General features: G+C 41.3%; 3 protein-coding genes and 1 long non-coding RNA gene across 9 annotated transcripts; all 4 read left to right on the top strand.

Annotated features, from left to right (window-relative positions):
- The first annotated feature begins 8,087 nt into the window (after positions 1-8,087).
- LOC143325366 (uncharacterized) lies at positions 8,088-8,617 on the top strand. The gene is made up of 3 exons (XR_013077528.1): positions 8,088-8,143; positions 8,215-8,280; positions 8,405-8,617. It is a non-coding gene; the product is annotated as an uncharacterized LOC143325366 (long non-coding RNA).
- Positions 8,618-21,252: 12,635 nt separating this feature from the next.
- Positions 21,253-51,822, top strand: LOC143325605 (dolichyl-diphosphooligosaccharide--protein glycosyltransferase subunit MAGT1-like). Of its 4 annotated transcripts, XR_013077563.1 has the most exons (12): positions 21,253-21,384; positions 22,968-23,137; positions 23,212-23,329; positions 24,611-24,751; positions 27,932-28,072; positions 34,339-34,428; positions 34,524-34,587; positions 35,822-35,896; positions 40,619-40,709; positions 41,056-41,154; positions 50,687-50,994; positions 51,093-51,822. XR_013077563.1 is itself a non-coding variant. In XM_076738798.1 (10 exons), exons 1-10 carry the CDS (start codon positions 21,304-21,306, stop codon positions 41,069-41,071), a joined length of 987 nt encoding a protein of 328 aa, XP_076594913.1. In that variant the 5' UTR covers positions 21,253-21,303; the 3' UTR covers positions 41,072-45,083. The 4 variants fall into 4 exon arrangements, 1 of the variants encoding a protein (XP_076594913.1); XR_013077562.1 differs by lacking the exons at positions 40,619-40,709; positions 41,056-41,154; XR_013077561.1 differs by lacking the exons at positions 40,619-40,709; positions 41,056-41,154 and having other exon boundaries at positions 50,687-50,999.
- Positions 51,823-54,429: 2,607 nt separating this feature from the next.
- On the top strand, positions 54,430-67,514 carry igbp1 (immunoglobulin (CD79A) binding protein 1). Its single transcript, XM_076738799.1, has 3 exons — positions 54,430-54,922; positions 61,529-61,861; positions 65,414-67,514. The coding sequence occupies exons 1-3, from the start codon at positions 54,446-54,448 to the stop codon at positions 65,678-65,680; spliced, it is 1,077 nt and encodes a 358-aa protein (XP_076594914.1). The 5' UTR covers positions 54,430-54,445; the 3' UTR covers positions 65,681-67,514.
- A 372-nt stretch (positions 67,515-67,886) lies between these two features.
- On the top strand, positions 67,887-138,442 carry abhd18 (abhydrolase domain containing 18). 3 transcript variants are annotated; one of them, XM_076738794.1, is made up of 14 exons: positions 67,887-68,016; positions 73,007-73,115; positions 100,424-100,508; positions 100,597-100,697; positions 101,428-101,503; positions 102,056-102,142; positions 105,893-105,918; positions 108,074-108,212; positions 108,478-108,567; positions 110,885-110,986; positions 111,766-111,998; positions 117,264-117,400; positions 133,446-133,608; positions 137,131-138,442. In XM_076738794.1, exons 2-14 carry the CDS (start codon positions 73,024-73,026, stop codon positions 137,186-137,188), a joined length of 1,389 nt encoding a protein of 462 aa, XP_076594909.1. In that variant the 5' UTR covers positions 67,887-68,016; positions 73,007-73,023; the 3' UTR covers positions 137,189-138,442. The 3 variants fall into 3 exon arrangements, with proteins under 3 accessions (XP_076594909.1, XP_076594910.1, XP_076594908.1); XM_076738795.1 differs by having other exon boundaries at positions 111,751-111,998; positions 137,135-138,442; XM_076738793.1 differs by having other exon boundaries at positions 111,751-111,998.
- The last annotated feature ends 508 nt before the right edge of the window (positions 138,443-138,950 follow it).

Raw genomic sequence — 138,950 nt, 5'->3', positions numbered from 1 at the left:
TGTAATGAAAGTGTGCTGGCAAGGTTGCTGTTCCCAATTCCCAGCCTGCACAATATGACTTGCTCTTTCCCCTTATTTGCTCTACTTCTTAATATACCCACTCTGTTTTGGATCGGATGTAAATGTACCCCTTTTATTGTGCTGTCCAAGTGCTGTTGCCACTGTTGAGTCATCTTTCTCCAGACTTTGCCTTTCCCCTCTAATTACCAAAATTTCAACCACTTCTTCTTTGACTGCTTCTTTTGCCAGCTTGTCTGCTCTCTAGTTTCCCAAGATATCTGAATGTGCTGGGACCCACATCTGCAAACCATGTTGCTTTTTGTTTGAGGATCCTTTCATCCATCTGAAAAAATTCTGTCTGAGTACGGTCCCTTTAACTATAGCATTCACTGGTTAAATCTGCATTATGTGCTTAGTTCTGAGTAATTCTAGATCAACACTATTTTCTAATATCCAAACAGGTCTAACTGACCACACTACAGTTGCTTCTTATCATCTACTCCCATATTGTTTGCTACTTGATCTCCTCCTCCTTCTGCCAAAAATTTCTTTATGTGCTCTATAATTCTCTCAACACACCTGGAGCACCTTTTTTGCTGGATGGCTCTGTCCATGCCCCCTTATATTGATCCAACACTTGGCCATCAGTTGCTTCCAATGTAACCATAACGGTATCTCACCTGCTTCAACTTGGATTGCACAAACTGGCAAAGTCCTAAGTGCTGCTAAACATAATCCTAGAGCCCGAGCTTGCATGGTATCCTGGTCTGCTTGCACAGATTTTCCTGCTGATCCATACATACTTCCATAATCTAATCGTGATCCTACTAAGGGTACTGTAGCAGCTAAAATATATTTCTTGCCATTTTGCTTTAGGTTTTATGTCATTTCCATTGACTACGTCATTTGCGTTGGACACAGCGGGGGGTGTGGTTATTTTCTTATTGTGTGTGGTGGCGGGAGTTAAAACAAAGAAAGAAAGAAAGAAAGAAAGAAAGAAAGACAGAAAGACAGAGGGGAAAAGAGCCTCATATTTTTTGTTGACCGTACTTAACTTTGTTTATCCACGTTTGGTCGTTATCTATTTCAGTTTACCATCATTACTATTTTTTCCATTTTTTGCTTGGACTGCTTGCTTGCCTTTTTGACTTTTTGTTACAATAAACTTTCAAAACACATCGGACCTGTGGAGTCTTGGGATGGAACGGGTCACAAAGGGCTCTCGTCTCTCAGCAGCTTAATTCTTTTAAAGACAGCAGAAACAGGTACATAAAGGTGTTTCAATGATGTAAAGTCAGCTCCCATTCCAATCCTGCCAGACATCTCATTACATTTTTATATTTATTAACTGCATGTCTATTGTGTTCTCTCCATGTAAATCTCTAATCAAAATACACTCCAAAAAAAAAAAAACGAAAACTCTCAACTCTCTCCAAGTTATTTCCATACAATTTCAAACTATTCCCTGAGTTTCTTTCTTGTGAAGAACACAGAAAATTTAAATACACAGAATATTTAAATCCCCATTTTGTTCCCCACTATTCAACTTGATCCCATATTGCATTTTCTTAACTATGTGTTCAATGTTTCTCCCTCTTCTCCACAAAGCCCCATCATCTGCAAATAGCGAAGTCTCCATATCCATTGCAACATCGATGACTATGTGGTAAATGGACTGTATTTATTTAGCACTTTTCTTGTCTGACAATCACTCAAAGCACTTTTACAACACATTCACCCATTCACACACACTGTTATTTGCACGAAGGTGGGCTCATTATGAGCATTAACCAGTCACACACATTTGCATGCTGAGGAGCAATTTGGGGTTCAATCTTGCCCAAGGATACTTAGACATGTAGACTGCCAATCTTCTGATAGGTGGACAAACGCTCTACCTCCTGAGCCATTTATTAAAAAGGTTGGCCTAACTACACTCCACTGAGGTGTCTTGTTTTCTACCACATACACACTGAGAAAAATAATTCTGGGAGAATGTAAATGTAACACAAACCTACGATATGAACTAGGGTTGAGCCGGATACTCGTTTCAGACGAGTATCCGGTAAAAGCATTTTTGACAAGTATGAGCATGATACGAGTAAAACTTGTCAATATCCGTGCTCGTGCTGAAGGAAAATCCTCATTGGGTCACTGACTGTCTTCACGCTCTGCTCTGTTCTCACGACTTGTTTCGTAACGTACGCGGTGCATTTGACAAGACAGAGCTGAAAACGGCTCATGTCGTGTCGGTCACTGCCTCCACTCCGGTCGTTTTTTTTTAATTTTTTCCCGTCTGCTTGCTCTTGGTTTGGCTGGTGATATAAAGTCAGTTGGAAAACTTTGCTCGTACTGAATGCGGTGCTTTTGAGACAAATACAGTGAACAAGGCTGACATATTATTTCCCTGTTTGCCATCACTGGGTGTTTGCATGAATTCACACAATCATTAAAAAATAAACAGTCTTACAGACCACTTACACACATACACACACATAGGTGAACACACAAAGTAGCTTATATTAATATTTTTTATTGTATATCAATTTCAGACTTAAAATAATGTACCATTTAAGCCCCACGCATTTCCGATTTCCTATTTTTTACTACCACGCCCACTTCCGATTTGGCCCCGCCCACTCCGAGTACAGATACGGATACAGATAATTTAGATGGTTGAACACATACAGATACAGATACAGATAGTGGTGTACTCGCTCATCCTTAATATGAACAATAAAAGTTTGTTTTTCTCTCTACAAAAAACAATTTTGTCCTGGACTTAATCTGCGTAGTTTAAACGACAAGACATTGTGCATTTGTCCCTTGAGATGTGTTTACGTAATTCCATCCAATCTTCTCATGTCCACTCACACAACAAACATTTTCTTGTAATATTTACTTTGAAAAGTGAGTGGAATCACGTGATTCCCTTTCAACTGCCTGTCAGTAAAATCAATGCTGTTACTGTGAAGTTCGCCATTGTGGCAGCCAGCGGTTCACCGCCACCCTGCCGGATATTTTAAGGTAAGAATGAAGTTACCAAGTAGTATATACGTGTGTAACAGTGTTTCTGTTGCACGGTGGAAGTCTTAAGTTATTTTTTTATGCAACCATTCTGTTTATATATTTATTTATTTATTTATTTAGTTAGTTAGTTAGTTAGTTAGTTTCTTGCATGCTTTTATTGTGTTTGTAGTGGTGTTTTTATTATGTTTTATTGCATGGTTTTAGCGTGACGTGATTTTGAGTTGTCGAGGACTGTGATTGGTCCGTTCACAACGTAATTTCCGGTTCAGTCGCAGCCCTATGGTCGCAGCACAACAACACCGCCATTTTCAAAGTTTCTGTGGTGAGAGCTACAAGAAAAAATGGACCAAGCCGAAGAGAGAATTATCGAGGAGGTACGCAAGTACGACCACCTCTACAACTCCTCTTCGCGGCACTATAAAGACTGCCAAATGGCGAACAATTTGTGGACGGAAATCTCGCAAAACACGGGGATCCGACAAGAGCCCCCCGAAACCATACAAAGACACAGCCACACCCCCCTAGCGGCTTGGCGGTGAATTGCGGAGCAACGCGTTCCCTCGACGCAGAACTATGAATGCTCAGTGACGGCGTCGGGTGTACGCCGTAGGTACGGCGTCGCCGCGACGCAGAAGCATAAACTAGGCTGAGTCGGAGGAGGAAACCAGAGAGTGGCGTGGCGACGGCGAGGAGCAGGACGGCTGTCATCGGGTTTCGTTTTAAATCGGGCCTTGTGCTTTTGTTTTAGCTAGACTTTTAACCGATTTTAACCCGTGGATTGAGGACTGTTTGGCCCGTTTAGAGACTTTTAAGGGATACCTCTTTTTAATTTTGCTTGTTTAAAAAAAAGAGTTATTGCTGTCTGTGCCAGGGACGGGTGAAATAGAAAAGGGACAATCCTGTTCCAACCGCAAAGTTGTTGTCTCCTCCTTGGCTGAACATAGTGCTCAACACTTGATGCAAAAGGACCAATACAAGTTTTACAATAAACCATCTTTTTTTTTTTTCTCATCACCTCCATTACATTTCCACTTTTCTTACTGTTGTAACGTAAAAATTACGTTGATGTAACCGTAGGCTTTTGGTTAAGACCATGTTAACATGTGACTTTATGGCTAACTGTTGAAGGTCTGTAGTGTAATGTTAATAAATTAACGTAACAGGGTTTCCGTTAGTAACTGCTGCTTTTGCATCGTAAAATGTATTTTAAAACGACAACTGTTAACAAATATGGAATAGATATGCCCTCAATTGTACAGTAGGAACTTTGATTTTATAAAACATATCTTGAGTAGGTGATGGCCAATCATATGTGTTGATAGGGACATGTGACACGTGTATAAAACCGTAGGCCTTTCTCAATATGCGTTCTTCTCTGTACTTGTGTTCTTGTGTACTTGAGAAACGTCATCAGTCTGAGCCCAAGTACTGTTCCAATTAAAAAGTCCGCATCTCGCCAAGTACAGTCAAATACCCGGATGTGTTCTTGCCCCTCCCATTTTATCGAGGATGCATCGGGTGGTGACTTGTGTGGACTTGGTGCAGCCACGTATCCCAGAATGCATTTCGTAGCAACGATCGCGGAGGAGAGGACTCACAACTGTAAAGTTACAAGTTTCGAAATACTACTGTTTTAGTAGTACGGAATGTGGTTTTAAGATTATTTTATGTGAGAAAGTGGATGTTAAAACTTAAAATCTGTGGTCGATTCATCACGATAGCGCGTAGTTTAAAATTTGCTCCAAAGTTTTCGGAGATAACCGGCAGACGAGCTGCGATGGTGACGTCATCAAGTACGCTGCCGTCCCTATTGCAGAATGACCATCCTGCGTCCTCCCGTCCTGGAGAGACTGTACTCCCAGGTCGAACTTGCTAAGTCCGAACTGTCAAGTTCGTAAGTCCGAACTTGGCGTACTTGGTATTGAGAAACGACCCGTGTGTGCGCTACAATAAACTCTCTTCCTCCTTGGTTTCAAAAGTGTTTGGGCCAGCTGGGGACGGGATTTCCCCATACACAGCTGGCTCCGCCTCTCCAGCAGCGCACCTGGAACGCATGAGCCTGATTAGGGCTCAGTCTATAAGGAAGACGCTCAGCTTGGTTTGTCGTTGGATTATCCTGGTCTCTCCCGTGAGTTTCCACAGCCTGTGCTTAGTGAGTATCTCCAGTCGATTGCCAGTTGCTGTCTCAGTATTTGTGCACTTTTTGAAGTGTTTTTGCCCTTTTTCCCTTAATGTGTGCTTCTGTCTTTTTTCAGTGCCTACTAGCCACGTCCAGCTTTTGCTCAGCCTCAACCTCCCACGTGGGGTTTTGTTTGTTCCACTCGTTTGAGTACGCCTTCTGTTTGTTTGTTCTACCCGTTTGAGTGCACTTTTGGTTAGTTTTTCCACTCCTTATGAGTGCACTTTTTGTTGTTTTCTTTATTAATAAACTTGTTTCCTTTTTACTCTTGTCTCCAGTCTGTATATTGAGTCCAACTACTTCCAAATTAAGGCCCAGCCTAACACCAAGGGTTTCGAAAGAAACCTGTCCGTTGGCAAGTGAGTTAATTTACGGGGTAAATTATATTTTAAAATGTTTTTCAGCTTTTAAATATTTTAAACAAATATTTGTTCCTAATGCTTGACTCATAGGTATTGCCCAGTTGTCAAGTGGAGCCTAGGGATGTCCATATATCTGTGTTATGGAATATTGGCTCCAAACTTTTCTCCAGCATTTCTTGTGAATTGTCATGAGTTTTTGTGAACACATGATGTACAGACAATAAACCTTTCAATTTTGGTGACTTAATTACTTTTCCATGAAAACATTTTTTTATCTCATACACAAAAAGCTCAAAATCTGTGGGGCAGATATTGAGTCCTGTTAATTTTAATTATTTCATGCCTAAAATGTTAGCTTTATACAAAAAGTATCATAAAATGTAATAATTGATTGCTGTTATATTTCACTGAGAAATATTGTGTTTGATTTAATTAAAATGAAGGCAACTTTTGCATGAGATTACTGTGCAGATCAAGCAAAACTGGTATTTGTATGAACTACTTAATTATTTGTATGTAAAAAGTACATTTTCAATTAAAGTAAGCCTGATTTTGGGCTGTAAAACAACTTGTTTTTTCAAGTAAAATTTATGTGATTTTTCTAGTAAAAATTACTAAATTTAGAAAAAGTGATTTTAAGTTGACTTTACATGGAAACACTAAGTTGATTTTACTTGGAAAAATTAAGCTGACTTAACTTGGAAAATGTATTTCTTACTGAGAAACATTGAGCAGTTCATACAAAGACCAGCCTTGTGTGAACTGCATAATAATCTTGTGCAAAAAGTTGTCTTAATTTTTTTAAGTAGATTCAGCAGGTTATTTTTATTTCTGTTTGAGAAATCCATAATCCAATTGAACACATCCCTGCCATTAAGTGCAGTTGAATTAGAAGCCCTTCTTTCCATAACATGCCTTTCTGAACATCAAAGAACACTGCAACAACTGTTTCCTTATTCACTTGTGCCTTCCTTATTTCATCTTCTAAAGATACTACTGTATCCATTGTACTCTTTCCTTTCCTAAATCCGCTTTGATATGTAGCCACCTCAACATCTCATTTATCAAACACTCCATTAATTAACAAATGTGTAATGTCAAGGCAATAGGCCTATAGTTTCCAGGCCTGGTGCTATCTTTTCCAGGTTTCCTAATTAGAATACTACTGCTTCTTTCCAGCAACCTGTGGCATTCTTCTGCATCCCACACTTTGTTATATAGTATCAATAGTTTCTCCAGACTTCTTACACAGATGTTTTAACATGCTGTAACATATTTCATCTTTACTGGGTGTTGTCTTTTCTGTTTTGTCTAGTGTATTTTCTAAGACTGTTGAAATGGATATTTTCCCAATCACATATAGTACCTTTTCTAGCCAAATCCTCAATGTTTTCATATTTTGCAGTCTCTCTGCCTCTTCTTCCTTCCTCTGATAAATTACTGGAGCAATGCACCATAATAAAATACTTTGTTAACATCTCTGCCTTTTCCTTATTCGTTACTGCAGTTTTGCTTCCATCAGGCAACACTAGGTAACTTTACTCCCCTCTATCCCCTCTCATCTTTTTAATCATCCCCCACACCTTCTATCTAAACTGTGGTTCCAATTGACTCACAGTACTTTCTCCACTGTGCCCTTTTTGCCTGTCTTATTCTCACATATTGCCTGGGCTTCCTGAATCAAATGTTGTAAAAGTCCTTTTGACTAGTTTAAATGACTTATTATTATTTCTTACTGCCTGCTTACACTTATCATCCTACTATGGTGCTATTTTCTTTTCCTTTACTTTTGGGAAGGGATTCTAATGCAGACAATACCATGTCTTGTTTTATTTTCCTGTCAAGTGTTTCCATATTCATTCCATTGCTAACTTGAGTGACATATGTCACTTTTTTCAAGAAATTTCTCCGTCATCCTTCTCCAGGATCAATTTCCCATCTGAGTTTTCCATGATCATCAAGTTTGCTATATTTATATTACACCAAAAAGATCACTTCCTACAGTTCCTTCTTGATACACTGCCCAGCTCTAGACTGATGCAGTGGTGCTTGACACAAATGTAAGATCAAGCACAAATTCTTGCCTTGTTAACATCTGATAGATCTTAGTATATTTTTGTAGACAGACAACAAAAAGGCACAGAAATGAGGAGACGTTTACAAAACACAACGGTTTATTTTCCGACAAAACAATAACAATGTCAACAAGAACAGAACCAGAGACAAAACGCTAAATCAGCCCAAAAAACAAAAGTACTACACTGGGGGGGGGGGGGGGGGGGGGGCTCCTCTGCCTCTAATGGAGGCAGAGGAGCTGGCCCTAAGCCCTAAGCCAGAATTTAGGAAGGCCAGTGGCTGAGGGAATCCCTGGAGGGAGCTCATCTTCAGAGCTCACCCCCCAAGACACAAATGCCTTTATAAAATGTAATATGCCTATATATCTTTTTTTTAAGTCTATTCATAAAAATATTTATTTCCCTTTCATGTCTTGTTTCTTTCTTTTGTCCCAACAGATTCTGATGGTGCTATCTGCCTGGTGGAGCCCCCTCATGCCACAACAGACCTTGTAACTGTAAGTAGGCAATACTCCAAAGATTTTGCCAAATGGTAGTTTAAGTATACTGAAACATATCACTCATCTAGGATGAAGAGCACGAGGAAACTGTGTCTGCTGCCTTTACAGAGGGTGATCCAGAAAGGCCTATAGAGGTAACATCTTGATATGTTACTGATAGTTCTCTTCCCATTTACATTTCTTAACATTCTGGTGGAATATAGAGTGTGACATTTAGCCTACACTGAAGTATTAACACATTCTCATCCTTTTTAACAGGGCATGGCTGGGCAGCAGCAGTAGAGTCCCTCAACTTCCACTGCACAGATTGACACAGTGAGATGGATGTTCAGTAAACACCAGAGGTTCATTCTGTGGAATTCATGTGCAGCTGTATAACTTAATGCCCTCCTTATGTATTCCCAGTTACCAGTAAAAGAGATTTATAAAATTCACCTCCTGAAAAAAATCCAAAAAACCAACAAAGAAATGCAATACTTGGACCGCCAGATTAGGAGGGCAGATCTAGAAATTGAAATACAGGAGCACAAATTAGAGGTGGGTGCATGGTCACAGGTGAATTGTGTTAATTATGATAACTATTGGAACATTAACTAAACTAGCTCTTGTATTTGTAGGAAATAAAGAGGACCAAATGAAGTGTGTATTGTGTCTTTATTTGACTGCTGTGGTGTTGGTGGTGATGATGGTGACTCAGTCTCTGAGGTGACTATGGCATATGGTGTCTCTGACTGCTCCGCCGTCCTGCATAGCTGGCAGGTGAATGGGGTCATCATCAGGGTCTTCAATTTGTAGGGCAGGGCGTTGCTCTCCTCTAATAGAGGCAATATTATGAAGAACAACACATGCCACAATAATATCACAGGCCTTCTCAGGGGTCACCCTGAGGTGACGTAGGCACTGGAAACGGGCTTTCAGCAGGCCGGTCAAGTGAATTATATTGTGCAAATCTTTAGGCTGCTTACCACGTTGCAGTCTGTTGCTCAGGTTAGACTCGCAATGAATCCTTCAGTCATGAACAGACCCAGGTCACTTGGCCTCCACATTGGAAATTAGGTATGCAGCGTCACATATGATCTTGACAGTGCAGAGAATGACAGATGTTGAACTATGATGCAGTCTTTAACATTTTGAAACAGTAGTCAATCTGCATGTACCTGCACATTTATGCTGTGAATGGACTTCCTATTCACATAATCTGCTTCATTATGTGAGTGAGCCGTGATGGGAATGTGTGTGTTATCTATGCAGCCAATCACACTGGGAAATCCTAAAAGAAATTAAAATTACTAATCCCAGTCTGAGGTTGCAGCACAATGTCATTAACGGAATATAATTTAAAATTCATTTGGATCTCTACATCATTCACCTGCAATCCTGTGGAACTCCTCCTTGGTACTCTGACAGGTTTATGTCCAGGGAAAACCACAAAGATGGGTAATAGCCGTTTCAGGGCGAGGCACACTTTTCTGACCGCCCTGCATACAGTTGCCTTACTCAAGTGCTCTGCATCTCCGACATTATACAAAAAACTCCCATTTGCAAAGAAATGCAGTGCAACACACAATATCTGCTGGGATGTGAGAGCATGACAACGGCTGGTAATGTTGCAAATGTAAGGACGGATTAGGTTATGTATGTAGATGATGGACTGTGATGTGAAACGGTACCATTCAAAAAGATAATTGTCTGGAAATGCCAGAACATCTATGTGCGGTCTGATAACCATCTCCCGACGAATATTTAATTCCCTGGGCAGTAATGCTGCACTTTCATCCACGGGATTGTTGTCAAAAGTACGTATGTTTGTGAAAAAAAGTGGACTTCCAACATAGGCCTAGTGACTGATTTTTTTAAGTAACAGACAGCAGAATTGTGTTATGCCAAAACTCGCCTGCTGACTGAATCAATGAGGAAATCAAATACCATGTGTGGCTGACAGAGGGCAGAGACAGAGAGAAACTCGAGGTTCACTGAGAAAAACCTGCTCCTGACCAGGTTAGGTTCATAGAGTCTGTTACTATGGTAACTGACTGAGAGCTGAAGTTACCTCTCTCTGTGAAACAGGCTAGAGTTACCCCTTTTTCTCTGGTTTGAGTTACCTCCCTTTGTGAAATGGAAAACTCCGATTTTCCTTCATTTCAGGCTTAACAAACTCAGGGTTTTCACTAAACCTGCTTTGTGAAACGGGCCTCAGAAAGCGGGTTATATGAAAACCCAGAGTAAGTTAAGCCTGAGATCAGGGAAACTGAGTTTTCCGTTCCAGAAAGAGAGGTAACTGAAACTCTGAGTCAGTCATCATGGTAACAGACTCTGTGAACATAACCTGCTCACTGGCAGGTTTACTATAAGAAACCCAGAATTTCTACCTGTCTCCTCGCACATGAAGAAAGCTGTTAGACATCGATAGCCCATTCATTCCCAATCGGATTGATATTGACATGCTTTACGTCATGAGCGAATCTTCTGACCCAGATTAGATTTCTTGTCATTTCCAGAGGAATAGCTGTTCAAACGCTACCGCTTTTCATCAAATGGTATAATTTATTAGGATTAGTTAGGTTTTGTAATATAGTTTCAAATATTAACATATTTCATCCTAACCCTATTTTATATAGTTTTATAGCTATATAAGAAGTTTTATATGTAAGTTTTATTTTTTAAAAAGACACAAGTGTATACTTGCATCTGATGTAGGCACTTGTGTCCTGGGGGGTGACAGGCTCAGATGAGCTTCCCCCGGGGATGCCTTCAGCCACCATTGGTCACGGTTTTGGCTGAGGGCCAGCTCCTCAGCCTCTGTCAGAGGTGGTGGAGGTGGCCCTCCACCCGTTTTTAAGGCCTCTGCCTTCTTTCTGTAGCCTGAGCAGAACTCAAATGTTAATGTCTTTTAAATTAGTATTTTATTGAGTGTTCGTATACACATCATCACATTTTAAATGACTTCAATACGTATAAAATAAAAATGTGTAAACATTGTATCAGGTGTTAATCTACTCAGTGGGGTATTGAGTGAGATGTGTTAAAACAACATTTTGTTAGGGGTTTAAATTACTACTTGAAGTAGCCACTGCATTAATATTAACTTTGTTTAACAGCCTATGTCAATTAAAAAAATAAAATTAAAATCAACCTGAGGTACAATCATAGCCTAGCAAAACATGCCTTACCTTTCTGAATGATGTTTTCATATTTCATTTTGAGCTGCTTCCAAGTTCGTTTCTCCCCTGTTGGATTGCACCTAAATGAAAATCAGATTTTATTCTGACTGTATGCTACAATCGTAAGTACGGTTAAATGTGGAATAGTACATTCAAACTTACGCGTTGACTCTGATAGCAATTTTCTCCCATGCCGTTTCTCTCTCCTTCGCTGCTGCAGCGGTGATACATTTATGCCAAAATATGTGCTCATACTCCCCATAGGCCTGCAATAAGATCTCCAACTCCATCAGGGGTAAAATAACTTGATCTTTTTTTTTGTCAGTTGTCATGGTGACTCGTGGTATCGGGGCTCCATTGATGATGGCTGTTTTATAGCAGTTGTGCATGCGGGCAACTCAAGGTGAACATACTCGGCTGTTCTGGAACCGGAAACTCAGAGTTTCCCATCTCAGAGTAAGTCAACTCAGAGTTCAGTGATAGACTCAGAGTTTGTTGAACCTCTTACCTGGAATACCCCCCTGATCACACACCTGAGACTCATAGCAACAAGCACAATACTTAAGCTGCTCTCCTACACTCACTCAGTGCCAGATTGTTCTTCGTATAATGCAAGACTCTCAAGCATTCTCTATTGGATGGATTTCTCGTTACTGGACCTGCCTGTCTCCGACATCGCCTGATCTTCTGCCCCTGGCAAATACCTCAGCCTTCTGTACCTGCCTACGTTTGTTGTCCTGCCCTTCTTGGATTTAATACTGACTGTGACTATCGAGTGCTTGGTTCACCAAGCATTTCCTGAGACTCTCAATGGCTCCGGACGGAGCATTGACCTGCCTTGCCTAAGACTCTGAGAGACTTCCGTATTCAGGTAGTGCTGCAATTGGGTCCTAAATTAACCCGTTACAACTTTACCCTGAGTTCATTGTTTACTTCTTCCCATTTTAAATCCTTTCATGTCTAAATGATGCTCAGTAGCTTTCACAACAACCTGAATCCTCTCAGTTTTAGATTTGACCCCACATGTAGCATTTGCCACACTGCTGTAAAAGTCACCAATTTCTACTTCTCTAGCCATCTATTGTCTTGCTGCTCTTTTGCAGCAACTTTCTCTTTTTTTCTGTCCTGGTGACTTGATTGCCTCAGCATATTAAATTTTAATTTCACCCTTATCTGTTGCACCTCCACCTCTTCTTAAAGCTCTTCTAAGCTACACTGTGACAACCTCCACAATGACAGCACTTTGGTCCCACTCCCTCACCACATTTTCCATATTCATGCTCTCCCCCACATCTAGCACATCTTCCTTTTCCTTTGCACACTTTTGGCACATGCCCAAACTCCTGGTAATTGAAATACCAATAGGTTTTGGAGTTTGGCGTCTTACGCTATTTGCTAAGATGGCACAGCGCGAGTGGCAGCTTGTTCAGCTCTGGCCATTTTTCTATGTATTAGTGTATTTTTGTGTTTTTCTAGTGTTTTTTCCATAACTAATCTCGGTCAATCATGTGTACATATGGATGCACAACTGGTGAAACTAGTGATTTGCTTTTTAATTCTTTGTGGATTACTTAAATCAACTTCAGGAGATCCATGGAGAACAGCTGATCACACTGAGCAATATGAGCGCACTCCTAGTGCAAAGACCTGAGATCCCCAAGGAAATAAAGAGAAGGAGAAGTAGATGTGGAGCTGAGGCAAAGTACTGTGAGAAGAAAAGATGGTTTAATCCACACTGTCTTTTATTATGGGGAACGTGAGATGTCTCCCAGATAAGATGGAAGAGCTAACGGCAATGGTGTAACCCAGGGTGTGCCCTCGGTTAGAGAGCAGTGCTGCACCAGAGACATTGAGCTGTTAGTCATTAGCATTCATCCATATTATCTTCCGAGGGAGTTCTCGCATCGCAATAACTGTGTACATCCCCCCTGTCAGCAACCACCAACCATCAGGTATGTGAGAAGACGGTCAGAGTAGTCCAGTATGGCACTGAGGGACTGCTTTAAAACCACTGACTGGGATGTGTTGTGCAGTCCACTCAGGGAGGACATTGACAGTTTTAACAATCTGCATTACGAACTACATTAACTTCTGTGTGGAAAACACAGCCTACCAGCAAGATATGGTATTTCCCAAACAACAAACCCTGGTTGTCCCCACAACTGAAAGTCCGACTGAATGAGAAGAAGAGGGTCTTTAGATCAGAAGACTGAACAAACTGGTCAGGAGAGCTGGCTCTGTCCTGGGCTGCCCTCTGGACATCGTCGAGGAGGTGGGTGAGAGGAGGATGTTAGGCCAGGCAGACATCAATTATGGATAACCCATCCCACCCCCTGCATGAGACGGTAGGGGGCTTAAGCAGCTCCTTCAGTAGCAGACCGCTGCATCCAGTGTATAAGAAAGACTGCTACCACAGGTCCTTCATCCCAACAGCTGTCAGGCTGATTAACGCCAGCATCATGCAATGTAGCACTGCTCACTCATTAGTAAATTGTACATTTCTCTCAACTGTGCAATAACACTATTATCCATATTGGCAACAGTATTTTTTATAAACTGTATGTATTGCGCACATAATATAATAATACATAAAATTTTCTTATAAGAATATTGGCAACAGTATTTTCTATGGCAGTAGGAATTTCATGGCATTTAGTATTTTTATAATCTGTACATCATATACATATACATAGCTGTTTTTCTATTCTGTATCCTGTACACTTTTTTATCTTTACCCTTTTGTGCCACTGAACAACATGCTCCTCCTGACACAGCTGGGGCATTGCTGAATCCAAAAGGCATTACAAGATATTCAAAGTGCCCCAATGGAGTGTTGAAGGCTGTTTTCTTCTCATCCCCCTCTCTAATTCTCACCAGGTGATAAGCATTTCAGAGGTCTAGTTTAGAAAAGACTGTGGTCTCCTGAAATGACTCAAAGGCAGAGGAGAAAAGTCGCAGATGTAACAAGTACACAGGCTAAATTATGGCTTTTGGGACTAGGTCTACAGAAGACAGGTTTGGCTCTTAGAGCTTGTGGTACAATAAAACACAACAGACAGTACTTCAAATGTGGTTGGTACCATATATTAGCTTGTGATAATATATACAGTGAAACCCCAATATTTACAATCTGCAGAGCAAATTAACCTAGGTAGTAAAGTGCACTTAACATTTCAAAGGCATCAACAACATTCACAATCAACCGAAACCCAGTCCAGTTTTAACTAATATGGCAGTAGGTCCACACCCGATGTCGAGTAACGCACAAACACAAGGTTCATAGAGAAGGAGGCGCACGGAGATCTGTCCAGCATGTGCACCGCAAATGCAGAGTCCAGGTTGTTAATTGTCCATGGGCTCGAAGCCTTAAAGTGCGAGTGCGTGCCTGGGTGTGGGTGTAAAAGAAGATGAGGGGGGAAAAAGGCTGCCAGAGCCTCCTACCAGACCAGGAGAGACTCGTAACTGGGATTGCTCGGCTCCAAGTCAATGTATTAGCTCACCATCGATTCGATTCTGTGTCCTTACAGGAACCCTGGCCTGTATAATGTAAGCAGGACTATATCTCAACAAAAAATTTCATCAACTAGTTGTATTCAGTGTACACAATAATTAATAAATAGTTCAATAATTCAATTCTCAATGAAGTGCATCTGGTTTAAACACATTAACATCAATTCAGTTCATAAATCAGAACAAATCTTCCCAAATTAGTGTCAATCATCATTTCATAAATCAAAATAAACATTCTATATTTGTGCTGTAGTGGCACATTAATCTCATGATACCCATTATTATGGATTCAAAAGCCAGCATTAGCATTTAAAAGCTAGGTGTACCGTAGCCAATCCATATAAGTGCATTGACAATTGCTAGTGCTAACACTAACAACAGACAGGCAGACTCACCAATTCCGAAATATATCCGACGCACCACGCGACCAACTTATCCCTCACCAGCGCTGGTTGATGTCTAGAGGGTTGAATGATGTAACAGAGACATTCAGAATGATATAAACAAGAATTTACGATCGAAGATAACATTTGTTTGTAGCGACCGACCTGCAGCAGCTGCTCCGCGCGACTCCCCTCACCTTCTGAATGACAGACATAGCGGCACGCTTGTAACAGACGCTACGAGCAAGGTGATTGGACAGCCGCGGCCCCAGGTACGTGCATGACAATGCACTCTACGTGACAAGAAGTTACACACTCGTATGGGAACCTGATGGACTTTGTTATATTAATAATAAATATAAAATAACATAAAATAACCATTTAGTTGGATTAAATAACAGATTTTCATCCGGTTACACAGCAAATACTTGTTTTTGATGGTGATAGCACTTTGACTGCAGTAATGTATGCATGGGCGAAGTGACTGGTGGTTGAAGAAAAATCCTGCAGGGACAGGAGAAGAAGAAGGACGCATAATGCAGAAAGCGACTCCTGGAAGTTGGTCGTGGAGTTTTAACCAAAGAAACCCAAGCACCAGGGGAGTGTGTGTGAGGATCCGCTAGAATTGTCTGCTCCTAGTGTTCTCTGCCTCCCTTTTCCCGAGTGCTATGTGTCTGTCTGTCTGTCTGTTCCCCTGTCTGTCTCAGCTGGGTGTTTCCCTGTACCCAGCTGACTCCGCCTCTCAGGCAGCGCACCTGGAGTGCATAAGCCTGATCAGAGCTCAGGTACTTAAGGAAGAGGCTGACACTACCACTATGTTTACACGTAGCCAGCGATTTTCATAAACCGACATTTCACCATCTCTGTTTTCAAAAATAACATTGTGCACACGTGTCCGTTTTCAGAAAACTTTTCATTTACACTAACCTGTGTATGTATGCCGTCGATGCTGGCAGTGGCTCTTCGTGTTGGAGGGGGGAGAAGTTGTTGTAAAATTGCTGACCTCCGAGCACTCATTCGTCTCTGCTCCTCGATATAATAGAGCAGCTGTATTTGCAAATGCAAACATACCAAAATGCAAACAAACCAAAAAATTGCACCAAAATAAATGCGACTGCTACTCTGTATGCATCCATGATCACCATAGCCAAATGAAAATGTAAACATAGGTCGCGCTTTTGGCGCAGGTGGAAGTTCTAGTGCATAATATGACATCGGCTACCTAAAACTCTGTTTTTCTCGATTTTCTCAGTTTACACGCAAACGTGCAAGTGACGTTTTCCAAAATATCCACTCTGGCCAGAGTTTTTAGAATGCATTGTTTTCAGAGGCGAATTCTGCGAGCACAAAGAAGGGACATGTCTCAGTTTTTCAAAATTACCGTGTATGTGTAAACGGGGCCTGAGCTAGAGTGGTTGCTGGATTATCCTGATCTCTTCCATGAGTTACCCAGAACTGAGCTCATGTGAGTACTTCCAGTCTATGCTTAGTGCGATCTCTGTCTTTGCCGGTGTTTTTTTCCCGTGCGTCACCTGTGCTTTGTCTGTTCACAGTGCCTACCAGCCACATTCAGCCTTTGCCCAGCCTCAGCTTCCCACGTGGGGAAATTGTTTGTTCCACTCGTCGAGTGTGCCTTTTGTTTCTCTCTCCACTCATTGAGCGCACTTTTTGTTTTTTCGCTCCCATTCCTCACGAGTGCGCCTTTTGTTTGTTCTCTGAGTGTGTTTTGTGTTATCTTTATTGTTAATAAATTTGGTTTGTTCTTCTAAGCTGCGGACTATCTTGGACAACGTCTATATATATATATATATATATATATATATATATATATATATATTTTATTTATTTTTTTTTTTTTCTCTTTTCTAATTTTAATTCTAATTTTTTTTTTTTTTAATTCTAATTTTAATTTTATTCTAGCTATTCTTGCAAGGAGCACCTGCAACAAAAACAATTTTCCCTTGGGGATCAATAAAGGAATTCTGATTCTGATTCTGATTCTCACTCTTGTCTCCTGGTCCGTACATTGAGTCCAGTAACTGATCATTTGGGCCAGGCCTATCAGTGTGAGGTGCAGACATGACACACAGACAGATTTTCTCAGAATGATTGCCAGACTGGGTGATAGTGACCAGCACAGTGCAATGTGTTACCTTAGCAAGGAATTCACCGTTCAGGGCATTAGTCATGACAGGGGAAGGAACGGGCTCCAAGTGTAGACTGCATTGTTCAGCTGTCTCTTTATTAATAGAGTTATCCTCCACCCCGGAGTCCATCAATGTTTGAAGCTGGAGAGAACAAAACTGAAGGCACGGGGTAGCAGGTAACATCCTTTAGCTGCTTGCGTAGCCCTTTAATAAAGCTATCACAGGGTTAGTGCTTCCTCATTCAGTGAGCTTGAACCATGTCTTGTAGCTCAGTAATGAATCCCTCTGAGGCTCTCCAGTTGCTCTCTGGCACAGCATGCCTCTGCCCATACTATTGCTTGCCTCTGTAACAGCCCAAAGATCTAGCAATTCTTAGATGTCTGAGGGAGAAGTTAATGGTTTCTGACTGAACGTCATGTTACACTGGAGGAGAAAAACACACCATTTACCAAACTCCCCTGAAAATGGCTCCAGGTTAATTGAATTTTATTTTATTTGTATAGCGCCAAATCACACTGGTACAGACCAAGCTCTTTTATCCACAGAGACCCAACAATTCCCTCATGAGCAAGCACTTGGCAACAGTGGTGAGGAAAAACTTCCTTTTAACAGGCGGAAACCTCAGGCAGAATCAGGGTCTGGGTGGGCAGCCATCTGCCTCGACCGGTGAGAGAGCGAGAGAGAGAGAGGGAATGAGACAGACAGAGAGAGACAGACAGAAATGCAACCAGAGAGAAATAGCGAGAGAGAGAGAGAGAGAGAGAGAGCAAGAGAGAGAGTGAGACAGACAGAGACAGACTTTAAACTTTATTTATTTATATGGCACTTTTCATACTTAAAAAGCAACACAAAGTGCCTCACAGAGGCTAAAAACAACAAAGACGAAAACCCAGCCCTGCCACCCCCATAACTACATACAGATACACACGCACAGACATGCACACACCCATACGGACAAGATAAGGAGGAAGCCACCTTTGGGGGCCATCCACACTGAGAGGCCCCCAGGCTCATGACCGGGGAGCGCTGCCCAAGACCACCCCGACCCAGGCAGACAGGAGGCCCCACACCAAGGTGAAGAGGCCTCCAGGCATCCAGGCCAGAGCCGTCCCCTCAGCAGCGCCCCCATCAGTAGACCAGGAGCAGCTCCCAGTGTGGGAGGCCCCCATGAGGAAACACTTGACCTAAAAACCAAGGGCCCCCATGAGGAAACACTGGAGCTAAAAACCAAGGGACTAAGACATAGATATAAAATAAAATAAAATGAGTAAATGAAATAAATAGCAATTAAACATGTTGTTAAAACATGCAACTAAAACAGTGCTGGGTCTAAAAACATTCCTGGGTTTTAAATGTCTGTGTGAAGTGATGGTTCTAATGGTGTGAATGTCCTGAGTTTTTGGTGGCAGAGAGGGGGTTACTGATGTAAAGGTGTGTATGGTGCGGGTGAAACGTGGTGGGTGAGGGTGAGGGTGAGTGTCGGGCAGAGGGCTTGTGTGCGTGTGTGATACCATTGAGTCAGTAGGTGGCTGAAGTGCAGGACCGGACAGTGAGGTCAATGTTGACTGATAAAAGCTGTGAACCCAAGAAATCCATTCACAGTAACAGTGACAGTGGATGTGGTAGTAGCAGTTGCAGTGGATGTCAGGCAGGACCATGGCAGGAGACGTAGCTGTAATCCACAATCCAGATTCAGCCACTATCCATGGGAACCTGCAAGATGACAAAGCACAGAGACTCCAGGGAAGAAGCTAAGCTAGTAACACGCCATGGTAGGACATGAAAGCATGCAGATGGAGAGGGAGAGAAGGGCAGAGTGGTGTATCTTTAGAAGTCCCCTGACAGTCTAATAGATAGATAGATGATAGATAGATAGATACTTTATTCATCCCTAAGGGAAATTCACAAGTTCCAGCATATTCCACAAATTTTAAGCAAAAGGCATGCAATAAATAATCTAAAAGCACAGCAAGCAAGGAAGATGCTATAGCAGCATAACTAGGGGCTGATCCAGGGCAAGCCTGAGCCGACCCTAACTATAAGATTTATCAAAGAGGAAAGTTTTAAGCCTACTCTTAAATGTCGAGACAGTGTCTGCCTCCGGGACAAAAACGGGAAGATGGTTCTGCAGGGGAGGAGCTTGATAGCTAAATGCTCTGGCTCCTGTTCTGCTTTTGGAGACTTTAGGAACCATAAGTAAGCCTGCATTCTGGGAACGCAGTGTTCTGGTGGGGTAATAAGGGACTATGAGCTCTTTAAGATAAGATGGTGTCTGACCATTTATGGCTTTGTAAGTAAGGAGGAGGGGAGGATTTTAAATACTGTTCTAAATTTTACAGGGAGCCAGTGCAAAGTGGCTAATATCGGAGAAATATTATCTCTCTTTCTCATTTTTGTCAGAACACGTGCTGCAGCGTTCTGGAGCAACTGGAGAATATTCAGCAACGAATTTGGGCAGCCTGATAGTAAGGAATTGTAATAATCCAACCTGGAAGTTACGAATGCATGGACTAGTTTTTCTACATTATTTTGAGACAGGATGTCGTGTGCCTGATTTTTGCAATGTTACGTAGGTGAAAAAAGGCAGTCCTTGAAATTAGTTTTACATGGGAGTGAAAGGACATGTCCTGATCAAAGATAACTCCCATTTTTTTTGCAATGGTGCTAGAAGCCAGCGCAATGCCATACATAACTGCTATATCATTAGAAAGTGAGTTTCTTTGACTGAAGGTGGAGCTGGGTCCATAATAGTCCAATGAGCAGTTTACAGGACCCAAAATTCCACACTTAAACAGAGAGGACATGAGATCTGACAGGTTTAGTCTTCAGTGAGTTTCCATGCTTGGGGCAAACACTGAGTGGAGAACTGGTGCTTATATACTAGGGCTGCAGGTGATGATTGATTGAGTGAAAACACACTCACAACAGACAGACACAGGAGAAACAGACAAGAACCAGAGGGAGAGGGAGAATACAAGACGTGAAAGGGAAAAAGGAGGAGAAACTGCAGATCCCCAAGACCTTCGTACATTTGGTGTTTTCTCTCCTAATATGATCATTCCAAGTTAGTCTTGTGTAAATTAATATTCCCCAAAAATCTAAAAGCTTAACTCGGTCGAACTTTTGACTATACATTTGCTTAATATGGCTGTTATGTTCCTTTTTTCCACAAGACTCCATCATGAATGACTAACCAATATGATACTGAATTTGAGAGAAAACATTAGATAGATTAGATATAGCTGTCCCAGCTTTAGTTTAAACACATTTAACAAACTTTAGATCTTTTACCCAATTAAGTGTTCTATCTGTTCTTCCTATGAGGTGGCTTTTTCACATCAAAGAAAAGGCAAATACAACCATGACTCACTCTGGGCCTTCTTGCTCCGATTTTTGAGGTAAATAATGTGATCTGTTTTTTAAGTTTAAGAATTCCCTTCAATATTGAAGTCTGTGCTGCGTAATGCAGCATGTTAACAAGGCTGCGTGCTAATAATAAAAAAGATACATTATCCACAGAAATGCGTCTGCCCCAGTGGAAAGCGTAATGCAGCATGTTAATAAGGCTGCGTGCTAATAAAAAAAAGATAGATTATCCACAGAAACGCATCTGCCCCAGTGGATTTCAGTAGGAGCTTAAAGCATTTTGAGCCATTCTATCCTCCTGTACATTTTCTATGTGCAAATCATGTTGTGAACAAGTTTATGGTTCAGTTCTCATGACTCGGTTGGACCTTCAGACTTGTGTGAAGTCTGAAGGTCCAACCTTCACCTGAAGGAGATGACCTAGTCCACGAGATGGCAGTAATGCAATAGCCGTTGTAAAAAAAAACAAGAAATTCAAAGCAGAAGAGGAAAAAAAAAAATTAAACGACAGCTCACTGTGATTGGCTGAGAGGTGACCTATAGGAAGCTGACAGAAGATTGCGTGAGGAGTGTGATCAGTGTGTTGCAGAATGTGTAGAAAACTTTACATTTCGCTGTTTGTTCTTTTCACTTTCTGCAATGATCCTGCTGATGCGCAGAAGAAAAAAGAGGTAACATGCCTTTAGTATCATTAAGCGGAGAAAGTTCATAAAGTTTCAATTATATCTTGCGACGTTTTCGAAAGTTGACTGTCGTCCGTGCCAATCGTAGAAGCTAAGCTAACAGCAACCAGAAACTAGCTAACGTTTGGTTATGTGTGGCACTAAGTAAGGAACTATCTGTCAATACATTATATTAATTTGATCTTCACTCATGAACACTTGTAACGTTTGCTTAGCCATAGCACTGGTTGTAAACGTAGTGTTGGACTAGCTTTTGGCCTTTTTAACGTTAAGTCCAGTGTCCAGTGAGTAGATCCACTTCCCCATGCCTCAGGACACAATCACCGAGCCGTAGACGTGAGCCAGCTGAACAAAGCTAAAAGTCAGCAGCTGTGCCAGAGCTATCAAGAGCTGCTAACGTTACGAGCAGAGTGGTGTTCAGTCAACACCACTTCCTGTTTAACTCACTGGAATTTGAAGCTATGCCAGAGTTTTGCTAATATATGTTGCTCTTCTTTTTCTCAATAAGGTTACTTTATTCCACAATTGTAATTAAAATTAACTCTTTATTTCTTACTTAAGATAAGAAAAAAGTAATAGTTAGATTCATTAAATATAATTATCCACTATATGGAATTTAACAATGGGAATCACCTCTAAATTATGCTTCTCTCCAGCCTTTTTAATAATTCAACAATGCACGTTTACGTTACATTACAAGGCTTTTATTTCAGTGACTCAGTTGAAGGGCCTGGACACGTGTTAGTGAAATGGTAAATGGTTGTGAAATTTTGTTAGAACACAGCCACTAATAGTGAGAAGATCAGGCCAGTCTGAATCTTTAATACCACTTAAACATTGTTGCTCTTACCAACAATTGTGCATTTTTTCGAGTACTGTCATTTTTTAACATTTGAAGCTTCTATTGAAGTTTCTGAAAGAAGCATCAAATGTTTGTCCTCATATTTTAAAACGTGATCACCCTAAAAAAAAAAATCCTCCAACAAATAATCAATATAACTCAACTGTTTCATCAGCATAATGCACATAGTTATTCATTAAATTTTGGCCTTTACAATGCTCAGATTGGAAACTGGATCACATGAGTCGGAAACAATTCTATACAGTTGCCACTAGAATCTAATTTTGCAAATAATATATACACGTAATGTTAGTGTTTCCTAATCTTCTAATCTTTATCTGCAACTGTGTAGAAATACTAGGTTTAAACAGAATGAATAGACATGTAAAAAAAACAAACAAACAAAAAAACAAAAGCTGTGCAGCATTCAAACATTGATTTAGAATTCTAGTCAGATAACTATAGATTGATAAACTGTATACATGATGTATCTTTGTGTCATTGAACAGTGTTCGCCTGCCTCTAACACTTGAGGAATGAATCAAGTATTTTGATTTGGACTGATTTAATAGTTTTTCATAACATTTCTTTTTGTTTCTGTCCTGGATGTATTGTACAGTCTTCTCCAAAATGAAGCCAGTAGTATCAGGATGGCTCCTGGCTTTTTTCCTCTGTTCTCCTGTTTTGCACCGAACACTGGCAGATGTCTTTGTGTCTGTGTCCTGTGTAGACTCTTTTGTCAGAGAAAGTGACTCAGATGATGGAGTGGACCTCCAAGCGTTCAGTCATCAGGATGAGTGGAGATAAGTTCCGTCGCTTTGTCAAGGCTCCTCCTAGAAACTACTCTGTCGTGATCATGTTTACAGCTTTGCAGCCACAGAGACAGTGTGGTGTCTGCAGGTAAGAAGCTGGAGCAACAGGTATAGGCTATTTTAATTCTATTCTATGAATTTAAATGCATCTTTTAATTTCAGACAAGCTGATGAGGAGTTTCAAGTGTTGGCAAACTCGTGGCGGTACTCCTCTGCCTTTACGAACAAGGTCTTCTTTGCATCTGTTGATTTTGATGAAGGATCAGACGTCTTTCAGATGGTGAGACAACTTCTCTCTCTCCAAGACTGGGTTTATGCCTTATGTTTGCTGACAGTCTGCTGTCCATACATGATGGAGGAGCTGGTTAATAAAGTGAGCTGCTTCAGTCTTTGGTTGGACTGACAACCTGCAGATCTTCAGTACTCCAGGACTTGATTAGGTTTTAGACATCAAAGTAACACTTTTGCTTTTGAATAGTGTGTTTGCTTTTCTTCCCCACTTTATAGAACCATACCAGAGAAATGTTGTGACCCATTTGCTGCAAATCATATGTATTGTTCATTGGTGCTGACATTTTCCAAAGCAAAGATACAGTCAAAACATCTGCAACAATAAACAGCTAAGGAAGCACTACTTGATTTTGACAGTAATGAAACACAAAGCAGGTGCTCAGGATGCACAAGTAGACAAAATACTGTCCACCAAAAAAGAAAATCATGGCAAACTGCTTTGTTGAATTATAAGTTGAAAAGTATTTTATTAACATGGCTACATGATTTAAAAACTTGCGTACTACAACACACCACTATGTTCAGTCTTTACCATAATTATAAACGCAGGCTTCGATTACACTTGTGAGAAGTTGTGCAGCTACATCTCGCTCACTTCCTGAATGGACACATTCAAACATAATGCATACCTGTCAACACTGGGATGAGAAAATAAGGGGAAATTCCCCAGTGCACCGCTCTGGGCTGGCCCACCACCCTTACCACTGTCCACATACCCCTCACATGTAGAGAAAGGGACCCAGTGAATCCTAAAATCACCACTATGCAGCCACTTGCTTTAAAATATCAGAGCAGCAAGAACTGGGTTAACTAGTTCTACACTAAGAAAGTGACTACTCTTGGGTTGTCAGAATCAGCTAGTTTGTTGAAAATAGAATGGTGTGCACATATCTCCATTATCTAAGTGAAAACAGAAAAGGGCATGTAAATTCAGTTTATTTATGTATTACTTAAAGGATATGTACATATCAGTTACATGTTGTACTTCAGCTGTGATGTTGAGAGTTACTGACGAGAGATAGTATAAATACCGTCATTGGTGGAGCATGTTTTTGCACTTTTTGGGCACGCTTATGCTTGGCAGATTTGTGCCTTTTTCCTCAATGTAATTATACTAAAATTCTGTGTGACATATTATACAAAAAGCATGATTTTGACCGAGGTTGCTCTTCAGATGTCAGATTTGATAATCAAGTTCTATCGATTACTATTGAACAGCACTGCAATATAGACTGAATGTTTTGCATGTATTTTTGTGTTTGTGTTGCAGCTAAATATGAACTCTGCTCCGACTTTCCTCCACTTCCCATCCAAAGGGAAACCTCGTCGGTCTGATACCTATGAGCTGCAGGTCAGAGGCTTTGCAGCTGAGCAGCTGGCCAGATGGGTAGCAGACAGGACTGATGTACAGGTAATCTCAAGATACAGTTGCAATCACTATTATTCAACCCCCATTGCATATTAGGCTCATTGGCTAAATATACAATGTCTCAGCTGTTTGCAATAAACAAATTACACAAGAACTGTTTACGTAGTTCAGTGAAACTAATATTACAAGGGTTTTGATCCAAATTCAACACAAAATGCTGCTTTTAATGAATACTGCAGTCTCAAAATTATTCAGTCCCTTCATGACAAGCATCTTAGCATAGTTAGTACAGCACCCTTTTGCTGTTAGACCTGCTGCAAACGTGATGCATAGCCAGACACCAGCCTCTGACAGCGTTCCTGAGGAATCTTATCCCATTCCTTATGGGCAATTGCCTCCAGTTCAGTAATTTTTGTGGGTGTGCATTTTGCAACTGCCCTCTTCAAATCCCACCAGAGATTTTCTATGGGGCTCAAGTCAGGCGACTGTGACAGCCACTCTAGAATCTTCCATTTCTTCTTCTGAAACCAAGCCTTGGTGGATTTTGAAAAATGCTTGGGATCATTGTCCTGTTGGAAAGTCCAATGACCCCCGAGCTTCAGCTTCCTCACAGATGGCATGACGTTTTTTCCTGAGATTTCCTGACACTTGACTGAATCCACTGTGCCCCCCTCATGCTTCAGGTTTCCAGTGCCAGAGGCAGCAAAGTAACCCAAGAGCATCACTGAACCACTGCCATGCATCACTGTAGGCAGGGTGTTCTTTTCAGCATATGCTTCATTCTTCTTCCTCCAGACATACTGCTGTTCCATTGGCCTGAAAAGTTCCAGTTTTGTTTCATCGCTCCACAGAATAGAATTCGAAAACTTCTGTGGCTTATTTATATGGTTTTGAGCATACTGAAGCCGACTTTTCTTGTGCTTTTGGGTCAGTAGTGGTGTACGTCTTGGAGTCTGGGCATGGAGCACTTCAGTGCTTAGTATGCACTAGGGCTGGGTGATAAAACGATAACGATATGTCTCGCGATAGACACGTAATCAATATCAATAAAAAAATGCGTTCCATAGAACATTCGATAATTTTTTTTCTTCGTCTGAAGAAACCAGAAGTTGCGAAGCAAGGTCGGTTGCGTGAACAAAGGCACTCGCTCTCAGGTAACCGAGCAACGTAGGGAGTGATCACTGATCCGTGGGAGTGACACGCTAACAGCCAATCATTTAAAAGTAGCAGTTTGGTTGCGCCATCGCGTTGTCGTGTGTTTGATTGTTCGCGAGGAGTGAGATGACAAATAGAAAGTGAGCACTGCAACCAGCGAAGACATTGTCGATAAAACGGGGCAAGTCAGCTCGTCAGCATGGCAGTTTTTTTGGATTTTGTAAGTCGGACCGTAGTCAGACCAATGTGGTCTGTAAAGTATGTAAGACCGTCATCCCCACCAAGACCAGTTAATACCACAGACTTGTTTAACCACCTTAGCCGGGTCACCCTTCGGAGCGCAGCGTATTCGCCAACGTCCAACAACATCCGTACCGCAGCACCGCCGCACAAGCAGCAGACCACCATGCAGAGGTGCTCTGCTTCAGTGCCTTATGACAAATCATCTAAAAGGCACAAAGACATAACGGAGGCAGTGGTATCATATAGATAAAGACATGCTTCCGCTGAGCACTGTGGAGAAGCCAGCTTATAAAAATCTCTTACACTTTTTTTTTTTTTTTTTTTTTTTTTTAAATATAATTGAATAGTTCACGTATGTTTAGAGTAAGAGTTACTAAAGTTATTCATATGTCTAGGCTGATTTTATAGTTCAATCAATGTTACTGTCTATCATGTTTGTTTTTTTGTATGTTACAGATGTCAAGTCTACCTCAGTTTCTGCTTTGTTTACAAAACGCTGCATCTATTTGAAAACATTTTATTCACCAGAAGGTGAATCAGCTTGTGAACTTCCTGTCACTGAACCTGCAGAAAAAAAGTTCTCAGGTTTCTCTCTGTTTACATTTTTACACATTTATTATTTGAGTGTTTTCCATGGTTGTGTTGACATTTCCTTTCCTTTCTGCCTTGATAGCTTAGGGGATTATAATCAGAGGAAGGCTAAATTTAAAATAAAAATGTTTAAATTTAATGTATTTTTCTCCTGGTCCTTATTTTAAATAGGTCATAAAAAATATCAATAATTATCGATATCGACCGATATAAAACACTTATATCATGATACAGTTTTCAGCCATATCGCCCAGCCCTAGTATGCACCTTACTGTGCAAACTGAAACCACAGTGCCTGCTGCTCACCAGGTCTTGCTGCAGGTGTTTTGCAGTCACTCGAGGGTTTTTGACCCCTTGCCTCATCAGGAATCTGGTGGCAGCTGCTGACAGTTTCCTCTTTCTGCCACGTCCAGGTAATGTAACCACTATTCATTTAACTTAGAACTTGTGAACTATTCTTCCAACTGTATCTCTAGGAACATTCAGAGCTTTTGCTATCTTTTTGTATCCTTTTCCTTGTTTGTGCAAGGCAATGATCTCTTCTTTGATCTTTTTGGACAATTCTTTTGGCTAAGCCATAGTTCTAACATGCAATCAAATGTCAATCTCAACAAACTCCGAGCCAGTCCAGGTATTTACGTGTTCTCTCTCAAGCACACCTGAACTAATGAAGCCCTTGAATAGTTGCACCAAGTGTGCTTGAAACAGGGGATTGGGTAATTTTGATGCATCAGGTGTGCTTGAGATAGGGGGTTGAATAATTTTGAGACTACAGTAGTAATTAAAAGTAGCATTTTGTGTTGAATTTGGATAAAAAAAAACATGGTAATATTAGTTTTATTTAACTGTTGCAACTGTTCTTGTCTACTTTGTTTATTGCAAATAGCTGAAAATTGTACTTTTTGCCAGTAAGCCTAATATGCAGTGGGGGTTGAATAATTTTGATTGCAACTGTATAGCATTAAATCCGAGAGACCAGGGCCCCTAAATGTGCTCCATCATTGTATTTGTTGTGATGAAATGAGCAAATGAATCTCAACTCTGACCTTTAGCAATCATGGCAACAGTATTCTATACTCTTTTATATAATGTACATATATAGTTGATTTTTATTTTGTTTTCTATATCCTTTTTTATCGTCATTTTGACCTCTCTGTCTCTCTTTTATTATCTTATCACACTCACAATGATGGGAGTCTCTGATGATTATTCTCATGTTTGACTGGTTTTTAGATCCGCATCATTCGTCCTCCCAACTATGCAGGGCCTCTCCTGCTGGGCTTCCTCCTTGCTGTAATCGGAGGCCTGGCATATCTACGGAGACACAATTTGGAGTTTCTCTTCAACAAGAATGTCTGGGCCTTCTCTGCATTGGTAACAACAGCCAACACACACACATCCCCCGACTACCACACAAACATACATCCATACACAGATGAATACATGGCAGTTATTCTCCCCCAAGAATTTAAGAGAGGGAAGTAGACTGCTTTGAGCTGAAAGTGTCCCAGCCAGTTAGATAATCCTGCAAAAGCAATGACATTTTGATCAAAAATGTCTTGACATATACAGGAAATAGTGCATTCAGAAAGCACGACCTTTACATAGAGGGGGATGTAATAGTAGTGCTGCCGTGCATAAACGCCTCATTACAAGGATGAATGCACATTTGAGAGTTAAGTGGTGCAAAAACCATGGGCACTGGTCAACAGAGATGTGGGAAAAAAAAAAAATCAATCAAATCAAATCGAGACAAAGTTGTTCCGAGTCATCACCTTCGTGAAATGTTTCCATCCTGATGAGAATGGTCTATACCCCATCCATAGGACACGATGACTCATTCAATGGTTTGATGAGTATGAAAATAATATGAACCGTAAGCTAGGGTTGGGAAGTACCCAATTTTTGCTAATATCAAAGCTTCCCCAAATATTCCCATGGGATAAAGTATTACCAGCTGATAAGAAATCACATGTGAGGACTTTGAGGGAGCTGGGAATCCCTGCTATGCTGTTTCCTGCCACAAGGTGGCTACGGTGTGCTTTGATAGCAATTTTCCATCTTAGGTTACAGATTTTAACATGTTTTTGTGTCAATTTTTGTCTACTTTTATGTGAAGCACTCAGTGCATGTAATTTCTTTGCTGTAAAGCATTTAAGATGCATTTCTTGTATGAAATGTGATATACAAGTAAAGTCTATTGCTGTTGGCTGGTAACGGGGTAGTTTTTGTTAAGTTCATTGGTTTAGATTGTTTTCTTCCCAACTTGCTTTGAATGGTTGAATAATGTTAAATAGGTTAGTATATTTGGTTGAGTTGCTAAAATTGTTGTGCTTGCTAGCTTGTTTTGCCTGCAGAGGTTTAAGGTTTGTGATCAGAATCAGAAATCAGAATCAGAAAAAGCTTTATTGCCAAGTACGCTTTTACACATACAAGGAATTTTTTCTGGTGAAATTGGTGCATGACACATCAACTAAAATAAGAGCATAAAATATAACAGTTTAAATATATATACACAAGTCTGTTTTTTGTTGTTTGCTATTTTCCGGAAACATAGTCTGTTTTCCAGAAAGAAGTCCAAGTTGAGCGTTAATGTAACGCATAGAGTTATATTTATATCAATGTGACAGAATGAGTCCGAGGTGGAATGTGAAGAGTGTCGGGGGGGTTCCGGGCCTTGTTGATAAGGCTGACAGCAGACGGGAAAAAACTGTTCTTGTGGCGTGAGGTTTTGGTCCTGATGGACTGCAGCCTCCTGCCAGAGGGGAGTGACTCAAGGAGTTTGTGTCCGGGGTGAGAGGGATCAGCCACAATCTTTTCTGCACGCCTCAGGGTCCTGGAGGCGTACAGGTCCTGAAGAGATGGGAGATTGCAGCCAATCACCTTCTCTGCAGACCGAATGACACGCTGCAGTCTGCCCTTGTCCTTGGCGGTAGCAGCAGCGTACCAGACAGTGATGGAGGAGGTGAGGATGGACTCAATAATGGCTATGTAGAAGTGCACCATCATTGTCTTTGGCAGGCTGAATTTCTTCAGCTGCCGTAGGAAGTACATCCTCTGCTGCGCTTTCCTGATGAGGGAGCTGATGTTCGGCTCCCACTTGAGGTCCTGGAAGATGATAGTTCCCAGGAAGCGGAAAGACTCCACAGTGTCAATAGTGGAGTCACAGCGGGTGATGGGGGCAGGTGAGGCTGAGTTCTTCCTGTTGTCCACAACCATCTCCACTGTCTTTAGAGCATTGAGCTCCAGGTTGTTCTGATTGCACCAGGTCACCAGATGGTCAACCGCCCACCTGTAGGCGGACTCGTCGCCATCAGAGATGAGTCCGATGAGGGTGGTGTCGTCCGCAAACTTCAGGAGCTTGACAGACTGGTGACTGGAGGTGCAGCTGTTTGTGTACAGGGAGAAGAGCAGAGGAGAAAGAACACAGCCCTAGGGGGATCCGGTGCTGATGGTCTTAGCGTCGGAGAAGTGTTTCCCCAGCTTCACGCACTGTTTCCTGTCAGACAGGAAGTCTGTAATCCACCTGCAGGTGGAGTCAGGCACGCTCAGCTGGGAGAGCTTCTCCTGAAGCAGAGTTGGGATGATGGTGTTGAAGGCAGAGCTGAAATCCACAAACAGGATCCTAGCGTAGGTTCCTGTGGAGTTCAGGTGCTGGAGGATGAAGTGGAGGGCCAAGTTGACTGCATCGTCTACAGACCTGTTGGCTCTGTAGGCAAACTGCAGGGGGTCCAGGAGAGGGTCAGTGATGTCTCTGAAGTGTGAGAGCACAGGGCGCTCAAAGGTAAGGCAAGGTGGGCATTGGTGGAGGTGACTGGAGCTGGAGCTGTTCAGAGGTGTCATGGGGGATGGTTGCTGGACTGTCCCTTTGTCTTTCAAAGCGGCAGTAGAACTGGTTCAGGTCGTTGGCTAGGCGTCGATCGTTGATGGAGTGGGGGGCTTTAGGCTTGTAGTTAGTGTTCTGCCTGAGCCCTTTCCAGACAGACAAAGAGTCGTTAGCTGAGAATTGCTGTTGGAGCTTCTCAGAGTACAGCCGTTTAGCTTCTTTCACCGCCTGGCGAAACTTGTACTTCGACTCTTTGTATCTGTCTTTGTCCCCACTCCTGAAGGCCTCTTCCTTTGCCAACCTTAGCTGCCTGAGTTGGGCTGTGAACCAGGGTTTGTCATTGTTGTAACTCACCCTGGTGCATGTTGGAACACAGCAGTCTTCACAGAAGCTGATGTAGGACGTCACAGTCTCCATGTACTCATCCAGACTGTTGGTAGCAGTCCTGAACACATCCCAGTCAGTAGAGTCTAAACACGCCTGGAGATCCTCCACAGCCTCACTGGTCCACTTCCTTGATGTCCTCACCACAGGTTTGCAGAGCTTTAGTTTCTGCCTGTACGCAGGAATCAGGTGTACCATGACGTGGCCAGAGTGGCCCAGTGCAGCACGGGGGACGGCGTGATAAGCATCCCTGACGGTGGTGTAACAGTGATCCAGAATGTTCTCCTCTCTGGTCGGGCATTTGATAAACTGTCTGTATTTAGGGAGTTCGTGGGTGAGGTTACCTTTGTTAAAGTCGCCAAGGACAATAACTAAAGAGTCCGGGTTGGTCCGCTCCACACGCATTATCTGGTCAGCGAGCATAAGCTGTGCGTCCTTCACGTTGGCTTGCGGCGGGATGTAAACGCCGACCAGAATGAATGAAGCGAACTCACGGGGTGAATAAAAAGGCTCACAGTTAATGGTGAAAGATTCCAGGTCAGGAGTGTGCTGCTGGATCACTGTCACGTCGTTGCACCAACCACTGTTGATGTAGAAACAGATTCCTCCACCTTTAGTTTTGCTGGAAAGTTCTGTGTCTCTGTCCGCGCGGTGGAGTTGGAAGCCAGCCAGCTGCAGCACAGAGTCCGCAGCGCAGAGTGATTTATCTCTTGCGACGAGCAATGAGCGTTGTTGAGAGAGTTGGATAATAATGAATGGGAAAATGGACTCAAAACAATGAATGGGAATTTGAGTCAAACAACAGCTCAATACTGGCTAACAGTGCTTTTTTACTTTACTTAAAATGCTCTAATGATAAGGTAAAATAGATTATAATATGTGATGAAATGTTTAACTTTTGCTCAAAGTGGGTGTGATTAGCCTCGACTAGCCTAGACTCCACTTGATGTTACTATTACAGTGGCTACAATATGATGTGCTAAAGTGGTGCGAGTCAGTGCCTGTGGATAATCCTAGCAGACTCAATTCTAACTTTGAATGTACCTGTAGGTATGTTAAGTTTAGTCTAGATTTGTCAGTTAGCAAAACTGGGGGCAACTGTTCATGTTATTGGTGTTCAGTTATTAGTATATTGGCAGCAATGGTTAATGTATTTTTATATGGATTCAAGTAAATTAATAATAGTGATAATAAAAAATGTAATTTACATAGCACTTGCTAAGCATTGAGCACAAAGGGCTGTCCAAATAAAATATGATGCAATACTATAAAAAAAAATCAAATATATAATAACAATATTAAAATAAGGCTAGAATTAAGACACATCTAAAGGTTATGACTGTATACTCTGTTAGATTAGACTTCAACAGAGAGGAACATGTTAAAATATAGCATGATACCTGTCTGTCATACTAACTATTGTCATTGAAAAATTCCTGGAAATGATCTCTAGAAAAGAGTTGAAAAAAATAGAACATACTTCAGGAAGATAAACATTGGAGGGGTTCCCCTTCCAAGACAGACAGACATGCCATAGATGTCATGTACTATATAGACCTAAATTGTAAAATTACACGAAGACAAAATTATATATGGATTGTAAACATATGCTGGATGAAGAATACATATCCAGGAGGACACTGAGCAACTTCTAGGTGCCGCCAAACACAAAGAACATGAGCCACATAACCTCCTCCCGAAATGGAGACCTGGAAAGAGGACAGACTACACAAACACACAAGAGGCAAAGCTCAATGATGTAAGATTGTCTGATATCAGCAGGGAAATTACGCCAGAGGAAGGGAGGTCAATAGGAAAGACTTCTTCTTTTTAACTCTGAGAAGAGACAGGAGCCCTGTATTCTGAGAATGTGCATGGGATGGAATATTGGATTTAAGGAGATCAGACAGGTGTGAATAGGTTTACCCAATATAGAATTTTGTAAGTCATCAGAAGTGTTTTGATGTGGCATAGAAAGGGTGCCAATGAAGGAAAGCTAAAATTCACTGCTCAAAAAATTTAAGAGAACACTTTAATCACACATTGGATCATGATGAACGAATTATTCAAGTTGAAAATCTTTACTGATGTACATTGTATAATTTGTTGAGAACAAAATGATGTAACAACGGCCAATGGAAACTAAAATCATCAACCAATTGAGGGCAGGATTCAAAATCACACCAAAAATCAATGTAAAAAATTGGAATCACAGGCTGATCCAACTTACATGAATTTCATCACAGCAACTCATAATGTGACTCAGTAAAGTACGTGGCCCCCGCATGCCTATATGCACTCCTGACAACATCTGGGCATGGTCCTGATGAGTCAACTGAGGGTGTCCTGGGGGATCTCCTTCCAGACCTGGAACAGGGCATCGGTGAACTCCTGGCGGTACTTGGTGGAATCAGATGCAGAAAAGAGTATATTATATTAGTACAGTAGTCAGTGTACCATGGGATAGGTCTGTCAAGTACATATACATACAGGTGCTACAGACAAACATAACAATGCACAATACAGCAGAGGGGACTTTTCTGTTACAAGAAACCACCTGAGTTTATGTTGTAGTATGTAGTAGTAAGTGTGGTGATAACATTCGGTCTGGCTATGTGAGACAACAGAAAAAGCAACATGAAAAAACAGTTCACAGTTTCTCTTGACTGTCTGTCAATATTAAGTATACCAACATTGCTCCAGCATCTGGTTTTAAAATAGATGTCACTAGCCACATGCTAATGCCAAATTCAACAGGCTGACCAACAAAATAAACAGTAAAGCAACATTAAAATGTCAGAACTTACAGGTTCTAAGTTTGAGGTCAGTATCAATCCATCCTTGAGCTTCAAAGCTTCCTGCTTTGTTTTGGCTCCCAACGCAAACCATAGTCAGATGATTAGCGCATCTATAATGATATAACTGTTAGTTAATCCACTAGGTCTTCAGAAGACTGTTGTGTTGTTTCTTGCAGCCAATAACTGAGAAATCACTGTGCATTGCTCATAATGTTACTTTCCACATCTTCGTGTTGCAGGAGTCAGTGTTATAGCAAGAAAACTAGTAGTTAGTGGGCATAACTCCAGTTCTGGTATGTGCGTAGCTTCCTATCTGCATGTTACGGTAGCCACAGTAAAGCACATTATTTTTGATATTCTGAAACTTTTATTTCAGTAATTACGGTATTGCAAAATCCATGGCATGATGTCACACTGGGAAGGTGACAGAGACAAAATCAGTATACCCACCCTCATCATGTTTTGATACCACTTTCTGTAATCTAAGCCTACTATTAAGGAAAAAAAACAGGCACATATGAAAAATCTCTAAGTGTAGAGGAAATGCTGAAGTCCACCCTAGTCTCTATTGAATCCATCGTAATCTTTAATGTCTTCCTTGTGCTGCTGTATGTTTTTACTGTGTGTTTTAGTGCTTTGTCCTCATCATGACTTCAGGCCAGATGTGGAACCACATCAGAGGACCACCTTATGCACACAAGAACCCCAGCACCGGCCAAGTTGTAAGACAGAAACGCACTTCACAGTATTGCTTCTCTCATAGTGTAATATGTGAACTAACTGTCAGAATAGTATTGAACTGTCTGTGTGTTTTCAGAGTTACGTCCATGGCAGTAGTCAAGCCCAGTTTGTGGCTGAGACACATATTGTCCTACTCTTCAGTATCCTTCATCTGTATGTGTCACATTCAGTTCTTGAATGAAGGTAATCTGACCGAAAAGCTGACTGGAAAAAGGTGTATTTTACCTTCAAAATCTAAAGAAAGGTAGCAAACAGAGGCTGTTTGAGGCCAAAAAAATTAAAGTGTTTTATTGCCCTTCTAGGACGGTCAAATACAAAATGGTGGCAAATGATATAACAAAGCTCAGCAGGAAAAAAAAATACTTACAAAGTATTACCCTCAGGTCTACACACCACCACAGCCCTTCTCTGACTGCCTAGGCAGTGTAGATCCTCTTCATTTAAAGGCTAGGCCCCTCCCACTGGACCAAACCATCTTTAATTGGACTCCATTACATAATCAATTCAACCCCCAGATCATCTTCCAGATCAAAAACCATTCCCAAAGCTATTTACATTCATTTACCATATGTTAAGGAGGCAAAGCACCCACATAATGCCTGTTTTCACACTCCCATCAAGTCGTATGGTGCAGTAAGATGGACTGAGCATGCTCCCTACTTTGTACTCAGGGACTATAAAAGACAGCCTGATACTATGCTCAGGTCCTTTGTCCCTGCCCAGAACCAGGAAGCACTGTGGTAAGAAAAGAACATAGGTTAGATAGTTAGATTTAAACAAACTTATAATCTACAATCTTTAAATAATAAAAGTTAACTTGAACAATAATAATGGTTTTGTGTGTTTTTGTATGCTATGGGAACAAAAGAAATAGCACAGAAAGCTTACTAAGTTATTGAAAGTAGCTCAGTGTGTGCACCCACCAAACTATTCATAGCATGCTACCTGGCTAACATGTGACATCTGAACTGAGTGCTGGTGTGGTGTGCTGGGGTGAAGGGTTACCAGTGGCAGGTAAAACTGCCACAGTATGAATACTCATACTTTTATAGCAAGCACTCAAAGAATACTTGTGACTAAACCAAAAAATCCTGTACGTTGAATGTTATGTACTTTTGTCAAATGCACAGATAAAAACAAGCCCAACCAAAACTAATCCTTTGTAGATCAGATCCAGACTGTCAGCTGTCAGTGTCAGCAGTCATGTTGGCAGATTATTGACAGGGCTGCTAACCACTACTTCAGCCCACACTACCACATGCCTGGCTTTAAAGTGGCACTTGGTGGGTTGCAGCTTTTAAATTGTAGTCGACATTTGAGTAGACTAATGACATCACATGCATTTCTTGTCTAAACCTTGACGTTAACTGTCAGATGCTGCTGTTACCATGGGAATGGTGCTGCTGTGTGAGGCTGCTACATCAGACATGGACATTGGCAAGAGGAAGAGTATGTTACACACACACACACACACACACACACTCACTTATTTCTATTTTCCTCATTTTTACTCTAGATAATTTTTTAAAAGTTGTAAGCACTGTTTTCCATCTGCAAGTTAAGGAGCACCCACAATATTCATATTGTATTTTAATTAATTAATAGTGGTTCTCCTGCTGTGCCATTAAAGGGTACACTTTTTTTCAAGGCTGGCTTAAAATAATTATTACATATTCATGTGTACATTGAATCAGTTGTTGTTTGAAATGTCACTCCCGAGCCTGAAGATATCTGTTCCTATTGTGATTCCAGTGTGAACTGACTGGTGTTGTCCCCACAATCTTTGTCAGAGTAAACACAAAGATGGAATTTCGTACTATAGGTATAACTTTGATGACTAAGTCAGGCTAATTAAGCCTTGTGAAACTTTGGCTTATATTGAAATCAAGTTTGGAAGGGATCTCTCACTGGCCAGTATAGACAAGGGAAACTGTTAATGGGCATGCAAGCAATTTTAAAAGACAGACTTGAAAATGTGAACAAGTGCATTATCAACACATTTATCAGCTGTCATTAAGGGTGCAAAATTGGTAGAAATGATCATAATACCCTGTTGAATTTGATTTGGAATATTACAGCTGGTGAGAGCATCAAATTGCTTGTGTTGAATCCAGCATGTGAACAAATTCACCGTAACTTCAGAGAGAACCAGGACTTTATTTGCAACATATTTATAGTAGACAAAGGCCTTTATTTGGAAAAAAAAAAAAAAAGTATATTATTGTTATTAACTATGGCTACTTATTATTAATGAATTATTATTGTAAGTATGTTATATTTAATCATATTTTTGTAAGAAGTCTTATTTGCTCCTCTTTTAATTTGCTGTTAAAGCAAACTCCACACATATACTGGAAGGCTTGACTTTTATTTATTGCACGTTAATAACTGCTTGGAAAAAATGGAAAGGAGAAGTGATTGGAAATAATCACTGAGTGAAAATGGTATTAGTGTGAAAAAGAGCAACAGAGTGGTGAGTTGCTTTGGAAATGTTTGTTATACTGAATTTACCCTCTGAGACCTTATGGTACAGGTAATTCCACTCTGCTCATTGTTTTTTTTACCTCTTCTTTGTTAAACGTCATCCTTTATTTGTTTGTGCCCACCAGTATTAAACTACCAGTTTTTGTTGAGAATTTATGTCAAATAGTTTGTTTTTTAACTAAAAATCTACAAATGGTGAAATTTAAGGGCACAGAAAGGTTCAAATGGTTAAACAGAATTTTTAGAACTTGTTCTATTTTCAGGACACTAAATCCAGCCGTTAATAATGAGATAATTCTGTTTACTGGGAAATAGATGTAAAGGTGTATTCACATCTGGAACGTTTCACCCTTTGGTTCAGTTTGTTTGTAGCGCATTCATTCGCACTAGAATGCAAGTAAAAACCAGATGGTGGTCTCAGCTTGCCTACACTCCATCTCTGCAGTTTGTCTGCAGTCTGTCTTATATTCAGTTCGGCACTGGTTTTCCATGCCTCTGGGGCACCCCCAGGTGCTTTCCAAAGTCTCTGGTTTCATACACCTTTAGGTAATCTTTTGGCAGCTGATCTATCTTGTTTTTTCCCCCTACTTTCCCAGTCTAATGCTTAGTCAGCACAAGGTCATCCTTGGGAGATGCTTTTTTCCGTTCTCTTTCTCCTTCACAAATTACACCATTAGATCCCTGTTTCAGGTTATGTTATCAGGAGTTATTATCAAATCCAGACACCATTATTTCTTAGCTGTTGCTTATGCCATTTTTTTTTTTTTTTTTTTTTGAAAGAATGATAAAAGAATAATATTGTCATTAAGTCCACTTTAGTATTATATCAAGACCAGATTAGGTTATAAGGACAATCAGTTCATTGATAGTTATAGGAAAACACATAATTATGAGTTATAAAGGAGTGCATGATTATGAGTCTTTAGCTTGTGACCTCAATGCGCTCCAAAGTTTCACACAATGTTTCTATTATGTCATACTCTCACATGACATTGCTTCATTTTCATCACATATCAGCTAGAAATTTATACTACAGTTGAAACTTACTATTTGCAGAAGAATATAGTCTGCAACAAACCTGCCAGTTTACAGCAACATGACGAGATAGTGAATGGCAAAGACCTCATACAGTACATCAGCATCATCTATAAATTCTCACCAACATGGAGTTTACTGTGTCAACTGAGGAAATTGTTGCTCTCCTCCTTGGTATTCCCCATGGAGGAAATTAATAGTTTGTTCTTCTTGAAAGCATTCATTTCTCCTAAAGATACACTGTCTGACTTACCATGAAAGCAATTTGGCATCTAGCTTCCAGACACACACTATAACACGATTCTAAAACCACACAACTGGCACCTGACAAGCCAAGTCACAGCAGTGCCTTCAGGCAGCTTGATTCCAACTGAGACAGGGTGCTCTATTTTCGTTTTCGATGCCGGCGCGGCTGAGGCGCTGCGCAAAGTCAGGTGCGCTTCGCCAATGGGGCGTGGCGGTGCAGACTTTGGTATTTTTGTGCACTGCGCTGCAGACGCAACTACTCCCCTTCTCATCTCAGTCCCACCCAGCGGCGCAACTCGGAAGGAGGGAGGGGAGAAGGCGTGGAGTGGGTTTGACACTGCCGAGTCCAATCTTCACCAATCACACCAGCTCCTCGTCTCACCTTTTAAAAACGCCGCTGGCGAGGCGCATGGCAAGTTTTGAGGATGACTGAGCCATCCCCTCATCCAGAGGGGTTTCCCCCTGAAAGACTGTAGGGATGCTAGAATTTGCCAGGATGAACGAGCCATGATCCTGGCCAATCCGGGGAAATTGGCATACACGTTTGTCACCAGGCAATTTGAGTCACAGATTACCTGGATATTGATGGAATGGACCCCCCTTCGGTTCACATAAATGTGGGCTTGGGTCTCTGAGGCACGCAACTGCACGTGAGTGCAGTCGATTGCTCCCAGGACCCTGGAGAATCGAAATTTCAACGAGAACCCTCGCTTAGTTTCCAGCTGGCTCTCAGGTGTTGCAGGGAAATGATGTGCTCATTTGCATGTCGGACTAGACTGGAGGAAACTGCATGTATAGCCGAGCAGACAGCGGACTGACTGATCCCCACCAAGGCCACAGTATGTTGAAAGGACCCGGTGGCAAACAAGGTCAGAGCCGCTGTCACCCTTTCCGCGACCAGGAGAGCCGGGGTGCGCATCGGAAGCCACAATGCGCGCTACCACGTCGACAACCTCCCTTGGCAGATGTAATTTGGTCCTGTGACATGCAAAAGAGTAGATGATTAAAGAAAATTGCATAGCCTACAGTGTTGAAGGCGTTATTCTCGTGGCCCACCTGCACTCCTGCTCACTCATGTCTAAATATGAGGTCCTTCGATGGTAAATCCTCGGCCTCCTCCTCCTCCGCATCCTCCTCAAAGCAGTGATGTACCCTATCTTTGTGAATAGCGTTAAGCATTACAATGATAACATTTGTATTTGGACTGAAATGACGTGGGTAATAGCAGACAATGATCATCACTTACGTTTTTTTTCCGTGTGTCTGTCTCTCAAGTGCTCTGAGATACATGCAGTATATATGCTCTGTAGGATGCCACGGCTGTTTCTGGTTGGCACAGCGACGTTAATTGATTAGTTTGCATCCCTGTTTCACCTGTGTACATTCGGTCAGGTTGAGTGACCATTCCGCGTGCCGAATGTGCTTGCGATGTGGTCAGATGAGATACTGATCAAAATATATAAATTTAGGTCTGACTGCATGTGCTGACTCAGATAGTTGCATTGAATCGTGGCTGTTGCTAATTATTGATCGCAGTGAAATGCCAGACACTGTGGAAACCTGCCTGTGAAACCGCCTGTGCTGCATGAAAATACCACTGCACGGGGTGCGCACCCTGCGCTCCGCCAGCGGCAGGGCCGAAAATAGAGCCCAGGGAGTTAACACCACTGCAACTTCCTGTGCATTATTCTAAAAGGGCCCAAAGAAAGCCATTTAAAGCCATCAAGATCAGTAAGAAACAGAAAAATACCAAGAAAATCCACAAAATATATAGAAAAGATCCAAATATTGCAAGGGAAAAAAGTGTGAAAATTTTAATTAAGAGCTCCATGACCCAGTTAAACAGTTTGAACCCCTTCAAGAATATGCAGAAAAATGTAAAGATGAAGTACATCCACAGAAATGTTGTAAGGATAAATGGCATGTAAAAGGAAACTACAAGCTATATGACTGTTAGCTAGCTTGAATCCTTACGGAACAGCCCAATAAAAGAACATAGACACAGTGCCAAGAATAAATGACAAGAATTAACACATCTACACAATCTAAATTGGTGTTCTGTTTGTGTTGTTTGTTTGGTAATGTTTCTGACCAATGAGAGAACAGCTTGCTTGTGCATGGTATTTATTTACAACTTTTAGATTGCTCTTGAAGTTTGCCTTGTGAACACAAACAAAATGACACAAATGGGCAAATGCAAAAATTTTATGAAACAGGCCCCTGAATTGCAACAAAGCAAGCAAACTGCAGGTCTGAAAATGTCCTCATTTTTGTTGTGACTTATGGCAGTTTATTACTGATGTTGAAATGGAAAGCAGTTATATCAATTTGCTGATGATGTTGCTGAATGGACAAGGACATGAATAGACTGTAAAGTAAAACTGATTTTGTATGTGTTTGTGTAAGTTATGTGTGTAGCAGGCATTGGTCTGGTGATGCTGTTCTTCAGCTGGCTGCTGTCCATTTTCAGAGCAAAGTACCATGGATACCCATACAGGTAGAGACAGACAGACTCATTTTCAATATACCTGTTTATCTTGTCATTGTAGATTCATTTTCTAAGACATCCAGGTTGTAAAGTGTGAAAAGGGTTTATTGAATAACTAGACCATTAAAAAGAACAATCAACAACACATTTCATTGTTCATCCAAATACCATAATCAGTTGCCCCATGAAGTGGAGCAATCTGATTCATGTTTTCTTGGTTAGGTTTTTTTTTGTTAATGGTCCAGTGGTTTTAATAAATCTTTTTAACATCTGATGATCTTGTTTTACCTACTGTGATTGGCTGAGACAATGCCTCATTTCCGATTGGCTAGAAATCTTCTTGTCTCTGTTGCAGCTTCCTGATAAGTTAGAGCTGACCACCAGCATCCTCCAGCTTCAGAGCAAGTGTGAATTTCAGGACAAGAAGTTTCTCAAAGTGCTGTCAACAAGAAGGGTACTATCTATGGCCAGGACGCCATTTTTCTTTTGCTAAGCCATGGTCTTCTGATTTGTTGAGCCAAAAAGTCTGTGTGTCAACACACGTAGGTATACTCTGTGCCTTTACAAAGACTCAGCAAGCAGTTCATTCATCATTAGTTCATTAGTTTGCAGTGTAAACTGTTGTGCCAAAAGATGTTTTGTAGATGAGAATTTTATTTTATTTTTATTTTTATTTTATTTTATTTTATTTTTTTGGGGGGGGGGTATAACATAACATTTATTTATTTATGGAGTAGCAAAGTGAGAGCAGTTATTTCAGGCCTCCAGGGTGTCTGGAAACAAGTCATTTTGGTAATACCTTATACAGGTCCAGTTATATAATATGTACCCACTTATTCAAGTTTTTAAGAAAGAACAGGTGAAATAGGTAATTATTTAATTAAATAGGAGAGCTGTAGAGTTCTTGTGGTTGTGTTGTGTGGATTTAGGAAGCAATTGTTTACTGCAGAGTTCCATTTATGCCCATTACATATGTATTTATTACTGAAACATTTATTTTCCAAATATGTTAAATTGTAAGCTTGCTCATACAGCCACATGGAACAACAAATTTAACATTGTTTCATGTTCAGCTGACATGCTGTGTTCCAACTAAATGACTCTTGCTTATACAAGAAACCAAGTTGGGCAGGTTTCTATTTTTTGGTTAATTACTACCAAATTACAGATTTATTTTTAGGACCTTTTCCTTTCTTGAAAGGTGCTCACTGGTGTGATCTATAAAATAAATGTTACCTACAACACACTAATTCAGACAGCCATGATTGGGTAGTGAACCCTTAACTCCCATTGCTCAGTGTGAGCCAAAATGTGCTCTGTGGTAATTTCAATACATTAATTCAGGAATATGTTCTGTACCCTTGAAGGCGTCAGATCTAATTGAAATTACATTGCATGTTTTTTTTGTCTGCCATTGCATACATATCTGCTTTGTCTGGCATATGCCCTGTGACTCTGAAAAAAATATAAAACCAAAAAGCGAGAAATTTACATTTAATATTTTTTGGTTTCATGATGATGGCCCCATCTTTCCATTGATTTGTCAGAATACTGTTAGTTCTGTATGAACGTAGATGGAGAACTCATTTTCATACAGCCAATTAGTAGCTTCATTTTGAAACATTTTATAAAGCAGTAACATCAGTGTTGTGTCATAGGAAATATTATACCAATACCACTGCTAACAGCACACTGCCCATGGCTTTTAAGCTGCAATGGAAGTTTGATTGCTTATCTTATTCCTCTGCTGGAGCTTAGCCTGCCAGCTATTGTCAGTCAAACACAGTCAAGCCCTTCCAGATGCTGAAAATCAAAGATAAACACAAATAGGAGCAGTCCTATATTTTCCTGAAACTTTTCATGTTTTTATTACTTAATAAAATTCTTAACAATACATGTAAAAATCACTGTCACATTATTTTTTAGCTGTTTTCTCACGTCAGTTCCAGACATTGTCCAGAGTTGCCCTTTCACACGTTGCACACAACATGAGGCTGTCTATGTCAGACACATTCTGGCTTGCCCCTGGGTAGAGCATGTGGTGGAGGAAGATTCGTCTGAAATGAGAGTGGAAAGCAATATACAGGCAAGCAGAGAAGAGTATGAAGCAGCAACACTCCATGCAACGTCAGCAACACACCTACTCACACAATGTGTATTCTCTGCACAATGAGGTTCTCTATTCACACTTGTTCATGTATTACTTAGACTCTGTACTAGGGAGCTGGCAGGGTAAAGTCTAGTTCAGCTAATTCAGCCATTTACATTCACAAATATAATACAATACAGCTTTTGACTGCGAAAAGGGATGACTAAATGTGATTTCAGTTAGACTTTAAAGAGGGTTCTCCCTCTTAAAAAACATGGCCTAAATAATCGTGGTATTTAAAGAAGACCCATTATAATACCAGTTGTTATTGTGCATTAGTAGTGCATACTCCCAAACACATATTCTATGAAATCTACACAAACAATTGGACACACAGCATGCCTGGGGCTGTTGGCACCTGTGGAGTTCTGGGGGCCCTGGGCAGATGCTGGTTTGCCTGGCTGTATTTTTTGCCTGGTTGGTTGATGGTTCCTGTGTACAGCAACACAGTGTTTAGGTTTCTACAGTTGGTATTTGTGCTCATACTGTTTGGAATCTTCAAAATAGCTATGGTCATGGGAATTGTAGTGTGTAGACAAATTTACCAAACCAAAGGTATTCAAAACTGATTTCATAGGAACAAAGTGGAAATATTGGTGGTTACCATTGAAAGACAAGGTGAAGATTTTCACTCGGTAAAATCTTGCAGGACCTGCAGCTTCACTCACTCTGCTACTCTATATAAGCCATGTGCCTTACACTGCTGAGCCACTGGGGTGTCTGATGACATATGTGCTTATCAACTGAATATAATGGTGATAAAATGTCAAGTGATTTAATTAAATCTGAAGGCAGCTTGAACAGGAGCCAGTTACATTACGCATCACCACTCAGTGGGTCTATCTAGGGTGTAACAGAGTTCAGCTTTCAACTGCGTGGCTCCTCCATGCTTGATATACAAGTGATAAATTTACTTCTTCTCAGAGTGCATCCTCACACTCAGGGTTTTGCTACAAAACCCTAGAATTTAATAGTTTTAGTACTGGTAGATGGAGCAATGGGAGCTTTGTGTAAATGCATTCATTTTCATATTGCCAAAGGAGAAATAGCAATTTGTCATCAAACATGTTAAATGAAGAATAAGCAACATGATTATTCGTTTTAATATTAAGTCACCTCTAAAATTCAACTATAATTAAGTAGTGTGTGGATTTGCCAAATCACTTGACAGAGAATTATTTTTTACATGGGTTTTGTGTAATACAACCCTGTTTCCCTGTTTTTGTTGCTGGCATCAAATTGTAAATGAGGATGAAATTTTCAAAACAATGAAATTTCTCAGTTTCAGCATTTGACATGTTGTGTTCGTGCTATTTTCACTTGAATGTGAGCTTTCAATGTTTTGTCAATCATCATATTCTGTATTACAGATTTTCTTTCAGTTATGTAAAACAAAGTGCTTTAAATGTTTGTGCTTGCAGGTTATCAGTTTGTACCAGGAGACACTATTTGATCTGAAGTGATTATTTCAAATATTAAAGTGCCTTAACTGCCTTTCATTGATTGTGTTCACTCCATTGGAATGGAATTCTAATTCTGTGGTTTCAGATAAATAAGATAAGACTTTATTGATCCCACACTGGGGAAGTTCAGTCGTTACAGCGAGCAAGTATTACAAAAAGCAAAAACATATGCACAAAAGGGTCAAGAAGTTTACAGGATAAAGAATAGAAAAACAACAATGTACATATACATTTGTACAGATTATAAAAATACTAAATGCCATAAACATCCTACTGCCATAGAAAGTACTATTGGCAATATTCTTATGAGAAAAACTACTACTATGTTGTATTGCACTTCAGAACTACTATTGGACTTGAGAAAAAACTAAGTCAATGTGCATGCACTATATATACAGTTTATAAAAATACTGTTGCCAATGTGGATAAGGAATAGTGTTATTGCACAGTTGAGGCAAATATACAACTTGGAAATTGCACCAGATGAAATGGATAATGTGAGCATATATTAGCATTGATAACAGTACTGCAAAACAAAGTGGGTTTATGATGTGGGATTGAGAAAGACAGCATCAATACGCTGCTACATTACATGATGCTGGCATTAAACAGTCTGACAGCTGTTGGGATGAAGGACCTGCAGTAGCGTTCGTTCTTACACAGTAGGTGCAGTAGTCTGCTACTGAACTTAGACAGGGCATACTTTATTGATCCCAATTTGGGAAATTCATTTGTTGCAGCAGCAGGTTAAACATATACAATAAAGAAGAAAGAGGATGAGAATGAAATAAAGAGAAAATAATGTTCTTAAAAACATAACTAAATATATAACTATGTAAACATAGAATAATAGCAATTGTTAAAAAATATAACTAAGTATAACTAAGTATAAAGTTATATAATGTGTATTATATAATACACATTATATGATATATATTCTAGTAATATAATTTAATAAAATACAATGTAACTAAGTATATAAACAAAGAATAACAGCCATTCTAATAGAGACAGGGAGCCAGAGCTATAAGCTATATACCAGAAAAATAAACTTTCTGCTGGTGGTTTGTCTTAGCCAAATTGCCGTACCTGTACTACGTCATGCCATACGTCGTTTCCAAAACGAAACTTATAATTGGGGGTGTGGATGCGTGTGGAAGAAAATGAATGAAGAAATGGAGGAAGAAACTGCTAGAGAAAGTCCCCCGAGCACTCGTGGCCTTATCTCAAGCCCATGTTTGAGATTGTTGACACCGAAACGGTTTCGTTTCGGTTCAAATGTTTGTTGTGCTTACCGCGAACAAACAAACTCGTCATCCAACCTGGAAAAGCCTGTCGCGGTATGTAAGTAGAGCTAGCTTGCTTAATGTTAAATTGCAGATGAACATTTCAAACGTAATTGTGTGTGCTTTTAGTATCATAGTTGCCATTTTTAAACGGTTTAAAAATATGGCTGTCGAAGTGCAGTTTAATGATTAAGCTGACTTTCTGTTCATGTTTTTTATGCAATTCATATCCAAGAGTCCAAGGCAGGGGATAGGGGTGTGTGTGTGCGCATGCGCATTAGTGAGGTGGGGCTGTCTTTGATGTGGATTATCCAGATAATTTTTGGCAGTGATGCCTGATAGAAGTAAAGTAAACTAGCCAATAACTTGTTGTCCGTAAATGTCAAGATAAGTTCTTGTAAGGCCTATTTAACTGAAAATATTCACTTTTTTATATTTTTTCATGTAGAGAAAGCATGGATGTCAGATGCAAAAATATTCTACACTACTGATGATGCGTCCCGTAAATTTCAACTTTCCCCCTTAAATTCAACTTTCCCCCAGTCTTCACCACGTCTACCAGCCATCATTCACCGACAAGTCCACCAATTATCAGTATGTGCTTGCACAAGGATATCAACATCTCATCCTGTGTTTTGGAATCTGACTGGACCCGTCCAGTGACTGCTGAGAAAGATCAGCTGACAACAGGGGAAAGTCCTTGTGATGGCATGGAGAGACAGCTGGTAGGAGGGAATAGACCCCGCTGGGACAGGCTTGGGTTAGCTGCCCATGTCTGTAGTCTCTCATGCTTTGCAGCATGCAGGAAACACCCACCATAGCTACGAAGAAACAAAAAAGGAGAACACCCCCAGAGACTGCGAGAGCGGGGGCGGAAGAAGACTCATTGGCTGACAAAATGGTAACGACTGGACCAGAAATTACTATGAGTAAAGACAGCGCAGTACAAGAGAACACCACAGCAGTCAGCACACCTACTGCCACAACAACAGATCACAAGCTGCAGATATGTACTTGTGGATGGAGGAAAGAAACATCTCTCCGGGGGTTGAGGATTCATCAGGGAAAGAGACGGTGCTTGAGGGAAGAGAGACAGGGGCCTTGCATTGACTACTTTCTGTGGAAAGGGTCAAATAAGACGAGTGAAGCACAGCAACTGGACGAAAACCATAGCTTGGAGTGCATCAGCACCACTGTCATGAAGACAGCAACCTCAAGCACAGAATTAACAGTGGAACAAACACCAGCTGTGGAGTCCACCCAAACTCCCAGACCTGCAGTCGAGCGGAGACTTCCAAGGCACAGACTGTGTGTGAAGTGGCCTGGTGCTGCTGATAAAAAGCTGTGGGAAACGGTGAATACTGACCTGACCCTGACCCTTGAACAACCTCGAGGCACATCGGAGAAGAAATTGGAGAAAATGGGAGACATCATTTATCAGTACAGGGCAGAACGCTTTGGAGTACAAGAGGCGAAAGTTGCTAAACAGGCTCCAACCCCACCAGTCTCCAGGAGGCAACAGGAGATCAAGCGCCTCATTCAAGAAAGGAGACAACTCAGGAAACATTGGAAGAAGGCCTTGGGAGTGGAAAAGTAGGGCATAAGCACCCTCCAAGCTGACATTAAAATCCGTCTGGCATCCCTCTGCAGAGCAGAGAATTTACGGAAATGAACAAAGAAGAAAGAACAAACAAGATCACGGTTCTTCAAAGATCCCTTCAAGTACCTAAAAACTCTCTTCACCAAGAGAAAAGTGGAGTTCTAAAAACAACAAAGAACGATCTGGAGGAGCACCTGAGAACAACGCATTCTGATCCAAAGCGCCATGAACACCTGGCCGTCCCCTCAGACATGCCACCAGTCGACCCCCCAGAGCATCAATTTGAGACTGGCCCTCCACCTTGGAAAGAGGTGGAGAAGATAGTCCAACGGGCAAGAACAGCATCAGCTCCTGGACCAAATGGAGTCTCATACAAACTGTACAAGAATGCACCAGATGTTTGTAGTTTCTCTGGAGCCTCATGGGGACAGTATGGCAGAAGAAGACCATACCCAAAGCATGGTGTAGGGCAGGTGGGGTCCTGATCCCAAAGGAGAAGGACGCAAAGAACATCAGCCAGTTCCGCCCAATATCCTTGCTTAATGTGGAGGGTAAGGTCTTCTTCAGGGTCACTGCACAGAGGATGGCGGAGTACCTGCGCAGAAATGAGTTCGTGGACACATCTGTACAGAAGGCAGGCATATAGGGCTTCTCTGGGTGTCTATAACATGCCAGCATGATCTGGCACCAGATCCAAATGGCAAAGGTGGAGAGAAGGGACCTCCACATGATTTTCTTGGATCTTGCTAACGCCTTTGGCTCTGTGCCCCATGAGCTCCTCTGGACTGCCTTCAGCTTCTTTAACATCCTGGACACATCACAACCATGGTTAAAGCCTATTTTCAGGACTTGCAGTTCTGCTTCTCCACTCCTGAATTTACCACCTCATGGCAGTGTCTGGAAGTAGGCATCATGGCCGAATGCACCGTCTCTCCCTTGGCATTCACCATGGCAATGGAGATAATCATTCGAGCCTCAAAATGGGTTGTAGGTGGACAAAGACTTGGCTCTTGTCGGCGCCTACCTCCCCTCAGAGCTTACATGGACGACATCACCACCCTGACTACCACTGTCCCATGCACCAGGGACTGCTCAGAAAACTGGAGGAGAACATCAGTTGGGCCCGCATGAAGATCAAACCATCTAAGTCCCGCAGCATCTCAGTGGTGAAGGGAGTGCTTACTGACTTTCGGTTCTTCATCGGTGATTATCCAATCCCTACAATATCTGAACAGCCAGTCAAAAGCCTCGGAAGGTGCTATGACGCAAGCCTGAAAGACAGAGACCAGGTGAAACAACTGCACAAGGACATCAATGCTGGCCTACAGGCTATTGGCAACACCCAATTACCTGGGAAGTTAAAGACCTGGTGCTTCCAGTTTGGTCTGCTACCCCGGGTGTTGTGGCCCCTTGCAGGTCCCCATCTCAACATTAGAGAAGCTGGAGAGAGGAGTCACAGCCCACATCAAGAAGTGGCTCGGAGTTCCATGCTGCCTCACCACCATAGGCCTCTACGGAGACAGTGTCCTCAAGCTGCCCCTCACCAGCCTCACAGAGGAGTTCAAATGCACTAAAACATGACTGCAGATGACACTGAACGAATCCAAAGATCTGGTGATGAGGGAAAATGCTCCAACCTTGATTACTGGGTGCAAATGGACCAAGACCAGCAACAGCAGTGGAGGAGGCAACAGCAGCTCTTAGACATGCTGACATTGTGGGGAATGTTCAGCAAGGAAGAGGAGGCCATGGGCTAACAACTAGCTGCCCAGCCTGGAGAAATGCCACTGCTCCAGTAGGGAGGAAGATGGTGGTGGAGGAAGTGCGCCGTCAGGAGGAGGAGGCAAGATGGGCCAAGGCAGTCTCCCTTGGCAAACAGGGACAGTGGACACGGTGAGAAAGTGTCGAAAGGAGAAGCTTGAGCTGGAGGGATATGTGGGCCATGGATGCAAGGAGTTTGAGCTTCGTCATCAGAGCCACATACGACATCCTTCCAACACCAACTAATCTCCACCAGTGGGTTGGCGAAGATGCTGGGTGCGTCCCTTGCTCTAGGCCAGCCTCCCTCCGGCACATACAGGGAACAGGACGCCCCTGCCATGCATAGTCCCATGAGATGTCTGCCACTTGACAAGGTGACTCTCATGGCTAATTGGGCATGGGCCGCCTCTGGTGAGGGTGTATAGTGTCAAAGGCCGAAACACCCCATGAACCAGAGGAGCACTACTGATGATGCATCCCGTAAATTTCAACTTTCCCCCGTAAATTCAACTTTCCCCCAATTTCTCCAAGTCTACCAGCCACCATTTACCGACAAGTCCACCAATTATCTGTATGTGCTTGCACAAGGATATCAACATCTCATCCTGTGTTTTGGAATCTGAACTAACTGCACCTGCCTGCAAGAGAAAGAGTGAGGCTGGGACAACGTCCTCAAACCTCAAAACAGCAAAAGCTTGAGGAAACAAAGCAAATATCCCAGAAACGCGTTGTCAATGCAATCGTGAACGATTGCATTGACATGAATAGTTCAAGGGCTCCAGCCTTCTGCACTGGTGGAACAGCCATCATTTCAAAGCTTTGTTCAAAATTTACAGCCAAACTGTTCCGTCATGTATCGAACTACTGTGCGGTGCAAAATTGATAATACTACAGCAGGTGAAAGAGACAATGCAGAATACTGCATATATAACAACAACGACGAATTGTTGGACTGCGAGGAGGAGAAGCTTTATTGGAGTCACAGCACATTGGCTGGATCCTGGCACTTTTCACAGGCAGTCTGTCGGTCTTGCATGTAAGCAGTTAAAGGGTTCTCATACATTCTATATCCTAGCAGGTGCATTCAGAGTATGAAATCTGTGACATTATCGTCCGAACAACACCTGATAATGGTTCGAATTTTGTCAAGGCCTTCTGAGTCTATGGAGAAGATGAAAACAACAATGTTGCACTTGAAAAAGTAACCGAGGAACAATCAACTCAAGATGATGGCCCTGAAAACTGAGGAGATGGAAGTTGAAGTGGATTTCATCAGTGTTTCAGACATCATGGCAGAAGACGTCAACGATGGCCTTCAGTACCAGCTCCCTAAGCATCATTGGTGTGCTTGCCATTTGCTTAATTTGGTCTATAGTGGATGCAAACAATACACATAAGACAGAGGCAGCTTTCTCAAAGTTGAGTTGTAAATGTTTGGATGTTTTGCTTTCCATTTTATTCCAACAAAACTTAATAATGCTAAACCTGTGAACATTTTTCAATAATTCATAATACTTTCCTCTCTGACATCCTGTGACTGGAGAAGTAATGGTCACATTTATTATTCTAATCACTTATCATTCTAATTGTTTGAAGATGATTTTGGCCAAAGGAAAATGATTCTTTTATTATATCACATTCTGTGTAATCTGATATGTTGCAATGTATATATTAATTTGTAAGATTAATATATGCTCCTTCTTTTTTTTCTTTTAAATCTGTTTTAGGTACAGTCCAGCTGATATTTTCTTTTTGGGTGAATACACCAACACCATGGCTCCAGTTGCCAAAGCTATTGACATACTACAGGGAGAATCTATTCATATGGGATGGCTGCTGCCTACCATCACAACCCTCATTGCCAAGCTTGAGAGAGCAAGAGTGTCACTTAGATTCTGCAAACCGCTTGTTGATGCCCAGCTTGACGGTCTGAAGAAAAGGTTTAGGAAAATTATGTCTGACCCAGAGATGGTTGCCGCAGCCATTCTTCACCCCAAATTCAAACATCCTGGACCAGTTATGAGGATGTCCTCAAGTAAGGCAAGAAAAAAAACAGTATGACTGATCAATCTTATTGCTATGTTTTTGCTTGATGAATTTTGACAATAATAAACTATTATTCTTCTTATTTAGGCCTCTGTTACATCAAAAGACAACTTCCTGACCATGATGAGTCTTTGCGGCAGCCTCCTCCTGACTCATCAGGTGCTTCTGATGAAGAGGATTTCTTCTCCAGCATGAGGCATGGACACACAGAAGAAACAACAAAACATCTGGATGCCTACCTGACATGTACAGCTGAAGGTATGGACATGTTGACCTCTTTCCCTGCCATATCCAGTCTGTCACTCAAGCTGAACACAGCCTTGCCAGCTTCTGCTGCCTGCGAAGGGCTGTTTAGTGCTGCTGGACTTATCTTCAACCCAAGAGGAGGACAAATTGATTCTCACAACTTCGAAAACCAACTTCTGTCGAAGTTGAATCAGGACTTCTTTAAGTTTGAGTAGTTTAACTTGAGAGAATGTTATCATCTCTCAGTTATTTCATCAGAGGCAAAGCTGATATTTGAACTGGCAAGATAAATGCAACTAAACTAGCCAAATGACACACTGAATGTTTAGGTATAGGTAAATATACTTCTGTTGAAGTCGAATAAGGACTCCTTAAGTTTGAGTTTAATTTGAGAGAATGTTCACATCTGGTTCACATCAGGCAAAGCTGACACTGTTCATTTAAAAGCAGTAATCTAAAAACTAATTAGCTAATGAGAGGATACACTGAATGTTACAATAAATGTCTGTGTTCTGAGGTTTCTTGCCTTTATTTGTTTATTTTTGAGCAATAAACATGTCTGCAGTAGAATTGCATCAGTGTGTTGTATAATGACAATAAAGCTAATTTCCTTTCCTGTATTTCCTGATATATATATATTTTTTATATTTTTAAGTAATTTTTTAAGCAAATACTTTCGTACTTTTACTTAATATTTTGACTAAGCTACTTTTGCTTGTATTGGAGTAATATTTGACAAGGAGTATCTGTACTTTTACTGAAGTAGTGAAGTTGTGTACTCTGTCCACCTCTGCAATGAATGGATCAAAGGCACTGTGATATCATTAGCAGCCTTAAAACTTTTCAAACTCTAGTTTCAATTTAGGGAAACTGGTTAACACCACCAAACACCATATTTAATGCAGTAAATGCCTGCAATACCGGTGCCTAAGAAGACGTCCGCCACCTGCCTGAACGATTACCGGCCTGTTGCTCTAACCCCGGTAATCATGAAGTGCTTTGAACGGATTCTTCTCAGGTACATCAGAGACTTCATCCCATCGGACCTAGACAGCCTTCAGTTTGCCTACAGAGGGAATCAGTCTACAGAGGATGCTGTCTCCATCACCCTGCACACAGCCCTGACCCATCTGCAGCAGCCCAACACCTATGTCAGGATGCTATTTGTTGACTTAAGCTCAGCTTTTAACACCGTCATCCCAGACAAGCTGGCGCTGAAGCTACATGCGGTGGGTCTGCCTGCGTCACTGTGCCACTGGATTAGAGACTTTCTCACCAACAGGCCTCAGGTGGTGAGAATAGGGAACGCAACATCATCCCCTCTGGTCCTCAGCACGGGCACGCCACAGGGTTGTGTGCTCAGCCCAGCCCTCTTCACCCTGTTCACACATGACTGTGCTGCCATCCACCCCACGAACACAGTCATGAAGTTCGCGGACGACACTACAGTAGTGGGTCTCATCTCAGACAACAACGAGACCCACTACAGAGAGGAGATTCACCAGCTCACCCACTGGTGTTCAGCCAACAGCCTGGTTCTGAACACAGGGAAGACCAAGGAGGTCATTGTGGACTTTAGGAGGTCCAGGAAGATGGATCACGCCCCCCTCCTCATGGACGGAGAAGTGGTGGAGCGTGTGGACAACATCAAGTTCCTGGGCCTCCACATCACATCTGACCTCTCCTGGTCTATGAACACCTCCCGCCTGGTGAAGAAGGCACAACAAAGGCTTTTCTTCCTCAGGAAACTGAAACGGGCTGGACTGTCCTCTCGGCTGCTCCTGAACTTTTACAGGGCCACGATCGAGAGTATCCTCTGCCTCAGTGTGACAGTGTGGTATGGCAGCTGCACGGCACAGGAGAGGAAACAACTGGCACGGGTGGTAAAAACTGCACAAGGCATCGTGGGCTGCCCCCTTCCTGACCTGGACTCTGTATATGCAGGCCGGGTCAAGAAGAGGGCAAGGTCCATCGCCACGGACTCCAGCCACCCGGGCCACAGACTGTTTGTACCGCTTCCATCAGGAAAGCGGTACAGGAACATAAGAACAACCACCAACAGACTGAGGGACAGCTTCTTCCCCAGAGCTGTCAGAGCAATCATCCCCTGCAGCACCTCACACACACCTCACCACCCCGCAGCAACACCCACACACTCACCCCTCCCCTGCAGTCACACACCCCTTCCCCCGCTGCCTCACACCCACACCTCCTCCCCCCCGCTGCCAAACATACATTCCCCCCCACATAGCCACACACAGTCACTCCCACCTATTGGAGGGAGAGACTGTGAGGAATTCATTTTTTTTTGCACACTGCGACCACCTTCACTTGCACCTTCTGTGTACTTAACATTTAAGTATACACACAGTTCTATTGCATTTTATGTATATTGTATATACGTTTTAAATGCTGACTTTTTATGTCCTGTGAGTTTATTTTATCTTATTTGTGAGTTTATTTTATCTAGTTGTGAGTTCATCTTATTTTATCTTATTTTATTATCTTTTCTTCTACACGGTGGTTGCAATGCAAATTTCATTGACATGGCCATGCTCAATGACAATAAAAGCAATCTTGAATCTTGAATCAATTGTTATTAAAAAGTATTGCGTGAAACTATAACAATTTAACTAAATTTAAGCAAATAAATAAATAAAAATAAGTACATGTTAATAAAAGTTACACAGTAAATGAGATTTACTAATCATCTTGGTGAAATTGATTTATTTTTAAGAATTATTTAGTGCAAATTGATTTCTATTTCCTAATGATCTAGGTGAAGTTGATTTATATTTACTAATAATGTGGGTGAAATGTATTTATGTTTGCTAAATAATATTAAATGCCACTTGCCATCATTTTTCTATGTCAGCTAATCATCTCTCAGCTATCATCACCTTTCATTCCTTCTTGGTGGTAGAGTTTACTTAAACTGTGTCAACAGATTACCATGCATTAAATGTACAGCAGGTTAGCATTTATTTGTCTTAACATGCCTGTGCAAAATACCAAAACGCAGTATAATACTAGGAGAGGCTATAGTGGTGTAGAGGCCCATATTGAACATTTTATAGGGTAAAGAAAAGTGTCTAAATGATCGACCTGTAGTGGGCAGTAATACTCCTTGAATCCTTTGGTCTGCCTAAAAGAAATACAAAACGAAGAAGACAGAACCCGGAAACTTTGACAAGATGGCGGAATGTGAGGCAAACAACGATGTTACGCGGTCATTGAGTTCAGACGCAGAACATCCTAAATTATCTGACCTGCTAGATCGTGGTTGGAAGATATTTGAGGAGGTCAACAGTACAAACGAACCACTTGGCTCTAACAGCATTCAGATCACAGTTAAACGTGGCATGAGTATGCTGGAAGAAGCGTCAAGAATGGTGGCTCAGCTCGATCTATTCAGTCGCAATGAAGAGCTTGAGGAGATAGCCACGGTAGACCTGAAATACCTGCTGCTGCCTGCTCTGTTAGGAGCTCTGACCATGAAGCAGACCAACAGAGACAAACGGCTTGAGATAGTTCAAACAGCCCGGGCTTACTTTATGGATTTCTTGAGGAGATGTAAAGAGTATAATATATTGCAGTTTGAAGTGCCGAAGTCGACGGATGAAAACAAGAGTTCCGACGCAGCATCAGAAAATGGATTCTCTACAGCCACGGTAACATTAAGCGGTTTTGCTAAAGTTTACACCAGCAGAAGTGACAGATAATGAGTTCGTAGGTCCAGTGGTGTGCCTCAATTTGAAGAGGTTCAAATACCTTTCGAACATTTACATGTAGCTATCGTAACGTTTTTGTGCAATACCCGTAACAGTAACGAGTAACTTCACTAATATCGCCAGTACTAGTAGCAACATGTCGATACTGATTGGTAACGTTATGTCAACTTTTGTCATACCGATTCTGGCACTTACTGCTACTATCCACCGACAGGTAGAAAGTTTTGTTACTTGGACCACAAAATTGTGACACGTGTGTTAAACGTCTGTTAACCATCTGTAAAAACAACCACAAGTGGTGCAGTCCATCACTTCACCAGGCAATCGACTGGCAAAGGTCATTAATGTTGCATACAGGTCACCATCCAAACGTCAACAAGAAATGTTTTCAGACAAACATTTTCTTTATTTTCCCGTCATGGTTAATAGCAGGGACATAACACCTCTTGCTAAATAATATATCCATATATTACGGTTCAAACGAGTAGTAGGCTACAAATCTCGGTAAATTTATATCATGTGTGCAGTGTCATTTATATTAGATCCGTACTGCTCATACAGTGTTTTGTTTTCATCAGACATGGACAGCGGTATGCTCGGGGTAAGATCGTGCCAGAGGCTTCAGCAAGACCTCGGGTTTAAAGGAGTGTCGTTTTCTCATTAGTATTAAGTTACGTAGCTCACACTCTCTTTGCTTATCCCCTCGAACCCCTCCTCTCCACATCAAAACCTTCTACGTCAAAACCTGACAGTGTTAAAAAACTGCCAGTGTAAACAAAAAAAAAAAGTCATTGAAAAGAGACGATGAAAAAAAAAACAGAAGATTGTCATTGAAAAACATCAAAGTTACAAAATATACAAATGAAATGAAATAATTTTTAATGTTTGTGTTTTTCAGTGGAACCTTTTCCAGTGCCAGTACTTGTCTAATTGCCAATATATTTTTTTCCAATAGTGTTTCAATGACAATCTTTCCATTTTCAATGCCAAATGTTATTTTTGATGCCAAAATTTACAGTCTCTGTTCTGGCCCCATAGAATAACTACTAAAAACTGCAATCCAAAAACTTTCTTTGTTCTTCAACAGCATGCAGCACATTCAAGTCAATGGCCACACCTAGGATCTGGGCAGACATTACTGAATAAAAGGACTCATATTTAAGGATCAATTCTTCAAAAATTTTAGCAAGAACTGCTGTTCCTTATCAAAAGTTAGCCAAGAAATATCCTTTTTCCACTCCCAGTTCCTTTAATGCGTAAATTTCATTTGGCTGTATTTCATTTGTTTGTTATCAAAATAAGATATTTTAAGCGAACATGAAGTTAAGTGACTGTTCTGATATTAAGAACATTTTTATTAAAGTTATATATCAGTAAGAATCTAAAAATTATATCGATCACTCATCAATCTTTTTATAGATTTTATAGAGAAAATTTGTAGTCTTCATCTCTATAAACATGTGGCCCTCAGTAATTTATTTTCGCTTATACAAAACTGTAAGATTAGTTTACCAGGATATGTAACCGCTGCACTACAAATCTGCGCATCCCTGTTGATACTCTGGATATATTTTTGCGTACATAATATATAAGTTAAAATGGAAATTGGCAAAATGAGAATATTTCACTGTAAAGTAATAAAAAATGCAATTGTGAAGCCTGCCAGTAATTTGCTTTTATTTTGCTTTTAACTTTGTTGTAATGTGTTTGTTTTAATGATGTCTTTTTTTTTTAAAACTAAGTCTTCATTTATTTCCATAAGTATGAACAAAATTTTATCACGGCAGCCAGTTTATATGCAGGAAGAAAAAGGAACATACTTAGAAACTACACAGGATAAGTTAATCTTTAATATTATAGAACCAGTTCTGTTACTATCTACATAAGACAAAGCATATTGGCATGTAAACATGCATTTTTAATTTAACTGAGTATCCTTTGTCATAAATGGCATTTGTAACAAAACAAAAAGCTTGAACATCATTGAAAATTCAGTGAGTTATAATGATTTTAATTGCGAATAAACCACCTGTCTCAACATGCATGAGGAGATGTTACTTTTCATGCCGTTTCCAAGGAATTTTGGGAATTACTGTTTTTTACTGGGAAAATCTGTTGAGGTTTGATATATTTTAGAGTCTCCAGTCATAATGTCCACTTGAAAATAATCCTACAGATGTGAAAATAAGTTGACTCAACACAGTTTCCCCCTATTTTCCACCCTCTCTCTTGCTCCTGTTCTGATTTGATGAAGTAAGAGTTTATTTTGACCAAACAAGAGTTGGTGATGATTGTTGGAACAGTGTAACGATGAACCAATACAGTTTTGGTGAGTTTTGTTTCTGTCCAGTTTTCATGAGTGTGTTTTATGATGATATAATTGCTGTTTCTGTATTGCGAGAACAATATATTCGCTATTTCTGGTTAAACAAAAAGGTCCTTTCCATAGTGTCATCAGATACTCAGAATAACAATCTAAGCGTGGTAGCACTTTCAGTTGAGGTTCATTGACAGTGTGCAAATGCACAGAGGGATTATTGCAGCCCATTTTGCAACTGTCAGCTGCAGTGCTCTTATTCAATACTGGACCATTTAAAAAAAAATGGTGTCCCCATTAGTCACGTTGACACAAAAACACAGGAAAATAAGGTCCATAAACGCAGATAACATTTGACCTGAATGTCTCCCATTGTCCCGGACATTGAAATCTTTTCAGAACATCACTGACTGGGAGATGCAGTCCAGAGTGCTCCTCAGTGGAAAATTAACAAGGTTGTTGCTGGTTAAGAGCTGCTGGGCTATCGACAGCAAAATGAGCCAAAACTGACATCCCTAAATTGAACACGCCTACCAATATCAGATTATACAAAGCAAATCATTCATGAAGTATTCCATCCTCTAGGGCAGACATGTCAAACCTATTCCACAAAGGGCCGTGTGGCTGCAGGTTTTTCCTCCAACCAGTCAAGAGCACGCAGTCTGACCAATCAGCTGTCTGAAGACTGAGATCAGCTAATGAAATGATTCAAGACTGGTGTGCTGCTGCTTGGTTGGAAAGAAAACCTTCAGCCACTCAGCCCTTTGTGGAATAGGTTTGACATATGTGCTCTAGGGAATACAAAGTCATCAGTGATCATTATTCCATATGGTTTGCCAGTCACACAACACGGCAACACTATTGGATGGCAGCTACAGGCCAGTTTTCGATGTAACAACAGATGTACATCAATTAGCATGCTATTGTTATTTATTACTGATTGGATGGCCTAATTTTGCGGTTGTTGGATGCAAGAACCAACACGAAATCTACTCTCACCATCGAGGAAGTGGAGACCCAGCGAATTAACTTGATGGAAATGTCCCAACAACAACTTGGAAACTCTTAGGCTTGTAACGTTATGTATGTACTAATCATTTTACTTCTGACTACTGAGGGCCAATACAAAGCAGGATTTGCTACAAAACTGAAACTCAAAGATGGATTGATACAGTGCCAAACTTAGAACCTCTGAGTTTTGACATTTTATGTTATGTAACTGTTTATTTTGCGGGTTAGCCTGTTGAATTTGGCATTAGCACACTCTGCAGCTAGTAGCATCTATTGTAGACTGGCACACTGAGGCAGTGTTGGTATATTTGATATTTAGGGACAGTCAAAAGACAATGTGTGAACGTTAAGGCTCATTTGAAGCCAGCTTAATAACCTGACTAAGAGGTTGAATGTGGCAAACTTTTTTCTCAGAGCTTTTTGCGTCCACACTTCATACTGCAAACACAAGCTCAGCTGGTTTTGTTGTTACAGGAAAGACCCTCTGCTGTGTACCACGCAGTGTGTGTGTCTGTTACCGCTGTGGTACACTGACTACTTATGTAATATATTTTGGGTTTTCTGCCAAAGTACATAATGTCAATACATGTGATTGTCAGTCTCGGACATTAACGACATTAAAATTAGTAGTTTTACTACTTTAACTACATTTCTCAGTAGCATGGTGGTAGTTGCTGTTTTTGCATGGCTTTTAGGTCGGTTTTGTAGTCTATGTTAAATTTTAAAAGCTTTATTCATGGGAATTACACATTTCTATGGAATAATATTAGTTAAAGATGACAAAGAACAGTTACAGATTCTAACTCAATTTTGATCAGATCTGTAGTACTGCAATTTGCCATTGTAGGGCAAACAGAACCAACATGAACTGCATGGACTAGAACAAGAGTGGCATACCATCAGCCACTTTTTCATCTTTGCATTGCTGGTTTGCAGGGGTGTGTCTTACTGCTCCACAATTCAGTAATTAACTGCCCAGTGAATTGTACAGGGAGATGGTGTTTTGCCAGTTCTCTGTTCTTTTCAGTTACAAAAGCTGTTTTTCAGTTTCAGGTCTCTTTTGGCCCTCTTTTGGTGTGGGGGATAGGATCAAATGGAAGGGACATTCTATCTGAAGTGGTGCATGTTTGTGGTGCTGTGAAATTTTCCCTCTGTGTGATTCTAGAAGAATTCTAACTGATATTTTTCTTTTCTTTTTTTGTAAGTATTCAGCCTGCAATGGAAAATGTTTTCTGTGAGTTTCTGCAGCAAGCAGTCTAGATTTTTTTGAGCGATAGATGGCCCTTCTTCGTAGTGAGGGAGTAACAAGCTTAGCAGTAGCAGAGCATAGTGGATGGACTTCTTTCATAAGTTTGTTGTATATCTTATTTTTGTTTTTTGTAAGCAAATCATTTCCACGCCACTGAAGTTGTTCCCCTTTTCCTCTACTGTGGAGCCTGTTACATTGACTTTCAGCCATGCTCATTGTTGCTGTGTGTAATGGTATGGTATGACATCATTACATCAATAAGTCGGAATATTGCCATTATCACAATATGAGTTTTGTTATTTCTTCAAGAATGATATGATATGGCACACTCGTAATGTGGAATCCAACATATACATGCGCATGGCTTTGAAATCTCACTTGCAAACAATATATGGCAGTGGTCCCCAACCACTGGGCATTTGGTAGTGGGCCACACAGAGAGACTGAGCAAAAAATATTTTATTGATCATCAGAGTCTGAAAGAAGTTTTATTTTGAAAATCAGGTGCATCTGCCTGTGCCCCTGTCTGTACACATGTACATGCACACATCTCGGTCATGTGATACCGTAGCAAAAAAAGTAAGCCCACACAGCTTCTTCTGAAAGGGGAAAAGGCCAAATGATGATACAGAAGCAGATGAGCCTAAAACTTCCAAGAAAAAGAAAGCTGCATTTAAGAGACAGTTTCAGCAGTCCTACTTAAAATACGGGATGGTCGCTTCAAGTGATTCTCACACACCAAGCCGGCTCTGCGTAATATGTAGTGACATGCTTGCAAATGAGGCAATGAAGCCTTCTCGTTGAAGAAAAACAAGTGCAGGGCTCCTGCTAATTACAACAACTACATTCAGCGTAATGGTAAATTCTTTTTTAATAATTTGTTTTTATTTGTTTCTATTCTGGTCCGTCAAAATATTGCTTTACATAAAGGCGAGCATAGACATAGATAGAATACAACAGATAATCTGACCAGGAATAAATGAACATACACTTAGTGGCTAATTTATCACTTACACCTAGCTGAAACTAAAGCACTCAAATACAACAGTCCTGCAATAGATCCTCCCTTCATGGACGTAATAATGCATAATCTTATAATAGCTTTGTTTAAACGGTTTTAGAAGTATTGATTCAACTGTATAATTGTAATAATGTTTTTCCTGCCGTTGAACGTTATGGGGTTACAATTAGAGGTGTAATATTTAGTCTACCCTCATTAATATGGACATGGACAAGATATTAGAATAATATAGTGCAATACAACTCAATGGCACCACAATGTGCAGCCTCCAAAATGATCAAAATTGAATCAACAATTCTTTTTAAACAAATACTGAATACTATAACCTTCGCAAAGGTAGTATTTATTGCAGGCCTGTTGCATTAGTCTGGGTTAGTTTTAGCCAGCTTTACCTAATAAACTGGCAATTGAATGTATGCTGGGAAATATAAGTAGTATGTAGTGGACAAGGGAGCAGTGCTAGTTTTCTACTCTCTTGACTGTGAGTCCTCAGAGATGTATTAAAATCTATTAAACCCTTGTATTTAATTCTTCCCAACAAAAGTAATGAAAATTGATAGATAATCTTTTTTCAAGTGATCTTTTGATCCTCATAAGCTAAGGTTACTTAACTATTATGACCTATCACTGGCTTCAAATTATTATGCTTTTATTGTGAAGGACATGCACAAAGTGTTCTGTTCATACAAACAGTAGCTACACCAATGATTGGAGCAGAACAGAAAAAAAGAGTTCCTGGTGGGACAGTGCTCGAATGACAAAATGACTGCTGAGAATCTGAATAAATAAGGACAAATTATGCACAAGTGAATGGATGTAGAGGAAAGACAACAAAAGAAGGAGCACTGTGACTTACAAATAAATGTTTCTATTAAAGCGTCACTTACAGCACAGTTTGAAAATGAATGAGGTGATACTCAAAACTATGGTGTGTGCTTGTTGTTCCAGTCTGTCACCTGCTCGTCAGACCTGATTTCCATGGCAGCACAGAGACAAGCTAAGATTGAGCGGTACCGTCAGAAGAAGGAGCTGGAAAACAGACTGTCAGATGTTCGAAGAGCTGTGGACAGCGGACAGACCGATGATGAAGTCAGCAGAGATTTTTACATTCTGAATCTCCAGAGATGGGTCACTCTGTGTCTGGAGGAAATAGAAAGCATTGACCAGGAGATGGAGATACTCAAGAAGATGGATGGTCTGAAGCAGGGTGCTGCCAAGCAGCCAACTCAGCCAGTCAGGCCTCCCATGAAACCCTTCATACTCACCAAGGACGCTGTACAGGTGAGAGTATGTGTAGAGATGGTGTAGGGACCAGCAGGTCGTGAACCAGCCGCATGAAGTCATTCATTGACAAAATTCACAACATGCCAGCTGCTGGTGATTGCAGAAGTAGCATACAGAGTATGCTTCTGAGGTGATTTAACAAACATATCAGAGCTAAGATGTGAGAAACAAATGAGACCGTGTACAAAATGTTTCTGGTCGTGTGGCATGTCATCATCAGAACAAGTGATGAGGGAATTTTAAATCCTTAATTACAAACCAATTTGTTGTCTCTCTTCCATGGATCTGACTCTCTGCATCTCTTTTCTGCATATGCCTCCCCACCATAACTTTGCTCTAACGTTATGGATAGGATAAAGATAACAATTGTAATATTAAAGATACACTAAGTTTAACCGAAATATAGACTGTGTAATATCCTTAAGCTCTTTGACATCTGGGTAAAGCCCATAACATACCCACAAATACAAGATGTTACGTTTTTCTTTGACCCTAACATTGTATCAAGACCACAAGCGATTCTGTCATTATAATCTACACACCTCTCAGCACCTGCTCCATCCAGGCTTGTGTCTCGGGTATATCAGGGATGATATGAAAATAGAAATGATCTCAAACATATCTATATAAAAAAAAAAAGTTAATAAGAGAAAAAAAGTTTATAAAAAAACTATCTATCTGTCTATCTATCTATCTATCTATCTATCTATATCAAATCAGAATCAGATATACTTTATTGATCCCCGGGGAAATTGTTTTTGTTTGAGGTGCTCCTTAAAAGAATAGAAGAAATTGAAGAGATGAAGAAGAGATAGGAGAAATATAGAGGAGAAAGAAGAGATTAACATGTAGTGCAATTAAAAGAGAAAAAAAATAAAAATAAAAATATATATACATACACACACACACACACACACACAAAATATATATACAGATAACTAAGCAAATGTATATACTGAGACAAGGGCCATTCAGAGGGAGGAGTTGTACAGTTTGATGGCCACAGGCAGGATTGATTTCCTGTGACGTTCAGTCTGAAGTCCATTCCTTGTTTCTTGGCCCAAGCAATTCTTCTTCTTCTTCTTGTTCTTCCTCAGAAGTGGTTTCTTATTTAACTATCAAAACATTGTCTTGTCTAATGATGTCATCAAGTGGCAGCATAATGACAGCAGTAATGGACCAAGGCAACTGCCACCTCATGTTTTTCAGACACATGATCTCCAAGACTGACGAAAAACTTCCTTCCTTCGATGTATGTTTTAAACCAGTTTAACACACAGTCAGAAAAACAAACCAACTGTCCAACTCTTCCAGACAGATTAAAGTATCATGGTTAGTCGTGAAATGAGAAATACCCTTTTCACCCTTTTAGATCACTTACTGTGCACCTATAAAACAATATATGTCAAAAAACCCCCACAAAAATCATTTTTTTTATTCCTATGGCAAAGTCCAATCATGTTTTACACCTGTAAACAAAATATAACGTGTGCTAATGTAGCTTGAATCAACCAGTTTCAAGCAAAAATATCATGATATCCACCCATCAATCAGTCTTCATCTTTTAGCCAAGATTCAAGTTCACCAACAATAGCAGGGAATGTCAGTGTGTCTTCAGGTGTTCACCACCTCAGAATGTTTTGTGCCTTCTCTGGTCATGGGGCTGATGAAGTTGTTGAAGGAGAGTAGTACTCTCAACTGAATGGAGGTTAACATTCAACTCATGTTTGTTTTGAAGCCCCCACTTTTCAACATTTAAATCGAGTTACTCCCAACCACTGCCCCACCTGCCTATCCTGTTTCACTTGGAAATACGTACATAAGCTACTCTCAAAATGCCATTTCATCTGGACTTGCAGAGGTTTTCGTACGTGCTAAGAAGTCTCTGCAGCTAAAACAACAAGTTCCACGAGTTAGACAGTTATAGGGAGCCTGTATGTAGCTGAATGGGCAATACCTAGGGCACAAACTCTGCTTGGGCTCTGCTCTTATCTGGTTTTTAGCAACTGGACAGCCAGGACACTATTTAAAGAAATTGTAGTCCTTAAAGTGGGAGTAGGAAGAAAAATAGGATTTTGTAAGTGAGGGTAACTTGTCTGCAGCACCTCAGAGGAAATTGCACCCTCGAACACAATACATAACAGAGCAAAGGTCTGTGATACACAGCCCATCTTCTTCAGTAATGCAAACATGCTGCCACATCACTTAAGATGGAGTATAGAACAAAAGTTTGCATGCCTCATATTTAAGGCTTAATTTCCGTATATAATTCCTGTGTAAGTGCCTCATGGGATGTTTGTAAAAAGTGAATTGTTGTAAGCTTACATTTGCTATATTGCATCAGTAACAATCATTAGATAGTGAGCAAATGAGACTAACATTAGCTACCTGTCCAACAAAGATAGTAGCAACATTGTCCACCATCTAAATGATGCTCCAGAGATCATACAGATTCATAGTAAAGAGCAGCACTGATGGTTGGTAATTCACAGGCAAGACACAGAGTCAGGCTGTCATGCCTTTTTAACACGGTGTGTTACTAACTTAGCTTCTTCCCCGGAGTCTCTGTGCTTGTCGTCTCGCAGGTTCCCATGGATAGTGGCTGAATCTGGATTGTGGATTACAGCTGCAACTCCTGCTATGGCCCTGCCTGACATCCACTGCAACTGCAGCTACTGTTATTACATCCACTGTCATTGTTACTGTAATTACATTTCTGTCTGTCTCTCTCTCTCTCTGACTGCATTTCTATCTGTCTCACTCTCTCTCTCTTGCTCACCCTCTCTCACCCAACCGGTCGAGGCAGATGGCCGCCCACCCAGAGCCTGGTTCTGCCTGAGGTTTCTGCCTGTTAAAAGGAAGTTTTTCCTCACCACTGTCGCCAAGTGCTTGCTCACGAGGGAATTGTTGGGTCTCTGTAGATAAAAGAGCTCAGCCTGTACCAGCTCTATATGGAAAGTGTCCTGAGACAACTTTTGTTGTGATTTGGGGCTATACAAATAAAATTGAATTGAATAAATCCAGGGCACTACATGAGGACCTCGGTGAACGCGTTCATTAAAACATTAAATTCCTATTACAGTTAACAGTCAAGGTACTGAGCAGTAGTCAATGTGCACTACCAGTTTTATGGCTGTACCAAATGTAATTTTTTTTAACATTCGAAGCTTCTATTGAAGTGTTTTGAAAAATAAAAAATGAGTTGTTTTCGTTTTTTATTATTTAATCAGCTTTCTGTAATGAATATAATTTATCAGTTTCATCAGCATAAATATATATAAATGTATTTTTATGTGTGCATTTAGAGCTCTGTTACAACTGTCTCTCTGTACTCACCACTATGTAGTCTCACTCAATGTCCTGCCCACAGCACTATCTGATTGGTTACAGGTCACAAGTAATAGCCCATCAGCACTGAAAGCTGCTGTGCCACAAAACGTATATGCAGACCGGAGCTACACTGCAAAGACACCACAATCTTATGATCTATGGAACGTCGATTTAGATGCTGTGCTACTGTGTGATACAATGTGTTTGCTTCATCTGCAGGCTCAGGTGTTTGGGGCTGGTTACCCCAGCCTTCCCACCATGACCGTAGATGACTGGTATGAACAGCACAGGAAACATGGAGTCCTGCCTGACCAGGGGTTACCCAGGAAGATTGCCATAGAGGAGGACACTGATGCAAATGAAAGGGAAGAAGAAGAAGAAAAACAAGCTGAAAATGATGATGAGTCTCTGTTGAAAGCCAGAAACTGGGATGAATGGAAAGATACTCATCGCAAAGGTTATGGAAACCGCCATAACATGGGATAACAGATCCCAACATAGCATGTGTCCAAACAGACCTGGCTCTGTCTTCATGTCAGTTCTAATCAGTCCTGCTAGTGAATGCTCTTCATAGTTCTGATCCTTAAAACCATTGCTATTTGAAGGTCACAGCACTAAGAAATACCACAGCATCACTAATGCATCTGTGGAGATACTTGTTTGGTTTATCTGCAGATAGACACTACAGCTGATTTACTCATGTTACATTTTCTGTTAGTCATTTACAAGGTGGGTCTCAGCAATCCTCTGGGAGCAAAACCATATTTTTGAGTGAGTCTCAGTAAAAACCAACAATTTGTCTGAATTGAATAGAGCCCAACCATGATGCCAATGTGTCTGCTCTGTAGTGTGTATGCCTGTAACACTGTCATTTGAAAATAAAGGGACTGATAATCAATGAGTCAAGAACATTTGTGCACAGAATATGGGGAGAGTCTGTGTAGTCAGTAACAGTAACAAGATGTGTATTTTCTGTGGTGACACTCCATTCTCTGAGGCCAAGGAATAACTGCACAATTAAACAGTTGGAGAGACCATGATTATTCCTAGAAGAAACATTTAAAGTCACAGTGAAATGGAAGTTAGAGCATTGTTACCTTCAGTCATGTAATGTCTTTTTGAAATGAATGTGAATATGTTGCTGGGGCTTAGTTACAAGAAGAATTTTGAATACTACAGATATGATTGGATTGTTAAAATGTAAGTGTGATTTAGGGAATAAAGCAATGAGGAGCTGTAAAAAGATAGAGGGAGATACAGAGCTCAAGGGCGACAGGACTGTTGGGCACCACACACATGTCCTCACCTATTTTCGATTATGAGGAGGATATGGGTAAAATGGAGGATAACAACCACAGCCTCATTCTTTTGAAATTAAAGGTTGACACTGAAATCAGTACACTCCCACTTAGATATTGCTCTGCTAACTTGCCACTAGCCAATGGAAAGTGCAGTTTTATATAATGGACACGGATAGCTAGTTACTCTAAATCACATTTGATTGGATGAATTTCTGTAATTGATCCTGACCTCCATGTGAGTTAACAAGCCTATCTCTACGTTTACAAGACAAGAACATGGATTTTCATACAAAAAATACTCAAATGAGATTTTTATTTCATTTTCTTGTTATTTTTGGACACACATTTAACTTGTGACACGAGATACAATGACTCAAGTTTAAAACTTGGAAACTGTTTTCATTTCACCAAGTTCCAATCATGACAACAATCTGATATGTCAAGAGTGCAGATAACATTAAATTGTTGTCACAGGAAAAATTTAACGTGTCGTTATTTGAAGATGAGGTCACTGCAGCTCCTATCTCAGCATAACTGAAGAAAAAGAGCCCAGATACATTGTTCATTTCTTACTGAACTTAATTACTAAACATTTTCTCCATTATTAAAATGCTAGAAAAGATTGTATTTAAATACTTGGACAGTTTTTCTCCATCTGTATTGTGTTCACATCAGATCTTGGAAATATTTCATTATTCAAGTAATGACCTGAAGATCAGTGATATTAAAAGATCATCTACTTTAGTCAACCTGTGATGCAGTTGATCAGAATATTCTGATTTAAAAGACTTTTTCCCCACAGAAAAGAGCACGTGTTTCTGTCAGTACTTTCAAATACATGCTCCAACTTGGCAACATTATAAGGAAATAAAATACATATTATGCAGGTGACGGACAGCTGTACAATTCTGTTGCCTCTGATAATCTCAGTCATGTAAACAAGTTGGTTATCTGTAATAATTAAATCAATTCCTGCACGTCCAGATATTTGTACAGATAAATAAAGATAAAACAGAGAATCTTGTGTCATTATTCTGGACTCTGATCTTTACTTTGAAAGTCAAGTCAGTAACACAATTAGAGCAACTATGATCACTTAAAAAACATATCAAAAGTTAGTGGACCTGTACCATACATTTTAAGACTTTCTATGCTGGTGTACTGAAATAACAGGAAGAACACCAGCTAATTCAGATTCATAAACTGCTCATAAAAGCTGAGTTTTATTCAGCTACGTTTCTATTTACAACTTTATTGCTCTTATTGTGACAAATATTTCTAATGTTGACATGACCAATAAGCCATGATTGAAAGTAAATAACGATATGAGTAGATCCGTTTGATATAGGTTTATTTTGAATGTTTTGACCGGAAGTACATTCACACGATTTTATAGTTTAGAGGGCGTCTATCAGTAAATTGACGAACGGTACAATCGCTCGTCCTCGGAGGACGTTAGCTGTTAGCTAGCTGTGCGAAGAAATCCATAACAAGGATAACAAACGGCGTGTACACTCTGAGGTAGTGTAACGTTACTGTTTCTGTGAATAGTCTGTTACGTCGTCTGAAAGCATCCGTAATAAATGATCAAGGCTAAATTAGCTAACCAGCTAAATTGGACTTCGGACAGTGGGGCCCTGTCCTTCAGATGTGATTTAACTAACTAATTTAAGCTAACATGCTGTTATCAGTTTAAATAACCGGATTTATTCTCACCCAGGAAATGTGGTTCTTTGAAGCACTTTGAAGATTGATGTGTTAATCCAGCATGTACTGATTTTGGATTACAGTGCAATCCTATTTTAAAATACAAGAAAGAGTTCAAACTCTGATCAGTATTATTACGATTGGCTAAGTGGTCATGTGACGGCAGTTACGTAAGGTAGGTTCCCAACATGCATTGGGGCAGTAGACGAATTCACAAACCTCTTTATGTGTGTATCTGCAGTGTTACTGCTGTTACATTGTTGTGCATTCTGTTCCACAATGTTTCCACACCTTGATCAGGTGGTTATTACCAGTACATGTTGTCAGACTACAGGTGATGTTGGTGCGTGATTGGTGGAAGTTGTCCCTGTTGGACATGCAAGGTATTTTTCAGTGATGATCATAAGCCTGCTAAGAAAATGAAACCCTACTAAGATCTCTTAAAATATAGTTGAAAAACATTAACTTTCATCAAAGTAAGTAATTAATATTAATAATAGTTATTCAATAAGTTTTCAATTGACAAATTACTATTTCATGTCATATTAAATGTCATACAGTCCCAGTCAAAATTTTGGACACACCTTCTCATTCAAAGGTTTTTCTTTGTTTTTATTATTTTCTGCATAGTAAGTTAGTTCTGAAAACAACATGCAAGCATGAAAGCACAGTGCACATGCGCACGGTCTCTGTCACCGACACACAAATGCAGAGACATGAACATACAGGCACTCTGGATGTGGCCTTGTTGGCAGTATGGTGAGCACATGTTTGTTTTTGTTGCCAAATTGATTGTGGAGCAGTGAGTGGAGCAGATAGCACAACTCATCATTTAATTAGCAATTGAACTTCACATTTTTGCCTGCCTGTCTGTTTGACTGACAGTTTTATTGATCTCTTAGATGGTGCTGACTTGAAATGAAGTTGGTTCAATGTAAAACAAACACACAAACAAACAAGCAAAAAACTTTGATGTAGTAAAATACTTTTGCTGTGTTGCTGTATCTTAGCTTGCTACTTTTCTCGGAGTAGCTTCAGTGTAGTGAAACTTGATTTAATGTAGAGTAACTGGTATCTTAGCTCCCCATGTGTTCCGAGTTGCTTTCCCAACACTGGTGTCTGTGGCTGCTGCATCTAAGTGTACTTAATAGACATGTATTTATATAATGTACATTGGATTATAAATTCTGTTGAGATGCCTAATTCTAACCCTTGTCTAACTGTAATTGTAACTAATTAACAATTCCTTTTTTTTCCAAATATTTTTTTCTCTGCTAAGATGTGTTGCCTTACATTGTTAATAGAGTGAAAAGATGTAGAATAATGTGTTAGATTATCCCTTTTGTTTTTGTAATGCAGTACCTTCACCATAAAAAGTAAACAAAGAAAATACTGTGATATAAATTTTAGATCATAGGAGGCAAACCATTTGAGGACAGTACCCTCAATGCCAACCTGGTGCTTAAGATGGTTTAATAAAACAGCCTAATAAAATATCGTGATCAACTGTATGAAAGTCTAAAGAATGAAAGTGTCACATTTACTACTGTCTAAAGAGAGCAGTAGGCCATTTGAGAAGGGCACATTCTGTGTTGTGTGTGGAAGATGGCACTCTGTTTGATTGAACGATACATACTTATATATAGGATGGGATTTGTACCACCTGTTTTAAAAAAAAAAAAACGTCAAAACTAGTTAAATATTATGGACAATGGGGGTATATCTGTGGCATTTTAAAAAAAATTACAGTGATACCTTTTCCACGACCACCAAGCCTGGGTGAGTTAAGAAGGCCTAAGTCATGGGACATAATTCTAGGAGCTGCCTATATTCTCCAGACACCAATCATGTTTCCGTAAGAATTAGTTAGTCTAGGAGGGTGGAGGAGATAAACTAATTTAGAATAAAAGTCTTATTTGAGCGTGACATCACATTTTTATAATGATAATTAATAATTACACCAACTATTTCAATTTGAATCTAACAAAGCAAGTCATTTGAAAAGTACTTTGTGGTATGGTTCAGCCTAAAATGGCTTTGCCATGATTTAGAAAACTGCCAATAAGTCTGGGCATTTGCAGGTTTGGGTTATGTTGCTATGACAGCAGCTCCAGATTTAAGCCACATCTTTATAGTACACTTTTTTGTTTTTAACTATCTTTTAACTGGATGAAGGATTTTACTCATTGGTCATATGGATTTTAAGTTTTTCAGAGATATGAGCTCAGCAAATGTGTGCTACACCGTGACTTGCAGCCCCTTGCCAAGTGGTATTAGTAAAACACCAAGCAATGTTTTAATTAAGTTTTTTTTCTTTTTTTTAATGAAAGAGTTCATTCTTTTTCTGAGTGGAGGAAAAATCTGCAGACATTTCAACTCCTTGTATGTAGCTCTTAAAGGTAATCACAGTAACAGTGACAGTTCTAATAATTGACTTTTTACAATGTACTATATTTAGCATAATATATAAATATATGATATATTTATGTATGTAATATATATGTACAGCACTATGGATGTAATAATAATGAAAGTATGACTAATAGTAGTAACAGTTGTAGTGGACTGCCAGGGATATACCACTGTATACACCTCATCTATAATCCATGGCTCTCGCACACCTCCTAACTCTAACATACAGCTGGAAATCAGTTTCACCCCTCTGGCTGGGGAATCCTGGCCTCCTCCAACTCCCCTGCCATCTCACGGGTCCCACAGCTCACCACCACTGATCCCTCCCCTGGTCATAACTCCCACTCCTCCTGCCCCAGGGGTTGTTTCTCCATACAGCACTTTACACCTGCACCATGAGGTGCTCCTGTCCTCCTGTCTGCCCGCCCTTCTCCATCCATGCCAGTATTGTAGATGCAATTTTACCTCATTAATGGGGATTCCATTTTTAATTAAGTTTCAGTTTCATTTTCAAGGTTAGATTATTATTTTAAAATAGTCCCCTTTGGCCAATAGTGGTTTGGGTATACAATAGATGTTACTAGCCGCATTAGCCATGGAACATGCTAATATCAAATTCAACTGGCTAACCAGCAAGCAAACATGCATCTGTTGAAGATGGCATTAGGTAATGACAATACAACTGAGAATATGACTCTTCCGCTCTGCCCAGCTCTCTGGCTGGTTTCAAATACCAATAAAAGATCTGACCTTACAAATACAACCTTATTTAGAACAGTGTTCAATTCAGAACTGAATTTTAGGGGGCATACCTAGCAAAAATCTTTGTCATTTGTTCCATTGTCAGGTAAAAGTGCTGAACTGATGAAACTCTAAGAGATGCAGGGGTGGCATTACCAGTGTAGGCGGGCAAGAGTTACACATATGTTCCAGATTAGAGGATGGACGATTTGTTTTAGGAAATATATGCTTAAATCATCCCAGCTGTTACTATATAACAAAAGGATGGAAAATTTATTCCAGTTGATGGAGTAGTCAGAACTTTTGGAATATGCTTCAATAAGTTTAATTGAGTCTTGTAGTGATGAGTGACACTTTTGAATAAACAGTAAAATATTATCCACATAGAGACTAATCTTATGGTTTGCATTGGTTGCATGGATTCCTTTTTTCATGGGCATTGTGTCAAATGGCTGTAGCTAATGGTTTGATGAAAATAGTGAATTTGGAGGGAGAGAGTGGTCATCCTCACATTCTGGTATCTCTGACAGATACTGAAATGGTATTTTTGTAATCACTTTAGTATGTTGTGCAGTAAGAGTGAAATGTAGGACTGCAATAGCTGTATTATATTGTACTATAAAATTCAATACCCAAAATCTTGTGGATTAGGGATGTTTAACATGGCATTGTGTGCATTTCGTGGCATCTAAATCTCAGAAAACCTTGTAACATCACAAGGAACACGCATTATGCACATACACAGATTCAAGCAATTCAAAAAGTGTCTGGACTACAAAAGATAAGGCTTTATTGATCCCACACCGGGGAAATTTAGTCGTTGCAGCCAGCAGGTATTACAAAGAGCAAGCACAGTGGCATATACAAAATCAGAATGAAGAAAATAAAAAAGTATACAGGGTACAGAATAGAAAAACAACTATGTATATGTACATTTGTACAGATTATAAAAAAATACTAAATGCCATAAAAATCCTGCTGCCATGAAGCAGTACTGTTGGTAATATTCTTATGAGAAAACTAACTAATGACGTGTTTTGTATTGCACTTGAGAAATACTGTTGCACTTGGGAAATACTAGGACTATGTATATGTACAATATATAAATTTTCTAAAATTACTGTTCCCAGTATGGACGATAAGTTGTGTTATTGCACAGCTGAGAGATACAAACAACTTAGAAATTGCAGCAGATGAAATGGATAATGTGAGAATACATGAGCATTGATAACAGTAGTGCAGAACAAATTGGATTTATGATGTGGGATTGAGAAAGCATCATAACAGTGCTTCACTACATGGCACTGGAGTTACACAGTCTGACAGCATACATCATGTCTCTGTTCAAACTTACATGAAATGATGAAAACTAAAAAATGGGTGGGGTTTCTGGCCACCGAATAAATTCAATATTTGTTTTCTTTTTAAGTTATGGTCGGGCCTACTGACTCTGACGAAAGTACCTTTGCAGCTGCTTGTTGCTCAGTGTTCTTTGTTAGCCACTTGTTTGCCGCAGATTTTATGCTGGTAGGTAGTGTATGCTTTTCATACAAGGCCATGTGGGAGTCTGGCTTCTTTCAGCTGTAATGCTACATTATGCTTTAGAAAGTATTTTCTGCACGTTCTGAATGAAGTGTCTCTCTCTGTGTAGATGCCTGGTGCTGGTCCATGGGTGTGAGCAGACTGGATGTATTTTACAGAAGGCTGCTCCTCACCAAACTCTTCATTGGGGGATGGGGGAAGCCCGAAGACCTCAAGAGGTATGTAAAATAGAACACAACAGAATATGGCTAGATATAATAGGAGTGTTGAAAAGCATGTCATCATGTACAGAACATAAGAAGGGTGGATACTGAGCAGCCTCTTCCAACTCTTTCTGGAGGGTCTCCCAGTGGTCCTTGTGCAGCTGGGAAATGTAGTCCCATCAGAATGTCTAGGTCTGGCCTGGGGTCTCCTCCAGAGCCAATGTTTATTAAACTGTGAAAGTAAAATTCTACACATAAATACATATATTTTTAAATAATGGTAACACTACTACTACTACTACTACTACTACTACTACTAATAATAATAATATCCAAAAAGGACTAGACCTATGTTATATATGTTGTTGGGCTATGTACTTACATTATCCTAAATTTAACCAGCAATGTTAAAACCCAGAAAAATGTGAAATTCTGTTCAAGGTAGCAGTGCATTTCATTTGGTCACCTGTGATGGGAACACAGGAAACACCAGATGGTCCTGCGGAGAGTGAGGAAGGAAGTCAGTGAATGTTACTAACCAAAACGTGAATAAAACTTAAAAGCGTTTCCTCATCCATGAACATGAATCACTTGAATCTCTTCAGCTAGATTTTCATCAGCAATTGTGGTTATTAATCAATGAAGACGACTCCCATGATCCTACTCTACTTCATGACATCTTCAACCTATGTCTTGTGCTTTCATTGTTTTGATTGGGAGACCCGTAGTGACAGAAATTACACATTATACGTATAATTGAAAAATTAAAGAATAAATCCAGTGTTTCCTTTAGATGGATACGTTTATGATGGCTCGCCACAATATCAACAATGACTGTCACATATTCATTTTCTGTTTTTTTACTATTTAAAATGAGTAAAATCTGGCTTCATTGTAGAGCTGCGGACGGCACATTGATTGACTCACCTCCTCCTTGGCTCGCTCTCTCTGTCTCACAAACACATAAGCAATGAGCATAAGCTCTTCTATGAATAAGCCTCTCTCAGTTCACACTCCAAATCTCAGTTCACACTCCAAATGAAAACATGATCATGTGTGGGAGGAGGGATTGTTTTCCTAACCCTCACAGCCGGCGAGCACTGTGAGGGTTATGTTTTTTGACTTCTCCAGTGCATTTAACACCATTCGTCCAGCTCTACTGGGTGACAAGCTGACAGCAATGCAGGTGGATGCCCCCCTAGTGCCTGGATTGTGGACTACCTTACTGGCAGACCACAGTACAACACTGTGTGTCAGACAGAGTGGTCAGCAACACTGGGGCCCCACAGGGGACTGTCCTCTCTCCATTCCTCTTCACCCTCTACACCATGGACTTCAACTACTGCACAGAGACCTGCCATCTTCAGAAGTTTTCTGATGACTCTGCAATAGTTGGATGTATCAGAAAGGGTGATGAGGATAAGTACAGGGCTGCTGTGGACAACTTTGTCACATGGTGTGAGCAGAATCATCTGCAACTAAACGTGGCAAAGTCTAAGGAACTGGTAGTGGACCTGAGGAGAACCAAGACACTGGTGACCCCTGTTTCTATCCAGGGGGTCAGTGTAGACATTGTGGAGGATTACAAGTACCTGGGGGTACATACTGACAATAAATTGGACTGGGCAAAGAACACTGACGCTCTCTACAGGAAGGGCCAGAGTCGGCTCTATTTTCTGAGGCGAGTGAGGTCCTTCAACATCTGTCGGACTATGCTCAGGATTTTCTTTGAGTCTGTGGTAGCTAGTGCTATTCTCTATGCTGCCGCGTGCTGGGGCAGCAGGCTGAGGATGGCGGACGCCAACAGACTCAACAAACTGATCCGCAAGGCCAGTGATGTTGTGGGAATGGAGTGTCGCTCTCTGATGGTGGTGTCAGAGAGGAGGATGCTGACTAAGCTACGGCCTATCTTGGACAAGGTCTCACACCCACTTCATGATGTGCTGGTCAGGCACAGGAATATGTTCAGTGAGAGACTCATCCCACCAAAATGCACGACTGAATGCCACAGGAAATCATTCCTGCCTGTGGCCATCAACCTGTACAACTCCTCTCTCTGAATGACCCTTGGACTTTGGTGGTGGCACGGTGGAAACATTGTCGCCTCACAGCAAGAATGTCCCGGGTTCGATTCTCGCTGCGGGCATGGTGTGTCCTCCACCATGCCTTCGGTGCCTGCTGCTCGAGGAGTCTGTGTGGAGTTTGCATGTTCTCCCCATGCTCACCTGGGGTATCCTCCGTAAAATATACCCCCACTAAAAACATGCAAGAAGATCACCACCTGACCAATGGTGACAATGAGCTGGGTCCCCGGGCGCCAGTCTGGCTGCCCACCACTCCTGGTCTGCCGCGGAGGAAGGACGACCAGGATGGGTGAAATTCGGAAGACAAATTTCATATTCGTGTGCAGTGTCCTGCATGTGCATGATGTGTGACAATAAAAGGGAATGTCTCCCCCCGATTCTTCTTCTTCTTCTTGTTTTCACTCTATACTGCAGTTCACTACTACTAATAATCATGTGCAATAACCAACAGTGTAATTACTCTGTGCAATAATTCAATTTGTGTAACATCCACTGTCATACATTTATTTATTTTTTACACTGTTATATAACTTATCTTTGTAAATACATGTAAATCTCTTTATCTCTTCTATTCTTTTAAGGAGCACCTCAAACAAAAACTATTTTCCCTCAGGGATCAATACAGGATTTCTGATTCTGATTCTCATTTTGATTTTCCATGCAGAGAAGATGGGTGCCTGAATTCCTGTATAGAGTTAATACATAGATCATGAATGGTTAGGGTCACCCTGTAGAAGCCATTTTATAATGGTCTTTATTAGTTCAGTTTTATGGTGAAATTGAGTTTCATTTAAGTAGACAGTAAATTATGAATTGCATTATGTTATGAATATTAAGGAAAGAAAATTATTTATTTTGTCTCTTAGTTTGAATTTATCTTAGTAATATATGGTTATTATAAAGAAAATTATTTATTTTGTCTCTTAGTCTGAATTTATCTTAGTAATATATGGTTATGGGTGGAGTATCTAATTATATATGGCCGGGCGCACAGGTGGTATGGTTGGTCCTTTTGTTCCTTGAAGGTGAAGAAGAGCGTCACGGTAAATGTTTTTTGACCGTTCAATTGTTTGATCATGAATTATGCCTTTGGACCTTTTGTTGTCATGGATCCACATTAATAATGGGAATTGTGGAACAAATATGAAAATAAAGGAACGCTAAGAACGGATCTGTGAGTACTGAAAGTTGTTTCATATTGTGGACGGTGGATATCCGTCAAAATTATGAGACTGCTCCTGTCAGCTAAGTGGCAATTTTATCTCATGGGAAAATTGTCACTACACTTTAAGTCCAAAAACTACGGGATCAAAGACTGTTTTATGTGATTGCTCGGAATGAATGAGAGCCCGTGATTGCGGCTCCTGGATCAGCTGATCGCTTTGAATGAATGGATTGGACTTGATGGCGGCGGAACAATGGATCACAGAAGTGTTTAGCATCTGATCATCGGAAGCACCTAGTGACCTTTTTGTGGACTTATGGGCTAATTGTGTGAAAACTTCGGAGTACATGCAAAGATGTCAGAGGAGAGTGCTAATCACGTTGCGCTCGCGGACAAGAGTGTGGAGGAAAGGTTGCGTCATGGCATCAATGCGAGGAGAGTTAAACTAAGGCAACTCACACAGAAATCCAACCAAATTGAAGATCTTTTGACAAAGGATTCCAACTATAAGGTAATACAAATAAAAATGAAAGATTTCAAAGCTGTCTTGGAAACATTTAAAGAGCTCAATAAGTCTGTGCAGAACTTATTAAATGAAGAAGAGAATCACTGATCAAGAGTCATGGTTTCAGCCAAGGTTGACAAGATTTCAGGAGTTTATCCAAAAGGTTCATGTGTGGAGTAAAAATGTCAAAAGCCAAATGGAAAAGTCTTTAAATGATGAAGCAGATAATGAAGGGTCTGATAGGGAAAGTGCATCAATGGTATCAAAATTAAGTTTATGCTCAGGTGTGTCTACAGCATCTTCTGCCCGCCTTAAGGAAGAAACAATTAAAGCAGAACTGGAGGCAAAAGCTGCTGTATTGAAACAAAAACAAGCTTTGGTATTAAAGGAGACACAACTGAGGGCTGAAATGGGGCAACTTGATATTCAAATGGCCATAGCAGTATCAAACGCAAAGTTAAAGGTCTATGAGGAATATGACTTCCCTGAAAAGAACAATGCAATGAATGAATATTTTGATGAAACTGTAAAATCATGCGGAAAATCAAATGTTCAAGATGATAATCCTGTTTATACTGATCACACTCAGCCTTCATTCCCATCTTCTGGAGCCAGAACAAAGGTACAAAGGCCACATGAGCCCATCACAAAGACCAATACAGTTCTCAGACAACCTGCAGATAACACCAATGAGTTCTATAATGTGATGAAAAGACAAAATGATATAACAGAAATGCTTGTGAGGCACCAGCAATCTGCTCACTTACCTCAGCGAGATGTTCCTGTCTTTTATGGTGATCCACTTGATTTCAGGTCTTTTATGAAAGCCTTTGAACATGTTGTGGTCTCAAAAACGGTCAATAATGCTGATAAACTTTTCTTCTTGGAGCAATACACAAGAGGTGAGCCACATGATTTAGTAAAAAGTTGTCAACACATGCCTTCTTCCCGTGGCTATGTAGCAGCAGTGCACCTACTGGAGGACCACTATGGAAACCCTCTTAAAATTGCAACAGCCTTAATGGAGAAGCTTTTCAAGTGGCCACAAGTTAAATCAGAAGACGCTGAATTTCTTCACAGTTTTTCACTCTTTCTTGTGAACTGACACAATGTTTTGGAGGATATAGATTATGTGGATGAGTTGAACAATCCAGCCAACATGAGGATTGAAATCTCAAAACTGCCTTACAAGATGAGAGAAAAATGGAGATCCTTGGCCTTTGACATCAAGGAAAGGAAAGGAAGCAGAGTGAAGTTTGTGGATCTTGTCATCTTTGTGGACCGAGAGGCAAAAATCATGAATGACCCCCTCTTTGGAGACCTGCAAACAGTTGAGAGGAAGGACAGAAAAATGCCTGTTGTGGGAAAAATGACAAAAGGGGATAAGCCAGGACGAAGTAGTTTTGCCACAAATGCATCCTTTTGTAAAGAGTTTGAAAATGAAAATGTGATTAAAGCCAACACACACATTTTGTCCAACAGCACTGCCCTCACCAGGCCATGTATGTACTGCAGGAAGAACCACACAATGGCTGAATGTCACCAAATTGCAGAAAAACCTCACAAAGAGGTGTTGTTTATTGAAGGGACATTTAAGCAAAGATTGCAAAAGGAGAATGACCTGCCAGGTGTGCCTTCAGAAACACCCATGTTTGCTGCACATCTACAAAAATGAGAATGTTTCAAAACAAACACACATTGGTTGTCAAACAGAAAGCAACAGATGTCAGCAGACAACTTTGAGTGCACTTGTGAGCTCAAATCATGTAGCAGCTCCCTATAATGGGGCTGGAGACAATTGCATTTTGTCTATTCTTCCAGTTTATGTCAAATTGAAAAGGGGAACCAAGATTGTGGAAACATACGCTTTTTTAGACCCTGGGAGTTCAGGGACCTTCTGTACTGATGCATTAGCAAAACAGCTGAACCTCCATGGCAAGGAAACAGAGATCGTTTTAAGCACAATGAATGCAACCAAAAGAGTAAAAGGATGTCTTGTCAGAAACCTGGAAGTCTGTGGAATTAATGAGGATAAATATGTCGCTCTCTCAAAGGTTTTTACTCAGAGGAGCATTCCAATCGGAAAGGAAAATATCCCTGTTCCGGAAGATATAAAGAAATGTCCCTATCTTGAAGAAGTGAAACTTCCACATATTGATGCTGATGTTGGTCTACTTGTTGGTAATGATGTTCCAGAAGTTTTTGAGCCTTGGAAAGTAATTCATAGCAGAAAGAATGGACCATATGCTGTCAAAACTATTCTTGGATTGGTCAACAGACCAATCAGAGGACAAGAGGATGATTAGAAAAGGTCCATTACAGTAAATTGAACATTGGTCGACACCGTAGAAAGGATGCTTATGCAACAATATGAGGTGGACTTTCCAGAATGTCACTGTAATGAAAATGTGGAGATGTCAATAGAAGACAGAAAATTCATGGATTCTGTGTCAAATTCAGTGCAACATAAAGAGGGACATTACTGTATCAAGCTGCCAACAAGGGACCCAAGAATCAGGATGCCAAACAACAGGGATGTAGCAGTTCAACGTACACTCACTCTTAAGAAAAGGCTCAGCAGGAATCATGACTTCCATACAGAATATTCTGCTTTCATCACAGACATGCTGAACAAAGGTTATGCTGTCAAAGTGCCAGAAACACAATTGAAGAGGCAAGATGGGAAAGTATGGTACATTCCACATCATGGAGTGTACCATCCAAAGAAGAAGAAACTACGTGTTGTGTTTGATTGTGTTGCGAGTTATCAGGGAGTATCTCTCAACCAACAGCTGCTTCAGGGCCCAGACCTAACTAACATGCTTATAGGAGTTCTGACACGCCTCAGACAGGAGAATGTGGCAATGATGGCTGACATTGAGGCCATGTACCATCAAGTACAAGTTCCAGAAGAGGACACAGATCTTCTGCGTTTTCTTTGGTGGCCAGAAGAAGATCTGACTCAAGAACTGTCTGTGTATAAAATGGTTGTCCATCTGTTTGGAGCTACTTCTTCTGCCAGCTGCGCAAACTTTGCCCTATGCAGAACTGCAGAAGACAACAGCACCTGCACCTCAAGCTGTGGAAACTGTGCTGAAGAACTTTTATGTGGACGATTGCTTAAAAGCAGTGAGCAATGAGAAGGAAGCTGTCATTCTAAGAAAAGACCTCACAACTGTGTGCATCAGGAGGATTCAAGTTATCAAAATGGACAAGCAACAGCCGCACACTCTTGAAATCTGTGCCTGAAAATGAAAGAGCTAAGGAAGTCAAGGATTTGGATCTTGTGAATGATGCTCTTCCCATAGAAAGGGCACTTGGTGTGCTATGGTGCGAAAACACTGATTCATTCAAATTCAGTCATCATGAAGGAAGAGCCAGCAACAAGAAGAAAAGTTCTCTCCGTTGTAAGTGCCATATATGATCCTCTTGGATTTCTTGCTCCTGTTGTGCTGCCCGCCAAGATTATTCTTCAGAGACTGTGCAAAGAAAAGATTTCCTGGGATGAGGAAATTCCCCAACAATATATTGAGCAGGAGTGGTCTTTTTGGATAAATCAGCTGCCTCAAGTATCCAACTTCCAAATGACTAGGTGCATTAAGCCAACTGGATTTGGGAAAATAATTGAAGCTCAGGTCAACCACTTTTCAGATGCCAGTGAGAGTGGTTATGGGACAGTGTCGTATCTAAAACTGACAAATGATAAAGGCCATGGTCACTGCGCGTTTATGATGGGAAAAGCCAGAGTCGCTCCATTAAAACAAACAACAATCCCTCGTATGGAGCTTGCTGCAGCAGTGATGGCTGTAAACTTGGACAAGTTGATGAGGAGCTTCAGATTGATCTTCAGGCCTCAGCATTTTGGACAGATAGCACAGCCGTGCTAAAATAATATAGCAAATGAAGCTCTGCGGCTGAAGACTTTTGTTGCAAACAGGATCGCAATCATCAAAGCGGCTACAAATGTGGAGCAGTGGAATCATGTGGATACTTCTCAAAATCCAGCTGATTGTGCTTCACGTGGACTCACAGTGGAGCAGTTTTTAGCCAATCAGACTTGGACTGAGGGGCCATCATTCTTAAAGGATGCAAACAGAAAGATGATGGATAAACATGAATGTATGGAGCTCTCTGAGGATGATCAAGAAGTAAGGAAAACAATAATGGTTCATTCAACACTTACAGAGGATGTGTCTCCAGTGGGAAAAAAAAGTCACCATTCCAGCTGGTGGCGTCTAAAGAGAGCCATAGCCTGGATTCTCAGGTTCAGAGGTCACCTGATGTCCAGAAACAACACAAGAAAAGGAGCTGATATTAAGGCTTCATCACACCAAGGACCTCTGACTGTGGAAGAGTTGAACAAAGTAGAAATGGAGGTTGTTCAGTACTGCCAGCGTTACAGTTTCCAAGCTGATATTTCAGCTTTAGAAAGAGGAAAACAGATGCCAAAGAGGAAAAGTCCAATCCACAGGCTTGACCCATATCTTCAAGATGGAATATTGAGAGTTGGTGGACGATTAAATAGATCTGCTATGCCAGAGGAATCAAAACATCCAATAATTCTTCCAAAGGATGTTCATGCCACGAACCTGCTGTCAAAAGACATACATGAAAAGACTTGGTATTCTGGCAGAAATTTCATGCTGTCTCGTCTTCGTCAGTGATATTGGATTCCCTCAGCTAATGAAGCAGTGAGAAAAGTTCTGTCTCGTTGTGTCGTGTGCAGAAAACATCATGCAAAAGCTCAAGATCAGAAAATGGCAGACCTGCCAGTGGACAGACTGCTCCCTGACAAACCCCCCTTTACTGAGGTAGAGGTCAAAAGAGGTCGCAGTATCATCAAAAGATATGGTGTGTTGTTTGCTTGTCTAACAACACGTGCTCTGCACATTGAAGTCTCACACACACTGGACACAGATTCCTGTATAAATGCCATCCAACGCTTCATGTGTAGAAGAGGACAAGTGACTCTTATCAGATCCGACAATGGCACAAACTTAGTCGGAGCTGAAAGAGAATGAAGAGCTTCTTTACAGGTAATGGATCAAACCAAAATACAAAACATTCTAGCAGAAAGAGAGATCCAATAGATTTCCAATCCACCTGCTGGACCACACTTTGGTAGTATATGGGAGAGGCAAGTAAGGATGGTAAAGAGGGTTTTGAAATCGGTGCTTCATGAACAAACAATAGATGATGAGTGTCTGCAAACCCTTCTCTGTGAGGTTGAAGCTATAATCAATGACAGACCAATAACAGCATCCTCTAACGACCCCAACGACCTTGAAGCATTACCACCAAACCATCTGTTGTTGCTTACGAAAAAGCCATTGCTTCCGCCTGGGCTGTTCAGTAAAGATGATTGCTACACAAACTCAGTCCATGGCAGATTTATTTTGGAAAAGGTGTATAAAGGAGTACCTTCCAAACCTGCAGGAGCGCCAGAAGTGGAACAAGATCAAGGAAAATCTTCAACTTGGAGACATGATTTTGGATGAGAATGCACCAAGAAATTCCTGGCTGCTTGGGAGAGTAGTACAGACAAAGATGGATTCCAAAGGTCTTGTTCGTCGGGTATTGGTGAAAACAAAATCAAGCACCCGAGAAAGACCTGTCAACAAGCTTTGCCTCATTTATGAGTCCCAAGACTGCAAAACCAAGGGATGAAGATGGCTCCCTGACTCTCAAAATGAAAAGAAAAATACAAATGAAAGGACTGTAAATAAGATGTAATCCAAAACTAATGAAGTAATGTACATTATTTAATTGTGAAAATGTATTTTGGTATTGCAGTGCATGCAGTTGAAGAGTTTTTGAGTTAATTATAAGACTTCCTGCCTTAGGGGCTGGATTTGTAGAAGCCATTTTATAATGGTCTTTATTAGTTCAGTTTTATGGTGAAATTGAGTTTCATTTAATTTGACAGTAAATTATGAATTGCATTATGTTATGAATATTAAGGAAAGAAAATTATTTATTTTGTCTCTTAGTTTGAATTTATCTTAGTAATATTTGGTTATCGGTGGAGTATCTGATTATATATGGCCGGGTGCACAGGTGGTATGGGTGGTCCTTTTGTTCCTTGAAGGTGAAGAAGAGCGTCATGGTAAATGTTTTTTGACCGTTTAATTGTTTGATCATGAATTATGCCTTTGGACCTTTGGATCATGGATCTGCATTAACAATGGGAATTGTGGAACAAATATGAAAATAAAGGAATGCTAAGAACGGATCCGTGAGTACTGAAAGTTGTTTCATATTGTGGATGGTGGATACGCGTCAAAATTGTGAGACTGCTGTCACCTAAGTGGTAATTTTATCTCATGGGAAACTTGTCACTGCACACCCCTGCACAAATTTGTGCAAAACTGATGCATTCTTCAGATAAGTTATTACTCATTAAATACATTATTAGCAAGCACGTAAGGACCCTAGCTAGTAAGAATAGCTCTAAGTTAACATTAGAATACAGCTGCATTAATATCAAGATTTATCATGAACTTTATACATGATGGACTATGGACTCTTTTCTAAAAACAAAAATAAAAGGAAAAAAAAACCACAAAGGTGTAAAGGGCCCAAGAAATTGCATGAGTTTTATGTGTGTTATGTATTTGTAATTATTACTGTGGTAATTGTAATAATTAAGGGGCCGGTATGTAGGTATTAGTTAATGTCATTTGTAGTTTTTGTGGTATTTACTTGGGCGCATGCCTTTATGAATTTATTATTAGTCACATATGGGGATATGCATCATGTGGAGTGGGTGGTACATCAGCAGCAGTAATATCAGCTGTTCTTCACCTGGCGGGGTTTTTTTTTCTTTTGAATGAACTGAGAGGGTGAGGGGGGAACGTCCTACTTTGCTGACTGCTTTGCTTTGCTTTGCTTTGCTTCGCCTTACTTTGATATTGCCTTTTGATACTCACACAAGATGCATGGAAATGTTCAAGATTATGAAATCGTCCCATTGTTTGTGTTTGATCTGCAATAAAAATAGCCTAAAAACGTAACACACTTTTGGAGCCACGACTTATCAACAACCAGCGCGTCCGGCAGGTAAAAGTTTTTGCCTTACTTAGCCTCTCTGTGACTATATATTTTTTGATCCTTTGGATAGTCGCTCAACACAGTGTGTGTAACCCTCTAGTTTTACAACAAGGATACCTATCAGCCTGACTGTGTTCAGCCTTTTTACTGAACTTCAGGACCAAGTTATTAGACAGGAAAAAGCCTTGGAGAGAATATAACCCAGGAGGAGAAGAATATAGAATCTGGTTGTGTGCAGGTGGTGTGTTCGTAACACTCCATGAAAGGTATCAGAATCAATTTGATTGGCCAAGTAGGATGAAAACCAGTGATTAAGATCCTCTAAAACCCGGAATAAAAGAAAGCAAGCAAAAATATATTCACTGGGCCTAACTCCCTGGGCTAAACAAAAACAGGAAAAATCTTAGAACAAAAATTGCAATTTACACCTACGGTTCATGCTATAATAGATAATATATGAAGTGATGGCTATTTACAATATACACAAAGGCACTGGAGTGCTACAGCTGGCAGCCAGTAGTAAGGTAACACACGTGAAGGTAGTCTAATCACAAACAGTCTACAAACAAAGCCCTAACCAAAGCTAATAGTAGACTTCCACAGAGTCCTGAGCAGCTGTAGTTTGGGAGCGTTTTTCCACCTGTCAGATCCACCTTTCAATCCCTGGCCCCTGTAGTCCACATGTTGAAGCATCCTTGGACAAGATACTGAATCCCAAATTGTTCCCAATGCTGTGCAGTCAGTGTGCGAATGAATGGTTATTGCTTTTGACAAGCAGGTGGCAACACTGTATGAATGTGTGTGTGTGTTCTTCTGGCTCTCACTTTTTCTTCTGGCTCTCAACAAAGGCGGACGCTTTTTCTGTTGCTCCTGCCCTGCCCTTATCTGCCCTGCTGCTGCTCTTTGTCTTGTGCTGTCTTTGTCTGATCTATTGGAGCCTCTCTCTGCATTTCTTTCCGAAGCCTCAAATCATGGATTTGGTCAGCTGGTCTCTCAACGCAATTGACCATATTTCCCCAACTAAGAGACTGGGTAAAGGAGAGCCCGCCTGCCCTGACGGAACTTCTGCAGCCGGATACAGGATGGACTCCTGGGAGAAGTGGAGGATCGTGTGCCTGTCGATCCTTTCCGTTGAGGATGTTGAAGACGTCTTCATAATTGGATTTATGATAACAGGCTTTCTGCTGTCTGGAGTTGGCAGTTTCCTGATCTATTGCAAAGTTCGGAAGATGTTGGCAGCACTTTTGGCAATCGAGATGCTGCCAGTCTTGATTGAGGGAATGAGCAGGGCTGTAAACACTCAGACTCAAGTGATGTGTGAGCTTGGTCGCAAGCTGGATGCGATTCTTGATCAAAATCGCAAGCTGGATGCGATTCTTGATCAAGGTCACAGGCTGGATGTGATCCCTGAACTCTTTCGCAGGACGGATGCCAACTTGGAGAAGTTTTCAGCTCGGCTTGAGTGAAATTGGCCACCGAATTTAGATATATTTGAACAAAGACACTGGGAGACACAGAGAGACTCAAAGGCAGACGGAAAATTTGTAGTGTCGGCCTGCCCCAAAACAATTGTTATCTTTATTGGCTCCCTGAGATAGCTGGCCTTCCCAAGGCCGGTGTCTCCCCACTCTCCTGGATGTTTTGCAGACAAGATGCTCCGGCCCCATCTCCTCCCCCATCACCCCCCTACTCCTGTGAACTTTGTTTCTGGATCAGGACTCTCCGAGGTCGTCTCCACGGCTATGGCTGTGTTTTCGTCATCAGTTATCAGACGGCAGAGACAGTGGGTTGGACTGAGTGGAGATGAAGTACACGGGCTTACACATACACACACACGAAGACACATATGACACGCACACAACCTCCAACTCAACGCCTTCGTGGCTCCCACCCCCCTCCCTCCCTTGTCACAGTTGCGAGGCACTCAAATGTGGCTGCGTGCACGCGCCCCCAGTGTCTGTACTGCGGCACCTACCCTCCCCAACTCCCCCCACCCTTCCCACATGTGCAAGTCCTTGAGATTTTGTTGTAATGTCTTACTATGTTGCTTATGTGCCGAGCTGTTTTTTTCTTAATCCCACACTGTGCCCCCCCCTACAGGAGCCTAGTTTGGGAGTTGCTTTTTTTTACCCTCTTCTTCCATCTTGTTTTTCCTCTTTCACATCTAAATAAACGGGGCGCTCTCCATGTGTGCGACCCACAGTTCTCCCGCTCCTGTCCTCCCCTGTTATGTGTCACTGTTTTTTTTGTGTTTCTTGGACGGGATGTAACTGAAATGGAATTTCTTCTTCGGGGGACTAATAAAGGCATTCTGATTCTGATTCTGATTCTGATGCTTGAATGCAGGCTCATACTATAAAAGCACTTTGTGTGGTCAGTAAGACTAGAAAAGCGCTATATAAATAAAATCCTTTTACCATGTGTCATTCACTGAAGTTATCAAGCTCAGTGATCTAATCACAGGAAATCTATCAGTCTAACTTTCACGCAATATCTCCAAAAAATGTGGAGGACGAAGAGAATCGAGACACTGTTCCAGCATCAACCCTTGGCCTCTTATGGACAATCTGGATGCTAAATAAGCTCAGCCCATGGATCAGCCAATCTGCAATTGCAACATTCTTGAGCCAATCTGTGCTGGAACCAATACAATGCCACAGTGTGTGCTGGGAAATATTCCATTCACAGAATAAGTTGTAATGTTTTGGCAGGATTTGGTCTTAATAGGTGGTTTGCGGGGGACGTCACGTAGAACGTCACGACTGCGGATGGGGGGCAAGAAGTGTTTTGCCGGCAGGATAACAACAGGAAAATGCCCAAGTTTTGCGCTGTCTACGGCTGTACAAACCGGGCAAACCAGGAAAATCAAAAGAGTTACTTTCGAGTTCCGAAAGGTGTAACCCACAAAGGGGAGGAATTTAAAAAACTAACCGAAAAACGGCGGCAGACCTGGTTAAAAAAACCTCTGTCTGAAGTCAGGGGGAGCAGAGTCGATCAACGCCCGTGTCTGCAGTGACCACTTCGTGAAAGGTAAGGCTACAGTAATTAAACTACTTACATAGCTGGCTAAAACTGTCAAAAATACAGAGCAGGGTACTATAATATTATTAGAAACACAGCTAACGTTACATCTGTGATTACCCTGCCGTGTTTGTTCTGCAGTATCTCCTACATCTTTGTTTTTAGCATTGCTAGCTAACGTTAGCTGTCACGGCCAGCGGTTCTCAAACTGACGTCCTTGATCTGATGAATTGCTATACTTCAGCATTCGTTCATTTACAAAAAGCCATCAGAATTACAGAATGTAGAGAAATGATTGATTGCTTCATAGTTGTTCTGTTATCTGTTTATGTATAATACAGTATTAGAAGTCTGGACAGAGTCATCTAACAATAACAAATATTGTCAGATTTCTGATTGAGATGGCCCTATTTTTAACTTAATATGAAAATGGATTGGAAATTTTGTCATAGACTGTAACAACATGATGTAAACTACAGTGATCCCTCTTTACTCTCAGTATAGGGTGTTAATCACATTTATTTTATTTAGGCTGCCCAAGTGCTGCCACAGATATAAACTCTCCAGACTGGTCTCCTACGCTTCATCTTGGCTACCAGAGAGATAAACCAGTGACAGAGGCATCACGTCAACGTGAGGAAAGATTGAGGGCCAGAAAAGCTGATGAGACCAACACTGACACAGAAGAGACCTGCACCGACACCACAGAGGCATTGCTGGACCTCAATGAGGGCACACAGAGCCCAGAATCAGAACACTTACAAGGTAAATGAAATATAATGCGTAGAGCTTTCATGTAGCCATGTTAAATTAACTATTTTGATAAATATGTATACTATACCCATGTATTTGTTTATCTCAGAATTTATCCTAAATTATTACCACCACTTTGATGAATACAATTGGTAAATTACACAACTAACCTATCTTTCTTCCTCTCATCCCCTTTGCCAAATATATTCTATGTAGATGTAGGATGCCAGACTGACCTGACCATGAATGACCTGCAGAAGATGCAGGATGTTCTGAATCACTCAACAGAGGAGCTGACTTACCTCAGGAAAAAAGCACTGGATGCAGAATTTAATCCAGAGGCTTTTCAGAACAATGAAAAGACAAAATTTTACACAGGATTGCCCAATGTCTTAGTTTTAATGCAAGTGTTTAGATTATGTGAGCCATACATCACCTCTAGTGGTCTGTCTGCACTTTCCAAATTTGAACAGCTCATTTTGGTCTTAATTCGGTTGAGACTTAATCTTCCACTGCAAGATTTGGCTTTCAGATTCAAGATTTCATGTTCCACTGCTTCTCGGATTTGGCACAAAATGATTGACATACTTCATGGGAGAACAGAGTTTCTAATAGAGTGGCTGGAGCGAGAGGTGTTGCAAGCTACCATGCCAATGTCATTTAGGCAAGCATTTGGATGCAAGGTTGTAGTAATTGTGGACTGTTTCGAAGTGTTCATAGGAAGGCCTTCTAATTTACTGGCAAGAGCACATACCTGGTCCAATTATAAACACCACAACACTGTCAAATTTCTCATTGGCATTGCACCTCAAGGATATGTCACATACATCTCTCGTGCTTGGGGAGGGAGAGTGAGTGACAAGCAATTAACTGAAGAGAGTGGTCTGCTGAAGAATTTGTTGCCTGGGGACATTGTTCTGGCAGACCGTGGCTTTAACATAGGTGAAAGTGTCGGATTTTACTGTGCTTCATTGCATATGCCTGCATTCACAAAAGGGAAGAGCCAACTATCTGCATATGAGGTTGAACAAACAAGAAAACTGGCTAATGTGCATATTTATGTGGAAAGAGTCATAGGATTAGTGCGAAGAAAGTACCAAATTCTGCAGAGTAGGGCAATGCCCATTGAACATATGACTGCAAAAACAGGAGATTCACTGGCACTAATTGATAAGATTGGGGTTATTTGCTGTGCATTAACTAACCTTTCTGTCTCTGTTGTCCCACTGGAGTAAGCAATAGATATTCTGTTCATCCAAAGTAAATCAGAAAAAACACACTTGTACATATTGACAGACAGCCACAGTCCCACCATCATTGAGCAATCCTGGAGAAATACCATCTTCTCAACTTTGACAACTTCAGAACTTTCAAAAGCGCTTAATAAGTGCAAACATTAGTCTAAAACCCCAAACATCAGCCTCATTTCTGATGGTGTCAAAGGAAGATTTTTCTTCAAAAAAAAAAAAAGTGCAAACATTAGTCTAATTCTGTTGTTGTCAAAGGTGGGTTTCACTCTTTAAAAAAAAAAGAATGATGTATTTATATATGTATATATGTATTTGTCAACATCAATGACAAGAGTGCTTCTATGAAGCTCGTTTTTGTTGGTTAATGTTGATGAGTGATTTTGTATATATTCTATTAATCAAACTGCTGTAGTTATGTTTTAACCCTCCTGTTGTCGTCACATCAAGGAAAGGACAGAGGTGAAGTTAGAAAGGAAAAAAGGATGGAGGAAAGAAGCATTTGTCACTTACTATGAAATTCCAAAAAAGTTTTTTAATGTTTCACTTTGATACTTTTACTTGAGTAAAATACTTTTTTACACAAGCATCTGTTCTTCCAGTAAAGAATGTGTGTACTTTTGACACCTTTGTATATTGTACATGTGTTTTTATATGTATGTCTACTTATATATTGGCATTAAAAATATTTATACTTTGTTTGAAAACTGTCATAATATCCCCAAAACATCCTGATGTGCTTCCAGTGAAAGATGACAGACAATATTGAATTACCACCCTGCCATACTTGTAATTCATAACAGTTATTTAAATTGACATCACAAGGTGGCCTTGGTATATTTCAGAAACTCATTTATTTTAATTGTGATAGGTAAGATTTTACGGTCACATTTTACAGTCATATTCTATGAAAACCTATGGACATACATCTATAGACATGAGAACATATAAACATTTGATTGATATATATTACACTGAAAAAAAATAATACAGTAATAAATTTAAGATTTAAGATTCCCTTACAAGTCCTACAACACAGAGCTGCAAATCAATGAATCGATCGACAGAAAATTAATCACCAACTATTTTGTTACTCAATTAATCCTTCCTGCAGCACCAAATCACACAAAAAACCCCACTTGAAATATGACCTGATTCTCACTTTGTAAATTTCTGTCCCAACACTTCAGGAAGGACACAGCATCTGAAGAACTCTTCAACTTTGGGAATGATGCTGTCCCAGAGTTCAGCATCAGGCAAAATCCTCTCCACAAAGATGTCATGTTTGTTCCACACTACAAAGTCACAATAATCAGCACCTGAAATGTGAAGCTGAGCTTGTACTTGGTAGTAGTACGCATGGTTCTTGTCCAGTTTTACGTCATCCCCATTGTTGACGAGACAGAAACCCTCATCTCCAGCACACAGGCGTAGATCTACCTCATCCTGTTTGCTGTGTGGGCACTAAAAGTTCACAAAAGAAAAGAGTCACTTCATCTGCATGGCATTCCCTGTTCAAATTTCCAGCTCAAAGATATGTTAGTTTCTCTTATGTACATGCACCAAAAAATGCTAGTTTTATGTTTTACAACATGTATGAGAACTTCAACTTTGCATAGCATTAAAGTTACTTTTCTCACAAATCCCAATTCCATTAGTCATAGGTCACAATGATTTGCATTGTGACCTATGACTAATGGAATTACCTAATGGAATACCTGCTCTATTGTGTCATTGAGTGGTCACAACATGAATGATAAATGTACAATGGTGTATTACAACCAGGCATGAAGAAAATCTTTTTTTTTTATCATGATGAGATTTCATAATATAATTTTTTTTCATCATGCCTGGCCCTAATACAACTTTGTATAAATGGGTAGTACATGTTCATACTGAAGAAATAACTGGTACCTTTATCTCACAAATCCCAGGTCCATGACATGCGCATGTCACAACTCCATCTGGTGAGGCTCCCATGTATGGCCACGTTGGATTCAGCCAAAGTCCACTGTCCATACAGGAGAAACCCTCATGGTCCATGCTTAACAAACTCTCATATTGTTTTCTGGCTGTTGCCTCATATTTGCATCCATACCTGTAACACACAACAGTAATAACAGAAAGAGAGAGAAAGAGAGACAAAATTAGTTCCTGATTTTTTTTAAATTCCAGTGCACTGGTTTACATCAACGTATTCCTGATCTCAAAGCTTAAACATACTTCTAGCCAGCCCTAACATTTGTGTCATACTGTCAGTTGTGGGTGTCCTTACCTAGCCCTCATATTTCCCTAATAAATACCTTGTTGCAGCTGTAGAGAACTTGTGTGCCTCTGGTTAGCATATGGACTTGACCAAGGACTTTGATGGTTGTGAGAGACTAGTCTGCAGAACCTGCTTCAGTTTAGAGGCTGTTACTCTTCCTGCTCTTTGGCTGAACCAGAGTTTTGATGAGCTTTGATTTCTGGTCTCCTCCTCTACTGCCTGGACCTGGGCCTGAGTAAGCTCTTCCAGTCTGAAATCTGTGCATGCTTTCTGCAACTCTGTTGGAGGTAGCTGCAGTGTTTCTGGGGTCCTATATGCAGTTAGCGGTTTAGGTAACTTGCAAACAGACTTTGGGACAAATTCTTTGTAATATGGGGCCCTGGACATCAGCTCTGCACTTCTTGGGGAGTTTGTGTGCAAAGCTTTGAAAAACTGAATGTAAGTCTCAGATCCTCGCTCCACTCTTGGACACTGGACTATGGGACTCTCTGTTTGTTGCTCACCTGCAGAGGTGGAAAGAGTACTGACACATTTCAATACTTAAGTGAAAATTATTTAAAGTACAAGTAAAATTACTACTCCAGGAAATTACTCTATTTCTCTATTATCTCTAGTTTGTTTTTAAAGTAGTCCATTTAAAGTATCAATCAGTCTTTATTTGTATAGTGCCAAATCACAATATACATCGTCTCAAGGCACTTTACAGGATAAGGTAGAGACGTTACAGAAAGAAAGAAACCCAACAGTTCCCACACTGAGCAAGCACAAGGCGACAATAGAGAGGAGAAACTCCCTTTTAACAGGAAGAAACCTCCAGCAGAACCAGGCTCAGAGCAGGCGGCCATCTGCCTCGACCGGTTGGGGTGAAAAGGCAGCAACGCGGGGAGAAGAGGGAGAGAGAAAGGAGAAAGTGGGGATGTGGGGGGGGGGGAGAGAGAGAGAGACCAGGGATAACTGGAAACACTGTCGTCATCAGGCATTGTAAGACTCGAGTACTCAAGTAAAAGTACATTTATCCTACTTCAAAAATGTTTGTACAATTATTTAACCTTATTAGATTTCACAGCACATGTTAGCTAAGCTATCTCCTGTCTTTAACTGTCTCATCTTTCATACTGACCAGCTCATTCAGTAATCTACACCTCTGCTCACCTGTCTTCCCTGCAATGGCATCATCTAGTTTTTGTTTTTTTTGATTTTGCTGATGAAAAGTCTATCTTCACAACTGGAGCAGCATGAATCTGAAAGTGTGAGAGGCAAGGAGAACAGAAGCGCTCCAAATGAAATCAGCTCACACTGAGAAAAAAAACTATGTCATGTGCATTTGATTACCTTTTTGACATTTGATGGCATTATCCACTTGCACTTTTCCATAGTGCAAGATTCACTTGCTTTCATTTTAACTCCTGCTTCAATGGCAAACAGAACTGCCCCAACATGTGAGCAGGATTCTGACAATCTGTTGGTAAAAAGGACAGAGAAAGGGAATTGTGCATTTACAGATAAGGTCTGTTTTTCATAGTGACATGCACAGTAACACAAAGAGCTGACAGACTGCTTTATTTACGGGGTTTACAGGGAGAACCTAATTTTACATACATAAGCTGTGCTTCTCTGCTTTCTGAACTTACTCTTAAACACCAGGCTATCCATGACATGATATATCACACATTGCCTGTTTACCACGTAAACTATAGTCAGTATAAGCTAATATCTCACTGGAAACAAACTAGTATTCTTTAGATCAGATCACGATAGTTCTGCTGTCACATTTTCATGTTCACTACTGAACATTTGACTAAAGCAAGGGGAAAGGTGGCTTAATTCTGAATGTTTACATGTTGATGTGATCATTTGTTATGACTTACCCAGCCATACAATCACAATGTGCTGTGACAACTTCTCCGTTGTCTTTAGCCATGACCCACGTTTTCAAAGGTGTCTCATTAGACCTCTGAGAATGGTTGACCTAGCAACATTAGGTAGAAAGTAGTATTGACAATTAGCCAGTTAGCTTGTAGCCTAACGTTAGTGGTGCATTAATGTAGCTTTACATTAGTGATGAAACAGCAATGTAAAGAGTGAATCACATTTACTCACCCGGGCAAAAACAAGACGGCAGTCATTCAGAGCCGGTTTGGATCCGAGGTCGCTGACCCAACCACACACGAAGTAGTTATACGCCTCCAGACTCTTGTACGCCTTCATTTGGCTAGCGGTGTAGTAGGAGGTCTGGAAGACGAGGTAATTCGTGATATCGACGGCCTCCACACCAGGCAAATCCGATAACACGTACGAAAAATCACTTTTCCTCAGTGCATATGGATCATATCCGATATGCTTTTCTATTTTTTCATAATACCTGCTATGTGCAGGCTCAACCAATTTCCAATCACCGTTCTCCACTTCCTGCCACCCATCTGAACCTCACGCGTCATCGGAATCACGTGACTGCAAACCACCTATAGCAGACACGCAGACAGGGAGCAAGGGTAAAATAGGGTAGGGTAAAAAATAAAAAGTCCTGAGGACAGCAGGTGAGGCACTAGGCACTGAGATGGAGAGTAGTTCAGACATACGCTGGAGTGCACAGACCTCTTTGCATTGAGGGCATATGGTGGTGGAGGCACAGGTGAAACAAGGTGGTGGCAGGTGCAGGAGAACTCACTGAGCGAAAAGGGAAAAGACACAGGAGATCAGACACTGGTGATTACCGAGAGAACAAAAACTAAATGTTCATTTATACTCACAAGTAGCACTGATAAACGGCCAACAATGCCACTAAGCAGCAGAAACAATCTGGCAACGAGACCTCTGCAGTCCACTGTCTTTATGCTGCTCTTGATTGTGAGGAGCCCCAGCTGTGTTGGAGCCAGCTCCCATCCACCTGGAGAACCACGCCCAGCCTCTGAGAACCACGCCCAGCCTCTGAAATACAGGAAACAAAGCCCCACACCTCTCCACAGTACACAAGACAACCTTAGAGTTCTATTTCATCTTTCCTGACCACCAGAGGCGGTGCCTTAAGCACTGAATGACTCCATCTCGCGCATGTGCAGGTCGAGAAGTAATACCAACAAAGTCACCTGTGAGTGACCCCTTGACGACCCCGGACAGGCTATGACTTCCGGTGTCGTCAGAGGATCTGTTCCTTTTTTCTTCTCGCTTCACAGGTGCACTACGAACGTAGCATTAGCTTGAAGCTAATTATCACCGTTACTTAACTGTGGCTAGTTAACAGTAGCCGTAAGTAAATTATTAGCAGCTTGTCGCCGGTAGCCTTGTGACCGCTCATTGCTGGTTGGAGCTGCGAGGTGCTCTCCCTCCAAGGGCTGCGCCAAGCTGTCCCTCCGAGAGGCGGTGTGCGCTGTCTCACCGGCATTGCGGATGCTCCTTTCTTCAGATCATCCTCACCTACGGTTGGACTCGACTGGTAAAGTACCACTACGCAGCGCATATTGTACTTTGTTGGTGACGGCAGTGTTCTCGCTCCCTCTCCCAGCTTAGTTGTGCCCTGTTATCTTTACAGTTAGCAACAGTGTGTCCGCTTGAGCTAACTTTATTATTTAGTAGCAACAAGTGGACCTGTTTTGCTTAGTAGCTTTGCAGCAGCGACCTGCTGGTGACGGCTGTGTTTTCGCCCCCTCTCCCAGCATAGGTTTGTTTGTTCTGTCTTATTACGGTTAGCAGCAGTGCTTTCACTCGAGCTAATCCGATTGTTTGGTTAAGGACGCGGTTGCACCTTGTGCTCTTGCAGCGTCCCTTCTTGATTTGGAGCGGTCGTACCCACGCTGTTTTTATGGCTGCAGCATTCCTCATTTGAGCCATTTTATTTTGTACAATTAGCAGCAGTGCTCTGCTTGTGCTATTCTGTCTATTTGTGGAACGACTGGTTTACGTGTATCCTGTATGGCTCCTCTGCAGCCTGAGGACGGTCATGACCTTTGCCCCTCTTGTCTTGGCCTCGAGCATCTGAGGGAAGGTCTTTCAGAGTACCCCTGCATGAACTGCAGCTCCATGCCCCGGGCAGTGAGGGCTGCTAGACTGGCTGAGGTGGAACAACTTTTTGTTGGTGTACCCTCACCAGAAGGCCTGACTGACGCTCACAGGCTGTCCCCAGCCCGACCTAGCCGGCCAAAGCGTCGGGCTCCGGCCACTGACCGTGCTTCCTCCAGGAAGAAGGCTAAAGAGAGTGAGCTTGCTTCCAGAGTGGACCTTCTGACAGCAGAACTTAATCAGATGAAGTCCATCTTTTTAGCCCTCCAGACGGGGACTGGTGCGGGGAGTGCGTGTGCTCCTCCTATGGCCTTGTCGGGTCCAGAGGATGACATCCTCTCAACGGCAGCTTCGGCCACTGAATTTGAGGAATATGGGACAGACGCTGTCTCTCATGACACTGTCTCCCATCCCTCAGAAGCGGGCTCTCGTTCCTCGGCCCAGAGTTCAGGTGGCTGCTCAGAGGGTAGCTCCATGGGGGCCATCATTCGCATGTCACGGATGATTTGCTTTCCAAAGCCTATGATGCAGCGACTCGTATGGGTCACATTGGTAACTCGATGTCACACCTCATGCTCGCCCTCTCAGCCTGCCTTCAGGAAACTACACAGGACACATCAACTCATAATTTTAGTGATGCGTCCCTACAGGCTTTCGCCCTTATGACCAGGGAGCTAGGGCGTGTGATGTCCACCCTGGTCCAGGCTCACCGCCAGGTTTGGCTGGCTCAGTCGCCCCTCTCAGAGGTGTGCAGAAGGACCCTTCGCAGCGTCCCGGTGGAACCAGGAGAGTTGTTTGGGTCGGCCGCTTTAGAGGCACTAGAGCGGACGGTCCAAGCCAGACAGACCAGACAGCAGCTCTCAGGTCTCCACAGGAGTGTGCCTCCCCCTGCTCGACCTAGAGGCTCTTCAGCAGCTGCACAGTGTTGCTCTCAGCCACAGGCCGGTTTTGGTAGCTTCCAGAGGCCTCAGCGGCCAGTGCAATGCTCGGCGGGCAGCTCTGGATGTTTGGGCCCCTGAGTGTCAGCTTTCTAGTCAGCCTCAGGCCTTGGAGGTTAACCGGCGCCCCTTCCAGAGCCTCCAAAGGCCGGGGGGCCAGGAACTGAAGTTCTGGGGCCGGTCATCGGCTGCTTTTCCCAGCAGCAGCTCAGTTATTGGGCTGCTTACACCTCGGACTCCTGGGTGGTGTCCACCCTAGCCCAGTGGTACAAACTGCAGTTCCAACGCCGGCCCCCTGCCTTCAGCCGGGTCAAAATGACCATCATAGGCGACCCGGCGAAAGCCTTAGCCTTGGGCCAAGAGCTGTCTGCCCTCCTGGTCAAGGGTGCCATCAAGCCAGTAGATCCCCTGTCACAGCCGGGGGATACTACTCGACGTATTTTCTGGTGGAAAAGAAAGATGGCGGATTTCGCCCCATCCTCGATCTCAGGGGCCTCAACAGGTTCCTGAAAGTCTTGCCATTTCACATGCTCACCACGGCAGAGGTTCCGCGTGTGGTTGCCGAAGGGGAGTGGTTCACTTCCATCGACCTGAAGGATGCCTATTTTCATGTTCCCATCATACCTCACCACAGGCAATTCCTTCGGTTTGCCTTTCAAGGCCGTCATTTTCAGTTCAGGGTGTTACCCTTTGGTCTCTCCCTCTCCCCACGAGTGTTCACCCGTTGTGTGGCAGCAGCCCTCTCTCCCCTGCAGTCGCGGGGCATGAAGATCCTTCCATATCTAGATGATTGGTTGGTGTGTGCGCCTTCCCAGTCTCAAGTGGTGCAGGATACGGCCGCTCCTCTGGCTCACGTAGCCCGGCTGGGTCTCAGGGCGAACATCAGAAACAGCTGTCTCTGATCCCTCCCAGAGTATCACCTTCCTCGGTGTGGCTCTGGACTCTGCAACCATGAAGGCTTGTCCATCACTTCGGCGGGCAGCCCCCCGCCTAGCCAGCCTGAGGGCAATGTATCTACCGGGGAAGCGGAACGAGGTAGCGGACTCCCTTTCCCGCGGCAAGCTTTCCCCAGGGGAGTGGCGGCTTCACCCGGAGGTGGTGCTCCACATCTGGGGCCTCTCTGGCAGGGTGGAGGTGGATCTCTTTGCCTCGGAAGAGACTACCCATTGTCCTCTATGGTTCTCCTGGATGGAGGAGAGCAGCCCTCTGGGGCAGGATGCCCTGGCACACGAGTTGCCAGAGGGTCTCCTGTACGCATTCCCGCCAGTCCCTCTGATTATGGCAACGCTGCAGAGGGTTCTTCAGCGGGGCCACAGACTGCTGATGGTGGCTCCCTTCTGGCCAGGATGGACGTGGTTTCCTCTCCTGCACAGGCTCTGTCACGGCACACCATGGCGCCTCCCCGACAGGAAGGACCTCCTTTCTCAGCTGGGGAGCCTGGCGTGGCATCCCAACCCTTGCCGTCTTCAGCTGTGGGTTTGGCCTTTGCAGGGCCCGACCCACTGCTGAATGAGTGTGTAGGCACCGTCCAGAATACTGTTCTGAACGCCAGGGCACCGTCTACCCGGGTGCAGTATGAGAACAGGTGGCGGCTGTTCTCTGGTTGGTGTTCAGGAAGGCATGAGGACCCTGTGCACTGCTCTGTGCCTTCTATTTTGGAATTTTTGCAGTCTCTCCCAGATAGCGGTCGGTCCCCCTCTACCTTGAAGGTGTACGTGGCCGCCATTTCATCTCGACATGTTCCAGTCGATAACAACACGGTGGGATGCCACAGGTTGGTGTCCCTCTTCTTGAAGGGGGCTCGGAGACTACGTCCCCCACGACTGCCAAGAGCTCCGGCATGGGACCTACCTTTGGTGCTGGATGCTCTATGCTCGCCACCCTTTGAGCCCCTGGCACAGGCAGGCCTACGGTGGTTGTCAGTGAAGACTGCCTTCCTCCTCGCTGTCACCTCAGCGAAACGTGTTAGTGAGCTTCATGCCTTGTCGGTCAGCAGTTCTTGCCTACGGTGGAACTCAGACGGTTCAGGGGTCACCTTATGGCCAAATCCCGCAAATCTTGCCTAAGGTTTTGTCAAACTCGCACCTTAATCAGCCTATCCAGCTGGCTCGGTTTGACCCGCCAGTAGGGGAAGCGGACGAGAGGTCAGTGCTGTTGTGTCCTGCGCGGGCTCTGAGAGCCTATGTGGACAGCACTGTGGGTATATGCCAGTTGGACCAGCTTTTTGTGTGTTTTGGTGGTCCTAGGAAAGGTTGTGCTCTCTTTAAACAGCGTCTGTCTCACTGGATCGTGGACGTCATTTGTCACGCATATAAGGCGGGTGGTTGTCCCCTGCCATCTGGTGCCACTTTGAGAGAAGCGTCTCCACATCATTGGCGGCCCTGAGAGGGGTGCCCCTGGAGGCAATAAGTGCCGCAGCCTCGTGGGCGTCACCAAGCACTTTTGCAAGGTTCTATTGAGTAAACATTGCCTCTCCTCACCCACTGGGTGTGGTCCTCCTACCAAGTTCTTCTGCTTCCAGTCAATGAGGTATGCATTTGGATTCCTCGTGACTTTGTTGGTATTGGTCATCCAGTGCTTAAGGCACCGCCTCTGGCGGTCAGGAAGGATGAAATAGAACGACACTTACGTATGTAACTGCGGTTCTATGAATCCTGGATGACCACCAGAGCGTTCAGTCACTCAGAATCCTTGTGTCTTCGTGAGAAGATTCTGCAGGAACAGATCCTCTGACGACACCGGAAGTTATAGCCTGTCCGGGGTCGTCAAGGGGTCAGTCACAGGTGACTTTGTTGGTATTACTTCTCGACCTGCGCATGCGCGAGATGGAGTCATTCAGTGCTTAAGGCACTGCCTCTGGCAGTCATCCAGGATTCATAGAACCGCAGTTACATACGTAACTGTCATTTTCCAAACCAGCACAGCAGTTTCTCAGTGAAGGTATGGCTAGAGATGATTAAGCAGTTACAGCTTCATGGAGAAGTAAAATTACAAAATTCTTATGAGTCTTATGATCAATGCTTTAGCAGTGTACAATAACAGATACAGCCTATCCTAGTCCCTTGGTGGTTTTCTTCTACATTTCAGTTTCTCTGTAAAATGTAAAGATGTTCTGGAAAAAAAAAAAAAGTTAGTAATGTGGCAGATGTATATTCAGGGACGGAAAGCCAATTAATGTGTCTTTATTTTTATTTGCTGTCTGTATTTTAGCGGTTCATGTCCGAAATTTGCTCTGTTGAAGACCCAAGAAAAGGGAGTCTGGATGTTTCTGCTCAATATTGGTAAACTGGTCAGCCAGGCGTCGTAAAGCCTGCAGACCTGCAGGCCTGCAGTGGAATGTTAACACCAACACCAACCAGAGTTAACAAGGAGAACACCCATGGTTTACAGTTTATGAATAGGGTGAGGGCAGCATGATTTCTTCATTTCTTCTTCATTGTGACATCTGTACATCCTTCAGTAATGTAGAAGCAGATTTCAACTCCCCTGGTTTTCTTGGAAAGCTCCATTACGTGGTCCACTCGGAATAGATAAAAGCAGGGCAGACGTGACAGTGTCCGGTGTGTGCTCACTGAGCAGGTTTCAATAAAGCACAGACGGCACATTTGGAAATGTCTGTGTTTGTTCTGTTTTGGAGCAGCAGTTCATGCAACTTATTTGTCAGAGGGTGGACACTGGCCAGGTGTTAATACTGGAGTGCTGTATGAAATCCCTCCTGTCTCAGCTTCAGGAGCACTGCAGCTTGCCGCCCCCGTCTTTTGCAAATCCTATTCTAGCTGCTGCTCCATCAACAAGAAGTTCAGAAAGAATTCCGCGCATGATGAAGACTGGAGAAAAAGTCTGACATTAGATTTACAGATGTTTAACAGTTACTCCTACCTGTAAACGGACAGCTCAAAATTCAACAACAAAAAAAAAGCAAGTGTCACTTGCTTTTAAAATGGCCACCAAAATGCCCATGAAACTATAAGTTGTTAATAAAAAACAAAAAAAAAAAGTTATGTCCAGAGAGAAGTTTTAGGTTTTCAAATTAGCACCTGATGAGTCAGGGCGTATTGTATTTCCACAAAATCTAAGTAATCCTACTGTATTGATCATACAAACAATTCAGAAGTGAGCCAGCATGAGAAATTAAATACCATGTGTTTTTAAAATTATGTTGATCAATATCAAACTGTTATGACAGTTAATCATGATGTAGATTTTAGGTACAGTCTAGTCAGATGCTGTTGTGGCATCAGTGATGAAATCTGTACTTATGCTGATCTGATATGCTCTCTCTTGTTTGTGTTTTATAGAATATTTGCATTCCGTAAGATCATTGGAGACAGAGAGAAGTGCAAGTCTCTGGTGCCTAAGGACTATCCAGTTCACATAAACAAGGTACTCCATCTGTTCTTCACTGCTCACTCAGAGACCTTTTTGATGTGTTCTCACAGATTTGTGTGTTTGTTTGTGCCTTTCTGTCCAGACAGAGGAGCACACCGACTGTCAAATTCACAATGGGTTCTTCATCTCTCCTCTGGAGCACTTGGTTCCTGGAATCCTGCCACCAGAGGCTGTCAAAGCCAGGTACAGAATATGATGTTTTCCCCTACTTCTACTGCTAATGTGATGATGTCACAGCTGCTGATATGAGCAATGTGATCATTGGAAGCTGTAAAGGGACAGCTCTCTGTCTGGTGAAGTACAAGCTTTGGAAAATGGCAAGTACAAAACCTGAACTGCAAGTTGCAACAGATAGTAGATTATCAACTGGAATAAGTTCAAGTAAGGAATAGACACATAGAAACAAATTGAAAGGAGTCCAAGGAAACAAATTGATAAATAAATTGAATGTCAAGTCTCATGTCCAATGTGCACAGTGGATGGTGGTGGTGTAGGGGTGAAGAAAGGGACAGGGGAGATTGGAGGAAGTGAGGTGTTACAGACCAAACCAGAGAAGACCAGATGACCCGATCAGTCTAGGTATCCTGGTAAAACAGTGTGGACCACCCAAGAGTTCCATGTGGAATTAATAAATGAGATGTGATGAAATAGATAATCATGACTATGACTATTTCTGAATAAATAATCTAACATAAAATTGTGAAAGATTTCATAAATATTTGAAATGTCTGTTTTGTTTTTTTTGGGGGGGGGGGGGATCTGTTTTTATTTTGCTAACCAAATATAACAATGACAATAGAAATCACTTAACTGCACCCATATCTAGCTAGCAAGTTACTAAAAAAAGTTGTTTACTGATGACGTGTTTGGGTGCTGTGGTATCCCAGTGAGTGCTCAGTATGTGTTGTTTCAGATTCCAGTTTATAGTTCCTAAGAGGTGGCAGAAGAACAGACCAGTATGTATCCACTTGGCTGGGACTGGAGACCACGTAAGCCTCTAAACCTTTTAACCTCAATATAACTTGAACCTTAAAGTGTACCCACGTAGCCTTGATTAAAATAAGGCCAATAGTATTGCAGTTCTCCATTAGCATGTGTTTTTATATGAATAATGATAACTGAATCAAAATGTAATATTTCACATTGAAATAACACTGAAGCTTATTGATAACCATACTGAGGAACCAACAAAGTGTTTAACAGCAAGTTTGGTTTTGGGTACATGTGGTCATTTTGGAAGTGATCTTCTTCCTTGGTTGTTAAAATCCACAAGAAAATTCGACGAGGAGAGACAGACCTCAGACAACAAAGACTGCTGAGGAACAAAAAAGAAAATCTTGATAGTGATTTATAGCAAATACAGCAGATGCTGGGGGAACCGATTTAGAGCTTCATTAGTCGGTACCATGATGCAGACCCTAACACCTTCCAGCAGTAAATCTCTGTACAAATTTCATCCTCTTTACCTTCACTCTCTGAGTATTTCATATTAATGAAATGTGTGTGTGTGTGTGTGTGTGTGTGTGTGTGTGTGTGTGTAGTTTTTCTGGCGCCGGCGGACCCTTATGGCCAAGCCCATGATCAAAGAGGCAGGAATGGCTTCACTGCTTCTGGAGAACCCTTATTATATCCTTCTATTGTCTTTTAACTTCTTTTTTTCATCTTTTTTGTTTTTCATTAATTTCCTTTGAAATTTGTTCTGCTAGACAGTCTCTGATAAACTCTGTCTTCTTTATACTACTGTGCTTCAAGTTATATTAAGGCATTTTTACTTTAATCAATTATTCTTGAAAACATTTGTGTGTAGTTTGGAAAGATAAAATAGAAATGTGACTATTTGTAGGAAGGAATTATTTAAATGTAAATAATCAAATGCCACATGTTATTTGCCACTGCTTAAAAGGAGCATTCCAGTGATATGCAGTCATGGACAAAAGTATTGGCACCCCTCTGGAAATGTTGGTTTTCTAGCAAAAATTTGCTCACTTTTGGAGATTTTTTTGATAAAATCACCAAACCAGGATCATTTTAATATCTTAGCACTACTAAAACAACAATTGGTTTCCCCAAATTCAACACAATACCACCAAAATGCTGCAGGAAATGAAAATTGCATGGTCAAAAGTGTTGGCACCCCTTCACAACAAGTGTCTTTTGTACTGATAAAAGCACATTTCTCATTGTTAGAATCTTGTGCAAAGGTTATGGGTAGTCAGACTTCAGCTCTGGTAGCTTTCCTGACAAATATCAGTCCATTTCTAAAGGACAATAAACTCCAGTTGACTAATGTTACAGTTCAGTGGATTTCTATGGAAGGCATAATGTTTTCTCTTCGGATTTCCAAATATTTCAATAAAGCAATCTTCTCCCTCGCCTTTTACTGATTTACAGTGCCAGGGGAAGCAAAATAGCCCTAGAGCATCACCTGGCCATAGCCATGCTTCACTTTAAGCATGGTGGACCTTTCAGGGTATTCTTCATTCTTCATCCTCCAGACATAACCACTGGTCAGGAGGCCCAAAAAGTCCTAGTTTATGTGGTTTATGTGGTTTATATGGTTTTGGTTCAGTATTCTGTTCTGCTCATGCCTATGGAACAACAGTATGTATGGATGAGGAAAAATGAAGCATACACTGAAAAGAGTGCCCTGTCTAAACTGAAACATGGCAATAACTGGGTGATACTGTAGGGCTATTTTGCTTCCTCTGGCACTGAAAATCAGCTGCATGTAAAGGGGAAGGTAGTTTCATTCAAATATTTGGAAATCCTTGGAGAAAACATCATACTGTCCATAGAAACCAAAAGAAATGTATAGTGACTAAACTGTAGTTTATTGTCCATTAGAAATGGACTGATATTTGTCAGGAAAGCTACCAGAGCTACCGCACACAGAGAGACTTCAGACTTGACTTGGACTCGTGCTCAAAAGACTTCAGACTCGACTCGGACTCGTGTTTTGGGACTCGTGAACAATCATTATGTTTTCCTTTTTCCTTTCTTTTCTTTTTTTTGCCGTATTAACATTGGGGAAACTCTGAAACGTCTGACGAGCTTAATGTCATTCCCTCCTTTTTGACATGGTAACCATGGTAACCATATTACGCATCGGGTTAGTACCTCAGATGACACTACAGTGACCGACACACTTGCAGCTGCTGCTGTACCCTTTGTAATTACGTTTGGTTATAAAAACTTCAAACAAGATGCCACCAACAAAAGAAGCGCTGACTGCAAAGTCTGCGGTACCAAGATTAAGGACAATCAACCACATCAAATTTTATCATGCACCTGAAAACTCACCCGGATAAGTCACATTAGCGCATATGGACGGTTAGCAAACATGTTTAGCTCAGCATCAGTTATGTTTAACTTAGCTTGCTACCAGCTTTGTAACTGAATATTTGAATAGATGAGTGAATGTTAGTTTGCTTGTCACACTTATTTGCATGGAGTGGCGTTAACGTGACGTTTATTGGGTAACGTTATTCATCTACGTTCCTACAATGTCTACAATGCCTTTGACTGGGTGAGGTGTAACATTTTCTATATTTTTGTTCTTATTATGGTCCGACTGAGCCTGCACAATAGGGGGCAAGATATAATGTAACTGTATGTTCATGTTGGAAGAATACAGTCTCCTTTAAAGGAAATCATTCATTGTGTGTTTTCTTCATATTGCATTGCAGTACCCTGTTTACAGTGATCATATAACGAACAACTAATCAGTACTGATACTTTATGCTAATAGATAAAGGAGAGATAATAATACAGTAGATGCTTTGAATTTCTTAGATATAGCTGTGCAGTATTCTTAGTAGACCGAATAGTAGCAGACGATAGAAGGCTCATTAAAACAAGAAGAGACATGAGAGATTTATTTTTTAGAGACTTGAGACTTGACTTGGACTCGTGACCAAAGACTTGAGACTTGACCAAGTCTCACCCCACAAAGACTTGATACTTGACTTGGACTCATGACCAAAAACTTGAGACTTGACTTGGACTTGCAAAAAAAGACTTGTGAACATCTCTGCTCTGAAATAGCTGAGCCAGTTACAGGGAAGCATGACAGCAACAGCTCAACAAATGGAAAGATGTACCTTCAAGAGGGCATAATTCTACTGTTTCTCACTTTGTACACGGTCACATCATATGATAATTGATGTGATGGCAGAGCTTGTTATCAATTACAAGAATAAGCCACGGAAAGCTGCTTTTACTTGTTTATGCACAGGATTGATGAGCTACTGTAATCTGATGTCTCACACATAAAAAGTCAGAATACAGAGTTACAGTGGACCAGTCTGATGTGTGTAAAGCTTTGTGAATGGTTATTTTGCATTGATTTAATCAAAGTAAACAGAGCTGGTGGCCATGTGTAATGGCACTATGCTCACACACAGTGTGTCACATCTCAGATCAGATTCTGCAAATTTATCAAAATATGTGTCCTGCTGCTTTCAGATACATTTAGTGAGATGACGGAGACACTTTTCATGCAGTATCAAGCAGCTTTGGACTACAGACACTGTACAAATTACTCATATTATTTATAGATAAATACAGTGTGTTTTACAGCAGTGTTTAGCTTGAACGACATTAAATACAGATTGAAAGTTCAATTAAAATTGTTTATTTACATTTAAATTATTACTTATATTGCTGCCCATTTGCGTCAAGTAATTACACACCATTTCCAAAAAAGTTAGGATGCTGAATTGACATTGGAACCCAAATTTAATTGAGAATTGAGCATAAAGACAACATATCAAATGTTGAAACTGTCTTCAGTGTTTTGCAAATCATCACATTCTGTTTCTATTCACATTTTACACAGTATCCCAACTTTTTTGGACACAGGTTTGTAGTTTGCTGTTGTTGAAAAAAATCGCCAGACTGGCAGCAGAATTGTGTACAAGAGAATTGGACTTGGTTTGTGCTGCCTCATTTGAATGAACCTCCTATTCTGAGCTGGGCACCAAAATACAGTGCAAAGCCAATTTCAAGGTTAGGAAAATACCAAGCAGTTGGATTGCTGCTTGTACTGTCACAATGATAGGGTCCTAAGTCATACTAAAAGCAAATTTCCCTTAGACCCTCCCTGTCAGGCAAAAGCTTACTTCAAACTTCATTACCAAGTAGGCACACAGGCTAGCACTGCTGATACTTTTAAAACACTATACACAATAGTGATTTACAATAAGAGTGTTAATGATGAAAGAAGCACATTTATCAATAGGTATAAAAGAGAATGTGCTCTGGCATATAACAAGCACACACACAGGACTGGTTTGAGGAAAAAGTTCAGATATCTTGTTATATTTATCTGATGCATGCTGTCTGTGACCATTTTTCGTTCCTTGACTGACCTTTTACATGGCTATCGTAAACCCAAAGACCAACTGTGAGTTCACTCCCCTTCACACACTAGTGACTTGATTGATTGACTGAATACCAATTTGGCAATCGGTTGGGTTTTAAATTTCAGAGAGAAGTAGACAAAACAAGCTTTTCAGTTTCAAAAATTAGAAACAAAGTGAAAGTGTAAGAAAATAATAAATATCTTCAGTTTGTATTTGATGGCTAGATAAATGACGTTTTCAATTTCACACACACACACACACACACACACACACACACACACACACACAGAAAGAGTTTTTCCAGTTCAGTTCTGGAGGATTCTTTGTCATGTAACTGGTGCCATGTCTTTAGTGCAGCAAAATTCTGTACTGGTTTTTGTACTGTATGGGTTATTTGTGTTTAGAATACAAACCGAATGTGTAGCAGTGTGTTTGTATAAAATACAGTATACGGCCCAAAATACTGTATACTGGATTTTTGAAGATAATGTGTTTGAGAAGTACACTGTCCTGGTGCTGTCTTTTAATGCAAAACAAAAAGCATGGAGTTGACAGCTTTGTTTTTTTAATTGTGGATGGAGTTCCATCCAGTTCAATCCATCCAATACAGCAGAGATTTTCTCCTGTAGTGGAGTAACCTTCGGGACAACCCTTTAGATCTAATCCTTTCCGACCTAAACTGTTTTGCTGAACAATCAAGTTTGCACGCAAGACCAGGAAACGAGGTAAGCGGGGTGGTTTACACCAAAGACTGAGAAGACAATCTCTCCCTGATGAGACAATCTCTCTCTGATGAGTTGCAAGCCCATGTACAGTTTCAGCATGAATTTAGAAATGGGTGTTTACTGGTGATTACAGAGACATGGCTTCCAGACAGAGATTTGGACACTGAATTGGCCATTGATGGGTTTGGTGTGCCCATGATGGGTCTGGTGTGCCCATGTGGCCCATGGGGCAGCTGTGGATCAGGAGATAGAGCAGTCCTCCAGCATGCATGTTGAAGTATCAGAATTTGGGCAAGATATTGAACCCCAAATTGCCCCCGTTGTGCCATTGGTGTGTAATACTTATGATGAACAGGTGGCTTAGCTGCCAAACAAATGTGTGTGTGAATGGGTGAATGCAGACTTGTTTTAAAAGTGCTTTGAGTGGTCGTCAGACTAGAGAAGCGCTATACAAATACAGTCCACTACCATTTACCATTCCCATGTGCCTATAAGCCAGCCTATATGACAGTGGTCATAGAGTGGAGAACTCCCGGGCCTGACAACATAGATGCTATGCTCATCATAGGCACTCGCATAGAGGAAAACCTCTTGTTCTCTGGGGACAACTCCAACACAGTAGGGCTCAGCCTGGGGCTTATTAGTATCCCCACACCCACCCAGTGCCTCTCACCCTGGGCAACTCTAGAAAAGGAGAGTCCAGCCCCTCTCCAGGAATTTGATTCCAGAACCAGTGCATTGTGTATAGCTGAGCCCAACTATATATAGTTGGTACTGCTCCACCTACCACACCAGCTCTGGTTCCTTCCTTAGAAGAGATGTATAGCACTTTTCGGGTCCAGACTGCAGTGCCAGGTGTCAGCACACCTCGGACCCTGTCTTTGCCTGCGGCTGGCTTACAAAGCACCCAACCCCAATGCCTGTCCTTGTGACTGATGGCTCCATGTAATTTTTCTGGCTCTGTGCCCCCACCAGACACAAACCGGTGAGCCCCCCTAGCAGGTCAGGCACTCAGATGCTAATACCAAAAGTATTGTTTTTGATACCTCACTTTGAGAAATATAAACATGTTTCTTCTACGAAATTGCAAAACATTTTTCACTGAACAAAGCCAAAGTTCTCAAATGTTATGTATTGTCAAAAACACAAGCAGTTGTACATTGAAATCTCAGGAAGAGCCACAGTGGAGGATCCCTCTTTCAGGACAAACAGATATGCGTTAGACATGTGTACAGAATAGACTAATGTTGTAAAGCAGCATGGACCAGGATGACAAAATTCTAGCTTATTTAGTAGTTTATTTGGCAAAGCAACAATTGTCCAGAATGTACTGAAAATTGGAATCTACAGGGAAGTGGATTAGTAAAGGATCAAGCTTCAAAGACTTTTTTTTTTTTTTTTTTAAACTTTTTTTTAAACTGGGATTAAATCAGTGTATAGTAAACAGGGACATTATTTGTGGCTATTTTAGGCGGTCCAGTCTAAAGAATGTGTCAGACCTGTTTGTGATGGGAGGGGCTTTGATCCTGGAGTCAACAGTGCTTCTCCATTGGTTGGAGAGAGAAGGTTACTGGCCACTAGGAATGACTGGCATCTCCATGGGAGGATATGTGAGTCACCAAATCAGCACACATTCTGCCATTTTCTTTGTTAAAACAGTTTTTACTTTGATTTCCTTTTATCAAACCCATATATTCAGTCTGAATTGCATTAAATAGCTTCTCAACATACTTGGAGACCCATAGTCACCAGCACCTTGCTTAAACTTTAAAAGTAAATATTTTGCATGCAGCCCACATATGAATACAATGTAATACTAAATCCTACCCGCAAATGATATTTTTCACGAACTCCCTTGTGTGTTTTTGTGTCTAGATGGCGTCCCTGGCAGTGACTAACTGGCCAAAGCCAATCCCTCTGATTCCCTGTTTGTCCTGGTCCACTGCCTCTAGTGTCTTCACCATGGTAATACACTCTTTCTGCCGGGCATGAGACGTTCATTATTAGAGCAGCATTACAGATGACATGAAAACCAATCATTGTAGGAGGGGTACTGTAAGTGTTTTTCACTTCTTACTGGTTGATGGAAGTTGTGAAAGTGGGTAATCAAATTGCATCTTAATTAGACATAGTACATTGCACAAACTGTAGCCTGATTGGTTAGATCATGAAAATCACGTGCCAAGCATGTGGTTACCCTGAATTTGGCATGGGATGATATGGAATTGATGTCACCATTATCATGACCAAAATAATTGTGATTCACAATACTATCCTGATAATCACCAAAATATGCTTAAAACTCTTATGAATTACAGTAAAACATACTGGACTCACTCTACCTTGCATTTTGTTAAGAAGCAAATATTTACACATCTTTTTTTAGTCAATATTCTTTTTAGTGAAAAACAAACTGTTCAGCAAACAGAGGTGGATGGTGGTCACAGAGAGGAGAGTTCAAAATGGAGGTGTTAGTCCATGGGACAGGCACCTTCCTTCAGCAGGTTCTGCATGTGGGCACCTCATCTACCCCTTGTTCACATCTGATCCTTAAAATTCTGTTAACATTTTTGTTAGGGATACAATATGCAAGCTGAGTCTTCAGCCATGGTGACAGACTTAGAAGGTTTTACTGAAAAGATGTGGGCTCTCTTTTGTAACAATTCAAAATAAACAATGAAATTGATATAGGACTGTACATTAGTCAGCTAGACAGTTTTTTCAAGTCACTAGTGAGGATATTCATGATTATTCTAATAATGGAAATCCACCACAATTGACTGCTGTTTTTAAAGAAGATTTGTGATATCTTATATTATCTCATCCCTACACCTAACCCTTCTAAATTTACATTTCTAATGTATTTAGACTTGTGCCTTTAAATGAAACTGCTTTGAATATGCCTCAATGAAGTCAATCTAAACAACGATAATGAGTCCTATGCTCAGGCCTAATGTTATCACAATGTTATCACCTCTGATGATACCCATATTACTGTACAGACTACAAAATGGCTACAAAATGTGCAGCCATTTTGCAGTGATCATAATAAAAAGTCTGTTGCAATAGTAACTAATTGATTTAGCTAGTACTGTGATTTTTGCTTTGTCTCTGCCTTACTAAAACTGCCTGCCTGTGAAAAAGAACTCTGTAGCAATAGTCATAAATTTGAAGAACTATTATAAATCCTTTGTATATGCTGTAACTGTAGTTTTTCAGCAAAACAGTTTGGTAACTTCTGGTAAATTTTATCCACTTATTTTGAAAATTGTTGATATTTTGTAATAGAAACAAATGGGCAGTTTGATCATAGAGAACACGAGAACATTCTTCACAGAGCAATGCGAGCAAAGTCAAATAGACTTTTTTTTTAACAGTATATGTGTGAGTTTTTTCATGAATTGTCTGATTATGGGCTAAATTGGGAAATGTTCTAATTTCTTTCAATCTTTTTATTTTGGTTAAAAAAAGTTCCTCTCCATCAGTGAAAATGCACAAACATAGCAAAATGGTCCACTTCCATTCATAGTGATGCAAAAAACCCTTAAACCTTAACCCTTCGGATAGTCTCACATTTTTCTGTTATACTCTTATGTCAACATGTAAGTTGAAGGACTTACTGGTAGCTGTACAGAGATAGTACTAGTGAAATTATTTGTTTTTGGTCTAAGTGATTCAATCATTATAAAACCTTCTAAGTGTACCAGATATTAACAGGCCAAACACACAAGAAATACCTTGGGTTGTCAATCAACAAGAAGAGGATGCAGGCCTTATCCAAAACCTGTAATAGCTCAACCTGACCTTCTGCCTTTGCTCCACTCATTCCACACACTGTCATCCACTTGACTGCATGGCTGGGCTAGCTCAGTTAGATCTGGTCAGGTTCGTGGACAGTAAAATGAAATGGGAATTTGTTACCAGAACACTGCAGTATTAGAAGATACTCTCTAGATTGATATAACTCTAACTGCTGAAGCCTCATATAGGCATTTTTACATATTTTCACTGAAATCACTTGACAAGCAAATTTCTTCATTGCATATATAGACAGGAGAAACAATTAAAGAGGTCAGTAACAGTTTCAGTGTTGTCTTGTTTTAAGATAACCTTTAAAAACTGTGAACCAGTCTTTCAGCATTAGTATATATTGGTTCAAATGCAACCCTACAGCAATGAATTCTGAAATAATGTTTAAACTTCAACTTGTTTATTTCTGTTTATGAATAAAATTGGAGCCCTGTGAGCATGTGTGCGCCTGTGCGTGTGTGTGTTCGTGTAGGGAGTGCTGAGCAAAGCAGTGAACTGGACAGAGCTTGAGAAGCAGTATGCCATTAACTCAGTGTATGAAGAGGAAATCATTAAGCTGTTGGAGTACTGCGGGGTATGTTATCCTTCAACTTTTCTTGAAGATCACTCCTACACTCACATAGTGATTGAAAATGTCAAGAATTTTTATATGTTGTCTGAATCTCTTTTAAGAACCAGGGCAGCATAATTGGCTATAAAAATGCAAATGAGCTTGTATAAATTTGTAAACTATTATTAACAAATTGATAAATCTGTTAATCTGCTGGACTTTTTGTCAAATAAGAAAGGAAGAAGTGTTAATCTGAAATTCACACAAATGCACAGACACAGGACCTACAGACATTTATTCATTGGAGAGATGTCAGAGTGATGGGGCTGCCACATAGTCAGTGCTTCAAGCATTAAGGTGTTTGGTGCATTACTGAAGGGTACCTCTGCAGTGCCCAGGAGCCATCGACCAGTCCACATGCCATACTTTGGTCCATGCTGAACTTGAACAAGTCAACTGATTCCCCTGCCAAGTTCATATGGATTGAACTACTGCCACTCCGTTAATCAGATCACATTAGAAATCATTAAGATATATTGGGCACTGCTAACACGTAATGTGTGTTTGTCATTATTTCAATCTGAGAAACTTGCATCAAGGAATTGTCCATTTATTACAAACAGTCATACAGTTAGATTGAGCTCTATAAAGAGGCTCTCCAGGAATCAGAGCCACCACAAGGATTCTGCTGGAGGACTAATCCCCTTATTTAACACTTGCATGAACACATATTAGCATCAATAAGTACATTGTATATTTCTTTTAGTCTGTGTGTCCACATTTATCAGGCTGATTCCTTTAAGATGGGTCCAGAACTTGTGAAGAATGTGGACTCTTTAGAGCATCTCCTAGGCCTATCTGGAGATGGCAGGGCATCAGTGGGCCAGAACTCCATTCTCAAAGCAGGAGGAGAAACACAGAATGGACAAGGTCTGTTGACTGGTAAAGGCCCTGAAGAAGGCAGGGCTGGACACAGAGTACACCAGTTCTTATCATCAGTGAACAGCTGTGGGGCGAGCTTGGACACTCTACCAAGGTAATCAGTTTAAGTTATGATATGAATATACTTTTGTTGCTGTAACTCAGTTTGATTAGAGAGTTAGTTGCAGTTAATAATCCTCAGAAGCTCAACAAAATTTGAATTGTACATTTAGGTAGAATTCAGTCTAGATTTGTCAGGAGTGAAAATTTGAGTCTACTATATGTGTTGTTAGTGTTCAAGCTATTCAGTTATTGGTATTCAGGCAGGAACGGGTAATGTAATTCCACAAAAGGAAACTGCTCAATTGGCCATATTTGAAGCTGCAACCAGCAATGAGTGGCTTTCAGGCTTCAGAAAGATATTCAAAGTTGCCACAGATAGTTGAAATTCTCATTAAACAAGGAGCAAGACCAATCGCAAATCATCAGGAGGTTCGCATCAGCAGAACGTAGTGTGCGGATGGGAGTATGTCGGTTGGAGGAGCTCGGTCAGTTAGGGTGGGGCCAGGTTATTGACGGCTCTGTAGGTCATGAGAAGGATTTTAAAATGGATTCTGGGGGATGGGAAGCCAATGGAGCTTGTAGAGGATGGGGGTGATGTGGTCATGGGTCCGAGAGTGGATGAGCAAGTGGGTGGCAGAGTTTTGAATATATTGGAGCTTATTGAGAATTTTTGAAACTGAACCATAGAGGAGACTGTTGCAGTGGTCCAGACAAGAAGGGATGAAGGTGTTGATGAACAAGTTTCTGCAACAGTGGAGGAGAGGGATGGCTGCAGGTGTGCGATATTCTTGAAGTGAAAAAAAGCTGTTTTGGTGCTGTGTTTCACGCACTGGTTGAAGGAGAGGGTTTGGTCAAAGATGATGCCAAGATTTTGGAAGTGAGGGGAGGTGGATAGCATGTAGCCATCGATATTTAGGGTGATGTGGGTGGATTTAGAGAGTGATTTTGGTCCAGTGATGATTTCTGATTTGTCACAGTGGGGGATTTGCAGTTATTGATGGAGATGAATTGAAGTCTGTCAGAGAGATATGATTTGAACCAGTTGAGGGCAGTGCTGGTGATATGAAAGGTAGTTTCCAAATGGGAGAGAAGGATGAAGTGATTGATGGTGTCAAAGGCAGCACTGAGGTCGAGGAGGATGAGAATGTTGAGGTTTTCGGTGTCAGAGGAGAGGAGGAGGTTGTTGGTGATTTTAAGGATGGCAGTTTCAGTACCGTGATTTTTTTTTTTCCCAACAATATCTTTATTTATTTTGACACTGTTTAACAATCAAGCACTGCGCAGAACAAACACCTCTGAACATACACAGCATGACAATATCCCGCCCCCTGACAAGTTCACATAAAAAAACAAAACAAAAAAAAAGACAGAGCAAACATAAGACAAACTTGGATAAAATTACCACAACTAATACAAAGACAGAAAAACCATAACCCTTTCAGGTCCCTTGACCTGAATAATATTCCCTTTAATCTTTTAACTTCCAAATAGCTGTTAACTGTTCCAACCTAAAGGCGAGGACCAGTACCACTGAGCTACCAAAAGAAAAACAACAACTTTATAACTAACCTTAAACTCTGGTGCTACCATAATTAAAAATCTGTCCTTTTCAAACACTTTCACTAAATCATGAACTAAATTGTAAAGCCTCACTTTCAAAACATTGTTATGGAAAAACTTGAACAGAAATGAATGTGTACCTGTTGCTTGATATTCACAGAGTGACAGCTGCAGCATTTCTTAATATATATGATAAAGCAAGAAAAACAAATAGAAAAATGAGGTTATCACTAACAGTTCTCTAAAATAAGATCACAGTTTCCAGTTTGTTAGTGCCATTTTAAGATTAACCTAACTAACAATCTCAGAAGAGACAGGGTTATAAGCCATGAGTATTATTTACCTAACAGGGATAAACTTGTATATATAACTGGCATGGTTTGCGTGAGACCAGCTCTCAGACTCTCAGAGATACATACTTGTTGTTAACACTTCGTAATCCACGGCCCTCGTTCACATAGTAACTCAGTCGGGTCCAGTTTCTGACCTGATCAGCTTGATAAAGTCTTCAGCCTCACCGCGGTTGTTAAAAATGTAAGACCGTTCCTGGTATGTCACAATCAGCCGGGCCCAAGGAAAGATGCCGCACCAGAGTCCCATTGACCGGAGTTGCCATCTTGCCTCGTTTAAGTCCTTCTGTTTCTTGTGAACACCTGCTGCCATGTCCTGGTAAAACCTCACCGGCTGGTTCTTGTAGAGTACTTCTCTTTTCGTCTTGGCGGCTCTCACAACCATTTCTTTATCTTTATAATTCAGAAACTTCATTATAAGCGTTCTGGGTGAAGATCTGTTATGTATTCTTGGTCCGATTCTGTGCGCCCTCTCCAAGGTTAGATTTGGGTGTGACGGTGCCAGCTCCAGTGCGTCCAGCAACCAGCTCTCCAGAAAGGTGCACGCGTCTGCACCCTCCACTCCCTCTGGTAGATTGACAAGCCTCAGATTAGAGCGCCTTGATCTTGTCTCCAGATCCAGAATTTTTTCCTTCAGGTCTTTATTATTATTTTCTAGGACTTTTACCTTGGTTTGAAGCGAGGTGACGCTGTCCTCAGCCGCTGAGATTCTCGTTTCTGCCTCCGTAACGCGCTCTGCATAGTCCGTGATGTCTTGCCTCACGTTTTCAATATCAGCCAAAACACCATCCAGTACTGTGATTTGATCGGAATCCGGATTGAAATACTTTGTACTTTTAGTTGCGAGGCTACAGCATGTTCCAGTACTTGCAAATGCAAATGCAAATGCAAATGTTTGCATTTCTGGAAAATCTGCCTTTATCCAGCTGTCAAATTTACAAGAGAAAGCTGCTGGTGTCGGCTGGGCCACTTGTTGGGCCTCAGAGTGAATGACATTAATAGTCTTTACCACCAGATTCATAACATGATCAAAATGTAGTGTTGCCTCCTTCGCTGACTTTGGTACAGATCAGTGTGGATAATCGCCATAGCAGGCACACCATCGGTCATAATCGCACCAACTTTGCTCCATGGTAGTTTAATAACATCAACAGCTTAACACAGACAAATAAATTGATTCCTCAGACTTGGCCTTTAAGGTTTTGGAGAATCTCTGTTACGTTCATGTCTAAAAACTCAGTAACTGAGCAGAATCAGATGCATCAGTGCTTTCATTGCAGGTTAATGAAAAAACCAATTACAATCCACTCCATTGTCCTTCAGTTGTCTCTTAATATCCGATTATCACACAGCGAGGCAGAGCTACAAAGTGCTGCTGCCACCATACAGTGAAAACAGAACTGATGAATGGAAGGCTGGATCTGCCAGTTAACTAGTAACTAAAGTTACCAATGCTGTGTCCAAAATAAGACTTCAATTAATACCTGATTCCTTTATTAATATGACAATAGTAGTTTGTTTCGCTGCCGCCAGAATTATGTGACCTGTAGTATTAAACTACATTTGGTGCTACCACCAGTCATTATAGGTTTCAACAGGTAAACCGGGACTGAAATCTTTGAGATTGCCATTTTTGATATAGTACTTGAGTAAATATTCTTAGTTCCATTTCACGACTTATTATTCTAAGGTTTGACACTGACTAAAATTCATTTTAAATTTCATTTTTACTGCAAATTTAAGTCAGTTCCAAATACAGATTATTGGTGTGCTTAATTACTAATATTTGGTGTTGGTATTGGCCCTGAAAAAATAACTTCTAATTAGTATCCTTTAGTTAAACTATAGTGGCTTACTGTCATTTGTAGTTGTCCATCAGTCCAAATCTGTATGGGTACAGCATATACAACTAGAGATATTGACATACTGTAGTGTTATCAGGCACAAGCTAATTTGCAACAGGAAGTAAATCTGGCAAGGGAACATTAAAAAACACTGTACTTGGTAAGTATAGGGTCCAGACTTGTCCAGAAAAAAAAATCTCTTTTTTTTATTTGGTATCCCAATTCGTAATTGATAAATTATTGTTCACCTGTTCTATGGAGACTCACAGAAAGTCCTGAAGATTGAAGGCATTAATCGGGTTTATTTTGGTTGGGCAACTGTTGTACTGGGTCTCCAAGGGTTTTTGTTTGCTTCCTGAGGTCCTGAAGGGGACTCATTCATTGATAACTGAATTGTGGGTTTCGCATTGAGCACTGACTGCCATCTTGGTGGATGTTTTTTAGGCGTCTTCAGTTCAATTCAATTCAATTCAGTTTTATATATATATAGCGCCAAATCACAACAGAAGTTGTCTCAGGACACTTTCCATGTTGAGCTGGTACAGACCAAACTCTTTTATGTACAGAGACCCAACAATTCCCTCATGATCAAGCACTTGGCAACAGTGGTGAGGAAAAACTTCCTTTTAACAGGCAGAAACCTCAGGCAGAACCAGGCTCTGGGTGGGTGGCTGGCCATCTCCCTCGATCTTCTTCACACTATATACGCTCATAAAAATGACAATCATTTTGTGAAAAAGTGAGAAAGGGAAAATATTGAACAATAATAGGCTAATTAGACTTTTTTTTTTTTTGTACATTTGAAAGTCTGGTCCCCACAGTGTGTCCTAAGAAAAATTTTGGCGCTTGGACAAATGTAGTTTAGGACCCCTACAACCTCGTGGTATGAATAGGCTACAATATATTATAAAATGTGACGTTTTCTAATTTGAAAAGATTTTCTATTGATTAATAAATTGTGAGCAATGTTGAATATACAGTGTATCATTCACAGGAATCCTGTCCCCACATGGATGTGGTTGTCATGTTGTTACAGCGGAGAGTTTGCTATTAGCTCCTAAATCGCAGATACAGAACATGTCTCGTTTTCTCGAGTACACAATTTCTACAACTAGTGTAAACATAGGTGTAATATATCTGAAATGAATATAGAATAAACTGTCAGAGCCTTCTCTGCCTGGGTTTCGTGCTGATCCAATCACAAGAGATGGGACAGTAATTAATTGGTGAAATGTTATTTCATGATTAGCAGTTGTTCTGGACCTGTGACCTTGAATCAAAATCTGATCCGGACCTTAGACTAATACGTTTGACAACCCCTGATGTACTTATTTCATAAAATACTGTGTTGTGGAGATGATACTGTGCTCATAAATGTGCTGTAACAATGAAAGGTAATTCTCATATTATGAAAGAAGTTAGCACACAATGTGTTTCAGTTTTAGTTAGGTTTTTGCTTTGTTTAACTGATTTGTTAAACTTGAATTTTCAGACACTGTTTAGTCATTTAGGTTCATCTAAAAAAAATTTTTTTTCTTTCTTTTTTTTTTTTTCTTAACCAAGGAGCCCTGGTGCACACAATACACTGCCTGGGAAGATGATGGATTCAGCTAACTGCTGTCGCCCATCATTGCATAGAGAGTCTATAAGCTTCATGAAGGGAGTGATGGATGAATGTACACACATGGCTAACTTCTCTGGTAAGTTTTAAAGTACAGACAGACGGATTAGTTGCTGATTAGTACCATAACACAAATGGGACAGAGGAAAACAAATGCTGTTACAGGTGGTGTAGAAACACACCTAAATAGAGCAGATGTTTAAAAACAACACATGTGTTTGTACTCACTACATAATTGAAAAGCTAAGATTGATTGTTGCACACATTGCAAGATACAAACACAACAGCAGGTACAATCAATGGCAACAACAAAAACAATTGATTGCAAAATTGAGGCAACTGACTGATGATGTCTCATAATAATCCAGCAATACTACGACCAAACAATCTTGATACATTGGTAAAGGTCAAGATGATCCAATCCAATGAAGTATTTAGTTGAAAACACTATGATAATCCTTGGAAAGCTCACAGCTTCTTCATATCAGCCACTTCTTCTATCTCGTGCAGGGGGAGTGTGTGTGCGCGTGCGTGTGCGTGTGCGTGTGTGTGTGTATGTATATGCATGTGTATGCGTGTGTGCACACACATGCCTACACGCACACATCGGGGCGGAACTCCAGAGAGCAGAGGAGAATCGTAAACGTGCAACCATGTAGAGACCGAAATGACATGCCGCTGTGAAAATAAGATAAATAACAAAAGGCTATTTAGTTTGTTTAATGAAAGGACAAGGTATAGACCTGTTCTATGGGAAAGGTATCCTTAAATGAGTTCTGATGTCATCTGCCATGATATAGAAACTGAATAAAATAAAATTAACTTGACCTTCAAGGGGGAGCAGGGGGGCATTGGGTGGGCGGGTGCCCCCTTAATATAATGGTAGGGGAAACACTGGGATGGTGGTACATGCCGTGAATGGGTTTATCCCTCCATGATGGTTGGTCCTCCTCTTCTGCATTATCGGGGTTCTGCTGCCTTAGCAGCTCATCTTTGGGGGTTTGCTTCAGGAGGTATTCCTGGATCTTAGTTGTTTCATCCTGGACAGTGGCTTTGATGCTCACCAGTCCTTGACCTCCCTCAGTCCACTTAATAATAATAATAATAATAATAATAATAATAATAATAATAATTATAATTATTATTATAATTATTATAATTATAATAATAATACATTGAACTTCTAGCTATTTTCGGGGTACTCAAAAGACTCTGCACAAAAAATGAAGGTAATGAAATAAGGAGAAACAAAGAATAAATAAGACTTGAATAGATAACTGTCAGAGAGGGAGATTGCAGTTTGTTAGGGTTGAGTAGGTGGCAGTGGAGATTGTCTTGGTGTCAGCCATCCTGAGACACAAGCTGGAGCTTTCAGGGGCGGACCAACACCTCACATGCTGGATAGTGGACTACCTTTCCAACCGCCCACAGTATGTGAGGACACGGGACTGTGTGTCAGGGACTGTCCTCTGCAGTGTGGGTGCCCCCCAGGGAACGGTGCTGGCACCGTTCCTCTTCACCCTCTACACAGCAGACTTTTCACACCTGTCACCCACTTGCCACCTGCAGACGTTCTCTGATGACTCTGCCATTGTCGGCCTCATCACAGATGGGGACGACAGGTCATACAGAGGACTCATCCAGGATTTTGTGGACTGGTGCCAGCAGAACCACCTCCTGATTAATGTGGGTAAAACCAAGGAGCTGGTTGTGGACTTTCGTGGGTGCCCGCGCTCTTCACCAACACCAGTGAACATCCAGGGAAGGGACATTGAGATGGTGACATCTTATAAGTACCTGGGTGTTCATCTGAACAACAAACTGGATTGGACTCATAACACCACTGCACTTTACAAAAAAGGACAGAGCAGACTCTATCTGTTCAGGAGGCTGAGGTCTTTTGGGGTGCGTGGAGCACTCCTAAAGACCTTCTGTGACTCTGTTGTGGCCTCTGCCATTTTCTATGGTGTAGTCTGCTGGGGGAGCAGCATCACTACAGCTGACAGGAAGAGGCTGGACAAACTTATCAAGACGGCCAGCTCTGTCCTGGGAGGCCCTCTGGAACTGGTGGGGGGAGGATGACAGCCAAGCTGTCCTCCATGACAGACAATGACTCCCACCCCCTCCTACACACACTCACTGCACTGAGGAGCTCCATCAGTGACAGGATGCTACATCCAAAGTGTGTGAAAGAGCAGTATCGCAGGTCATTCCTCCCTGCAGCTGTCAGACTGTACAATAAAAGCTACCCCAAGTAATCAGTGCAATAGTCTGGACAATAAGCTGTGCAATAAAAACATGTACATAACAATCTGTAAATACGATCTACAATTTCTTAAAATTTTTTTACAATTTCTTTATTTTTATTTAAATCCTCACTCTTTTGTATATACTGTTTTTGTTTCTAATTTGCATGCACTTCTTATATTAATCTTTACTGATGCTGCTGTATTCTGGAATTTCCCCTCGCGGGACAAATAAAGGAGTATTGATCTTGATCTTGATCTTGATCTTGGTGGAGATGAGGAGCTGGATATCATTGGAGAAGCAGTGGAACTGGAGACCATATCGGCAGATTATGTGAAACAGGTACGTGAAGAAAAGGAGTGGGCCGAGGGCCGAACTTTGGGGACGCAGTGGGGGATTTGCAGTTATTGATGGAGATGAATTGAAGTCTGTCAGAGAGATATGATTTGAACCAGTTGAGGGCAGAGCCAGTGATATGAAAGGTAGTTTTCCGTCCGGAGAGAGGAATGGACTGATTGATGGTATTAAAGGTAGCGCTGAGGTTGAGGAGGATGAGAATGTTGAGGTTTTTGGTGTCACAGGAGAGGAGGAGGTCATTGGTGATGTTAAGGAGGGCAGTTTCAGTACTGTTTTTTAGTGGAATCCGGATTGAAATATTTCATACGTTATTGGTGGAGAGGTGGTCTTTTAGTTGTGAGGCTACGGCATTTTCCAGTTCTCTGGACAGAAAAGGTAGGTTGGAGATTGGTCTGAAATTATTTGGGGTGTCTGTCAGTAGATGAGGAGTTTATTGTTGTGGTGATCAGTGGGGAAAGAGCGGGAGAGCAGGACTTAGGCTTAGACTTAGACTGTTACTTTATTGAAAATATATAAACAAGAATAAGGCCTTGACAAAGCAGGAGGGTATGGGGTCCAGGGTGCAGGTGGCAGTTTTCATTCCAGGAATGTGTATGGAGAGGTCTGTAGGGGAAACTGGGGAGAACTGAGACAGGGGTTGGCAGGATAAAGGGGAGCAGGTGTGGTGGAGGTTAAGTTGCTGTAAATGTGATCTGTTTTAGTTTGGAAAAAAGAGAGGGGGGAGGTGCATTTGTTGATCGTAAATGACTGGGAACTGCTGTCTGGGGGGCTGAGGAGTTTGTTGACAGTGGAGAGGAGTAGTGCTTTTGGATTTGCTGAGCCTGAGTGAATCAGTTGAGAGTGATAGGTGGATCGGGCATAGAAAAGGGCATTTTTGTATTGCTGCAAGTGGTCTTTGAAGGCTTCCAAATGAGCTGTGAGACCTGTTTTGTTGCGGAGTCTTTCGGTTTGCCGGGCATGAGTTTTCATCAAGTGGAGTTCGGGGGTGTACCAGGGACCAGAGTGGTTGAAGGAAACTGTTTTAGTTTTGATGGGTGCAAGCTGGTCGAGGCAGAAAGAGAGAGTTGTGGTTGTAGTAGTTAGTGAGGTTGGAGGGGCTGTGAAAGTCAGTAAAGGGAGAAGTGGACATTTTTTCAGAGAGGGGGGATGAGAGTGAGGTAGAGGAAACAGTCGAGTTTACGGAAGGTAATTGTGTGTTTTTGCTTTGGCAGTGGAATGGGAATGTCGATGGTCATGGTGATGGCTAAGTGGTCAGAGATGGTGAAGTTGGAACCAGGTAGATGATGCAGGGTGAGTCAAGTGGAACAGACAAGGTCCAGAATGTGACCATGGTTATGGGTGGGAAAATTTACATGTTGAGTGAAATTAAAGCAATTGAGTATTTCAGTGAAGTCTGTGGTTGTTGTGGAGTCTGTGGAGTCAATGTGGATGTTGAAATCACCAAGTAGGATGATTAAAGGGGAGAAAGAACAGAGCTGGGACAGAAAGTCGGAGGAGTTAGAGAGAAATGATGGGTGAGGTGTGGAGGGGGCAGACGACAACAGCCATAACTAATTGTATGTGGCCAGAGAGCTTAAGTACCAGATGTTCAAATGAGGGAGCGGGTGAGATGGAGATGAGGCTGGTTTTGATATCCTGTCTATATATTATGCTATTCCACCACCTTGTCTCTCCATGCGTGGTTTGTTGATTTATGAGTATCCATTTGGTGTAGTGATAGATAATCCAGTGGTTGTTGCCATGTTTCAGTGAGACAAAGTCCAGTTTATTATCTTGAATGAATATGTTCAGAATGTGGCTTTTGTTATTGATGGACTGGGTATTGAACAGAGTGAGCTTCATATTGATTTGTATGGTGTGTGTACTATTCCCTCTATGTGTTTTGCTCCCAAACATCAACATAAATGGTCAGCCAAACTCCTTTTCAAGAGTCAGAAAGTGAGCATCCTTGCTCCTGTAATGACTTCTCCAACAGAAATTAAGTAAGGTTGACAACATGAATTGGAGTGAAACTAGGAAAAGAAAGACAGTAAAATGTCTTATTAAATGACTATACAACCAGCAGGTAAGTTATTAACTGCATTAAATTACCACTGTAAATGCATAGGTTCATATGAAGACCAACATTAGCTGGCTAACAGACAAGGAAACATTAGAAGGTAAGTGTATGAGTACAGTGTATACAGCTTGTTCACATGTTGACATTATGCTGCTACTTTGATACAAAACTCTGTGAAAATATCCATTAAACTTATTAACACAACTTATTAAACATATGCAGAATGTGTAACACTTACAGCCATTGCTTTCTGAGGGATGTGCACAAGTGAGAAATCTCAAGCACCCATGAGACGATGTTCAGGTTCCTTCCTGGTACTCTCAATGTTTACATTTTTTTTTTGCAATTTCCTTCCTCCGGTAAATCGGTGGATTTCAAAATAAAAGCTCCGCTATATATACAAACATTACACAAATATTTCAGAGTCAACACAAGTAAGTCTATAAACATATAAAACATATTAACATAAGACATATTCAGGGCAGAACAGTGTGAATAAATTGGAATGGTTGAACCAGGGCCGCAGACAGGGGGCGCGCACGCAGGTGTTGTTGTGGTGATGTAATCAGTGAGTAGTAGTGCGCTCAGCTGAGAGAACGGGATGGAGTGACCTGTCTGTGAGTAAACAAACTTGCAACCAGATTGTCTGTGGATGTATTTCCATATGGCATGTGAGGAGGACTGGGGCATAGCACAGCATAGCAGTGGAGATTTATTACATAAGTGGTGTAATTTGGCCAAGAGATGAAATATGACTAGTGACCAGGTTCTGTGACTTTCCCCAGCCAACATGAAGAAATCACTCTCCATGATAAATGTCTGCAAAGCTGAGAGTCCGGACAACATGCCTGGTCATATCTTGAAAGATTGTGCAGAAGAGCTCACGAATATCCTCACAGACATCTTCAACAACTTTTTTAGGCTTTTGTCCCCACATACTTCAAAGCCACCACCATCTTCGCTGTGTCAAAGAAGTCACCTCCATCGTGGTTCAGTGACTACTGTCCTGTCACATTGACCTTTACTATTCATGCACCACATACAGTCCATCTTTCCTACCACTCTTGACCCCTTTCAGTGTGCATATAGTGCGAACTGGTCCACTGATCTTTGCAATCTCCTCTGTCTTCCAATTAGCCTATACCCACCTGGTGCCTCACTCCCCTCCCTCTCGGGCATTTACAACACCTGCCTAGCCCCTAAAGCCCATCAGCATTGCGATTGACCCCACCCATTCCTCACCCAGCGTCTTCAGTGCCCTGCTGTCTGGGAGAAGATACCAGAGCTCTGAGCCTGCTCCACCACCCTAACACCTTATACATCAGGTTGTCAGGATCCTGAACTCTCTGCCCTCTGCCTTCAAAAGGTCTAGACTGTGACTTACCCATTCCACTGCCTACACATCCAACAGCACCAGCCATAAAAACTTTTTTTAACACAGACGCACTGCATATGCACACAGATGCCTACACTCAGCACTAGGCACTTTGTACGAACACTATGAAAAAAAAATACTCCTGTTAATTACTTGGTTCTTTGTGCTGTGGTTGATTGAGAGGTGGTGGATGTTGATATGTTATTGAGAATAATGGAAGGTCTGGCCTCTCGAGCTGGTAAGGAGAGTAGGCCGGCTGAGGTTAGAATGTATGAACTGAAGTTTGGCCTGACTCTGAGGCATACCCTGTAAAACTTGGGGTTGATGGCTTTATAGGCTGAGTGAAACCTGGACTATCTGGTTGATAGTGTTAGAGGTTCATTGCATATGACACTTGACTCTGTTGCCCCTCCAAAAAAGGATAATTAAAACACAGACGAGGTTAGCTCCATGGTATAACCCCAAACCCAAATTAAAGCAATCTTCACAAAACCTTGAAGGGAAACGACTTTCCACCAAGTTGGAAGAATTTCATTTCACCTGGCAAGACAGTCTTAAAACATACAGGAAAGCCCTCTGCAGTGCTAGAGCAGCCTATTACTCTTTACTAATAGAGGAAAATAACAATCCTAGGTTTCGGTTGAACCATGTGTTCTCTTAGCCTTCTGCAGTAATGACTTCATGAGCTACTTTAATGATAAAATTCTTACTATTAGAGACGGAATTAATCACCTCCTGCCCTCAATAGCTACTATACTGCCCTCAGTAGCCTGTCGTATTAGACAGTTTTTCTCCTGCCGACCTTCACCAACTGATTTCGATAATTTTGTCATCAAAATCGTCAACCTGTTTTTTAGACCCCATCCCAAATAAGCTGTATAAAGAAGTTTTACCCTTAATTCCCTCTTCTTTGTTAGACATGTCAACCTGTCTTTACCAACAGGCTATGTACCAGAGTCTTTTAAAGTAGCTGTAATAAAACCCCTTCTTAAAAAGCCTACTCCTGATCCAGCAGTTTTATTCATCTATAGACCTTTATCTAACCTTCCCTTTCTCTAAAAAAAAAAAAAAAAAAAATGTTGAGAAAGAAATTGCTAATCGGCTGTGTGAATTTCTACACAATAATAGTTTATTTGAGGATTTCCAGTCAGGATTTAGAGTGCATCATAGCACACAGATAGCACTGGTTAAAGTTACAAATGACCTTCTAATTGCATCAGACAAAGGACTTGTCTCTGCACTAGTCTTATTAGATCTTAGTACTGCATTAGACACCACTGACCAGTACATCCTATTGCAGAGACTGGAACACTTCATTGCCATTATATGAACTGCACTAAGCTGGTTTAAATCCTGCTTTTCAGATAGATCTCAGTTTGTACACATTAATAACGACTCCTCTGTGCATGCCAACGCCAGTCACGGAGTTACAGACCAGCTTGGACCAATTCTATTCACCCTATGCCACCTTTGGGGAACATTATCAGGAAGCACTCGAAAGATTTTCAATGCTATGCAGATGATACCCAGCTATAGGTATTAATGAACCCAGAAGAAACCAATCAGTTAACTAGATTCCAAGTGTGTCTTAAGGGCAAAGTGACCTGGATGACCTGCAATTTTTTGTTGCTAAATTTGGACAAAACTGAAGTTATAGTGCCAGGCCCTAAACACCTTAGAAATTCACTATCTGATGATATAGCAATTATGGATGCCATTGTGCTGGCCTTATGTCCTTTATATATACGTCCTTTAAATCCCATGTAAAACAAAATTGGACTGCCTTTTTCAGGTATGTAACATTGCAAAAATCAGGCACATCCTGTCTCAAATTGATGCAGAAAAACTAGTCCATGCATTCATTACTTCCAGGATGGATTACTGCAAATCCTTACTATCAGGCTGCACAAATTTCTTGCTAAATATTTTCCACTTGCTCCAGAACGCTGCAGCATGTGTTCTGACAAAAAAGAAAAAAAAAAGAAAAAAAAAGAAAAGAGATCATATTTCTCCAATATTAGCAACCTGCACTGGCTCCCTGTAAAATTTAGAAAAGAATTTCAAATCAAAAATGCAGGCTTACTCATGGTTCCTAAAGTCTTCAAAAGCAAAATGAGAGCCAGAGCCTTTAGCTATCAGCCTCCTCTCCTGTGGAACCACCTTTCCAGTCTTTGTCAGACACCATCTCTACTTTCAAGAGTAGGCTTAAAACTTTCCTTTTTGATAAAGCTTATAGTTAGGGCTGGCTCAGGCTTGCCTTGGACCTGCCCTTAGTTATACTGCTATAGGATTAGTCTGTCGGGGAACATCCAATGATACACTGAGCTCCTCTGTTCTGCTCCCCCTTTCCATCTGCATGCTTTCATGCCCTACCAAGGCATGTTACTAATTTAGCGTCTTGCCTGGAGTTTGTGCTTTGTCGTCTCGTAGGTTCCCATGGTTAGTGGTTGAACCTGGATTGTGGATTATAGCTACGCCTCTTGCCATGGCCATGCCTGACATCCACTGCAACTGCTACTACTGTTCGTCATACTTCCGTTATTATTACATCCATAGTGCTGCATTAGGTACATAGAGTATACTATCTGTTATTGATCCCACACCTATATTTGTATATGCTATGCTATATATACTGCATATATTATTATTATCATTAGAGCTGTCACTGTTAATGTGATTGTATTTCTGTCTGTCTCTCTGTCTGTCTCTTGCTCTCTCTCTCTCTCTCTCTCTCTACCTGTTAAAAGGAAGTTTTTCCTTGCCACTGTCGTCAAGTGCTTGCTCATGAGGGAATTGTCGGGTCTCTGTACATGAAGAGCCTTTTCTGTACCAGCTCTGTATGGAAAGTGTCCTTAGACAGCTTCTGTTGGGATTTGGTGCTATAGAAATAGAATTAAATTGAATTGAGCAGGACAGGCTAAAGTAGGACATGTACGACATGACAATTGAAAGCCTGATTAAAAAGGTGGGTCTTGAGCCTCTTTTTAAAAACATCAACAGTCTCTGCGGCACTGAGGCTCTCCGGCAGGCTGTTCCACAATCGGGGTCCATAATAACTAAAAGCCGCCTCCCCGTGTGTTTTAGTTCTTACTTTTGGTATGGTTAAGAGGCCAGTACCGGAGGACCTCAGGGTCCGCGAGGGTTGGTAGGGTAAAAGTAGGTCAGATAAAAAAGAAGGCGCAAGACCGTTAAGACATTTAAAAACTAATAAAAGAACCTTAAAATCTATCCTGAAATGCACGGGGAGCCAATGCAGCGATTTTAAAACTGGCGTAATGTGCTCCTGCCCTCTGGTCCTCGTCAGCACTCGTGCGGCTGAATTCTGTAGTAATTGAAGGTTGGAGATACTCTTTTTGGGAGGACCAGAGAGCAGGGCATTACAGTAATCTAAGCGACTGGAGATAAAAGCATGCATCAGCACCTCCGTGCTGGCCTGAGAGAGAAACGGGCGGACTCTGGCTATGTTCTTGAGATGATAAAAACCTATCTTGTTATGTTTTTGATGTGTGGAATAAAAGTAAGCTCAGAGTCAAAAATCACGGCCAGATTTTTTACAGCATGTGTTGGTTTAAGATCTTGTAGTTTTGGTAAAAGTTTCTCTCTCTGGCCTTCAGGACCAATGACTAAGACCTCTGTTTTGTCCTGGTTGAGCTGAAGGAAATTTTCTGCCATCCATGACTTTATGTCTAAAATGCAGTTAAAAAGGGCATCAATTGGCCCTGTGTCATCAGGAGACACGGCAATGTACAGTTGCGTATCATCAGCATAACTATGGAAGCTGATGCCATGCCTCCTGATGACGTCCCCGAGGGGTAGCATGTACAGATTAAAAAGAGTTGGACCTAAAATTGACCCCTGGGGAACCCCACACTTGATCTCATGGGTTTCTGAGGAACATGTATCCCAACTTACAAAGAAGTGTCGGTCAGTGAGGTATGAGACGAACCAGTTAAAAGCAGTACCTGAGAGGCCGACCAGCTGCCGCAGCCTGTCTAATAAAATGCAATGGTCTACTGTATCGAAGGCGGCGGTTAGATCCAGTAGTACCAAGACTGTGAGCGTGTGGTTATCCAAGTTGGACCTGATATCATTTAAAATCTTTAAAAGGGCTGTCTCGGTACTGTGGTTCATCCTAAAACCAGACTGATGCCTTTCTAAAGTGTTATTTTTGTTTAAAAAGTCATTTACTTGGTTAAAAACTAGTTTTTCTAAAATTTTACTTAAAAAAGGTAAGTTGGATACAGGTCGGTAGTTATTAAGAATGTTGGGGTCTAAATTGCTCTTCTTCAGAAGGGGCTTCACCACCGCCGTTTTAAAGGAGGTGGGGAAGACACCCGTCTGAAGAGAGCAATTCACCATGTATAACAGCTGTTCCTCAAAGAATCCATAGAGTGTTTTAAAAAACGGTGTGGGAATTGATCTAAAAGGCAGGTTGTAGGGTTTACCTGGGAGAAAACTCGACCAAGTGTCCATGCATCAACCAGGGCAAAACTCTCCAGTGTTTCCTCAGGTAGAACCTGTGATCCAGACGTGTTGGTAGTTAAAACCTGTTGAGATAAAAGACTGGATCTGATGTTATCAATTTTGTACCTGAAGTGGTCTGCAAAGTCTTCGCACAGGGTATTTGTTATTGTCTTATGAGATCTGTTACAATTACTGTTTGTTAAAAGATCAATGGTGGAGAAGAGAAATTTGGGATTATTTCTGTGGTCAGAGATTAGTTTTTTGAAGTGAGAAATTCTTGCCTGTTTAATAGTGCTATTGTAAGTTTTGAGGCGTTGACGTAAAACTTCATAGTGGACTGTTAGTTTTGATTTTCTCCATTTCCTTTCGGCACTCCTGCAGTTTCTTTTCAGTTGCTTAATTTCCTCATTTTTCCACGGAGGTGTAGGTTTTTTCTTAATTGTTTTTGTTAAAAGAGGAGCCACTGAGTCCAGCGTTGACTTCAAATTGCTGTTAAAACTGTCAACGATAAACTCACAGGGTGCTGGTAAAATCTCTGCAGGAGTGCTCTGTAAAATCTGGATAAAATTTGCAGCCACTTCAGGAGTTAGGTAGCGTTTCCTCACTGTTCTCACTGGAGCCTCCCGCTGATTAAAACTGGTGATGTTAAAAAACACACAATAGTGGTCAGACACAGCCAGATCCACAACAGAGGACACACCCACGGACAGGCCATAAGTTATGACCAGGTCCAGGGTGTGTCCCCTGTCGTGGGTCGGCTGCGTAACATGCTGTTTAAAATCCAGACAGTTTAAGAGGTTTAAAAATTCTCTGGATACTGAGTCCGAGCTGTTGTCTACGTGTAGATTAAAATCACCCGTTATCAAAATCCTGTTGTAGGTGGTGTGAATGACTGATAAGAATTCAGAGAATTCGCTGATAAGAGGATGAATACTTGGGTGGTCTGTAGACCGTTATGCAAAGAATAGGAGGGCTGCTAAAAACAAAGGCATGGTGCTCAAATGATGTAAAACTGTTAAAAGAGACTGCATTTGCAGACATTGTAATTCTTGTGATGGATGCTGTTCCGCCTCCTTTTTTGCCCCCCTAGTAGAGAATAAAAAGTTAAAATTTGGTGGGGAGGCCTCAGTGAGAACAACAGGTGCATTGGTGCCAAGCCATGTCTCTGTAAGGAGAATGCCATCTAGCTTTTTGTCTAAAATCAAATCATTTATGATAAAGGATTTGTTTAAAAGAGAGCGCACATTCAGCACAGCTAATTTGATATCTGTGCTGAACGTGCGCTTATCATGGTGTTTTAAAGGAATGTTAAGAACAGTGCTGGGTCTAAAAACATTCCTGGATTTTAACTGTCTGTGTGAAGTGATGGTTCTAATAGAGTGAATGTCCTGAGTTTTTGGTGGCTGAGAGGAGGTTACTGATATAAAGGTGTGTATGGTGTGGGTGAAACATGTGTTGGACGAGGGTGCGGGTGAGTGTGGGGCAGAGGGCCCATGTGCGTGAGACATACCATTTAGTCAGGAGGTGGCTGAAGTGCAGGACTGGACAGTGAGATCAATGTTGACTGATAAAAGCCGTGAACCCTCCTGGTTGCGGTGGAGACTGTCCCGTTTAAAAAGGCAAAGTCTGTTTAAAAACGATATAAGATTGTCCACATACGGGATATTTTTACTCAGGCAGTATCCCTTCAGCCACAGGTGCAGCTGGCGAAGCCGGCTGGTGATGACGTCACCATAGTGTGGTGGGGGAAGCGGGCCAGAGATAATTAGGCGCTTCCCCGTGTCCAACAGGCGGTCGATCAGCGACACAAAGTCCTTCTTCAGGACCTCAGACTGCTGGTTTTTCACGTCGTTAATGCCACCCTCCACACTGGTCCTGGAGGCCGAGCTGTGCTGCGCACACAGCTGAAGAGCGGCGGATGCAACCTCCGTGACACGTGCTCCAGGGTGGCAGAAGGTCCGGCCACCGAGCACTGCCACGTGCCTTACCATGGAGGTCCCCACCACCAGCACCGAGGGGGGGTGCGCTGCATCACTGGCTCCCTGGAGGTGCGGCAGGGACGAGGTGGAGCCTGCTGGGGTCGTGATGTGGTTGCTCCGGGCCGAGCTGGAGGGGAGGGACCATGCTGTACTGGCGGATCCCACTTCCTGGACTGGTGAGAGCCATGGACAGCTGGGTGGACAGGTCCTGGCGGCGAGCTGGACCGGGCACCGACGGGAGGGAAATCCTGCAGGCTCAAGATGTCGAACCTGTTGTCCAGTGGCAGCTCCGGAGGTGGTGGAGGAGGAGATGGCCGGGCTCCAGCGCCCCGGTGCACCACCGACCAGGGTTCCCTCGGCCTGAGTGGAGTCGAGCTTACTGGACCCTCCACTCCATCCTCCCCGTGAAGCAGTGCGACTCCGCGGGGCGAAGGCAGGAAGTGGAAGGTGCCGATGCCTTGGGCTTGGTTCCCTGTTGGTGGCAGCGGGACTCGGCCAGTGCTGGTGCCGGAGTTCCGGTGGTGATCGAGCCGGTCCACGGCAGGGTGGTGTTGTTCGTGGCCGCCATGTACCGGTCACCAGCGCCGGATGCCCTCAGGTAGTTGATATGTTTGGCCTGGGCCGTGGCGACAGTGGAGAAGTCCAGGAGGATCTTGTCCCTCTCCTTGAGGTCGGCCCGCAGACCAGAGATGCTCTCCCGTAGTTTCGAGAGGGTGGGAAGGCAGGACTCACACACCGCCATCATACCTGTAGCCGGTGGCGTCTCTCGGTAATCCACAAATCGATAACATGCCGGCAAAAACGGGCTGGTAACATCGACGAAGTGCCGGCAGATCCACTGCAGCCAATATATTTGGCCCAAAACGCGATAATAATCCATAGAAAGATGTTTTCTCAGCCAGCGGTGTGCCTCCGTTTGTCGTTACAACTTCCGCAAACAAAACAAAAATTAGCTAGATTACTGTTTTTAAATGAACAGTCTCAGCTTTGCCTGATGTGAACCAGATGCGAACATTCTCTCAAATTAAACTCAAACTTAGGGAGTCCTTATTCAACTTCAACAGAAGTATATTTACCTCTACCTAAAGATAAAATGTAACATTCAGTGTGTCATTTGGATAGCTTATTAGCATTTATCTTGCCAGTTCAAATATTAGCTTTGCCTCTGATGAAATAACTGTGAGATGATAACATTCTCTCAAGTTAAACTACTCAAACTTAAAGAAGTCCTTATTCAACTTCAACAGAAGTTGATTTTCGAAGTTGTGTGAATCAATTCATCCTCACTTCTCTCAGAGCCTTGTTATATATTTTTAGTTGCTCACAATACATCTGGTAATTAATTGTTAATTTATTTTTCCTCCATTTTCTCTCTGCTTGCAATTTCTCTTCTGTTTTTTGATGTCTTCATTTCTCCACGGTGTTGTATGCTATGGTTGTCTTTAATTTCCTGTTAAAATCATCAGCAATAAAATCACAAGGTGCAGGTAAAGAAACTGGAGGATGTCTATCTAAAATGTCAATAAAATTTGCGGCCACTTCAGAGGTAATATAGCGTTTCCTGACTGTTCTCACTGTGGTCTCCTGCTGACTAAAACTGGTGATACTAAAAAACATGCAGTAATGGTCAGATACAGCCAGGTCAACAACAGAGGACACACCGGCTGAGAGGCCATGACTAATGACCAGATCCTGGGTGTGTCCCCTGTTGTGAATCGGCTGTGTGACATGTTGTGTAAAATCCATGCAGCTGAGGAGGTTTAAAAGGTCTTTGGACATGTGGTCTGATGGATTGTCTATGTGCAAGTTAAAATCACTTGATATAATGATAAAATGGATTATTGATAAAAATTCTGAAAAGTCACTGATAAAAGCAGCATCATATTTAGATGGTCTGTAGATTGTGACGCAAAGAATGGAGGGGCTGCTGGTGTCTGGTGTGTTGATGTAGTGTAATGGTAACGTGAATGGGTGAAGTGTTGGTGTGAATAGGTCCATGTCCAGTGTTGTGTGTACGGTGGTTAGAGATGGAACTTGATGCATAGGAGCAAGGACCTGAGGGACATCAATTGGTGGCGGACAGATCAGCTGGTGCAGGTTTGGAGAGATTGGCATGCTGCACACCGCATGCCAGGTTGGCGGACAGCAAGCGGGCACCTGCTCTGTTCAGGTGAAGTCCGTCTAGCCCAAAAGGATGCCATCTCTCCCAAAAGGCATCAAAGTTATCAATGAAGCCGACATGGTGAGAGTTACAGGCAGAGGAGAGCCAGGTGTTGAGGCTGAGCAGCTTGCTGAAGCTGCCTATCCCTCTGCCACGGGAGGGTTGGGCCAGAGATAAAAACACTCACTGGGACTGTGACACGGTGTTAAAAAGATGGGTGAAGTCCCGCTTTAAAAGTTTGGACTGCTGCCTGGTGATGTCGTTTGCTCCTGTATGGATAATAATCCTTTTTGCCTGCAGATGCGAGCTCAGGAAGTCTGGGATTTTCCGTTAAGTCCATAATGGTGGCTCTGGGGAACAACAGGGTGAATGCCCCCCTCAAGCGGATGTACCTCACAATGGAGTCCTTGATGACGAGGCTTGTGGGGGAGTTGTGGGATCTTCAGGGGGGCAAGCCAGCTCAGCCACCCTGCCACCCACATCAGGACCCCGGGTGTGAGCTAGCCGTGAGTGGCGGGAAGGCTGTGGTGTCCGTCAACAGGGGCATGATGTCTGTGGCCACAGAAACAGGTGCAGTTTTCTGGTGCTGGTCCCAGGCTGCCAGCTTCTCACTCATGGACAAAGCAGCATACTTGTTGGAGAGCGGCAGGCTCGGGAGAGAAGGAGCCCTGCCTTGGTCCCGCTTGGAGCCCTCTTCGGCCTGTGGACGACCACTTTGGTCCGGGGTTCCCCTTGCTTGGAGTGGAGCAGGCAGGTCGTTGACAGGAGGAGGACAGTTCCCAGAGAACTGTGTGCACGAGTGCAGAGGTGGTGTTATGTGGTGCAGGCTCACTGGTCCATGATGTCTCCAGCCAGCTGCTCAATGTTGGGAGACGAGACCTAATGGTGGTCAGCAAGGATTCCTTCCTCTGCAGCTCGTCCGACATCCGTTCAATGTCCTCGAGAAGGTCAGCAATCTCTTTGTATGCCTTGTTTAGCAATTGTTCCACCTCTCCAGGTGAGTCGGCAGCGTCCAGCAGCGTGTGGGCATGGTGGCTCACTGGCTATGCTAATGCTAGCAGATGCTAGCAGCAAAACATATGTTGAGATAAGAAAAACAACAGACCTCTCGGATGATTCCTTTTGGTCGTGCAACCTTGTCCAAACCAAGATATCCGTTGGAGCTTGATGAAGTGTACCTATTTAGATAATTTAGCTAGGACAGTCTAGTGTGTCTCTTTCCGGACGTCAGAGTATGTTGTCGCGTGATGATGACGATGGATCTGGATCGATCCACACACTAAGTGGTTCTGCAAACCTCAGATCTTCATGCCGTGCCTGAGGATCTGAGACTGCATTCTGGCTTACAAGGCAGCAGCAATTTAATACATGTTTGAATGGGACATCAATTTGCGTGTCATCCATGGTACTAAATATTGTGTTTATGTATGACATGTCTCAGTGGCACGATGTAGTTGTAATCTGTCCTTCCATCTGTCTTAGTCCCTGTAGACACCAGTCTCATCATTGTGGTCCAGGCCAAAGAGGATGCCTACATCCCTCGCACAGGGGTCCTCAGTCTGCAGGAGATCTGGCCAGGATGTGAAGTCAGATATCTGAATGGAGGACACATCAGTGCATACCTGTTTAAACAAAACATCTTCAGGTAAACTAATTACTCAAAGAATATCATAAGACTGGTGTGGTCAGGTATGGTGTGAGGTATGCCTAGTGAAACAGTGCCTAGAAAATTCAGTTGGTGACTATTTAGCTGCAGACATACTATATTTCCTTTTATATTTCTTCTTTGTAGCATGACGTCTGGTGTCTGACTAATTATGTAGGAATAAATAGTTTGTATAATGATTAGCTTGGCCTGTATAACCCTGTAACAGTAGCAACAGGTCACATGACAAAAAAGCCCAAAGGTGTTACTAGAGTGACATGACTTGTTCCTCAGTCAGTCATTGATATTACAGTTTGACCGATTATCGGCTTTTACGCACTTTTACAATCCCAACCAAAGCACTGATTGGTTGCACATCATGAGTAGCCTACTATAGCATCGACAGGCAAAGAGGAAATCACGTGCGCATTGGAGCTGCACTGGTTAACAAGCAGACGTGTTTCAAAAGGAAAAACATCACAATCTTATGATCTATTTCTGTGGTGACGAGCATGTTCAGTTTCCCAGTTACACCACTGAAAATAAAAGGGAGTTTGAGAGAAGGACTAAAATTTCAGTACAAATTTATTACTGTTTTTATTTATTTTTTCCGTATTTACTTACAGTTAGGAGGGTCCTGTGCCTAATGAGTGCAGGATATGGCCTTGTGGCTCAATACAGAGAATTACAATGAAATGATGAAAGATGAAAACATGGATGATGCTTTCAAGGTGTGCTTTAGATAATAAAAGAATAACTTTTGTAATGTTCATGAGTCGGAGAGCGCATGCTTGTACTAATTTGATGTTTTGTATGACAAAACATCTCAACATCTCATCACTCTCAAATTGCAGGTGGAAGGCTTGACACTGGAGGACAGGTCTCCACAATTTTTTTTAAGTCACGGTCAGATTTGGGGGGCCTAAAAAACCTCAGATTCGGACTCACTGAATTTTTTGATATTTAGCACTTGATATCACAGAGACAGGCCAGAGAGACACTGCATTTGTCTATTTTGCTACCAGTCATAGGAACATAAAGTTGTGTGTCATCCACCTAACATATACCTATTGATTAGCTGACACAAAGAAAACATATAAATAGTATGTGATTAAGAATTGGCCCCTGGGGTACAATACATGAGAGGGGTTTGGGGATGAGGAGAATTCTCCCATTACAACAAATAACTGTTGTGCAGTTAAAAGAACTTGCCTCCAAAATATAATGAGGTACACGTATAAAGTAGTAGAAAATGGAAATACTCAAGTAAAATACTCAAGTGAAATAAATTGTACTTAAAAGTTCTAATCTTGAAGATTTTCATTGACATAAGTCTCTATGAAGTCACTGTTGCTGAACGGTGATTGAGCATCTCCCGTTGATGAAAACATTGCAATATTTATATATACACGGAGTATTACGAAAAGGGTATTAAGTTACCACTGATGGAAACCAAAGAGTTCCTGCTGCTGCAGCTTCACATTAAAAGCGACTGGCAAGCCATGAGTTGACTTTATTATGAAGTAGAGACAGGAAATGCAATATGTTTTGTCTGTGAACTTTGCACCCTAACAATGTCCAGAGCATGGGCCTGGAGAGCAGAAGGGATTGGACCATGGGCCAGAGACAGGCAGTGGAGAGGAAATGGATTCATCTACTAAAGACCATAGACCCCACTGGGCTAAATGAAAAGTATGGTTGATGAGTCCATTTCCACTTGATAATAAAAAACTTTTTTCACAGCATTTACTAGAAGTGCTCACCTCCACACTTTCCGGGGCCTCGTCTCCAGCAGGTTTCTGACAGGGCCCCGACTGCGGCGATCCAATAAGGAAATCTTCTTTTAATGACCTCTTTTTTTCCATTTTTATTGTGATCTAACTTATTTTTATTTTTTTTTAATGTTTATTTATTTATCTAAGTATTTCTCATTTAATACTGACTAATTTATTTCATAATTTAACTTATTTAAATGGATATGGTCCAGTCTCTCCACCATTGATCATATACTTATACTAACATTGTGTATATATGGATTTTATGCAGGCATTTTTAACAGTTACATTATTATATAAACATATATTTTAACTTTTTATCAGCATGGCTGTGTGCACGTTTTAATCATGTTTTAAAGCACTTACTTTTAGCAGGATGGATGAGACTGAACCTTATTTAAATATGATTTTACTCCCTCTAATAATTAGGGATTTATTTATTTATTTATTATTTTATTTTTTAGTCTACATATTTTGCATCATTTCTTTTTAAAGTTTATACACAAAATGGGATTTCTTTCACAAGAGGCTTCTCGCCGCAGTCGGAGCCCCCACTAATCCCTTTTCTTAATAAAACGTATTTTACAAAAACCTGTGGGATGTTGTCATTATTATCACTATTATTTCTTAGTAGAACAAGTTCTTTTATCTTGGGATTGATTTTTACAAATAGAAGGTTTTAGACAGAAAATAACAGTATGGCCTAAGGTCCATAAAAATGCATGATCTAATTTTAACCCCCCCTTTTTCTTATGATTTTTATTCTCACAAATTGTGTATATTTATTTACATCGTGTTTTTTACTAAGCACTTATTTGAATGCACTTTTTTTTATATTTATAGCACTTATGTTTTACTAACCCCTCTTGTTTTATGTGTACCCTCTTAAATTCAATCCCAGCACTTAATTTATTTACATTTTAATACACTCTATAAAACTTGTGATGGCCCCCAAATGGTATAGCAGAGACCCTGGAAATATGGGGTACTTTGATAAATATACAAATTCCCACTGCCGACCTGTGCCATTGTCCAATCCACCATGCATTTTTAAATAACACACTTGGCCAGTTTTTAAGGATCAACGATCCTTTGATTTCAAATAAAAAAGGTCCTAACATCCTTTGGATCCCCACAGCCCCCAAGAGCCCGTGCCCCTCGCAGTGTTCCCCCAAGAGCACTGCGCTTCTACCCAAACCTAAGCCTTTTGAAAACTAAGGTACAAATGTCTAGAACGCAGCTAGTATTTCAATGTCAGATACACATTTAATCAACATTTTTAATATCGTCTTCTGCTTATTTAATGTTCAGATTGTAATTGCTGATTGCCAACATTAGTTAGACATTCAAAACTATCTAATTAACTGTCTGCAGCCAACAAAAACAATACATCAGACATATTGAATCTGTAATTTTTGTAATATTTGTTGCAAATGTTGAAAGCTTTTCCCTGAAGGGATTTGATAAGGGATTCAAACACCAGACCACGGAAATAACTTACCATGGCACACCTGATCGTTTTGCCTCTAAAGTTTATTTAAAACAAGTCAATACACACTTTCAAACACACTAATTATATCAAGAGACTGTTCAGGAGTAGTCTCTTTACCTAATATACTCAAAGCACAAAGTTTTGCACTTAGGCTTGACTTGAGACTACAATAATTTTTGTATGTGATCTTTTCTTTGCAATGCTACCTCTTGCTGTGTTGTTTTAGAATTGATTGCACATCTGTTTTATTTCCAGACAGGCCATATATGATGCATTCAACCGATTCCACTTGAAGTATCCCAACCTCCAATAGCTGTGGCAGACTGAAACCCTTTCCTCCCAGTAACAGCACCACAACCTGTGGCTCGACATTAGGAACATCAATGCCTAATGCCTATCCACTGACCAGAAGCATCTGCATAAAGTATGGCTGTTAAGATCTCTTCTGCGGAGACACATATTTAGATAAAGGTCTGTTGAGCACAGGCACTTTCAATTCTTTACTTTTGCTACTTCTGTAAATGGAGACCTGGTACACCCAAACAAATATAAGTGACCATAAATAACTTTAAAAGTATCAAAAAATGTTATGGGATGTTTAGTCTGAGGTTGTCAAAGGAACACTCAGGCCTCCAGTTTGACTTTGGTGAACTGATATTCATAGACAATAACATTTGATTAATCGGAATTATAAGTGCTGCGTCACTAAAGATTCAAGGTAAACTGATTTTATAATAATACAATAATTGTGTGTGTGGGGAGGATGACTAATCCCAGTAAAGTTGCTCATTATTTTTAATTAGCTACACCTTTTTAATTCTGTTACTGTAGGCTTGCCACACTGTTCAACCACTAGTCTCTCAGCCAGAACATATTTTGAAACAAGAGGCCTCACTGTTATTTGACAGAGATGTATATAACAACACAGTGAAGAATGGTGATAGCTTGGCTTATTTGGTTCAGATAGCATACTATGTGCTACATTTCAATATTTCATAGTGCACGAAATGCTACACATACATATATATGTATGTATAGCATAAAGATACTAGATAGCATTTCAACATGTCTTAAAAACAGCTAAAACATAAGAAGATTTAAACTTCAAAAGTGTTTCCAGACAGGCTCTCTGGACTGAGTACTGTCTTTCTGCTGTCTAACCCCCTGTGTGTTGTGTTGATTTGGTATCCAATGAAACATGATGACATTTTCTTGCTTTTCTTCCAATGATAAAAAAATGACTGCCTTTGCACATTTGGTACATCCACTGTTGTTCTCCCTGGCTTTGATTCCGACCACTGCAGGGACATAAAATCATAGTTCTCTCAATATTTTTTTTTCTCAATTATTAAATATAATCAGCATGATAATTTCCCTCCTGTGCCTGATGATATTGATTTTTAAATGCTGCATGTGATCTTAAGGTCAATTTGTTGTCAAATTTCATACAAATAAGTTTTCAACCTGTTTGAAACAGAACAGACAAACAGAATGTTGACTCTGCAAATGAACTGTGAGATGGAATGATGCATTACACACTGGAAAATAAAATATGAATGGAAATGCATTTTTTGCCATTTCATTTTGAAATTTAACTAATAATTAATTGAAAGTCAGAATAAAGAATTTGAATTATTGCTTGCCAACTTTTAATAGTATTATGAGTTAATTAATACATCATGTGCATTTTTTAAAATCAATTTAAAACTTTTTTTTTTTTTTGATACTGGTTCTTCCAGTATTTTAGATTGCATTGGAGGTGAGTGGTATCTTTTTTATTTGAGAAAAGAAAGCATTCTATAGAAATGTACAAATATGTATTGTGATAAATGTGATTCTGCATTATGTCTGCAGCAAATCTTTGCAATGAATCTGACAAAAATTGATGACTTGATATTCGCTGTAATGGATTGCACAACTCAAGCAAGTTTATTTTGATATTGTACAGAAATGAGTTGAGGCCAATGGCTGCCTGGAACAGTCTGAAATTAAATCAAATTTTTCTAAAACACAGTAGCACAGTTTTGAAAATGGTTAGCTGTGATGTAAAGTGAAATTGATTTGTAGGAAATGAG

The sequence above is a fragment of the Chaetodon auriga genome, chromosome 9 (genome assembly GCF_051107435.1).
Source record: "Chaetodon auriga isolate fChaAug3 chromosome 9, fChaAug3.hap1, whole genome shotgun sequence".
Lineage (NCBI taxonomy): Eukaryota > Metazoa > Chordata > Actinopteri > Chaetodontiformes > Chaetodontidae > Chaetodon > Chaetodon auriga.
The sequence above is the reverse complement of the archived record's forward strand: the minus strand, read 5'-3'. Positions and strand labels throughout refer to the sequence as shown.

Bases quoted from the DNA above. Each gene is read 5' to 3' on its own strand.
- LOC143325605 (XM_076738798.1), top strand. From the start codon at position 21,304: ATGTGTAGAAAACTTTACATTTCGCTGTTTGTTCTTTTCACTTTCTGC. The intron at 23,138-23,211 runs GTAAGAAGCTGG...TTTTAATTTCAG, and splicing joins AGACAGTGTGGTGTCTGCAG to ACAAGCTGATGAGGAGTTTC. The intron at 34,588-35,821 runs GTATCCTTCATC...GTTAACTGTCAG, and splicing joins ACATATTGTCCTACTCTTCA to ATGCTGCTGTTACCATGGGA.
- igbp1 (XM_076738799.1), top strand. From the start codon at position 54,446: ATGGCGGAATGTGAGGCAAACAACGATGTTACGCGGTCATTGAGTTCA. The intron at 54,923-61,528 runs GTAACATTAAGC...TTGTTGTTCCAG, and splicing joins ATGGATTCTCTACAGCCACG to TCTGTCACCTGCTCGTCAGA. The intron at 61,862-65,413 runs GTGAGAGTATGT...CTTCATCTGCAG, and splicing joins TCACCAAGGACGCTGTACAG to GCTCAGGTGTTTGGGGCTGG.
- abhd18 (XM_076738793.1), top strand. From the start codon at position 73,024: ATGGGTGTGAGCAGACTGGATGTATTTTACAGAAGGCTGCTCCTCACC. The intron at 105,919-108,073 runs GTGAGTTCACTC...TGGCTATTTTAG, and splicing joins CGTAAACCCAAAGACCAACT to GCGGTCCAGTCTAAAGAATG. The intron at 110,987-111,750 runs GTATGTTATCCT...CACATTTATCAG, and splicing joins AGCTGTTGGAGTACTGCGGG to GCTGATTCCTTTAAGATGGG.